We start from the raw sequence: 144,179 nt of genomic DNA on the forward strand, positions 1-144,179 counted from the left end.
ATCAACATCTTCAACAAAACTGACCTGTGTGTCACTGAAAAGTCAAGCTGGATATCATACATGTCAGCTCTATTTAATGAGATATCAGGTGCTACAGTAAGATTAGAAACACGTTTTCATTGAGTTCAGGAACAAAAATACACTAAATTCTGTTAAGACAGAGTGGAGGTGAAGTAAATTAAAAAGTTTAAACACAAATATTGAACCATCATCGGTGTTTCATGGGAAGTGCTTCTACTTTTGACCCTTTTGAGCTAAAAACGATCAGCCAATTAATCAAATACTCAACAACTACTCTGATAATGAGGGCTGGGCATCGTTAAAAAAATAAAGTCAAGAATAACAAAGATTTCCATACTGGTCTTTTTCCTGCAGGCCTCCAGACAAGCATGCTGCATGTTTACTGGCTCACTGACGCTGATGACAATAACTCCATAGTTATTTAAATTTGGTATCGTATCGTAGAGTATACAGGCAATTTGATCGGTGCCATAAAAGTATTGAAGTTTGATACCCAGCCCTACTGATAATCCATTAATCGTCGCGAAAAGGGCAAAAATGAGTTGCTTTTCTTTCCCTCATGTGATAATAACTGACTTCCTTTGGGTTTTGGACCGTTTCATTTAATTTTCTCATTTTAAATTAATCTTGAATGCAATGAAATGAAGTTTGTCTTCCCTACATGCTACTCACAAAAAACAGAAAAGACCTAGATGGAGTAGTTTGTATATTCATGTGTTGAGGATGAGTTCAGGAGCCTCACAGCCTGAGGAGTGAAGCTGCTGTCTTGTCTGGTGGCAGCGGATACTTCTGTATCTCCTGTCAGACGATTGATAAGTTGAAGGAATAATCGGAAGATGATGAAAATAACTGTTAGTTGTATGTTTCAGATTGAAGTTGTTCCCATGTTGAGACAGTCAGATGACAATAATCGGTTTGCACCAAAGGACATAATAAGGGAATTCCTGGCTAACTATAATATCTTGAATAATCTTTGGCATGCATGTGTATTAAGCTTGACACAACTAAAGAAAAGTACAATAATAACCACTAGTGTACAGTAAGTGTACAGCCGATACACCACTTTGTCTACAGTACATACAAAAAGATAACTTTTCAGAGAGAAAATATGGATCCCCGGCAGGATCTGTAAATATGTAAACAGGAAATAAGAAACGATGTGTAAAAATACCAGAATACCAGAACTATACAGGTAGTGAAAATCTGACCAGACTGCAGTTTGTGTGCATTTCTTCACATATGTTTCCTTTTGTTGGGAGTTCATCAGAGTGTTGAGCACCTTTTCTCCGGACAAGTTTGTTATGCCGCAGGCAATAATGCCGACATGATGCTGCTTCTTCTTTGTACAAGTTCTGTAGATCCAGTCAATCCAGGTGTGAAGTGGGCCTCAGTCTCGTCGGTGGCACGCACATTTAGTTTTTGAGTTTTAAGAAACAGTCTCACCCAGACAAATTTACATGAGTAGCTCAGTCACTTTGTTTTTCTTCTCCTGTCGTCCTCGAATTTCCATCTTCTGACCCGGGACGTATCAAAAAAGACAAAGAGATCCGCATACCAGAAAAAAGGTACACTTGTGTGCATACGTACGTGTATCTTCCCTCTAATGACATTTTGTTTGATGATGGGGGATTTACAATACAACACACATATGTAGTATTGACTGGCACAGAAACAGCTCAAACAGTTTGGATATAATACAATGATAAATATCAAACAGCGGCGCAGCGGTCCGAGCTGCACCAACGAGACTCTCACCTCTCTCACACGCACATACACACAAATAAATAAATGATAGTCCCAATAAAACAGCTCCTCGTGTCCTGTGAATGTCCGACTGCACTCAGCGATTAAAAAAAAAAGAAAGATGTTTCCAGATTACGTTCCAGTTCACAGTTTCCTGGTTCCGGATGAACCGGGAGCACCGGTCCAGTGTCCAGTCTGGGTGCTGGGTGCTGGGCGGTCTAGAGCAGTGAGCTGGTGGGGCTGCCGGGCAGCGGGGGGCTGTGGCTGTGCAGGGTGAGGCTGTGGCTGTGAGAGGGGCTCGGGCGCACAGGCAGCAGGTCGTAGTGGCTCGGGATGTGGCTGTTCCTGGGAAGGTCGTACGGGTTCTGAGAGTAACTGGGAACCACCATACCGCCGGCTCCCTGGACGATACTGATGGTCGGTTCTGGGACGGAGAGAGAGAGAGAAGAGGATTTCAAGTTCCATCCAAATGTTATAATTCTCAATAATATGATGGATATGACGGCGTCTGGGTCCGGACATGGACCACTTCCAGTCTATTAGTTTTCTATAAAGAGAGATGGCAACCCCCCCTCAACAAGGGGGATGACATCACCCCCATCCCCCTTTTCAATCATTTATTAGTTATAGGTTCTGGTCTGGATATGATGACGTTCGGGTCTCCACCTCACAGTTAATGGCAGGTTAACAAGGGGGATGCATGTTATGTCATTTTGACATTTGACATTCCTTCTTGATAATTTATCAGTTCTAGGTCTGGTTCTGGATATGACGGTGTCTGGGTCAGGAGGAGGAATGCGGTGACCTCGGGGAGATGGCTAACACCCCCCTCCGACCTCAAACGTACCCATGTCGTAGACGTTCTTGGCCGGTGCGGTGGTGGTGGTCGTCGTGGTGATGATGGCGGCGGAGCAGCAGTGTGTCATGTGTTCGTGGTGAGCCGGTGACTTCATCTCCACGTAGCTGCTCTCTGAGTGTTTACACAGGGCAGGCGGGTCGTTGATGGTGGCGTACGGGTTCTCGCTGTTGAGGGAGCAGGTGCTGGACAAGGAGCCCTTCATGTAGTCTAAAACATAAAGACCGCATGAATCAGTGGGAGAAGAACGCGTTCACACGAAATTACAAAATGACTCTCAAACCCAAAGATACTCAAGAATGAAATGTTCCCAAACTAAAACAAGGCTGCTCTTTCATTTCCTGACGGCCGGTTATGAAACCGTGTTTCATGGGTCATTTCTGCAACATTTCCTGCAGAGTGTGGCTGAAACCTGGTAATCACAAGAGTTACCATAGTAACCAATTCATGTCTGATAATGAGGGATGATGAGCAGGACGGATCTTTGAGCACTCAGATGTCATGTGAGAAATGTTCCACTTCTACGACTCCAGATTACATGACTGTTTTTTTGGTTTGTTTTACAGGATGAGGTTGGTGGGATTCTCTATTTCTCCAGTTTATCAGAGAAAACTTTCTCACTTTTTAATCTCAAGTCTGTTGGGTTGTACAAAAAATGTATTTAATCACTACTCTGACAGTTCTCGTTAGGAGAATGAATTCACTGTTGGTTTGGTGTTTTCATGGTTTCACCAGACTTGTCCGTTAAGAAACACACACGTCAGAGTAATCACTGCATCACTGGACAACAAAGGTGAAATTTCACAGCCAACGTCGACATTCAAAAGCAGTTCAGGTTAAAAAACACGGACAGTCTGTGAAGCTGCAGCAGAAGGAAAAAAACACACAGTAAGTGTTTGAGGAAAACACACAGCATTCAGTTATTGTGCAGGAGAGATTCCCCCGGGTGAGTTTTGGGAGTGATGGGGGTCAAAGCAGGAAGAGGACCCCCGCAGAGAGGGAAAACACACAGAGGAGAGGAGTCATCCTGCAGAGACACAAACACACCTGTCAGCACATCAGCAGATCAATCACAAACATTTTATCTCGACAACAAAGCTGAACATTCAAGTACAGGCTCGGATCTGCGATCATGCTGAGCAGCAGACCACAGGAGGGCAAAGTAAGTGTTGTGATTCACTGTTCCTCACACCAGTGGTTAAAGTGAAGTAAATTCACTTTAAGAATCAGTGTTTCGCTTGAGTCGTCCCTTTTCACGACACTATACTTCTACTGCGTAACATACAGAGAGAAAATACTGGATCTTTTACCACACAAGCTTCAATCATCAATCAAGTAATTAAATAGGCGATTGCAAATTATCAAAAAATGGAATGGTCTGTTTTAATAACTAATTAATTTTAATTAAAAGTCATTTTTCATGCAGAAATGCCTGAAATACTTCTTGGTTTTAGCTTCTTAAATGTGACAACTTGCAGGTTTTCCTTCTTTTAAAAGACAGTAGACTCAACATTTTTTTAGGTTTGGGACTGTTGGTGGGACAAAACAAGATTGTGTGTGTGATTGTGTGTGATAAATAAAGATTCTTCTTCTGGTGTGTGACGGTGTCTCTTTAAAAGACACAGTTTCAATAAATTGTGGAGTACTACTAGGTAGAATAAAACCTATTGTGGCTCCAGAGGAAACTGCATGTAATCTGATAAACTACCGCCAGTGATGTCACTCAGTGGCTGAGTTGCATTGTGGGTAATGAAGGCTCCGGGTCAGACCTTCTCTTTTCTGTCACATGTGATCAGATTGTGTCTGAACCTCAGAGCAGCGTCCAGTCTGACTTTCAACACAGGGAACTGCAACATAAAAGCTGAGGTTCAAAATGCAAGAGAGGCAGTTATTGGCTGAGGGAACTGTTCGAGCAAGAGGATTGGCTGGGGAGTCAGAGGCTGACGAGGTCACACAGGCTCAGTCCACCTCACACTGTACCTCTGTAGCGCGGCTCCACGTGGTAACTGTAACGCCGGTCGATGCAGTAAACACCTGCACAGAAAGCAAAGGGAAAAGACGGATATATTCTTCATGTTCATATATTCTTCAGTGTTTATACTTGATTACTCTTGAAGATTTAAAAGGGATTATTACTTCTGTATTCATGTGTAAATTTTTCACAAGGTTTTGTCACAGTGGATGATAATGCATGGCAAAGAAAAGGAAGATGGTCATAAGATAAACTAAATCTGTGTAGTTATCTGTCTGAGAACGTAGAAACAAACAAACAGACAAACAAACCAAAAACAGAGACTGACCCAGATCACCGAGGTTACAGTACGCCCCCCACTCTGGAGCACTGTTCCTGTGTCGCTTCTTTGTTTTCATCTGGAAAAGGCACAGAATGATAACTCATGAGAAACACTAAACGTAGTTCCATGATAACTAAAACAAAACAAAACCACGGCCTGTAACCCACAAACAAATGTAGTTAATTAGTTTCCTCAGCAGGCTTTTATTGTGAAAGTATAATAATATATATATATCGATATTGAATTCTTTACTCCCGAGTATCGGCGTCGTCATCGGCCCCAAAAATCAAGTACTGGTCGGGCTCCATGAAATATAGTTTGGTGCAGACATTAACACACATACAGCCAATGGAAATGTACACAATTCAAGCTGGCGTGTACATTATATAACAGGCAAACAAAACAAAAGCTAACTGACTCCACTGTTAATAAGCGAAGAAATCTGTTAAGGGTAAGAAAGTCCTCAGACCCACCTTGGCGGAGCTCCTCTTGTCTGGCTTGGCGTAGTGAGCGGCGTAGGTGCAGGGCCCCAGGGTGCGGTAGCTGGGGTTGGAGAAGCAGCGGCCCACGGTGCTGTTACTGGGAGAGGAGTCTGCAGAGGAGAGCAGGCCTGTGCACTGTAGCCCTGCTGTCACCACATGACATCAGCACTGGTTCTTACATCCTGCCCCTTCTATCAGCACCATAACATACTGCACATGCAACGTGCACACACAGTGCACCTGACAACCTGACACAAGAGTCTGAGGTAACGCATCATCCTACAGGTCCAGACACTTCATGGTAAGTCGGTGGTAATTTACAAGCAACACATTGGAAATTTCTTTGAAAATCACCACAATGATTTCAAAATGACAAAAAATGACCCCAACATGATTTCATAATAAAATTCAGCTATTTTCCAACAAGCAGTTAATAAACGGTTGATAATTTCTTTCATACATTTCCAGGAAACTTCCAACTAGTTTCTGTCTAACTTCCTGTCAGGTAATTACCTCCCCCGAGGTAGCTATTGTGGTAATTGGGGGATAATTTTAAAGAAACTTCAAATATGTTATGGTAATTACCACCTACTTATCATAACAAGTTTTGGACCTGTGTGTTACCAACGTGACACTGCCGTCTGGAGCTGCAAATTAAAATGAAGAAGCTGGAACCAAGAGGAGGAACTGCAGTCTCCAAGAACATTTGCTTTCTTTGTCTGCTTATTTCTGCTCGTGGTCATTGAAGGTTTGAAGCTGCACAGACAAAACTCATCTACAATCAATTTTCATTAATCGATTAATATTTTCATTTATCAAGCAAAAACGCCAAACATGTGGATCTTTAGCCTGTTGGTGGAAAACTAATCCTGAAAACAATCCCTTCCCGTCCTGGTTCAGGTCGTTTAATCTGCCTGTGAAGAAAGAAAAGCACCTGGAAGAGAAAGAATTGAAAGCACTCGGGCGTCTCACCTGAGAGCGAGTAGTCGGTGGAGTTGATGTGCAGGGCGGGCGTGTAGGTGACGCTCGGCACGTGGTGACCTTTCTCTCTCTGCCGATAGCGGAACCAGATCACCAGACTGAGCATGGCCATGATGAGCAGCAGCAGGAAGATGATGCCCAGCACGGCGCCGGCCGACTGCCGCTCCGACGCCAGAGCCGGACTGATCTTTGTGTACGGGTTCAGTTCTTCCATCATCAGAGCCGCTGAGGACAAGAGGCAAAAAAAAGGCATTTTACATTCGGGCTGTTCTGACACATGAGCAGCACCTAACATAGTATTTCATCTCTGAAGTTTCAAAATAAAAGTTTAAATGTAGCTTATTGCTGCTTTTCCTTGAATCTATTCAATTTTGGTGTTTTTCCTTCAAAGCATTTACCTAAATCTATAAGAGGTAGACAAAATAACATGAACAGGTAACAGAGAAAACTTGAACTGACATAACTGTAAACACAATGATAAATGTGGGTCTAATAAGGTCACGTGCCAATTCATTGTGTTTTTGTGAAACTCATCATGTGGCTGTTGGTCATTTTGAACTTGTGACATCTTTGTTGATATAATTCATGTGTGTGTGTGTTTGGCTTAGACTGATTCCTAATAAACATATTAAAAAACAAGTTTATTAGCATTCTTTAGTGACGGGTACACCTTCCTAAATCACCTCGATACTTATTCCCTGTCGTCAAACTTGTCTTCATAACACTGAATGACTTCAGTACCACTGTAGTTGAGGTCAAGAAAAACATTTATGACCAGTGTTAATGTATTATAAGACAGGACGAGGGCGGGGCTAGCTGGTTAGCATGCTAACTTCAGTAGACATCTCTGCATCACAGTCTACAACACGCGGTCATGTCTTTGATTTAATGTAAACACTTGTTTCTCCATGTTTCTGTCAAGTTGTCAAAACAAAACTTTTTAAAAAATGTTGTACAACTAACTAAGTTATCTGGAAAACAGAAGCAGTTTGTGCTGCTAATGACTCAGAGTTTGAGAAGATTAAATATTGAGTCCCACTTTTTAGTCTCAGTATATTAATAAAATCTGTAAAGTTTCCAAATTACTTCAGTTTCTTTTGTTCGCAGACGGTACACACACACACACACACACACACACACACACACACACCCACACATATTTTTTGTTCTGGGCAGGATTTAAAGACAATATGATCTTATTAAGTAACATTTATGAGAACAAAGAAAAAGGGATGGCCACATGTATCTACAGTATCTTATATTATTACTAAGAGAAGGGCAGGTTATATACTTTTTTCTTCCTTCTGCTCCTGTTTTGTTCATGAAATGTGTGTAAGTATGGTGGATAAAAGTGTATTATTTATCTTTTTTTTTGGAAATGTTACACTAAATAACCCAAATATTAAGCGAACTAAAATAAGACAAAAAGTTCCTACTAGCTGTAACATGAATACATCCTGCAGACATGTTGGACCATCAGAGGACTCTCTGCACCTTCTTTTTAAAAATTAAATGCACATGTTCCTCCACCATCTTTTATTTTTTATGATTCATCTGGACATCATCTAAACCCACAGGAAGAAGCAGCTTCAAACTCATCACTCAGCCACAGCTACATTCTCCTCCCGCCGTGCAGAGCCATCATTTCTCACCCTGGTCGCAGCGGATCCCTTTGAAGCCGATGCTGCAGTAGCAGGTTCCCGTCACGTAGTCGCAGGTGGCGTTGTTCATACACTCACACAGCTGCTGGCAGCCGTAACCAAACGTCCCCGCCGGACACTCTGGACAGGGAGCAGAGGTTTAATACACATTTAGATCTCACGGCTGGATGCACAGATGTTACGGCTGTCATCTGTGAACTCATATTTCATGCTTTAACTTTAGTTAATACGATTAACTTCTGATAAACGGACATCTGTGAATGAAAATGTCTGATGTAGAGATGTGCAGACACTCACTGAGCTCACAGCTCTGTCCGATGAAGCCCGTCCTGCAGGAACACTGTCCGGTGATGTGGTCGCAGTCGGCCCCGTTCTGACAGCGACACACCTCAGCACACTGAGAGCCGTAGAAACCTGAAGGACACCCTGAAGACGAACACACAGGACGTCCTTACAACACACTTTGCAAAGTCAGCTGTTCCACTCTTCAAACTCAGAGATGATCCGTAAATCTGGAAGCAGCTTTTTCTGAGATTGGCTAATCTGTTCTGTCACTGTGGAGCCAACACGGATCAGCTCTGCAGATTGAACCAAACCCAGTTTGAATTTCACACAGATTTAAACAACAGACTGAAGAAACTCCAGAGTGAGAATTAGTTTTTCCTGCTTTTTGTTTTGCTGACACGACAACAGACTCCAACGATTCAATGAACATGATGTTCACACAGGTTGTAAACAAACATATGGAGGAAAGAACAACGCGAGTCTGTTGTGATGACCATCGCACTGTAGATGTTCCCATTCGATTTATTTGTTTTCACGGTTTAGATAATATGACTAACAGGAGATTTGTTTACGGCCTCTGTGTTTAAAGACTTTGTTAAACTGTTTAAGTGATGTCATCATGTCCCAAATTTCATCAAGTAATGTCATAAGTGGGTAAAATATTTCAATAATCCTCATTATCAGTTATTGCTTCATGAGCGAAGTATTTTTGAACGACAACATAACTAAAATGTACCAACGTAATGGTCTGAACCCAGGAAACGAATGAAGACTCAGGGCAGATGAATGAGGTCCGGGCATCGATGGATCATACATCAAAAATATGACATGACAGGATTTGGTTTTGTTTCCTGAAACAAGGACGGAAACTGAGAAGCTGCCTGACCTTTGCCAAACAGTATTTGAATGGTGGCACTAAACTCAATGAAGGAAATGAGGAGGTAGGGAAGGAAGGAAGGGAGGAAACATTGTAAGGAGGTAAAGGAAGGAATGGGCTCTTCTCAATTCTCCATTTTATCCCTCCTCGTCTCCTCCCTCCTGTGTTTTCCTGCTTGTGACCTGGAAATCAATCGCGCCACATTGAAAGATGTCTCATTCCTAAAACGCTCCTCGAGGAGAGAGGAGTGAGGACAGAGGAGCCGTAAGCGAGGATGCACAGGTGCGTCCTTTGTTTTTTTCATCACCTGTGACCAATATTCAAACCATGCTGGAGGCAGGAGTCTAAAAATGAGTTTCTTTTGTATTTACAAGTTATATAACTCATTTGAAATGATCAGATGTGACAGATAACCTCTGCCCCTTCACTGTTTGTGTAGGCGCTGTTCTCGCCACATTCCTCATCACATTTCACCTCGATATTATTTGTCACATCATGGGATGCATTAAAGTAAATAAACAAGTTGTCACTGTTCTGCTCATCTGCAGAGATAATAAAATATAGCATTTATATATATATATATGTAGACTTTAACAAAACAATGGCTGGATGATGCAGCTGTGCCGTAAGTCACTTTTAATTGACGTTCCTTTTTAATACGCGGCTCCGAGGCAGAGATGACTCATTTTGTTAAAAGCCTGATGCATCGAATCTTCTCTCCTCGTGTCTCTTCCTCACCTCGCATCTCATGTGGGAGGGACTAAGAGGAGAGGAGAGGAGAGGAGAGGAGGTGAAGAGAGGAGATGAGGAGGTACAAACTGAGAAATGAGGAGAGGAGATGTAGTTTCTTTATCTGCCGCTAGATGGAGGTGTAGGTATGAGATATTCAAAGCAGGGGACATCACGGACTCTGCTGCAGCCAGAGAGCTCGTTACTGTTCCTCTTATTAGATGTGTGTGTGTGTGTGTGTGCGTGTGTGTGTGTGTGTGTGTGTGGTAGACACATACGCTGTGTACAGTAGAGTCCCGTCCATCCAGGGCTGCAGTCACACTCCCCGTCTGTGGCGCTGCACTGGGCTCCGTTGTGACAGTTACATGTGTGGATGCAGTCTGGACCCCACGAGCCCAGAGGACACGCTGCAGTAACACACACACACACACACACAGGTAGAGAGAGGTGAAGACACACACACACAAACACACACACACACACATCCTGTCTGAAACACACTAACAAACGTCAGCAGCCTGAGGACTGGACGTGTTCAGGACGCTCTGTGCCTTCATTAGCTTCACCAGTGATGGACTGATTGTGGTTGCTCTGTTCAGTGTGAGATGGATAATTAACGTCAGGGCTGACGGAGTAATTGCCTTTAAGTTTTTATTTTTTCTCTCCCAGTTGTCTCCGACTGGTTCATGGTCAACTCGAGTGCGACGAGTGAATAACAGAGCGGAGCAGAGGAAATTAATTTTGGTTGGTTTTTGTTTCTAAAAACAAAGAATCAAGGTTGATGAGAGCCGAGGTGAGAAGGAGACGAGACAGAGACGAGAGAGATCGTTTGTGGTGTCGGCCTCACGTTTGGAGCAGTCCTCGCTGATCCATCCTGGGTAGCACTGACACGAGCCGTCGATGGGGTTACAGGTGCCGTTGTTGGTGCACACACACGGCTCAGCGCAGGCTTTACCAAACTTTCCACTGGGACACACTGTGGAGACACACACACACACACACACACACACACACACACACACACACACACACACACACACACACACACACACAGGTACTCATTACATCACTTTTGATATAACGGTACAGTAGAAAAGTCCTTCAGCCACAATCTTCAGCAAAAGTAACATTTTATGATACAGAACGGCCCATTTCAGAAAACTCATTTCTGTATATTATATTACTGTATAATTATTATGATTGATGCAGTAATTTGTATTTTACTTTAATGTTTCAGCTGGTAAACGTGGAGCTTATTTGTACTATATATATATATATATATATATATATGTATATATATATATATATATCAGTGATGGAATGTAACTAAGTACATTTACTCAAGTACTGTGCTTGAGTACAATTTTGATGTATTTCACTATATTTATTTAATAACTTCAGTTACTAGCAGAGGTGGGAAGTAATGAGGTACAAATACTTCATTACTGTACTTCAGTAGATGTTTCAGGTATCTGTACTGTACCTGAGTATCTCTGAGACTTTCCCTCTCTACATCTGAACACAAACATCTGAACTTTCTCCTCCTCACATTTTCAAAACAGCCTCGTTACTTTAGTTTGATGCATTTGAGGTGAATTATGGATTATTGTTATTTGGCGTCATCGCACGCCGCCTTCCCAACATCACAAGACTGATGTCGACCTATCAGAAATGTGGCTATTTGACGTCCTGGGAATGAGACTCAACAATCAACTATCTTTGTGGTGCGTTCAGGAACAGCTGGGACAAATCCTACTGATTCTACCTTTCACTTTAATAGTCTTTGAATTATATTAATATGACGTGAGCCTCAGTTAGCTTTGACCACAAATGTCCTTCAGAGGGAGACTTTCTACTCTGATACTCTGAGTACATGTCAGAGCCTGTACTCTATTACTTTTACTGGAGTAAACAAGATGAGTCAGTACTTCCACTGACCTTCTCTGTTAAAAAGGAACACAAATAAAACTCATGTTAGTGACTGTTATTATTACATCTTTTATAATGATTTAATGGGAAATTTGCTTTTCAGTTTCCAGTTTGTTGCTCCTGCTGCAGTCTGAATGAATCATCACTGTTGACTGTTCAGCTCCAGAAAACAGGACGAAGGAGTCGGCTGGAAAAATAAACTGTGTTCAAAGTTTCTCACTCAGAGCTGCAGGAAGATTTCTGTGAAGTGAGTTTATTTTTCCACTAAATCATTTTAGGGAAATGCACATCCTGTTGCTCAAGGACGTAATATTTCTCCTTTTTTTTTACATTCAGATTTCACTAAATGTAGTTACACTGATAAAATATTGAGACATACATACTGTGGTCTCTGACAAGCCTGATAATAAATTAATGTGCTGTGGGCTTTTTTGATTATTTCCAATTAACACAAGAACACATAACTGCTACAACTGCGTTTATATATATATATATATATACAGTGTTCGCTTAAAAACTGAGTTTATGAAGTTAAAAAAGTATCTTGTTAAAACTGCACACACAGAAGCTGCACAGCGTTATTCCCTCGTGATCATGTGACATTTTTAAACAGCTCAAACAGTAAAAGTGAGAAATATTATGAGCTGGCATTTAACTTGACCTTACAACATGATCGCACACTTTTAAATGTTTAATGAGTGTTTGCATAATCATGGCAGTGCACAATCCGAGATGCAGTGTGTGCTTACAATCTTCATAAAACATAAGTTATATATATGTTTGCTATCTTTTCCTATAACGTTTTGTTTGTATGAGATGAATACATTATATATACATGAGCTATATTCATTATTTCTACTGAACTCTTCCACACTGGTTTGCATTTTACTAGATTTTCCACCTGTTGCATAAAACGTATTGTCTTCATTAATAGGTTTCTGCCTGTCTGTGCTTATAACGGCCATTAGCCGGCTGTGCATATTGTTTTAGTACAAGAATAAAACCCAGCAGGGGATTCTTAACTGTGAATATGAGTGCAATAAAAGATCATTATGAATGCTTTAATGAAGTCTACTTCTCCTCTTATGTAACAGTTACCAACGTCTGACTAAAGATTGGATCAGAGTAACACACCATACGTACAGGACGAGAGAATAAAAAGATAAAATAATTAGCAGAAGAGGGACTGTTCACTGGCTCCCTGATGATCTTCTGTTAACTTTTAATAATTAATCAGCGCGGGTCTCTGGTGGCGTCACTCGGTCCAAACAACACTTTGTGAAATATCCACACAACTATTGTAATGAAACTTTTGACAAACATTCATGTTCTCCACAGGATGAATCCTAAGCAGGCACAAAAAAAATGCTTGGCAGGTGATTGGATGAAACATCTGTCTTTCACCGTCTATCTGGGCTGACTTTAACCAATCAGATCCACAGCAGGAGAGCGCTGGCATCAGCATTAAAATACCTGTTTTGGTCGCCAGTGAAATGTCCCCACAGATTCAAACTGTGGTCGTCTGTTTGGCAGTCCTGTAGCTTGTAATGACGCCACCACCTTCCCCTCCACAAGTCCACTAATAAGCTTATAATGTGAACGTATTATGACACGTTTAGTACAAATGTCAACCCTGGACGTATCTGTGGTTTGCAGAATCATTAACTGCTGGCATCATATCCTGCAGACTTGGCCGTGGTGTTTTTGTAAACAGATTTTAATAAAGTATAAAAATGGTCAATATGCATGAAGAACAGTTTGATTCAAATCAAAGAAATCCAGTTAACAGATCCATTTTCTGAATATGATTTAGTTTCTTGTGTGTGTCGTCGTCACACTGACGGCTGATGAACGCAGCTATAAAAAGAAGTCCTGAAGAGCAGCGATTATAATTATCTTGATGTTTTTCAGGATGAATTTCATTTTGTGTTTCATTTATTTGCAGGTGCAGCCACCCGAGGAGGCAAAAAAAAAGTTAGTTAAAGACTCCTGATTTGTTTTGGTTGTCTGGAGGTGAATCTGTGTACCTGACGAGTGGCTTTTAAATAACAAGAGTTTTGTTTAGTGGAGATGTATAGATAACACACACTGCTACGCTGTACACAACACATCGCTCTCTGTTGTGTAAGTCGTGGACAGTTTCAACTGGAAACAGAAATGTTATTTCTTCATTAAAGTGGTGAAAACCCATTTTGTCTCAGTTAACTGTAACACACACGATGAGATGTCTTCTTCTGCGAGGGTTCAGCAGTCAATAACATCATTAGCTCGTACAAAAGGGTATCAAACATGCAGAGAGCAGGACGGAGCGCGGTTCGCTCTTCAGGCGGTTAAAAGCCTTCGTGCTGGACATCAGATTTATCAGGGCTCGCCCGGTTATCTATGGACCTGCTCAAAGATGCAGCGGCCAGCAGAATGGCTAATGTAGGACAGGGCATAACTAAGGCCGTCTTCATGTTTAATGATGATGAATATTTCACAGCACCCTCCTCCACTGTCTCTATTTAAAATTCGACTTGGCAACAGACCTTGGACCAGCTGCCTTCATAGGAGAATTAACACCTGTTTAACCTGCAGAGCAGCTCAACCGCACTGAAATAATGATGTACAGGAGGAACTGACAAAAAGAGTATTCAGATAAAATGAGGAGGAAGGAGAACTTTTAAAAAAGAGACACAAAACGAGCTCAAGGTTTAGATTTTTTTCTTTTTCATTACGTACATTTCTTTTAACGAACTCTAGACATCCAAGGGCTTCGCTTTGTATGCAGAGTGTCAGTTCTAACCTGGAGCTAATAAAAGAAGCCAGGGTTGAGAACAAAGAGGCTGAGTTTAACGAAGATGTCGAGAGGTTGAGTGGTTCAGTTGTATACATGCAGTGTTTTGTCCTGATGCTGTTGGTTTAGAAAACAGCTCCTGTAGGCTGTGATGACTTTGAATGGCTTAGAAACATGTGAGTATGAATAAGTGTCAACCCAAAAATATAAATGAGATAAATCCTGTTTCTGAACCAAAAACACAAAATAAAACAAATGAACACAAAGCTCACAGACTTCATGTAAGCATGTCAAATGCAGCTTTATGCGTCCAACGTGCGTCTCGAGTGACCACGTTTGATCTAATCTCGCCTCCCTGCTCCACTGTATATGCAAATAAACACGTACGTCAATGGAACAAATGGATATGATGTTTATGCAGAACATCTGCTGAATTTACAAGAAGGCCCAAATAATGAAGAATTTGTCAGAGACAGCGTTTCACAAAGTTTATAAAGTTTCTCCTAACTCAACAACTCACTAAACTGAGTGTTTTTTTAATGGAGTCTGGGGACTTTCTCCACGGGTAACTAAAAAGTAGCCTATATTAGTTGTACATTTGTAAAATTTAACATGTTTAGCATCAATAAAATGTTTCTTCTTTCATAAATTGAGTGTAAATGGTGAAATCAGTGTAAACAGTGTGTTCAAACAGCTGCTAAATGTTGGCAGGTAAGACTTTAGCACTTTAGACACAGAAGCAGACAGGCTGGTACAGCCATGCTGCCACAAACTGACACTTTTTACAAGGAAACAAACAACTTCATGTTTTCATTTGATGCTGAATTTACAAGAAGGAGACAATGATTCAGAGTCTGTCAGAGACAGAGTTTCACAACGTTTATTTTAAAGTTTCTCTTCACTCAACAACTCTTAAAATCAGCTGATTTGTTAAGGGAGTCTGGTGATGTTGTGGTTACTAGTTCAATGTTTGGATCAGTTGAAACAGACGGTGCGTTCGCAGACGTCTGCTCCAAACATTGGCGGATTAAGAGAGACCAAACATGTCATTTATATTACAGTGAACCACATGGAGATCAGACAGTGTGTAATCTGTTCTGACGGGGATAAACAGCCTTTTAACACACACAAAAAAGAAACGTCCTACGTCTTTTCCTGAACTCTTCCTTGACCTCGATGGAAAATGTCTTGAGGTGAAGAGGCTCATTATGAAGCTTCTGATATTCTTAGTCTGGCCCTAACCAGCCTCACTGCTCATGCTACTTTATAAAGTGAGGCAGTGAATTTGAAAGACGTGAGCATCTACCAGACAGAGACGGCCGAATGAAAAGGCAAATTGCATTATGGGGGAAAAGCAGGATTTAGTGTTGTCGTAGCTTGACCCAAATGTGGATCTGAAAGCCAGGATGTCTCAGGCTCTGCTGCTTTGATTTTGGAGATTGTTATTTATAATGTGTCTCTCACGAGTCTCCAGCTTTATGAAAGATCAATACTAAGTTGCTGAATTAAAAATCTGTGATGTAGAAAGTACTTTTTCAGTCAAACGAGACCTTAAAGGCTTTATTCTGTCTGTATTCCTTATTGCAAGGATATAACACAACAACAAAACCAGCTGCTTGTCCTTAAAGCAGACGCACAAACACAGCGAGGACAGCTGGACTGAAGGAAACTATAACTCACCTTGATTACAGAGCGAGCCGAAGAAGCCGGAGAGACATTCACAGTGTCCGGTGACGTGGTGACACGCTCCGTCGCTGTGGATACACTGAGGACACGACTGGCTGCAACGCTGGCCGTAGAAACCAGGAGAACAAGCTGCAGAGAAAACACACACACACACACACACACACACACCAGTATTAGATGGCTGTGGGTGAACAGTGTGTGTGTGTGTGTGTGTGAAGTCCATTTCCGAGTCTAAGAGAAACTTTCTGATTAGTTCTCTGATTAGTTCTTTGATCATTTTAATAATGAATTTCACGGTCCACTCGCTCCCAATTTAAGATGCGTTTTCAAACTCCACATATATGAAAGCTTAATAACGGCGGCGTCCACACAACCTATATATTTGTGTGTGTGTGTGTGTGTGTGTGTGTTTCCCGGCCTGCCGTCTCCTCTCCGGGGTCGACCTGTTGGCTTTGCTTTGTTCCCTCCACCACGGATCCTCCCTCGTACGTCTTCCTGAGGCCTTTAATTTGTTTTAATTGATGTTTCCCTAAGTGGTGAGACAAGCTGGTGCAGGCTGGTCTAAGGCTTTTCTCGCACTACAGGATTTTCCTAATTAAGATAATTGCCTAAACTGTGAACCGAGAGCCCTTAAATTTATCACCCTGATGCAGGGTGAAGCACAGGAAGGCTGGTGTGTGTTATAAACACACTGCAGGAAACATCAACATGTCGCCTCAGACTGTATTTCAAGCAGATTGTACAGTAGATGATTTACAGTTTCATCCTTTAACAACATTTTCAAATAAACCTTTCTAACACCTGACTGGATGAAAACACTTCTCACTGGTTTGGTTTCTGATTTTCAGACTAAACACGGTGGCTTCTCAGGAAACACTGACTTTCTCTTAGACCAAAATTATTTAAAGGACATGAGAAATGATCCATGCAGCTGCAGGATGCTTCACTTCATAACTCCCTGAGTATTGCTCACATATTGCGTAGCTTACAAGGGGCTGTGATACCTTATTGAATCTAATAAGTTTTTTATCTTTCAACATCTGCAAGTAACTGAAAGCCACAACGACTCAATCACCACTTGTTTATGGAGAAGTTAATGGGAGACTAATTAATGTTCACAACAAACAACCTGGAAACAAGATGAGCAGCGTAATTTATGAAATGTTCATTAAATGTATCTGAACAGCCGCCGCCTCCTGTACATCAGCAGCTACGTACTTCAGATACAGAAAGAATGTAATCTGCAAAGTAACTAGTAACTAAAGCTATCAAATAAATGTAGTGGGGTAAAAACTCCACAGGTCATAAGGTGAACCGTATTCATCGGGTTGTGAGGAAAAACGATCACATGTATTTACTTAAAAAAAATCTTCCTCACATATTTGATCTCACACAAAAACATGTATGAAATGAAATTGTACACACATATTCTAGTTTGTCTCTAAAAAAATAAACTTCTAACAAACTCTTGAAGTCTTTGTTTCAGCTGATGGACAAATTACATTGCAGGAGAACTGATCTGAAGGAGGAAAATCATTACTTCATCATGTTTTTCCTTACTGATGCATCAACATGTGGCCGGTGTTTGACACTTATCTGAATGCTAAAACCTTTGAGAGCAGAACTATTTTTTTGATCAGCTCTTGTAAAGTTTCCTCCACTTCTGCACTGCAGCTGTGAAAGCAGAAGGACAAGGCATGTGTGTGTGTGTGTGTGTGTGTGTGCAGAAATGTGTGTTTGCGTGTGTCATATGTTTCTTTACTCCGTCTGCAGTTGGTGCCGCGGTAGCCCGGAGCGCACGCACAGGTGCCGTCCTCCGGGGAGCACGAGCCTCCGTTCTCACAGGTGCAGCTGTAGGAGCAGTTCGGTCCCCAGCGTCCTTCCTCACACACACTGTCGCAATGGACACCTGCACAAAAACACACACACACACACATGCAAACACACAAAGACAAGCACACATTTTTATTCTATGCGAGAGGCCAAGAGGCTTTGTTCTCCACTACTAAGCTCTTAAATGAAGTCAAACTGACTTCCCCGGCGCGGCTCACAAACTTTCAGATGTGTCACTTAAACTTGAAAAAGATGTAGAGCGAATGATGCAAAAAGGGCGCGTGAGGGAACATCAGCGAGGCCTCTGAGCATCTACTCAGAGAGAGAGAGAGAGAGAGCAGGGGAGCAAAGACCAAAGGAGACGTAAAGAGAGGAGCGATGAGACGGATAACAGGGACGGAGGGTAAATGCCGCTATACTCATCTCCCTGTTAGAGGACGACGCTGCTGATAATTTATACTGTTTATTATTATTGTCAACGAATTCTGTGTAAAGACAAAACCCAACAGTGTCAGTATATATCATCTTCCTCTGTGTCATAGAGCCACAACCCAACAGACAAGGAAGGCAGCGACAGGAAAGAGATGTCAAGTACTGCAGGGTCACAAACCAACTGCACATCCTTACGATGCAGAAGAACAGAAATAAAAACAACACAGCACCTTCAGTGTGTGATATCGGTTCTTGTGCATGTAAGTGGTCTTGAAATCTAACATTTAAAAAGGTCAAAGTCTGCACCAACAGAAGCTCCTCTCTCCCACAGGAAACACTGCTCCTGAAACGCCTCATCAGTAGTCCCCAACCGTGTCTCTGTGACATCACACTATGTCAGAGAAAGACTCATTCTAAGGTGACGTAAACACAACATTTCTTAGTTTCTGGTGATTATACATTAATGAAAATATAATGATGAATATTAAAATACACTTCTGCCTCTGAACCCTTCACACTGGACCTTTACGTACTGCCTGACAGAGCTGCAGGATTATTTTAAGAGGCTGAAAAGTGAAACAGGTTCATGTAGTTTCAGAAGTTTTGGCTAATTTAAGTTGGGACCCCTTAAATTTGATAAATAAAGAGTTGTACATACTGAGCGGGGCATTTTACAGTTAAAAAAAGATATATCTGAAATAAACTTAAAATCGACCAACACTATCCGCCTGACTGTTGGAGAGAGACGCACCGATTCACCACTGACGGTAATATTCAGAATATTTTAGGCAAAAAACCCAAATTCTGCCTGAGACTTTTTGCCCTTTAATCATTTGCTGAAGTGTCTCCTTCTTTCATCAGTCTTGCATGTGTGTGTGTGTGTGTGTGTGTGTGTGTGTGTGTGTGTGTGTGTGTGTGTGTGTGTGTCCTGAGAGGCAGCAGTCTGTCTACACACGAGGCGGCTCGCGGATCGGATCAGAGCCCTCCGCTGCTCACAGGGGACGGTCTGGACCACAGAACCCCGGAGACGTTACGTTACACTAATGCTTAGTTACACTCAGCCACACACACTCACAGAGGAATACACACACACACACACACACACACACACACACACACACACACACACACACACACACACACACACACACACCGCCACGTCTAAATATAGAAACAGACGGACACACAGACGGTGTTAAGAATAGTGTATATGCAAATACAGTAGATCTCCCTCCTGCTGTCTGCAGCTCATTAGAAACTTCCTTTGACACAGAATATGAGAGAATATATATGAGAGCGGGGCCCAGGCAGCCATTATAACTCTAATAAACCACCTCTGAGACGCAAAGTGACTGAAATCTCTGCGTTAGGCTGTGAAGTTAGAATAAAGGGAGGGACGGAGGTGGAGGAGGGAAAAAGAACAACTAGTGTAAATACTTGTAGCGCTGCATTAGCAAGTTTAGGAGGAGCATCATGTGAAGCAAACACCTTAACTTCCCAACGTACTTCAGTCCATGTTTCAGGTATCTGTACTGTACCTGAGTATCTCTGAGACTTTCCCTCTCTACATCTGAACACAAACATCTGAACTTTCTCCTCCTCACAGCTTCAAAACAGCCTCGTTACTTTAGTTTGATGCATTTGAGGTGAATTATGGATTATTGTTATTTGGCGTCATCGCACGCCGTAAGAAGACGTAAGAAGACGTAAACAGACAGAGAGGGAGGCTGGAATGGGGAGAAAAGGCGTGTTAGTGTCTCGTATCTGCAGGGATTTTCTTATTTTCTCTCTTTGTTGCTGCTCGGGACGCTTTACCAACCCAAAAACGTTTTACTCTGATACTCTGAGCACATGTCAGAGCCTGTACTCTATTACTTTTACTGGAGTAAAGGAGTTGAATCAGTACTTCTACTTTTACCAGAATCTGTTTTTACACAAGTTTCTGAACTTCTACTGGAGGAGAGACAGTGTGGACTTTTGACATCCTCGCTGCCGACTTATTAATACGACTGACTGTTTGACTCTGCCTTTTCAGAGCACTGAGATCAGGGTTTCTAGATCACACTGGGATTCTTACGGTTGTATTTTTGCTTTGAACTGTAGCCAGGCTGCTAGCAGTAGCCAAGTTGCTAAAGCTGTCTTTGCGACAGTGGCGCCAACAGTAATACCACAGGGAAACGCCAGGAGGGGGGAAAGTTGAAAAGTTTCTGCTTTAAAGTGGAAACAGAAGTTTTCAGTTCCCCCTCACAGCGATGCCAGGCAGTATTATCACTTATAACGACTACATACAACTCAGAACACACTGCAGTTGTTTCCAGATTTCATTAAAGATCAACACCTGTTAGTAAAATAAGAGAGAAGAAGGTGAAATTGTCCTAATTTGTATGCAGTAATAACATAGTTTGAGTGTTGCTTGGCACAAACAAGTAACTACAGCAGGGGTTGGTGTCGGGGGGAGTAGAAGGAGAAGTTTGTTTCATCCATTTAGTCAATAAATGAGACACGACAGCAGAAAAGGTTGAACTGTAGTGAAAGTGAGGCCTATAAAGAACCAATCTAAAGGCTGATGATGTTATTCTACAGACATTACACTGTGTAATCAACATTTACTGCATAACGATAAGTAAAAGCTAAGAAACATTTAAACGCACCTCGGCGGTGTAACAGATAAATATCTAAGCGATGATCCTCCAGCAGAGATATTTTGAATGAAAAACAATTACAGTCTGAGCAAAACTGTTAAATGTGGTCTTATTGTGTTTTTCACCCACTGGGAACAAAATGGATCACAGGAGAAGTCTTCAGCAGCTGCACCGAGCTTTACGCTGATACACACAGCATCCTCATCTCAGCGTCTATCTCACAGGGCTAATTATCGTTTATAGTCACCACAAAAAACTGTAATTACACGCCTACCTGTTTAAGACTAAACTAAAACGCCTCATGTTTTCTTTCAGATTCGTTCGTTTGGTCCAAACTTTGCTCTAAATATTCATCAATACATTGAAGTTCCTCTCCGTGTCAATTCATTACCGATTCTCCCTCCGGCAGTTAAATTTAAAACGCCCCTCTCCATATTCATAAGCTCTCATATCGATCACGACTCTACTGATTGAGGATTAGCAGGTAAAATAAGCAGAGCTACAACTTGAACATGATAATTATTAAAGTAAACAAAAGGTTCAAGGACAGAGGTGCACTCTCGCTGATGATGTTGATCTACTGCCAAGACAAGAAGTCTAACGTGGGACAGAAGCGTCTGAAGGCGCCGCGAGGCTCACTTGAAAGGTGCTTTGTCGTCGGGGGACTCTTGTGAAGCTGAATTATTGAGGAGAGCGTACGTTGTCAGACTCACCCAAGCCTGAATCTCCATCAGGTTCAGAATTATAGGTTTGAATTTTTTCGTGTCATATTGATTTGTTGTCTCCATTCTCATCACGGTGTAGCCAGCAGCACCACCTCCCTCCTCTGTTCGGTCTGCCCTCCTCCCTCAGAGTGCCTCATATACAGGCTTCACCTGCACTCTCAGCCCTGCAGTCAGCGGCTGGATGTGGTCCTGTCTACATGCACGTGGGTATTTCTTAAAACAAAACCAGGGCGAAGCCATTCAGACGCTCTGTTTTTGTTGTTTACGTCTGGACGGACAGAAACAGAGCTTTCTGGAAACCAGATGCAGACTCACACGCTGTAGGCCCAATTCACAGCAACATCTCTTAAAAGTCCTGATGCTTGAGTTTTTTATCGCAATTGTAATTTTCAAAACATTTTTGATGTGTCACACATACACAGGTGATACAAATTAATATATGCAAGAGCAACAACACGTGATGGATGATGAGGAGGTGATAAAACCCTCAGAGGGTTTGATCTGAGCACCCTCCAGTGCAAAGGTTACCTTCATCCATTAAACAGAGTGACAGAGAAAATATTAAAAGGGGAAAAGACAAAAAATATCACTGAAATTAATCTCAGATATTGTAGTTTTTTTCTAATAAATTTATGACTTTAATCTCAGAAATTCAGAGTTTTTCCTCTGAATATTAGCCCCTTTCCTCAGCTCCTTATTTTATTTCTGTTTTTCTCCTCTCACCTACAACAGCAGTCGTGTGATACGATGTTCGTGTCGGTGCAAATTGACAGTCAATTATGAACCTGTTCATCTGACCTCCTAACTTCATAAACTTTGTTTAACTCAACGCATTTAAAGGTAGGAAAGGTGATTCTTGAGAAAGATAGTTGAGCCACCTTCCCAGGTCGGTAAATGTTGATGTTTGGGTTTGAATTTCGGGCCGAATACTGACCCTAAATGTCAGTACTCTTTCTCTAGAATCACCTTCACTACCTTTAAATCATTTGCTGTCTTTGGGCTCTGATCCCTGTTGCCTGAAGACTGAACTTTGACAGTTTATCAGCACATATATAAGTAAGACTGTAGCTGCGTAACTCACCTGTCCAACCAGCGAGACAGCGACAGATCCCGGCCACTGGATCACAGCCGTCAGAGTTGAGACAGTCACATCTCTCTCTGCAGTCCAGCCCGTACGAGCCCTCCTAACAACCCGAACAACACACCAGATAAAGATACAGACGTGTTTAACACAAACCTGTCTCAACTGTTTTTAAACTAGAAACTGTTGATCGTAACGTATACAAACTGTGCGACATGTTAGAGAAGTAGTGCTGAATTAAACTTTGCTGCATCTTTCACGCTAAAGAACGACCGGCTGCTCTGATCACTCACAGGACACGGTACGTCGCAGTACTCGTCCCTCCAGCCCGGGGAGCAGGTGCAGGTCCCGTTCACCGGGTCGCAGGCCGCCCCGTTGGCACACTGACACGTCTGATTGCAGCTCAGTCCCCAGGTACCGCTGGAGCACGGGATAGAGCAGTCCACACCCTGCCAACCTGGACGGAGACACAGCCAGAGACCGTCAGGACAATTTATTTCAGCACTTACTGGATTAAATCTGCAACTGTGGAGCATCTTGTAAATTTCTGAAAGCTTCTATAAAAATTAAGTTTAATTTTCTTAAAATTTCACTTTTTCACATTATAATTCTGGATTATTACGACTTTTATTTTCATAGTTGTGTTAGTTTTTGTTTTGTTAAGTCGTACTGGTTTAGAAACACAAGCAGTGAGCAAGTTTATCAGGACTGCTCAAAGCTGACCCGCTATGAGTGTCAGTTTGGCTGAAACTTTATCAACCCTGTGAAATGTCCGGCCAGTGCCGACATTGATATTGATATCTATCAATATTTTTGCCTATTATGATGTTCTTTCTCAGAATATCTTTAAATTCTTCGTTTCCCTAAAATCTGTACAATCTAAGCTAACAGGCTGCGCAAGTCGATGAACAATAATGATTGATAAAATAATTAAGGACGGCCCCAAACTGTCCACGTCGTTTGATGTCTGTTTTAAGAGGGTTAAATATGATCCTTATTTTTCATAATATGGCGGGAAGAGTGACACGTCGTGCAGGAAGTCAGTCAATTAAGGGAACTTGGGATCCGACCACCATTTTGTATCTGATCAATACAAAACAACAGGTGTTTGATTTTTGAAAAGTTTACAAACCCAAAAATGTTATTAATAATCTCTATTTGTAAAGAAGATCAGTGTGTATACAAACAATACTACAGCAGGTTGATAAGTTGAAGCAGGAGGTCATTCTGCAGACTGACAGTAAATAATCGTATTGTGTACGTTCGTCATTATCACAAATTTGGTGTGATTGTTTATTGTGTTTTTATATCTGCACTTATTTATTTATAATATACATATTTATATTGTCAAGCTGTTGTCTATATTAATGTTTTTAATTCAAATATATTCTATAGAATATTTATAAATCTTAATTACATTGTAAACCTGCACCAAAGATATTTTAAATTGCATTTTGTCATGCTGCTGTCTTTATGATTATTAAATTCTTCCCCTTTTTGATTATTTTACTTCTTTCTCGTTACCATATTCATCATCTTTCATCTTATTCTGTTTGATCTTATTCTACCTGGACTCAGGTCTCACTTGTAAATGAGATCTTGATCTTAATGTGACTTCCTGATTAAATTAAGTTTATGTAGCCCTGTATAAAATCATTTAGGTTACAGTGCATAAAAGTTCATGATATTTAAAAGAGGAAGTTCATAATATTAAAAAAATGGTTAAAATATGTGCTGGATAAGAAGTATAAAGGTTACATATAAAATAGTTGTATTTTTCATACAACGAGCCCAGGCCCAGTCTCATCGTATTAACCACTGTAGTTTTATCTCTTAACTACGTGGGACCTGGGTTACATTTATATATACATTTGTTTAATCTGGGAAGTTTCTTTAAAAACATTCTCTGATCTCAGAACTGAACTTGGTGGTTATATAATTACAATAATGGTGATATTTAAATAAGAAAAACTGATATCATGTTAATAATGCACACGATAATATTATATTTAAATATTTCAGTTTCTTTCTGTTCTCACTTTGTCATAAAACGTGGCAGTAATTCACCTTGAAGCCGCGAACGATGCCACACATCCTGAATCCAAAAAGATGTAGATGCAGTCGCTAGCTGGCTACAACCACAGTGAGTGTCGACTAATGCTACACAAAACCCTGTCAGACGAGATGACAGACGACTGAGACGTTTTGTGCTTCCTTGCGGCTCCCTCGCGGCCGACCGGAGGGGTTACATGAACATGTTGCATGTCGGTCCTCATCTCCTTCCCTCCGTTTCGTCTCTACTGTCTGCTCATAAAAATGTCTCCAAGAAGAAAAATGAACATGTTGACGTTGGAGGCATTTCTCAGCTGTGAGTTCCACATGTTTTAATCATTTGTCTTATACAGTATTTATCTCATTTCAATGATTACTGGCTTTTATCCCGAGGAAGCCAACATGTGCTGAAATGCTGATCTGTAGTATTTTAAATTAAACATCGCATTGGAACCCCGGGTGTCCTTATTTCGCCTCTTTTCTTCAGCGTTATTTTCTTTCACGCGAGCAGACGCAGGATACATCATTTCTGAAGAATTTGTCAAATATCCTTTTGATATGCAGAACAGCTGGAACGATGCCGTCTGAAACCTCTTCAGGAAAACACAGTAATGTTGAGACCTCATCCTATCTTGAACTGTTGATCAGATGTTTGATTCATGAGCATAAAGAACGTGACAGCAAAACGACCATCACTTGTTTTTTGATAACCCTGAACTTTTCCCCTCAAACTTCTCCCCTCAGCAGCTCGAACAGAAAAAGGAAACACGGGTTTTTCAGGGTGACGACAGACACCCACTTGCTCCAGCCAAAGCTCACAGGCCCCTGGCCCTGCATGTGCTCTGCCTCAGATGTCTCTCCACTTTAATTACTGAGCCGGCTCCCCACGAGGTTCAGTGGCGTGTTAATATTTAAAGATGCTGATATTGAGAGATATTAAGGGAGTGAAGCAGAGAGCAAAATACGAAACAGCAAAAAATTCTGGAGATCGTTAAGGTAGGTGCTTTTAGATTTTTTGGACGGTCAGGAGTTTCTGACTGGGACGAAAAACTAATCGAAAAATCTGAGAAAAGATTCACACTCACCAAACATCATCTTGCAGTAACAACAGGTCTGCAACGATTTCTGAATTATCCGATTATTATTTTGTTCTAAAAATGTCCGAAAATGATGGTGAAAAATGGCCATCACTATTTCCTGAAGCTAATCAAATAGCTTGTTATTTCTGACCAACACAAACCCCAAAGTTGTTCACTTCACTTCTAACAAATGACAAAGACAACAAGAAAATCCTCACACTTAAAGCTAATGTTGGTAACCGTCCATCCAGCCAGTATGAAGAGACTGGACAGGCTGCCTCTCTGTCTGCATTGCACATGACCTAGTTGCACAAGAATAGTGGAGAATTGCAAAATTCCCAGTCCTATGCTAACATGCTCCCAGTGCTAACATGCTAGCATGATGGTAATGTTGGGTGTTTTCTTACATGTGAGTGAGACGTCAGGTCTGTTATGGTTAACGATGGATGGAGGATTGACCCTGGAGGAAAGCCTGAAGGGAAATTTTAGCTTGCTCGTGCTGCTTTCTACAATCTTACCAACCCCAGCTTCAATAAGATGAAACTTGATTTTTTCTTTTGTTTGAAAAATGACTTAAGCACTTGATCAATTTCATAATATTTTAGATTATACAGTTTATTTTCCTATTCAGTGACTAATCGTTTCACCTCTGAGGGGAGAATAAGAAAGGTGAGCAAAGCTACGAAGGCAAAAATCATGCAACAGTCAAGATTGTAGAAGATGTTGTTCCTCCATAGACAGGTAAAGTAGAAAAGCAGCTGTGGAGCTGAGAGATGTTTCTGGGATCGAGAGAAAAGCCGACAGCAAAGTGAAACGTTTAAAACACAATTTTCACACACCAGAGTTACTGCAGCTGATAAAACACAAAGTGGAAATTAGAAAAAAAAGACTGTAAAACAGACAAACAAACACATTTTTGTGTTCTTCCGAGATTACCCAGCCGATAACAAATCAATAAAAGAAGTTTAGTGTTTCCAGGTGTAATGGAGTCTTTGATTGAATGCGTTCACGTTAAATGTGCGAGTTCTGGTGCAGCAAAACAAACCACTGAAGAAGCAACAGACGAGTTTCTTCAGCGACAGCAGAAAGAAAGCGCTGCACTTTTACAAGAGAGGCTGTCGAAACCGGCTGATGCCCATTCAGACTGTCAACAGGCCGTCAGGGAAACACAGCGAATCAAAGTGAAAAAGAAGAAGAAGAAGAAGTAGGTGAGGCGGGGTGAGGATTGTTATGTCTTTCTGTCTGAATGTTGGGAGATTTCACAGTTCACAGAAGACGCTGGATGGTGAGTGGCTGTCTGCGTATGACAGGACACTGATGTTACTGATTGCAGCAAAGATCTGATTGGCTGTATATGGAAACAGGTTCTCCATCTCAGAGAGCTAATGGCAGAAAACAGGACACGTGATACAGAACCAGACATGTTCTGTAGAAGACAAAAAACCCACCTAATTTAATTTCAGTTGGATTTTAAAAGGGTCTGTTTAAACTTTATTTATAACTTTGTGTCTGGTCTCACTTGTAAATGAATCAATTTGAAAAGATAAAGTGAAATTAGCTTGTTTAGAGTATTTGAAGTGTGACTGTAACGCTCGCAGCGGGCGAACTATCTGGGTATAGTGTGCGAGTGAACACTCAGAAGTTGGAATAATGTGATTTTTTTCTGTCCTTGTCAGTCAGTGCAGATGTGTACAAACACTTCTCAGGTCCAGTGGACGTCACCAGCTGTTATTTCTTTGTGTTTGAGTGTGAGAGAGAGGCTGGAGTTGGACGGCTTCGGATTGACTCGTTCAGAAAGCTTTGTGTCGACGCTGACAATCATCCGTGTGAGTGTTGGTGTGCTGCCCTGTAATTTAGCCGACAGTAAATCTGAGCCGTGTGTTTTTAGAGTAGAAGTAGTTTTTAACTTTGTGGGAGTGAGAAACTTCTTCTCACACCGTTTTCCTCAGGTTTTTCAGCTACGTTAGAAACTAGTGATTGTTGGGCTCGAAGGTAAGGATGTATATTTGTTCAAGTACAATGTGAGGTACTGCTGTTTTATCGCTATTTTGTACTTTCTACACAGCTACATGTCAGAGAACACACTGTGCTTTTTACTCAACTAACTTTATTTGACAGATATAGTTTAAGATCACTTAGCAGACTCATATTTTAGACGAGAAACACAAGATAAGCTTAGAAATATAATACATTGTTAAATATCACCATACATACCACCAACATTTTTTGACCAAATACAAAAAAATCTTCTATTCTGTTCTTCTATTTTGGGCTCGTTGTCACATTTCAAGTGTGTAACAGTTATTATCAGTTCCACCAAAGAGACATTTCACCTCCACACACTGGAAATGAGCTCATATTTAACAAAAACCAAAGATTAAAGAAAACTGATCAAACTTCTTCTTTCCCCTCAGATCAGTCATCTGACGACCCCTCAGAATGATCTGCCGTCCCTTTAGAGGGGCCCGACCCGGAGGTTGGGAACCACTGGACTAAACTAACTGTATATGAAGCAGATTAAACAGGCTCAAAAACACTGATGCTTCGGTTTGTTTCTACATTGTTTTATTTCTACTTTCAGGTTATTAAAGGCTCGTCCACCCCTGGTAGAAACGTGTGATTTATTATGTTCATGTTTTGTGTTTTTCTATTTTTTTGTTTCTTACTTCAGGCATTTATAACCTTTGAAGTCTTTTTCCATAAAAAACTGCTTTGAACTTGAATATAAGTTGTGCCGCTGGTCGTTCATGGGAATGTGTGGATGTTACAGTACGTTCAGGTTCTTCTAATCCAACGATTTAACATATGTTACACTTAGAAAAGTAATATTTTAATACTACAAAGATCAAGTGTTATAAACAAGGACCGAGCTGAACCGACCTTCTTTGCAGATGCAGGAGCCGTCGATGTGCGAGCAGGAGATCTCGTTGTGGCAGGAGCAGGAGGAGGTGCAGTTGGTCCCGTAGAGACCTGCAGGACAGCTGATGGAGCAGTCGTCACCCTGAACACAAACACAGACACACACATCACACACCACAGGAGGACTTCACATGTTCCCTTTCAGCCTGTTTGTATTTCACTATAGTTACTTATTTTAAAACTATAACAATCATAATTTAAATCACATAACTGTCCAACACTCCAACCAAAGACTCGTTATCTTAAAACAAGAAGACACAGACTGTTTTTATTTTACAAGGATGAACATTATTTATTTAAAATGTTGTGCTTTTAATTATTTTAGTCTTTAAACTATAGAAAACATTACACTGTTACTGCTACTTACTACTACATGTTATTGTTTACTACTGTCAAATACTACATACTGATTATCTACACTGTAGTTTTAGTGTAGTAGGCACATCTCTATTCCTAGTAGCAATTATATTCCTAAATATTAATACATATAAATATAGTTGTCACATATTTTTCCATATATATTTCATGAATTGTATATTTTACTTTTACTCCTCTCTGTTTATATTTGAGTTAAATCTCTCTATAATGTGATATTTCTACTGTAGGAGTCACTGTAACGTACCAGTTTCCCCTCAGAGATCATTAAAGTATTTGTGATTCTGATTATATTGCACCTTTTTGTCTTGTAAATTCCTAGTTTATATATTAATATTTATATTTTCTCCTACTTTGATGCACTTCAACACTACGGCAAACACCCTGTTTGTGAGGGAGTTTTTTTTTTTTAACCCGCAAAATATCAATATTAATACAAAAACCCAGTGTTAGTCAGTAGCCAGGCTACACTGGCCATTATCCAGACAAATACAATGACACAGCACAATAGATGTTTCCAGGGGGCCTTTCTATTGAAGAAACGTGCACTGCACTATTCACTCTGTGGTAAAGAGCAGTACAGTTAGCCTCGGGCATTTTATTTGAGTCTCTGAATTCAAAGGATGACATTTCTGCTCTATATACTGCATCAAAAAAATCCACAATGAAACAAACCCGGAGTGTCCGTGGCATACAAACTATACATCGTGTTAACAACTCCACAATACAGCACATCATATCTGACAGAACAGGAAAATAACTGTTGTGTTTCAATGACCCGTCAGTCGGCTAAATGAATGTCAAGATTTAAAGATATGAATTTGATTTGCATCTGTTTTCTGTAGTTGTGTTTATGCAAAAATGGACTCAAACACAAGACACACAAAGAGGCAAAGGAACAAACAGCAAGCAACTAATGAGTTATACAAATAACAGAGAAGAAACCATGGAACAAAGCGGTAACACGGGGAACACTCGAGGACCAGACGAGCCAACGGACAGTGTGGGAACAACACAGGCTTACTGTGCGTTCATGTGACGTCGGAATTATCAGAATAAAGTCGAAACAACAACTCAGTAAGTCGGAGAAAATGTTGGTCCACGAGTTGCCGAGTTGACGACACATGGCGCTGAAACATGGTGGACGAAAGTAAACATTGTGTTGATGGTAAGAAACTTTTACCGAAGTCATGTGTTTTATAGTCATTGTAATGTTTGCTTTGCTCTTCCTTGTCACTCAAATACGTGAAACTAAGGATGCGTGTTATAGATTTTATTCAGTCGTTACGATAACCGACAATTACCTGACTCTCATGGCCGATACTGATAAAATAACTGATAATAGAAATCAACATTTTGATGCTTTTTTTATGCACACGAGTGTAAGAGAGGTTCAGATGTCGTGTTCTTCATTGAGAATATCGGATTTGAATTATCTGATTTAATTTTTTTTTAATCTGCCAATAACCAATAATGTCAATTTTTCGTTATTGGGCAGATAATTTATCTGTCCGATATATATCGTGCATCTCTACAGGAAACAGCTGTCAGTGTGTTGTTTAAACACTCTGAGCTATAAAATGCAAAACAACTTCTAAATGGCGTCCATGTTGCTCCCACATTCAGAAATGATGCACATGTAGTAGAAAGAATGACCGTCCGAGGAGCACGAGAAATAAAATATAAAAAGCTATTTTAGATCACACTACCTTGCTCGGTATGACCCGCCCTACTCTGCCTCTGATTGGCTACATCCTGCCCGTTAAGTAATGCACATGTGCATCTCTCACCAAAGATTGAACAGAGGTGAGATGTCTCACTCAAAAATAATGTGTTTTTTGAAAATTAAAGTATGTAAACTTATTCTACTAGGACCCCAAATAAAAGTATGAACCTGAACATTTGCATAATAGGACCTCTTTAAATACACAGGGAGTGATACACAGAAAAAGGGTGGAAAAAACAGACCAACACAGGAAGTGGAAAATAAAACATGACACATGAGGATAATCCTTCAACTAAAAGATCAACCCTGACAGGTTGCAGTGTGTTGATAACTGCTAGCTACTGTAATAACTACATCCCTCATTCACTGTCAGTTGTTCTTTTATTCTTCATGAGACGTCTTGCTCGGCTCAGTTGCATCACTGCTGCTCGACGAACACCAGACTTAACTGACAGCGAGTTGTCACCATCACCCTCTCCTGCTGCTCATCTCCAGGGAAACGGGTCTTACTCAGTGTCCATCTTTAAATTCATTATAAACCTGTGACTGCATTAAATGTAAAGCAGCATAAAAGTGCATGCATTATGGAGGAGAGGGGCGATCATCACTGATGGCGTCCCCGCTGTGAAACATGATGTCTGCACTTGTCCAATCAATAGAGTACATGGTCAGAGCCGCTAGAAGGACAGCTTGGCATTAGCTGGATGTCTAACCTTATTCTGCTCTGTTAGCATGCTGTGAGAGTGAGCTCGACACAACCCGAACCTCCAGCTCGCTGTCGCATTGATCAGGACCTTCAACATATAAACTGTGCTAATTAAAGCTGCCTTGCTTCCAACCTGCTGCCTTTAAATCGCTATTAATCTAATATTCACAAAGGCAGCCAAATGTGCAAAGACAGGAGAAGAGAGGAGAAGCCTTATTAAAAAGTTGGTGAATTAAGGACTTTTTGAAAAAACTTTGTTAATAAATAACGTGTGGTCCGATACGGGAAACCATTACAATTTCCCCGGGGAAGGAAGAGTTCTAACAAGTGACCTGTGGAATAATAAATACGCGCCGATCGATGGATCCTGATATTTATCATGCAACTTTGAATTCAGTGCGGATCTTTATCAGCTTGTTGCTTCTATTTTCTTCTTTTCTGTGCAATAAATAAATAAATAAAAAAAATTAATAAACATGTTAGCGTTCTTCTTTTAACTGGAGGATTACATAAAACATTATTTCAAGCATAAAAATGAAAGATAACTTGAGAGAAAGTCGAGTTAATTAGACGCTCCTCTATGGATTGGAGCGGCATCATAAGGCCAGCAGGTCATCAGGTTTATAACCCCGCCCACAAGCTTTGGATAATATTGACAAAAATACACTTCATTATACACGTTCCTGCCTTCAGGTGTGTAATAGTGTGAGCTGGGATTCCTGAAAAACAGAAGGCTGCTCTCAGCAACACTACCCAGGTAGAGAAAGGCTACAAAAAAAACAATGTTTTTCTAAAAGACCTCATTAAAGTGACATCATCCCTAAAGAACAGGCTTTAAAACAATGCAGAAATGTCGCAAACACTGAAATTAGTCTTTGTTTGATCAGAATTTGATTCATAAGGTCCAATAAAACATAAACAGCCACAAAGATCTGTATCAGTAAATGATTTCCTGTGTTACATGTGTCCCGTGTTTCAGCTCCGTGTGATGTTTTTCTGTAACTGGTAACAAGCGGCTGTGCTGAAGTTTATCAGAGGTCACTGGGACGCGCTCGGTTAACGAGGACATCCTGTCAAATGCAGTTCAGTCGAGCTCAGCAGCTTTGTTGGTTTGATTTTATTTCTACAAAGGGAACAAAAAAGTAGGACTGTACTGTATTCAGCATTACAGCTCCAATTAAATCCAGTTAAAGGAGACATATTCTGCTCATTTTAAGGTTCATCATTTTATTTTGGGTTAATGTAGAACAGATTTACACACTTTAATGCCTAAAAACATGTTTGTTTTCTCTTTCTTTCTCATATATTCCCCCTCTGTCTGAAACGCTCTGTTTTTAGCTCCTGCCTCTTTAAGGTCATCCCCCCTGAATACTGGGTCAGCTCTGATTGGTCAGCTCACACACGCCTGACCCAGCAACAACACAGCAGCTGTACTAAATCGATTCTTATGTGCCAAACTACCCGCTAGGCATAAATTATGCAAATGTGTGACATGGTGACGTAGTGTGATGTCGCAAAGTAACGACATTGAAAGCGAGGCGACGAGGCGTCTCAGGAGCTTCTTTTACATGCACAAGAAATTAAAACACACTAAAGGAAATAGGTCTCCACAAGCAGCACTGACACTATTTCTTATAGATCACGAGTATATTTTCTTGCCAGATTCGTGTGCGACACGTGGACAAAATAAAGGAGAGGCAAATATGGACACCAAAGGGAAGCAGTCGGCGCTTCAGGGCGCCTCGCGGCAGTTTCACCTCCTGTGTGTCCCCGGTGTGAAGTGGACAGGGCAGACGACAGAACTGGCAGCTTGTGGGAATGTTGGTACACAAGGAAAAAGTCATTGTACACCATCTGTACGCTTATCAGTCACATCAGGATCGACAGACTAATAACATGAAGTGAGGACCATCTGCACATCCTGCACCATAACTGGACAAAACATAATATTCAGGCTGAATCCAACATGTCGTGACCTTTGTGGTCATTAGTGTTTGATGGTTGTGTGTCGTGCATCAGAGTTTCATGTGGAAGGCTGAAGTTCAAATCCCGTCAGGATCTCTCACTGATGTTAATACAATTCTCCTCTGAACTTTGACATAACTGCACTCTTTCCTGAACCTTAACCAGACTGTAGTTGCCTCAGCCCAGTCTCCAGGATATGAGCTTTTAATTTCTGCAAACCAGCAGAACAACCAGCCACAGCTTGAGTCACACCACTGGATATTTTTAAAGAAACCTGCAGACATTTCCAGCTGTTTTTGTGGCGACCAAAACCGGCTATTCTTCACAGGAAGTCGGACCATCACCATCCGTGATCTTGGCAACTAAAACAGTTAATTTAAGCCAAACCATGATGTTTTTTCAAACCCTAACCAAGCGTTCTTTGTACCTAACCCTAACCAGATCATAAGCTCAGAAAAAGAAAACTCAACAACGACAACAAACGTAAAGTTGCATCATAAAGAAACAACATCAGCTAACATTTACTCTGGGGGCTGGGTTGAGTTGCCTTCACAGACAGGCTTGTGTTTTGGTGATAAATAGCCTTCAGCTAACAAAAATGATTTCTAATTTGGCCGTTTGCATCCTGAGCAGCAGCATTATTTGTTTTAAAGCAGTCAGAGTTTTCATTACTGCATTTTAAACTAAACAGGTCAATAAACTGTTGTTCTGTGGAGTTTTCTTGTAAACAAACACATTCAGTGTTACTCACCACATAAATTGTCTGTATCTCTGAGGTCTAACAGTTTGTTTTTGTTTAAACTGATTTCCTTTCTCACTTGTAGTATTTTCAATCCTGCACTGTTTACAGCACATCCCTGTTTATTCATTCGCAGTCTTCATCTTTGCCGCCTTTCTTGCCGTGACATCACTTGTTTGACTCTACAACAGCCCAAAACTCCAAAAGAAGCCTGTAAACAATGATTTGATCGAGAAGCAAAGGAGCTAATCGCACACATCTTCAGAAACATAACGACCACGAGGCTTTCAGAAACTGTGACAACATCTAGTGAAGGTTTTCTGATTCAGAGACTGTAAATAACGTTAGTTTAGGAGAAAAACCTGTAATTTCTTCCTTCTCACTGAAACCAACACAACACTTCTTCATGCTGTAAAAGTTCAGCAGTGTTGTTCTGCAGATTGGGCCGACCCGTGGCCCAGAGCTGCAGCTGTTTACAGGTATTGATCGATGTGTCCAAAGTGGTGACAAACCACATACAAATTCTGTTTAAAGCTTGGTTTCTTGTCCACGCAGTGACACACACACACTGTGAGTTACCAGCGCAGCATAAATTCAGTTTGAATCAATAACACTCGGCTGAGAGCAACATCTATCTGACTGTAGCTGCTGTAAACCAAACGGACATTCATCCTCAGCTCATCCGACTCTCGTCTGCTGAAAATCCCCCATGTTCATCGTCTAATTATCAAAGTCCCTGTCATCTCTCTGCTCCAAGGTGTCCTGTCTCTGCTCTCCACTCCAGCACTGCAACATCCGTCAACACGTCAGGGGTCCTCACCAGTTACTGCTGCACACACACCAGTTACTGCTGCACACACACCAGTTACTGCTGCACACACACCAGTTACTGCTGCACACACACCAGTTACTGCTGCACACACACCAGTTACTGCTGCACACACACCAGTTACTGCTGCACACACACCAGTTACTGCTGCACACACACCAGTATGAAACCACACATGCTCTCTCACACACACACTACATGTTCTTCCACAAAATGTCACTCACCGATGAATCCTTTACTGTATAAAATCAATCTTTTCTCACTAACAAACAGAGCAGTGCCCTGTCAACATCAGTGTACTCTTCATAGTGTTATTAAATCGTATATATAATTGTAAATAAACATATATATGTATATACAGTATAGCATGGTTATAGACTCTTGTTGAGATAGCTTCTTTCTTTCTTTCTTTCTTTCTTACTTCCATCTGAAGAATCAAGGAATTTGGGGAAGGAAGGAAGGAAGGAAGGAAGGAAGGAAGAAAAGGAAAGAAGGAAAGAGGGAAGGAAGGAATGAATAAGAAAGGAAGGAAGAAAACAAGGAGGGAAGGAAGGAATAATGGAAAGAGGGGAGAAAAGGAAGGAAGAAAAGGAAGTAAGAAAGGAAGAAAACAAGGAGGGAAGGAAGAAAGAATGGAAGGAAGGAAGAGGTTGACCTATATCATGGGGTTGCACCTGCAGTCGCCTTCCATTACAAAACCATGTAAGTGTACAGTAAACCTGCACCGTCAACAGCAGCTGATGAATGATGTTCTGCACCTGCAGCCGCCGAGCCGGCACACATTATCTTCACATGTCCACAACTGAATCAGAGACTTCAGAACAAAGATACTAAACTTCTGACTCCACACAGTCTTTTATTAAGAGATGAGTGTTGGAGGCACAACATCGTATTCTTGTTTGTTTGAATATTGTTTTCATGTACTTGGGAATAGAAAAGATTTATAAAACGGTTTGTTTATAAAAAGGTTTGGACAGTTGTGGAGGGTTTGGACGTTATCTCTTCTGTTGATATATTAGGACTGCTGTTCAGTAGCAGCAGAGCCTCCTGATCAATGACGCTGTTTCTCTTAAAACCCTCAGAAAGAACGGCAGGTAGTGAAAATGTCATTTAAGCTTCGCACACCGTCTACAGCAGCAGTGATTTTTGGCTAGTGATAACTTAAAATGAAGGTACTGTGTGTCTACTACTAGGTTGTGATCCAATCATTGTACCCAGTAATAACTGTAAAACAAAAAGCAAAGATTGGAAAAAATAATAATAACCATTATAGATTTTATGCAGCAGAAATGTTTATTTTTCTGTTTTCCTGATAATGACCTCATGTTTTACACACTGAGATCATCAGAAAAATGACTATAGGTCGACTGTGAAAGCAGATTATTATGATGCATATTTACGCTTCTTGTCAGGCGAGGACCTCTGGTGGCCATAGTAATTATTACGGCAGCAAAGGAGGAAAAAAAGAAGGAAGGGCCAATGCATCACTAAATCTTGCTTTGGGGCCAGACTGTGGGATGGAGAAACACACTAAAACCCAACATATCTACGTCGTATGACTTCTGATGAAGAAAATGCTTTCACGAAATGAGAGAACACACTTCAGAGAGGAGGTTAACCACTGATTTTTTTATCGACATGATGTTCATTCCGTGACTTTGTCTAGGAAAGGCTCCTGTTTGCAATCACATCAGCAGAAATCAGTCGAACCGGCCCCGTTTGTTGAAAAAAATCAGTGGTTAACCTCCTCTCTGAAGTCTGTTAATTCATTTTCTGCAGGCATTTCTTCATCAGAAGTCATACGACGTAGATATGTTGGGTTTTAGTGTGTTTCTCCATCATCTCCACTTTGGTACAGTTGTAACTGAAGCTGCATAAGAAACATATTGTTATTTTAACCCAAACCTGACCAAACTGTGAGTGTACGACAAGGGTCCATTTTGCCTCCAGCTGGGATGGACTCACGTTAAAGTCCAATGTCATGAAATACTGATGATGATGATGATTTTCTAACAATGCAATCTGTAAACTGTGATTTTGTTGTTCTGTTCTGTCCGTCCTGGAGATCCCTCCTCTGTGGAGGTTGTTTTTCTCTCAGTATGGCAGGTTGTTCCTCACGTGAATCGAGGGTCTAAGGACAGAGGATGTCGTTCACTGCACAGATTGTAAAGCTCACTGAGACGATGTGATTGTGATTTTGGGCTACATGAATAAAACTGATTTGACCTGATTTGATTTGATTCAGGGTTGTTTGTTTGTTTGTTTGTTTATTAATTTAATTATTCATTAGCTTCTGTATTAACACAGAAGCTTCTCTTCCTGGGGTCTCCATTATTTTAATCAACAATACTTCATTAATTAAATGACATTAATACACATTCATAACATTTAGACTCACAGTAAGACTCTAGATACCGATAAGACACACAACAAAGCAAACTCAAAACCTCTCTGGCACATACCGTAGCTCCATATAACATTTCATCTCTTAAATAATTGAAAAACAAATAAAGTGTGTCTTGTCTCTATGACAACAGCCACTGTATGATGGACACCGCCCCTTTGTGGTTTACTACCTGTCTCTGTTTTATTTGACATCGGGACATCAGAGCGAGCAGGATGTTGGTGCGTGACATGATCCACAGGAAACAAAAATACGGTGAATATTATCGCCTAGGCGAGGAAAAAGAAAAAGCGCTCGCTGGGCGCTGTGTCTTTTCTCTGGGAGGCAGCCTGCCGCCGCAGACGCTCACTCCTCATTGGGAACGACTGAAAAAAGACGCTGCCGCATCAGAAAAAGATGCTATGTGGACACAGGGCCGAACATGAGTCAGCAGGTTTAACACTAACTTCAGCTCCGGTGCATTATGTCATTAAAGCAAAAGGGGGACAAACCAAATACTGAGATATTCTGACATTCGTGGACATTTTTTAAAGTTTTAACTTTTCTCTCAAACATTTTGGCTGATAGAAACAAATGCAATACTGAAGTATTTTGACAAGTGTTCTCAGACTTGTTGACTCTACTGTTTCTCACAGTTGTCCCTAATAAATTTGAGTTTTTCCACCTTTAAGCTGCCTTTGTTTGCTTTGTGCACGGCGGTGTGGGACCATCGTGTCCGACAACTCAAAAGTTCTGAGTGGATTCAGTGAGTATAATAACAGCTTTGAATATGCTGACGCAGTTTCAATGTACTGGACAATCCAAACCAGGTTAGAGTTAGCATGTCGTAGCGACCCATCTCAATAATCTAATCGAACGTTAAATGTCAGTGTTTCCTCACTGCTGTTGCCAAGTGCTCGCTCATGGTGGATGTTGGGTCTCTATAACTTAAAGAATACAGTCTGGACCTCCTCGCTGCGAAGACTGACTGGACTTGTATTGTACTTTCATACAGTACACAGCGGCTGCCAAAATCTCCACTGTTTCCTGCCAAAGTCAGCAGTCTGCTGTCTAAGTTGATGATGGTTGAAACTTTTTCCAACTCGCTGCCATGGCAACCACAGAAACCACACAGAGAAATCATACAGGAGCTAATTTCACTGGTGCCTCAGTTCCCTGATGAGATTAAAGTAGTTGAATAGCAGCAACCTGCAGCGTGTAGTCAGGTGTGTGTAGGATGCGGTTGTTGGCGGTGGAGGTGTGCTGTGCTCTGATAGGATTTTTATTTGCGGTCTTCAAATTATTTAAGAAATGTATTTAATCAACTGTCTGTGCAGAAAGTCTGAGTTATTGTGGATATTCGACATAACAACAGCCCATTGAAACAAAGAACCGTCCAACATGAAAACTGTATATTCATGTTGTCATGTCTTCAAGAAAAGTCAGACAGACAGGTTGTTCAGTTGTAGTTGGTCTCCCTCATGTAAATTAATAGAGAATAATTCAAAATCAATCTTATTAAATTCCTGCAGCTCCTGATATTAGTCTGACTGGGTGCAGTGTTTCAATGTTTCAGCAGAGTGGAACGTGTTTTCAACATTAGATGTGAATCATCACGGCTGTGTGACGGTCTCCACTGGATTTGGTGTGTTTCCCTACTTACTATGTAACCCGGAGCGCACAGACAAGCTCCAGTGGTGCCGTCACAGTCGGCTCCGTTGGCGCAGGCGCACAGCTCCCTGCAGCCCTCGCCGTAGTAACCTGCCGGACACGTCTCGTTACAGTAAAGCCCCGCCCATCCTGCTGCACAGGTGCACTCTCCTGACAGAGGGTGACAGCTGAGAGGGCAAGAGAGTAGAAGTCAGTCAATCAGTCTCTAATTACAGGAACAGTTTAATCAAAAATTCAGTCATCATCTCTTCCCTCCATGCTGATGGAAAATGCTGCAACACTGTTTTGCTGTGAAGCTCCAGAAATGTTCTGTGGACTACGAAACTTTACCTGACTTTCCATCAGCGTGGAGGGAGGAGATGATGACTGAATCTTCTGAACCAGGCACTTTAAGTACTTTAAGAAACATGCTGAACTCAACCTTTCTTTGTTTAAACGAACAAGTACAGATTTCAAATGAAGGTTTCATGGATTTATATAATTGAAGAAGTACAAACATGAAGAGAAAGGATCCGTACAAAAACTGCTTGACATTGCAGTGCAAAGACATTGAAAAATGTCAGTGATTCATACACAACCTTCTTCTATTCATACTGTGTTGTACAGTGTAAAAGCACCTGAGTGTGTTTGCAGTTTTGCAGGGGCAGTATTTGTCACAGATGAGTCCGTACAGGCCGGCGGGACAGAAGCGGTCCTGGCAGCTGGGGCCCTTAAAGCCCTCGTTGCACAGGCAGGCCCCGTTGATGTGGTAGCACTTGGCCCCGTTCTGACAGTCACACTTGTGGGCACACTGCGGCCCGTAGGTGCCGACTGGGCATTCATCCTGGCATCTGGGTCGGTGTAAAAACAATAATGGATATAATAAATATGAGTGTTTCTGGTCAGACTTACTGAATGAGAAAGGTTGTCTCTCAAACGGAAATCAGAGATATATAAGAGATAATTCCAGTAACAACGTTGTTAAACCTATTTTTCAGAATCCTCTTCATCCCCTCTAAAGGTTCCTGTGAATTTTTACCAACTACAATCAGTTATTCTCTTACAAGAGTACACGACTGCCGACTTAGTAATACAACTGGGTGTTTTACTCTGCCTTTTCATAGCACTGAGATCAGGGTTTCTAGCTCAAATTTAGATTCTTATAGTTGTTTTTTGCTTTGGACGGTAGCCCAGCTGCTAACGCTGTCTCTGCAACAACAGTAACACCACCGGGAAACACTCTGAGGGGGACAGTTGGAGAGTTGTCTGTTTCTGCTTGAAGGAACCGTTTATTGTAAAGTTGCAACTGATGTTTATAAGCATTTACATTGCTTAACAGTGAAATAACTATTAACTAAAGTGCTATTAACTATAAATGTTCCATTTATTAATAATGGTTATGATGAAGTGTTACTAGAGGGATAAAAAGCTGTGAATGGAGGCACATATGATCATTAGTTAAACATACAACATGTAACTTCTGCCGCTGGAGGGCTCACGAACAAAACAAAGCAAAAGATGTTTGCAGAGTGTCGTGTGGAGCTCAGGTCTTTGGAGCCGGCTACACAGTCTGGATCAGAGCCAGACCTTCTGGAAGAATAAACACCCAGAGTCTCATCAGATTCTGCTCTGATCCGATGGGAGGAGAGCTCAGAGATTACTTTTTAACTTCTGGGATTAAAAAGTGGATTTATCTTCACTCCTGTTTATCAGCCTGACTGCAGCAGTGATCCGGAGGTGACCTCCATGTTCTGTAATGTTGACTGCTGACTGGAGCTGGAGGGGAAATGGACTTTACTACATGAACGTAACGTTACAGAGAGGAGAGAGAGAACCAGAACCAGAACCAGAGTCTCTACTGAGTGCTGAGTTCAGTCAGAGGTTGACCTGGATTGCTCGCTAACATTAGCTCACAGCTAGTGTACAGTAGAGTAAACAGGCTGTTTGAGGCAGATAAAAACTGCATTAGCAACGCAAATAAACACAAACTTTCCTGACATCAAACTTGCTTCACTGCTGATATTTACACCACTGAACAACCACCACTACTGATGAGAATCTGACGTGAATCAGGCACCCAAAGTTTTGTTCACTGACTTCCCTATCCTAAAAGTAGCGACAGGCAACTTATAGAAACGCAGCGTTACCTTTAGTAACCTTGTTGTAACATTGTCAGAAACATTTGTGATAATTTAAGTGCACAACTCAAAATATATAACAAAGGTTTGGTCGTTTTCTGGACATTTTAATACAGAATTCTTTCATATTATATCTTTAAATTCAAAGACTCACTCTTCTTCTTCTTTTACTGAGTCACTCTCCATTTTCCTCACGCATGACGTGGCGCACACTCACACAGTCAGAAGGTTAACAGCTCACACATCATGCTGAGAATCTGAGAGGTCTTTACGACGAGCGCCGGAGAACGGACAGAAGTGAAGAGAAAATTATCGAAGCTAAGTTAAAGCTCAAGTTCTGCCGATGTCTCTGCATCATTCTCAACACGTCCGCACATCGGTACCATTAAGAAATAGACAAATCACTCAATTAAAATGGCTCAGTGAGGATTTCTGTTGTGTGTCACGTTTAAATCATGCCGACTTCCTCAGGACTCTTATCTCGGCTAATTCCATTAGAACGTGGACGGACTGGAGGAGAACTCAATCTAAGAATTATTCCATGTAGGCTAATTCACCTGTCGGGGGCCTAAATGAATGGAGGTAATTTGGCTCAATTGGGAGGAAGGATGGAGAGGGAGAGAGACAAAGATGGACAGAGGGGGAGGAGGAGAGAGAGACAGAGCTGACCTGAGGGAGGAGGTGAGGCTGGAGAGAGGCGGACATGATGGAGGAAATAAAGGAGGAAACAATTTCAAATGGCTCGTGGTGAAAGTCTCCCACTTTGGGTGATCAGGGGCGGACAAAAAAAAGAGAAAAATGAATAATAGCATTAAAAGCATTATTATCAGGGAGAGAGGAGGAGGAGGGAGGAATATTAACATTACGTCATATCTTTTTGTTTCTAATCACACAGCGAACCGTGTGTTAACCGTATGTTACAGGAGAGATGTCTCGATGACTGGGTTATGTTTTCAAATATTAGTTTTGGGTTTAATTACAGTCGAGAGATGAACAGGAAGCATGATGAGAGAGTAAAGAGCAGCAGGGGAAGAAGTACTCAGATCTTTTACTTAAGTAAAAGTACCAATACCACGGTGTAAAAGTACTCTATTACTAGTAAAAATGCAATAAATGCACAGGCATACGTTCCTTATTTTCATTAGTGATTTACAGTAAATGAACTGTACCTAAATATGTCAGATACAAGCATATTATGCGTATGCAGCTAATGAGGGGAGGGCGGGCACTTGCAAGTGGGGTGGCCAAAAGTTTAATCGGCCTCGGAGAAAGACGTGATGCTCACTGGTATATTTTATAAAGCCTTGACAGGAAAGCTGCCACGTCATCTAATAGAAATGCTTCATCTCTCAGCTGGGCTTCATCAGACGCTCTCTACTGACCGGCTCATGCTTCATGTTCATGTTCAAGTCAGGTCTGAACTTGGAAAGACGGCTTTTGAAATCGATACTTTTATTCCCTTGAGCCGTTTCAGAAATTTGACCTTAAACTTCGCAACCTTGTTCTTTGATGTATGTAACAGTCATGTAATTAATTGATAATTTACATGACTGTCAATTTATTTTACTTCCAATCATTTTATTTGATCTATTACATTATCTGGCATAACAGCAAAATCTTCAGGGTTTTATGTAAGTGAATGTTATTTTATATTATTTACATTTTTAGGCAGCTCTCAATGATCTCGAGTATGAATAAAGGTTTATTGATTGATTGATAGTTCCTGCTAGAACAGGTGTGTCCAGGAGTTATATAAATATATATCTGAATGTGGGCCAGGGACATTAGGTGTCTCCCTCCTCTGCCCTCTTGCTCGGACCACACCCATTTTCAAACTCAGCCTTCATTTCGATCTCAGTTACACACCTGTGAAGTTTCCTGACCGTATCTTGCACTGTTGTGATGTCATCGCATGTCCACAGACAGACAGACACGTGTTTTCTCTCCCTGATGAATTCTGTGAATATCTGCAGCTAACATAGTCGGGTAAAGTGTGACACGATCTCGTGTTCTCGCTGTCGTACTGTACCTCTCTCCGATGTATCCAGCAGTGCACTGGCACTGACCGCTGATGTGGTCGCACAGGCCTCCGTTACGACACGTGCACTCCTGAGAGCAGTTAATGCCGAACGAGCCGAATGAACACGGTTGTGCACAGACGGGACCCTGAGGACGGAGATCACATGACCAACATGTTTACATCAGTTATGAGAAAACAAAGAGTTTAAGGTGTGAGTCAGTGTACGACAGACAACATGAGTTCTGGCATCTAACAAAAACACTCTGATGTGATGATGATACTGAGATTTAAAAACTACAACTAGAGCTAGGCATTTTTTAAAATGATTTGAAACAGATGCCAATAATTGACTTTCAGATGTGATACCAAAAGGATAAAAATGAACAACGGTTGCTTGTTGTTTGTTAAATGTTTTTCATGATATAAATGTTACAATGTTTTGCTAGAGTCAGAGCAGATGAAACGATGACACTAAATGCTATTAAAGCAGCTTTTTCAGCCTACAAACACATTTTCTTGATATAAAACAGCTGTAATATCACAAAACATTCACTCTCAGCTTCACACACGAACATGACAGTCTCAGATTTGGGCTCAGAGAGTCTCTACTAGCTGAGCTCTGATAAACGTGTGGAATCGGGTCGTACCACCCAGCCGGCGGGACAGGAGCACTCTCCGGTGACGTGATGACACGTTCCTCCGTTCTGACAGGGACAACGCTGTTCGCACAGGGAGCCGTGTTTACCGGGAGGACAAGGCTCCTCACAGCTGGAGGGAGGACACACAAGAGACACGGGCCTCATCAGAATCACAAGAACGATCTGAGATTTATACTTCAGCTCATTTACAACAGTGTGTTTACTCTGAATTCATTAAATATGCTGAGCATGAAAACTCTGCTTGAGCAGGTTCTGATGATCCCATTTGAATTTGATCCCATCTGTGATCTATAAATCTCAAATCCACTTCATAGGATGGAACCTGCGTTTGATTTCTTCATATATAATGTCAGCAAACATGAGGGTTTATTCAGGAATAACCACGGACCAAAAGAAGAAAGATCAGAATAAAATGTTGGCGTTTATGTTTACGCTGTATTTTTGTTTTTGTTTTGAAGATAGTGAGTTATTGAGGAACTCCATTCAGTGCTATTTTTGTAACCTTGTATATAGAATATTGTTTTGTTTGTTTTGTTTTTCATCCATTTTTCTAATCTTTTGTAAATATTCACAGTGTTTTTACAAGTTTTGAAGTGAAACTCCACAACATGCAAACTAAAGATATGTTCAAAATGACTGCATGTCTTGTGTCTCACATCAACATTTCTATTTTCTACAACATGGGTCATATAAAATTCACCTTACTTACATATTAGCTTACTTCCATGTCCAGAGTGTCATTACAGTTAGGCAAGAAAGGCTACCAAGCCAGAGACCACTGTTCAAGACAGTGTTTAGACATTTGTAAGCGTCAAACCGCTGGATATTTTTAAGAAGAAGTCAGGACATTTTCCAGCCGTGTTTGTGAAAAATAAAGTATAAAATTAAGAAATGTAAAGTTGGAACATGTCCTTGCTTTGAAGAAACCTCCATGTAGCCTGTGAGATCAAACCCAGGGCACATGCACCGCGCACTGATGCTAGTTCAGCTCAATCCTCCGAGGGCACGACGGCAACTCAAATGAGCTCATTGACATTTTCATCAACTCTCCTCTCACCTGGAATATGGAGGCTGGACATTCAGAGGATGAAGTTCAGTGACAATTAGAGAGGTTTTACTTAGGAAATCACCCCGAGCAATAAAAAACTGAAGGAGACAAAAACACGATGTTGAATGTCACTCGTGGGCGACACAACAGATCGGTTACCTGGAGAGAGAACAGAAACGGCAGCTGTGATGTAAGAGCGTATGTCTCTGATACAGTCGACTGTTTAAAGTAGATCAGCAGAGACTCAGTCACCTGGCAGACGACTACAACAGGTGTGACGTAAATGAAAAGAAGATTACAGAGCGGAGAGGTGAACGCACCGCCTGACATATTTTGTTATGTTGTTTCCAGTTTTGTTTTTCTCCGCTGAATAAATGCCGGTGTGAAACTCTATATTGAGAAACAAGATTGTTTTTCGTTTTTGTCTTGAGTGTTTTTTTGCTGCACTGTTTTCTCTCCAGACACAAACTGTGTGATTGTGTTGATTGTATGAGGAGCTCTGAGAACACAACACCTTCAGGAGCTTTTTCAAACTGGAACACAGGAGGAACCGAGTCGTTTCATTTTATTACCTGTTTTTGTAATCGTTAACATTTTATTCTGCAACTAATGATTATTTCCATCACTGATTCATCTGTAGATTATTTCCCTGATTAATGGATTAGTTGTTTTTCATCTATAAAATGTGAAAAGTGAAAAATGTCGATCTGTGATTCGTCCACAACCCAAAGACGTTCAGTTCACTGTCAGAGAGGAGGAAAGAAACCAGAAGACATTCACATCTCAGAAGTTTGAATCAGATCATTTTTACTACGTGTTGTTTTTAGAAAAATGACTTAAACTGATGAATCGGTTCATTAAAATAGTTTAATCTAATAGTTCACAATGAATCGATTCATTGTTGCAGCTCTCGACTAACTTATTTGTTAACTTAGAAAAAAGTACTCTGGTATATTTCTCTCAAATATTACTTGCATTATAAAAATATCACCCCTCCTGTAATAAAGCCAGTGATGGCATGTAACTAAGTATATTTACTCAAGTACTCCACTTAATTTTGAGGTATTTGTACTTTGCCTGAGTATTTCTATCTTGTACGATATTTGGAGGACAGTGTTGTACTTCTTACTCCACTACATTTATATTACTTTCACTTCACTTTACTTACTAGTTACTTTTGCAGCATCAGAGCCAAAGAGGAGTATCTTTAAATTCATTTATTTTATCAACATTTGAAATAAAAAATAACACCTATTTCTGATACTTCCTTACTTCCGATAATTAAACAAATCTAATATCAGGTACTGTAAGACTTTTACTCAAGTATTATTCATATGGAGGTACTTTTCACAGCGCAGATGAAGAGGTGTTGGACGCAGAACTGTATAAAGAAAACAGAACGGAGAGAATATTTAACATCTGACTCACAGAGCTGCTGCAGTGAGACAGTTTGCCAGCTGTTAGCGAGCAGATTCAAGTAAAATGCCTTCAGTGTGTAAAATATTATGACTGATGAGCTCAAAGGTGGGCAGAAGGTGGAAGATGGCAAACAGCTGGAACATAAACTCCTTTTTGTCTAATTTCAATATTTAACTTCAACAGCTTTTGAGGCTTTCTGAGTCACACGCGTCACATCCAGCTGGATGAATTAAGCACTCACAAGGCCCCGGTGTATCCGGGCGCGCAGAGGCACTCGCCGGTCTGATGGTGGCAGGTGGCGCCGTTGAGGCACTGACACTCCAACATGCAGTCCTTGCCGTAGAAGCCGGCGTCGCAGGGCTCCTCGCAGCGCCAGCCCTGGTAGCCGTCGGTGCAGACGCAGGCTCCGGTGATCGGGTTGCATTTGGCCCCGTTCCGGCACTGACATTTGTTACTGCAGTGGGGCCCCCAGAAGTCACTCTCACAGCCTGGAGACACAGAGGAGGAGGGTGCGAGTCAATATGTGATTTAAAACAGTGTTGTCATTGACATTTGCATGGAGGATCTGAAAATGATGAAATCATGAGAGTGTTAATGTTCACCAGAGGACAGGAGTCAGGTGGGATAAAACCAAGTGGAGAGAGAAAGGTGCACGACCCACATTCATCAAACTGCGATGAATTACACTTCACAAAGCGCCATGAAAAACTACAATTTACAGAAGTTTAACCTCCCCTGAGGCACCTCGAAAACCTCCCTGAGTGCAGCAGATGTGAAAACTGTGCAGAAAGTCAACGAGAGGCTGAAAAGTTCTGATCTGCAGTTAAACTTCATACAGCGCGGCGATGTTTACCGACCCAGCTGGTCTGTGATCTCTTCAAACCAACACATACCTAAAAGCAGGCGAGCCAAGTCAACTTTATTTATACAGTGACTTTAAAAGTATAAACACACATACACCAAAGCACAGAAATAGAGTTCAGGAGACGTTTTTTAACTTTCAGCTAATCTGATGCTTTGGAGAAGAGTAATCCACCGTCCTGGAGCAGCTGCAGCTGAAACCTGTCACCCATGTCACTGATGTTGAGTTGCTGGGGGAAAAAAACTGCACCGACCCACATTTTACTCTTTAAAAGTTATTAAAGCGCCACAAAATGTCACATGTCCAGTTCCCCAGAAGTATCTAATTGGTGCTCTAATATATTTCTAAAGGCTGAAAAAGACAAAACAAATCTTTACCACAAAGTTAAAGAGACCGACATGCTTCGATGTAACTTCACTGAGCAGGAAGCATCGCAGTGTGTAACGCTTTGTGTCAGTACATCACACACGGCACCGACTATCACCGATTTTGGTGAAACTGGATCATATTTTACAGACACAAATGTTTTCTGGTTTTCTCTCTGGTGTCCGGCTGCTCTGACTCAACTCTCTGTGATTTACAGAGTTTCCTGAACACAACCTGTAATTGCTGCCAACGTTAGCTACAGGTTAGCTCTGCCAGCTGAACCAAGTCAGCCGTAGGCTAGCTTGAATCTGATTTTGGATTATTGCAGAAAATAATCTCTGTGCCAAACACAAGTATATGATCCTTCCAGCTTTTGTTCATGAAGATAATCTCCACAGATGAACTTCACTTAGTGATTTTTGAAGCATATATTAAATCTCTAGCAGTAAAAAGCTAATGTTAGCCTATAAACAGACGACATCGCGGTCACATGACTTAAACGTCACCACCACTAAGCGTCTTACTGCACACTTACTATCCAGGTTTTCTATAAACTGATCAGTGCACAAGCTGTTGTTGAGTTAGAATAGTTTGTAGTTTTGTTTTTGTGCGACTGCTTCAAACGTCTCTAGTTGGAAATTTTAAACTTGTCAGAAAGGTGCTGCGGTCGTTACTTTTGCTCTTTTTCAGGCGACCAATCACATATTAGAGCACTCGTCAGCCTGGTAACCAGGAAAATGGAGAAGCTTTTTCTGGCTGCGTCTGTCAGTCCTGAGCTTCATCAGACAGGAACAATCATAACAGAAAAATTAAAGTCCAACTGTTGGAGCAGATCTGCTGTAGACTGAGTGCTTTTATCACCGTACGTGTTGTCAGCCCTCTTTTACCATAGCGTTCGCTGATGTCAATCAAAATCAACATGCGTGCTCTCTTTTACCAGCTGCTAAAAGGCTTGTAGCCAGGTGTTACTGCCTCTGGTTCAGGTAACGTTAGCTTGCCGTGCTGTTACAGTTCTGAAGTCCTGAGACATAAAATTGTGATGACGTGTGGAGTTTAGTTTGTAGTTAGCACGTAGCGTGACACCACATCTGACTACAGAAACTCAAGATTTGTGTTCATGACTGTTGTGTTGCACTCATAAACCTCGAGGGGGCACCAAATTGTACAAAATAGGAATTACTACATAATGTTGCTTTATTTTTTTGTGGAAACAAACAAATGCAATACTATGAATCCCTTCCAGCATCTAGTTAAAATGCGCAGCCCATATTTAACAGCTCACATATGCCTGCAGGATTTTTCCTCGCCGTACAAACTAGTTTGTTTGAAGCATACGGAGGCCTTAAGGCAGGATGCACCTGACTGACTCTCAGGAGAGCATTAACACTCACATATTGCTCCACATTTATCCTGATGTGACATGATAACAGCTCACAACAAAACACCACAAACATCAGCCTGCAGTGGTGACACGCAGCGTGATGGATGCAGTTTCCTCCGTACAGCACCACGGTCGTCCCATCAGGCTGAAACAGCAGAAAATTCAGCATTTAGCAATTTTAATTCTCTCAGCCACTGCAGTCACAGGATTTTGCTGAATAGAGTAAAACCACCACGGGGCAATGGATTATTTGTGCTATATTCTAATGAACCCTTATTTACAAAAAAATTAAATCTACATATTACGGGGCACAGTTATTTTCAGCCTGTTTAGTGTCTCGTAAACACACGGATTGAATACAAATCTCTTCTTTAAGCTGTCTCCTTCCTTTATATGCACGGTGACGAGTGGATTCAACAGATTGTGCGTTCAGAAAGTATATCACAGGTCTGAGAGGAGATGAATCGCTGGTATAAATCAGAAGCAGGAGACTTAAAATGAAAACAAGTAAAAAAGATGGAACATTTTATTGTATATTACATCATCTCAGATAACATAAATCAAAGCACTATTATCTTTTTGATATATGCTCACGGGGTGAACCGCACTCCCCAGAAGCGAAGTAAAGTAGAGTCTGAGCGCCAAGAGCTGTGAATGGATGGCCTTAAGTTGAAAGGAAAAACCCCCGGAACCGAGCTTGAGGAGAGATGAGCAAACTTGTCCGGACTTTGTGAGCACTTCTCTCCAAAACGTGGGTGGTAGTTTTACAGATATTTTAGTGTTAAATGTTTCATCAGGACTGTGGTGGACAGAGCTGTGAGCAGACAAAGCATAAATCAGACTCACACTCCCTCCGCTTCAATCTTTCTCTAATTTACTCTCTTCCCTTCTTCCTGCCCTCTCTCCATCTCTCTCCTCCTCCTCCTCCTCCAGCCTCTCTCTCTCAAAGAGGGGAGCTCTCTTTATTTCTCTTAACTAGTGAGCCAGCATAGTCAAATCCTTTATCCTCTCACAGCCTCAATTATTCAGCAGCAAAGAGTCCAAATCAAGTGACTAATGACTTTGATCAAGAGTAGCTCGCTGGCACTAAGCAGAACTTTCTGCACTAAATTAAGAGCTGCATGATATACTTTGGCAGGGGCTAACTCTTTGAGGAATATTTCGAGGTTTGTCTATGGTGGAGTCGCTCTCTGCCAATAATAAAATCTTAGCTTGCTGAGGAGCTTTGGCTCTTTTCTCTCTCATGTCTTAGAGAGAAACACACCTAGATTAGATTCTTAACCTTAAGCTCTTCATCTACGTGTCCGTCTCTTAAATCCAGGCTGCTTCAGTCCCACTGCTTCCAGAGGTTGATGTCAAAAGTAAACTTGATTAAAGGAACAGTTGGACATTTTGGGAAATAGACTTGTTATTTTTCTTTCTGGGCATTCGATGAGGAGATCTTTAACATTTTTATATATTAAGAGGTTGTATTAAAGGTGCAATATGCAAGAAGTGGCCGGCTGTCAAATTCATAGTGAAAAAATATAGGGGGCAGCATATCACCGGAGTAACTGCTAACTGCTGTTAGCTCGTTAGCTCATTTAGCCGAAATCTAGTGGTCCAGACTGGGAGCTCGAGGCACCAGGGTGGTGTCGGTGTATACACCGCTAGAATGGGAATGTTGGACCAGATCTGGCTGTTGCTATGTGGTTAGCATGCTAACGTCAGTAAACATCACAATACACAGATGTCATAACGTCAAAACTGTAATTTCTTCATTTTGTCGATCATTTTGGTTCATTTCCAACTAAAATTTCTGCATATCACATCTTTTAGTAAGAAGCTAGTCCCAGAGGAGGATTAGCTTATTTTAGCATAAAGACTAGCAGCAGGGAGAAACAGCGAACATGGCTACATGTTGTAATCTGCCTACAAACACCTCCACAGCTCATTAATTTAGATGCTATGTCTTTTATTTTTAATCGCACATGAGCAAAAGGTAAAGAGAAGTTCTGTTTACAGAGTTTCATGTGTGAGTTTCAGAAGAGCACATCTTTGTGTACAGATTGAAATAAGGATATATATTGTTTTGTTTACGGTGACCTTTAAATTTAAGGTGTGTGGACAGATGTCAGAGGTTGACCTGGATTCAAACACTGACTCTGTGTTTCCTCTCGTTCTCCGACTTTCTTCCTCACTGTCGTGACTCTCTCCTGGAAGTGACAGCACCTTGAGTAAACTTGTGGATTTCTCTGGTTTGAACATCGTTGGAAACATTTGGGATGATGTAAGAACACAAAGTTTGAGCCGTTTTTAGACATTTTATGCAGAAATCTCACATATTATATCTTTAATGTGAGTCCTTCAGAATAAGAGTGAGAGCGTCTTGTTCGAGCACCAACAGAGATATAAAAACAGAAGAAGAAGACTTTTGAACCACTACCACTTTTTTGTGGCAGATAAAATTGTTGAAACCCAACATCACATATGTTCAGTCAGCCACAGCTGCAGGTATAATCATGGATGCATCTGTAGCCTTTTTAAAATGATCTCACAAAGACGGTGAAGCTCATTTTGAAACCGTGAAGACAGGTTGGCAGATTCAATGGCTGTCTCTATACAGCAATCTTTCCTTTATAAAGCTGAAAAGTTTTATGTCTGAATGTTGAATGTGAGCTAAGTGTTTGTACAAGGCGGTAATTAGGAGCGTTTACATTGGTGTATGACAGCAGAGACGGCGGTGGCAGTTGAATGATTTTCAAATGACTATTTATCTATTCTGGTGATGGAAAAATTGTTTTGTTTTATTTTTATAGCAGAAATCCAATAAATGACATCCTCTCTCAACTAAGAGCTGCACAACGGGACCAGAATCTTCCAAATATAAAGTCTATTACAGCCGCTGCTCTTCACACACTCTCACACACTGAACATGCTGAAATATTGATGTTTAAAACTTATTTTTTCATACAGCAGCTAATTGGTAGATTCATGTACAGCCCTCCTACGCAGAAGGACAAGAATTTCTCACATTATGATGAGTTTCTTTAGTTTTCCTTTAACAGAAGTATAACATGAAGCCTGACGCTCTATCTGCATGAACGTGCATTATGAATGCAAACAGAGAAAAGCAATCAAATTGTATAATCGACTCCAGCCAGAAGAGCTCCAGACTTCTATGTTTAAGCTGAACCCTGTGGCACAAAGCTGAGCATAATGAGTTAAAACACACAAAAAACCCAGAGGAGCACATCAGCTTCATGACTCATCCACGTCCGTCTGTCTGCTGGCATCCTGCTGAAGCTAAAATTTGCCGTATCAACACCACTTATGAACATTAAGGTGGACGTCGAGTCAGGTTGTCAGGGTTGTTTCTGGCTCAAATTGCTCTAAAAGAAAGACGACGTCTGATGATTTTAACCGCCAAACAAACAGCAGCAATCTAAGTTTAAGACTGGAAGCAGAGAACAAACAACAAGACTCTATTTATTCATCTGCCCAGCACTTCTGTGCAGCGTCTCTGCTGGTTCAAGACAGACATGAGAGTGGTATCGATCTTCTCATCCAAGAAACGAGTCCTCTAAATTAAATGACAAAAGTTTGTGACTGCCCTCCAGAACGACACATCACATACAAGCGTTTACTGTCTGATCAACTGTTGTATATTTTCTAAAACTAACGATCTGACAGGCGCTCCATTTTTGTGCAGTGATTGGCCAGATGTGTGGAGGTAACCAGCGTGTTTCTCAAGATCTGCTTTCACTCTCACCTGGGCCTCATGTTTGAACGATTATTGTGTCTCCACACTCTGTACGACAGCCGGCTTTCCACGCTGCTCTCGAGCGTGGCTGCACCGAGCAGCTATAAACACTCGTGCCTGCAGATGTGTTTAAACAACCTGTCGTATGAACTGTTTTAGGAGCAAAAGAGCTCAAACATCCAGAGGGAGCTCAGACTGAAGCCGCTGCTGCTGCGCCGCTGAAGGAGACAGCTGGGCGGTTCAGACAACTGGCAGGAGACCACAGTCCAACCGGTACACTGTGAAAATGTTCCTGTTGAGTGTGAATGAACATGTCTAATGTAAAATAGCATCAAAAATCTGTTACTGTGAACGACCATACTTTTTTACCCCACATAAAACTACTTTTTATTATAATTTCATAAATACTTTTTTTTAACAGATGAAACTTTTACATTCAAGTTAATTAGATACATATTTGTGACACTTGTACAGTAATGTACAATACCTTTACATAAACTTGTTTGTTAATTGAAAGATATCTTGAAATTTTCACAACAAAAATGTTGAATAAATGTGTTTTTATCAACTTTCTAGCGAAGTATTACATTAACTGCGATGTAAGTCAAATGTTTTATGGGTAATATACCATTTTATTACATTAAATCAAAAACCCAGCTAATAACAGCATTAATCTGCAATGTTAAGCCTCATTAGTGGTATTATAACAGTGTTCCACCATATTTAAATGTCATTTCATGGGTTGGCCATTAGCTCAGTTGGTAGAGCGGGCGTCCCGTGTGCAGAGACTTTGTCCTCGCTGCTTATGACGTTCTACTGTTCGAGATCTTTGTGGCAAATCTTTGCTTCTTCAGTCATAAACACGGGAGAGAAAATAATCTATTACCTCCTCACTCGCCTCTCAGGGCTTCTGTAAAGCACCATTTTGGGTAACACTTCATTCCACAGGTCTGGAAATTACGTGGTAATTTTGGGGAAATGTCAAAGAAAAAAGAAATAATTGTAACCCTATTTTGCATCTTGACACAACAGGTGCTTGCTTTTGGCCCGTGGGCCACCATAAAGGTTAAAGTCATCATGATGTCCAGCTGGAGACTGTTGCTGATGGAGGGAAGTCTTGACTTCTGTGACCTCGCCTCAGAAACGAGGCAGAAAATGGATCGATTGACTCGTTTCTCATAAATGACTTCAGTTTGAATAAAAATGTTAAACAATTTTTTTGCATTACATGATTAACGTCTTTGGCAAACGGCCAGATATTAACTCAGCCCACTTCACATTGGATCTTTATTTACTCTGACAGGTGTTATTGTGTGATAATTAATCAATCCTACGTTATTTCATTTCTCGTCTTTTCCTTCTTCTGAATAATGCAAACATCGAGATGAGCTCTGTGTTAAGGCTTCCTGCAGTGAGCAGACAGTGAAGCACTATCTCAGCCTCCTGAAGCTAAATTTGAGTAAATAAAAAGATGATTCTTGTGTGAATATCATAGTTACAGGCAGAAAGACCTAATAAAACTTTGTAGTGGGTAGTAATGATGAATTAACTCGGTTTATGACGACCATAAAATACTCCAACCAGTTGATTCTGATGATTTTTCGCAGAATCCAAAGATTTGGACGTGTGCTGAGACTGACTTTGTCATTAAGTCACATTTTTGCTAACTTAATTAAATGTCAGATCACTAAATGGTCAACACACATGTGGGAAAAGTAACATTTCCCTGTGTGTCTTTGTCCTGCACATGTACGTCCATTAGAAACACGGTGACTTGTACAGATGGTCGAGAGATCTCGCTGACTGAGTTTGTGAGTCAGCAAAGCAGCAGTTCATCACTTGAATGTGCTATTTGAACCTCTGGGAGACAATCGCACTGATTATGATAACACCCTTGTGATTCTCTATATTTGCAACAGAAGGTGCAACCCATTCATTTATTTAATCATATTCCAGAGGAACTGCTATTGCAATCAGGGTTCGAGTTATGTGGGAGCCAGCGAGGGCAGAGCTCCCATGAAAGCAGTAAAGTCATTCATCTGTGGTTTTAACTAATACATAACGAACAACAATGGCTGCAGGAACACAGGGGGTGCTGAGGGGCTGCACCACCTCCGAAAACAAGGCATTATAAAAACCATCAACTGATAAAAAGAAAGTGTGATGCAGACTCGCAGCAGAGAGAGAGAGAGAGAGCTCACATGTGGACGAATGAGAAAGAGGAAGCATGAGAGCAGGAAATGAAACTTTCTTTGGTCATGAAGCCTAATGTTGCTCTACAACTGTGCGGTTAATCAATCAAGTGTATGAATCAGGGCAGATCTGCGTTATATATGGTCGTCTCATCTGTAAAACGTCTGTATCCTCACTGCGCTGCATCATTATAAATTATGAGGCTGCTCCAGCGTTAAACATGCGCCTTCGGTGATCCAATCAGCAGACATCTCACTTCACTCTATATGCGAATAAACACGTACATCTCTGGGAGAAACAGACACAATGTTTTTAGCAATAATAATTCCCAAGGGACATCGAGACTATTGTCAAGGTTAAACAACATATTTGAGAACCTTTTAGCTACCGTTAGATGACAGCTAGCGTTAGCATGCAGCCACTACCTTGCTAACATTACTGTTTGATTGTGTTACATGATACCAAAGGAAAGAGGTAAATTATCTCTCAATTATCAACGCACATCTTGGACTTATTTATTTAATGTTAGCTAATGTATGCTAACGTTAGCTGTCTAACCGCTAATGGGTTATCAAATATGTTGGTCTACCTTGAAAAATGGCCACATGTCCCTTCAGATTTGAACTATCTATTGTCTTACTGGTTGCTGATTAATTGAGAGGCTGTGAAATGATAATGCTTTGTCAGATGTCCTACATTTCTATGACTTGCAACCTTTAATACGGCAGTAGGCGTACAACATTTGAGCTTCCCGACCTGAGCGCGATGTAAGAGGAAAACGCCGCCATGCAAATATGTGCTGTTCTTAGGTTATGAGACATTAAGAAGCCATTTCTATCAGAGATACTACAATTTTCAGCAAAAGTCTAATTTGAAGTACATGATGTGATTAGGCACCAAGGTACAGGCCCTATTTTACCATTGTTTCTTTTGGGATTATATTGTATAATAGAGAGCTGTGAAGTGCTTTAGGTAATGTCTGCACACACGCCGTGCATGGCTGATTGATGTCGTCATTAAATCGTCTGCTGCACCCACTTTAAATGCTGCTCTCTCTTGTCTTTCCAGCCATTCGTAAAAGAGAAACCTTAAGGGTTTCACTGTCCCGCTTTTCCATGACACAGGCAAATGTTATGCAAATGTAATAATCATTCATTAGTCACTATCAGGTGGAAGTCAGCTGGTTGAGCCGTTCTGCTTTCACAAAACTGCTACGTGGCCCAAACAAAAACATTTCAATATGCATTTCTGGACTGTGGTCATTAAAGTGTGGAGAGATGTGTTTTCCTCAACTTTTATTTATCCAGGAAATGTTACCGAGTATGGTCCTGAGTAGCTGTTCAGGCCTGGTGTCAACATCCAGCCTGAGAGACCCAATCACAAGTGGACAGTCTGTCAGTTCACACCTGGTTCATCACCAGACTCCCTTAACAAATCAGCTGATTTTAAGAGTGAGGAGAAACTTAACAAACTTTGTGAAAAGACTACAACAGATTCTGAATCATTGTCTCCTTCTTGTAAATTCAGCATTAAATGAAAACATGAAGTTGTTTGTTTCCTTGTAGAAAGTGTCAGTTTGTGGCAGCATGGCTGCACCAGCCTGTCTGCTTCTGTGTCTAAAGTGCTAAAGTCTGACCTGCCAACATTTAGCAGCTGTTTGAACACACTGTTTACACTGATTTCACCATTTACACTCAATTTATGAAAGAAGAAACATTTTATTGACCCTAAACATGTTAAATTTAGTAAACAGTAACTAATATAGGCTGATTCTTTGTTGCATGCAGAGAAAATCACCAGACTGTTTTACATTAAGTTTCTGTCTTTGTGTTAAAAACATTGTCTGCTTGTCCCAGCGCTGTACACGTTTATTTGATATAGAGCAGGGAGGAGATATCAGATCACAAGTGGTCCGTCGAGATGCACTATTGCCAGGTGTGAACCGATGGACTTGCTGAGCTGCTACACTGGAGCAGAAGTTGAATAGATGCCTTGCTGTCCAGATGCTTTTCTCAAACTCTTTCCACTTGCAGAAAAACTTTACGCCTAGCACAAACATTAGAACTAATCTGCAGTTTCTGACCAAGTGCAAGAAAACAGAAAATCTCTCCAGCATTAAATTAATATTGAAAACATTTTCCACTCATGCACTATCACATCTGCATGAGTGTTTGTCATTAATCAAACCCTCTTATGTTCTACATTCAATACAGTCACAGGGTGATCAACAAGGTTAGAGCGATTAACTGTGTGAAATGTAAAAAACACACGAAGCTCTGCAGTGAAGTGTCCATTCACAAGAGGAGAGAACAACGTCTGTGATTGAATTAGCTGCTTTTGAGTGGCTCTTGACTCGGCTTTATTTTCCAGCTGATTGAGTCGGAATTCAATTGGTGGACGACCAAGAACACAATTCTCAAAGAGAACATTGATTCTTGACTTCCAAAGACCCACGACAGGGTTCACACACGAGAGTTTCGGTGTTTCTCTGTTTGCTTGTTTGTTTGGAGGAATCAAAGAAAATCTGAGTCACACAGACTCAAAGTGCAAATATCAATTTCATTTTCAACCAAGAAGGAAACTGCAAAAAACACTGAACTACTCATTTTTACTAAGAGTGAAGTCGTCACATCGGCTCCGATATGATGAGATGTTTCCTATAAAGAGGATGCATGAGCCTCGGTGTCAGAGGAATCGACAGGCGGCCTAATCAGACAGGAACGAGGGGGAATACCCTGCCAATAAGAGAGAAAGAGGGATAGTGCTGAGTGGCCGAAAACACAGCAGCACTCCGACTGCCACTGGGCCATCTGTTGATCTATGGAGCAGCAACCGCACTCATTTGTCTTGGTTCTGCCCCGCTGATCACGTCCTGGGTTTGTGGGGGTCGACTCTGAGCTACAGTCAGGTTTTTATTTGAGTTTATTGGCGCCCAGCTGGACAAATTAGGGGCATGCACACAGGGAGAGGACCTGGGAAAGAGACGGGGGAACTGCATGCGGTGGGATACCAGCACACAGAGAAGTGTTTACTGTTTAACCCTTCAGATGCACATAAAGGCCAAAGTAATTTTCTAGCATGTCAGGCAGTCGACAGGACACGACATCATGTTTTCTCCACTGGGACGAGGGTGTAACCGTGCTTTCTCTGGGGGGGATCGTGTCCCCCAAAACAGAGAAAATACCAATCTGTTCGCCAAATAAACAGAAAATATATCATATTTCTGCCTTCTGTGAACTGTCTCCTTTACTGAATCTCCTCTAGTTATTCACTATTTATTTTCAAGTTATTACAGTCGAACAAGACCTATTCTGCTTTTAATTTTTTTTCCTACAGTGTTTTATAGGTTCTTGTGCATGTAAAAGATCTTGAAAGTCTGCACCAACAGAAACTCCTCTCTCCCACTGCTCCTGAACGCCTCGTCAGTAGTCCCGCCTTTAATTCTGTGACTTTGTGACGTCACACTACGTCACCATGTCACACATTTGCATAATTGATGCCTAGCAGCTAGTTTGGCACGTAAAAATCGATTTAGCACAGCTGCTCTGTTGTTGTTAGCGGTGCTGGCTCAGGTGTGCGTGAGTTGACCAATCAGAGCAGACTGGGTGTTCAGGAGGAGGGGCCTTAAAGAGACAGTAGCTAAAACAGAGCGTTTCAGACAGAGGGGGGATACAGCGCTGCAGCACTGGACAGTATGAGAAAACTGATGTGTTTTTTGAGCATTAGAGCATGTAACCATGTTCTAGTAGTACCCCAAAATTAAATGATGAACCTGAAAATCATCATAATTGTTGCTATTCTCTTCAGAGGCTCAGAATCAGATCTCATAATGTTCGTATCCACCTCACGTTGTCTGTGCTGTGAGTTTTTAAATTCAGTCAGTCTGTGGAGGGGAACAAATGGAGGATGTATTGTTACCTGAAAAGCACAGAAAGCACTGTGAGTAACTTCAATACTGTAGCTAACGTTACCTCAGTAGGTAAGGCAGTAGCCGTCCTTGCCAACACTCCTGGGTTTACAGACAGACTCCCATTTTTCACTGCCCTCTCCCTGTGTCCTCCCGGGTCATAATTCTCCCATATTTTGTCCTGATTTATGGCAGTCTTTCACACTTTTGCCCCTTTTAGTTATCATAACCTGATTCTGGTGCTGTACAGTCTGTAGTCTGCTGTACTGTTGCTCCTCGCCCCCTCAGCGAGTGAGAGACGGACAGAGAAATGGAAAGGAGAAAGAATATTTGAACAAATTTCAGACGCCCCGGAGAGAAGAAATCCTGTTTCTCGTGTAAAGTTTTAAAGGAAAGAGGCTGTAAAAATCTGCTGTGTCGATTTTTCTGTCAATCACTGGGTCGCAGCGCGTCAGCTGTGTAAAGACTCTCTGAAGGGCTCCGGCAAAAAAACAAAAACAATGAATGAATGTATTTTACTTTACACCACAGATTTACACAAGAGGGTGAGTTATTCTGTGGTGTTTTGAAAATTAAAATCATTCGACACAGAAATGCTGTTGCATCTTGTTATTTTTATTTTCTAAATATTGGCAGAATGCAGGAAACACAGTCCTTGAATCTCAAATTTCCAGGGATCGGACCCCCAGGACCCTGTTTTGGTGTCAGTATCCTCAATATTTTCAAGGTCTCAAGTTTTCAGGTAACTGTTACTACTGTACATTGTACACTGTTCTTTATCCTCCTGCTATATAACCTCCATCCCATGGTTACGCTCTTGTACTAGAACGGCTTTTCGATATTTATCCAAGACCTCGATCTTTGTGTCTAAAGAAGAAAAAGCTTCTGGACAAAATCAAGTCATTGATATCAAACAGCTGCAGACGGACTCTGAAGGACTCCTTATTAATGACTTTCTAACATTAATCACTGAGTATGTATTGATTCATTATTATCAAATATTAACACTGCCATCTACTACATGTACTACTACTACTACAGATCACACTAGTAAATTTATTTACAACAGAGAGGGATTTTCCTAACTTGGAAATGTGATGTCAGCAACTTCTGCCACACAGAGGAGGATAAAGAAGACCAGAGGGGGTTTCTTATTATTATTAATGGCTCATAACTGATCTATAATGTATTTGTATCTCATTAATCATTAATAAAGCCATTAATTAATCATTTTGTTGCAAGGTTTTAGGTAAAAGAAAAACACAACCTACATAAATGTACATCTAACTAGGGTTGGTCGATATGGCCTTAAAATATTGCTGCCTGATCGGTACTGCACATGTGCAGCTCTCAACAGAGATGAGAGAGGAAGCAGGATGTCTCACTCCTTAGCAATTACTGTTGTCAGCTCTGGAAAAACAAATCAGAATATTATTGATTAAGACTTTTAAAAACAAGTCTTCTCGATGTATTCTGATGCGGTTTATGATCTGCTGCTTTCTACTGTTCCCTGTTGTACCAGCGTGTTCATGATCACGAACAAGGGAAAAAAACACAAAGGCAAACTCGTAACTCGTCTCCTGGCAGTGTGAAAGGAGTTAATCGCTTATTTTTAGCGGGTTTACCAACCTACCAGCCTTTAAAACCAGGAACAGCACTTAAAACATGTCACCATAAAACCATATCCAAAATCTAAGACCGTATATAGTCTCATATCAGGATATATCGCCCATCCCGACATCCAACACAAACCCCAGGATGCACACATACGTTCATACGAACAATCAGAAATCATCTTCCACATGAAGTAACCTTCACTTTACTATATTATCAAACATGTAGAGTTTCATGTCCACCTGCAGGCAGAGAAAAATCCTCATATTCTCTGAACTGAGAGCCACTAAACGGTTTGTTGCAGGATGAATAAATGATTATAAAGTTGTTCTGTTTCTGTCATCGAGCTCGACTTCAAGATTTCACCCTGACAAGATGCTGGAAGGGAATCGATGCTGCCGTCAGCCAATGAACGCCTTCTCAGCTGAACTCACAGGGTCGGCTGGGCAAGAGCCAATGAACTATCCAGTCTGACACACACACACACACACACACACACATACAGCCTCTAGCTTAATTCATTAATATTTAATTCAGTGGCATCATTGTCAAAACCTATGAAACTGCAAGAGAGAAACAATCTGCGAGACACTTGTTCTCTTCACCACTTTGACGACACCTTCGGTGATAAGCAGTCGCTGCTCTGGTGTTTTTGCATTTACCGCAGGCTCAGGCTCAATATAATCTATTATTAAATACTCGTCTCTTATATTTATTCCAAACAAGTTGCTATTATTGCTTCCATAAACACAAAGACGATAACTTCCAGAGCTGAACAGCCGAGTAAGGGCTTTAAAACACTCCATTGGTTGACTCATTATTGCATCGACGGCGGGGTTAACAAAAAGTGTTTTCTTTATATGAAAAAAATTGTAAATGATTACTTTAAGGCACAGCAAATCACACGCAGACGCCTTTAACTGAAATGCCCCACAGGCTCATTGAGTGAGGTCAACAGGAGGAGCTGAGAGTCTGGAAAAGCAGAAGTACAGTACATTTATATTTCCGGCAGCTCCACAGTATTGCTCAGCAATGCAGCACTTCATTTAAGGCCACACTGCGTGCATGAGTAAAACTATTTTCATCAGCATGCTGTCAGACAGCCCTCCGTGCACTCCCTTGACAAATGAGTAAACAATACTTTAGAAAAGAGGCAGCGGGGGGGTGTTTTTTTCTGTAGTAAGCCACTTTCACCTCCAAAACAAAAAGCCATGAAACACAACTCTGGATGTGTGAAGTGCATCTGAGTTCTCACACTGTCAGTAGATAACTATGTCAAGCAGAGCCGAGTTATTAGCAGACGCCTGACCCATATACAAACATGCACGCTTGTGTTTAATTCAGAGACATTGATTTCCTATTTTCAATTAATAATTATAATTAGTGGCAGCATAGTTCAGGCTGTACGGGACGCCGGTCGATGAGGGGGAGGGCGGTGATGGAGGACAGGCCAGATGGATGACACAGTTTACCGCTCACAGGCCTGGAAGAAAGTGTCAGTTTATTGTGACTGACTCGATGACTGTGTGCGTGCAGCTGTTTGTATATTCAGGTGATTGAGTTTTAACAGATTTTTCCTTCTAATGAGGCCATTTTCATGTCCAGATAATAAGTAGGGAAAGTCAACAATGTCTTAATCAATGCTACAAAACAGTAATTTTAAGAAAATATCAGGCCTGCGGTAATTCTCAGAGTCTTTACCGACTTCTGCACTGTTCCCTTTTGTTTTTTAAGACAAAATAATTGCTGTCATTAGCGTTCGTCAACAACTTTGCTGTGGAATGATGCATGAGATGTGGCAACCTTTCACTTGATCACTTAATGTTTTGTGTGCGTGTGTGCGTGTGCGCTGGGCTCGTTCAGGCGTGTGTTCCAGCTCGCCTTCTTGTGAGGTAATTGCATTTTAATGATCTCCTTTTATGCAAACTTGGGGCATAAATTTGATTTCAGGTCTAATGGCTCCTGGCAGGTGGCTGTCCTCCCACTGACCCACTGACGGATATAAAGAGGTGAGAGGTGCACATCAGACAGCTGATGGCTCCATTTGGCTGAGGTCAGAGGTCAACCGTCACTGTGGTCACCTGTCGGACGTTGATGAGGTGACTGTCTTTCCTGAGTGCATCCAACTGAGTAAAGGCAGTTAAGATGAGCCGTGCTTTTACTTGCATTAATAGATTTTTTTCGGCCACCTTGAGGAAGCACAGTAAGCTGTCAACACTGATATATTAATAATAAATAAAGTTGATATGATGTGTCCTTTTTACACATCAGAAGAGGAGAATGTGAGTATAATATTATATTCTTGCTCCTTTTAGCTCTGTTTTTGGTCTCCACCAGCTCCTCAGGGAAACAATCTGCGTCTTTAGCGTCTAAATGCTCCCCTTTGTTCACCAGCTAGCATCTGACTGTGTCTGTTTGCTGTTTAGCACTGAGCGGGTAGTGTACAGAGGTATCATTTATATTTTTTACTTAAAACAACCGCCTGCTTAGCGTGACGCGAGCGAGTTGGGTGATGATCATCGGTCGCTTTGTCTACTTTTACTGCTAAGTTGGAAGACCAACCAGGACAGTTTTGGTGAGTTTTAATATGTTTAAGGAGAGTTTGTATATATTTTACAATGATAAAATTACTATTTCCATAAATGGAGTTTGGTGGATTTGCAGGCTGTTTCTAGTTAACAAAACGATTAATAAATTATCAGAATATCTGGTGTTTCATTTTCTTTTGTCGACCGACTAATCAATTAATTAACCAATATTTGCAGTTCTGTTTTTTTGGGGGGGGGGGGTACACTGAAATAACAATAACTGATGTTTCACCATAGATTTAATTTTATATTCCTGCACCTTAATTGTTATTTTCCTTTGCTTCATCTTCCTGGTAATAGGATGATAATTCCTGCATAAGGCATCAGTGAAGTATCATTTTATGCTAAACCTTGAGTCTGCTCTCAGTCCGTCTGTGTGCCATCCTCGAGAGCAGACTGGCTTTACGAGATCCTTTAGGAATCAGCAGACCAACCTTCACTCCCTCTCCGAGGTCACACCTCCCTCTTCTGCACCGCGAGCCCCTTTTGAGAAAGGTCAAGACGGCTTGAAGTGTAAAATGACTGCGAGAGAAGTGGTCGAGGAAATAAAGAGACTGGGGAGGCTGCTCCTCTTCTCTGAACAAATGTAAAGTGGAGGGAGGCGGATGATGAATAATTCCTGGCCATTTTCAAAGTCAAAGCGAAGTCAGTCGTGTGGGGAGGAAACGGATCTATTCTGCCGGTCACTTCGGCTGAAAGGCAGCGGTGGACGATAAACAAGTTAGTTTGGAAATTAATCAGAGTGCATAGAGAGGGAGGGAGGGGGGTGTTGAGAGGGAGGGCAGGCAGGAAAGTAGCGCAGAATGGGCAAGTCGTTATATTCCTTAATGGGATGTCTGTCACAAGGTTTGGCCAGCGTGGGCTCACGTGGCATTAGAAGGAAAATGGGTAATCAAAAGGTTTCTGAGGTGAGGTCCCAGTCCATTTCCCCTCTCACTCTCAGACACAGAAGATGGATGGCATACAGGGGGAGAAAGAGACCGACTCGCTGGATTTGATAGAAAAACAGCAGCCTGAAATTTGTTTACCGATGGAGTCTATATTCTCTGAAGCTGTTGACGGAGCAGCTGAAGTACAAAACTACACAGTTTGTGTGAAAAAATACAAATTATTTGCTTCAGTAACAAACATAACATCCATAAAATTAATCAAATGGTCAGTTTGTTGAATGATGAGCTACATCTGCTGTCGATGGAGGCAGATTTTCTTTTAAATGGAAAACAATGGATGTGCTGAAACATTTCTTTAGGTTCACTTCTCAATTAAATGTTGTGACAACGCTCGTGTTTGCAGTCTGGTTAGGTTCAGGCACTCGGTGAGGTTCACGCCAGCCCAGCCAGCAGGATATAATGTTAGCAGTTAACGTTTCTGCAAACCACAGATACGTCCGAGGTTGACATTTGTAGCAAATGTGTCATATCACGTTCACATTATATGATTATTACCTGACCTTCCTTCAGGAGATGGAGGTGATGGTGGTGGCGTTATTACAGGGATGCCAAACAGCCGACCGCGGTTCGAGTCACAGCATCGGATATTTTTAAGGACACCTGAGGACATTTCCATCAGTTTTTGTTGCGTCAAATGTGTCGTTTTATTATGGAGATCTGCTGAAATTTCCAACAGTGGCAATTAAAAGCAGCTATTTGTCCCAGAAAGTCCGACCATCTCCATCAACCATGATGTTTTTGTCTTGAAGTTGCAACATAAAATAATGTTCACAGTTTCATCTGTGGTTTTATAGAAGCAGTTCTCTTGCCCAGCTGTCATGTACAAATTTGAACGTATCCGTGGTGTGCAGAAACCAAAAATACCAACATTTTATTCTAGCAACCAGGCTGTTAATAAAGAATTATATTAATGGTTGGCATTAATTACGTTCTGTAATTGTCTCTCGAGGTAGTCGTAGAAGAGAATAGTCTCTCCGAGTCCAACATTCCCACTTGGGATTGAAATCTACACTCAAGAGATTCAAAGGAAACACATTTACATGTTTCAGAGTTAGAAATGATAGTTTCTCTCGACAGCCGTATCAGAGCTGTGTTAGTAAGTGCGACTGATGACCGAGTATTTCCTTCTGCTGCTGCTTCACATATACCAAACATGCTTGTTCCCTCCATCGATAGATCACATTTAATTCTTGCAAGAGAGAAAAGGGAACAAGTAAAACATTTTTGTGTGTCGTTAGATGAAGAGCTGCAGGCGTTCAGGCTCTTTCTGCAGTTTGTGATAGCCAGGTTGTGCAGGACAAAATCAGTATGTGGTCGCGAAACTGATTTCGATACTGAGCTAATTCTTTACTAAAACAAAGGAACGATAAATTCTCCTCCATGTTCCCAGAGAGCCTGAGCTCCAGAGTCCTTCTCTGGCTGAGCAGGTAGAGAGAACTGCTCGTCCGGAGACTTCCTGTTGGCTCCTGCATGTATGAATGGCAAAGAAATGATCTGCTACAGCTCTGCAAAACCTGAAGTATATGAGTAACGTTAGCTACCGAGAGCATGAGAGTACACACACACACGCACAGTTTTAACCTTTACAGAGTGTTTTGTGTTACTTGGCCTTTTCCTTGTTAACCTGGCAGGTATAACTAATTAGATTTGATTGGGTTACAATGAGAAACAAGAAAGTCTTTGTTGAGCCCAGGCTTGTGTTTTCCCTTAAAACCACTAGTGTTTTTTTGTCTTGATTCAGGAACAACAGGTCTAATGAATCCATTTATCCCATCATCGGCTCTGACACACAGGTGCTGTGCCGTCCCCAGCTGCACAGTCTGTATAAAGCCGTTTCATTTTAGTTCTCCTGCTTTGTTTCTCAGCTTTGTGACAAGCCTCTTTTTCATGCTTTGAAAACAAATCACATCGTCAGAACAAAGCAAAGATCATTACACAATAAAATGATTTTGTGTACATGAGTGATGGTGAATGGCTCAGAACACATCCAAACATTTAGGGAGAAGAAATTAATTTGTGTAAGCACGTTTTAAAGTTTACAACTGCAGTCCATCAAGCTTCCTCTGATGGATACACCAACCAGAGGTGTCAGAAGTCAACACATGTACTCAGAGTATCAGAGTAAAAAGTCTCCCTCTGAAGGACATTTGTGGTCAAAGCTAACTGAAGCTCACGTCATATTAATATAATTCAAAGACTATTAAAGTTAAAGGTAGAATCAGTAGGATTTGTCCCAGCTGTTCCTGAACGCACCACAAAGATAGTTGATAGTTGAGTCTCATTCCCAGGACGTCAAACAGCCACATGTTGGGTTGGTAAAGCGTCCCGAGCAGCAACAAAGAGAGAAAATAAGAAACTCTCTGCAGATACGAGACACTAACACGCCTTTTCTCTCCCAGTCTTGTGATGTTGGGAAGGCGGCGTGCGATGACGCCGAATAACAATAATCCATAATTCACCTCAAATGCATCAAACTAAAGTAACAAGGCTGTTTTGAAGCTGTGAGGAGGAGAAAGTTCACATGTTTGTGTTCAGATGTAGAGAGGGAAAGTAAAAAGTAAAAAGTGAGAAGCATTTAGCAGCTAAAGAGAGAGATATTTCCCTGGCGGAGACCAAAACAGAGCTAAAAGAGAGAGAAGAGAGATTCATCAAGTGACACAAACAACAGACTCCAGATGAATGATCATGTTTCTCTGTAACGTCTGACTGTGATTCACTGTATCGACTGATTATTATTATTATTGCAGGTTTATTACTTACTTTGCTTTATTTTTGTATTTTTAGGTGAACACATGTCTAAAATCTAAAACCTGCGTTCCCGTATCAACCTGCTCTCTCTGTTCCTCCCGACATGTCTCAGAAGTCTAGACGGTGAATTACTAGAAACATCACGAGTCATAATAATTGTGTCATAATGACTGTAAACATCCACTCTGCAGCTTTGTGCTGTACTGAAGAGCTGGCAGGTGTTCAGACCACGAAGTTAAACATTAAACTGAAGTAAAAATGCTCCACTGTCACACATGAGCGGTGTCGAGTCTCTGTGACATTTATAAAGTAGTTTCATAAAATGATACTGGAGTCTTAACTGTGACATCAGCCATAACAGCGGTGAGATATGAGCCCTGAGTATTTTTGAATGGTGCTTCGAAGACAATCTAATAAGATTCACAGACAGGAGAGCTCAGAAGACTTTTGACAGATGGGACCGATGTCAGCTAACATTAGAATACATATCCTATCAACAGCAAGAGCATCTGACTTCGTCTGGCAGCAGTAAATGTCCGTAAAATATTATTATAAAACACAAAAAAACCCCACTGACATTTGAACATTTTGCTTTTCGGCGGACAGGCCGTGGGTCTGATTGTGTTGCTTGCTGTAATTTAACAAACTGCAGGAAATGCTGAAGGATCATTTTTCTTACGCTCACGAGGAAAAAAAAGCCATGCTTCACGGCATCGAGCTGAATCACAGCTCCCTATTGTAGCGGGCGGACATCGCAGCTCCAAACAGAGGAGAGCAGAGAGCCAATCAGCCCTCAGGGGTTGTGGTGAAATTTGATTAAAAAGTTTGTTGGTAAATTAATTTTGACCAAACACAAGGGGCATGCTGATGCGGCTGTAGCTGTTAATTGGACTTGGCAGTGGGGCAAGTCCACTCATCAGCATTGTGTGTATGTATGTGTGCGTGTGCGTGTGTGTCTGTGTGAAGCTGTGTTCGTGTCAAGCAGGACAATCAGAGTCCCCTCAGACTGTGTGTATTATCACCGAGGACCTAAATGAAGTGCCAGGATAAACATCCAGGGGAGCAGCAGCCTTGGCGAACACACACTCTCTCTAATGCCTTTCTGAGCAGAACAAGGACACAAGTGTGTGATACCGACTGCACAATATATGCAAACACATACAAAACAGGCTCATATAAAGTAACAACAGGTACTTTTATCCCGGACACACACTCTCCCTCCCCTATGCATCGCCTTGATCTCGAGTGCTGAGCCTCCATACGTTCAGTCTTACACTTTCTTTGTCATTACACGTTTCTATGATCCTCTTCATCCTCAGCCTTTTCATACAGCGCTCCTCAGCCTCTCCTCAGAAACTCGCTGCATCATTCCTGCAAAGCTGCACTTAATGACTCGCTGAACTCAGTCTGCTGGGTAATGAAAGATACACGTTGTCATAAAACGCCCGTCTTCTCCTGAATGGGGTTCAGAGCCAGACAAAGCTCAGAGGACGGACCGGCTAATGGCTACTGACCCCACACTGTAACCCCCTCCAACTCGGGCAACAGGTATTAGCTGCCTAATGAACTCGAAGCTAATGAAGAGCAGTGGGAGTTCAGAGTCATGTACTGCCAGGCGGAGCGCAGGTGAGTGAGACTCATGAACATGATGCTGAGCGACTGTGCTGCAGCGATGGGCCGAAGCAACGGCAACGAAACAAAGAGGACATGAAGCAGAAAAACAGAGAGATCGAGACTGAGAAGGTGAGCTGGTTAAAACTGCTCTGAATTACACAAACAGATTATGTAGTGAAGTCATTATAACAGTAAGTTTAGACTTGTTTACATCCATCCAGCACTCCCATTAACATCACTGTAAGAGTACAAGATTAATTTCAACATTCGACTAATAATAAGATAAGACTGTATTGATGGAAATGTATAAAAACTGATTTTATAGGATCTTATTAATGTAGGCACACTTCTACGGAACATTCTTGCAAATATACTGTATGTATGAAATATATGTTTGACCAATAAAATCCTTAGTTTCAGCTGATGTCCCGCTTAAAATGAGAGAAATAATGTGGCTGATGCTTGTCACAAAAAGAGGCTTTTTGTGACAAGCTGGGGGGAACTTATTGGACTTCATTCACGAAACGTAAACGACCAGATCTGATTGTGAAGTGTATTTTTTAATGTTTCCACAAACAGGGAGGACGGGAACGAAAATGGAACACGGCATTACGGATAATTCACACCAGACCCGGTGTGCTTACTTGTCTTGCAGAAAAAATGCCAGCAGATTTTCCATATTGCCGCACCACACGAGTCTGTGATCAGCCCCGGAGGCTTCAGACTGGATCTGTAAACCCCTCACAGTACCAGATAATCTGTACCAAACATCGCCACCGATCAAGGACGCCAACAAGATTTCTCCTCCGATTGTCGGAAAGGATGAATCAGGATTTAATCATCTCTGAACTCCTGTCGTGTGAGCCCAGCTTGACTCAGGTCTTCACACACTCGAGCACTGCTTGGGGATGCAACTGCGTCCTGGCAGGTGAACTGCTCAGTGCCCGAGGAGGCACAGTGTCAGCTGTCATTCTGTTTGATTGAGCTTTTCTCCAGCAACACCACAGACCGAGCAAAAAGGCCCTTTTGATGGTGTAATACACTGAATATAATGTAAACACAATGGTACACAGACATTGAATTAACACAGGATAATTGCACGTTGTAGATATGAAGGATGTACTGAATGTTCTTTATATAATGATATTAATACAGACCACAGACTGATACACACAACATGATTATAATAATATAATAGTGGTAAGCATGTTTTAAACAAAAGACACGAACACTTCTTAGTGCTGAGAAGATAATCTCTTTTCAAGCCCGGCTGAATGTTTCATGTCCTCTGAGAACATCCCGTCTGAACGGGGGGTGAGAAGGTTTTCTGTGACATCTCATTAACCTCTCAGCCTGGAGCCGCACTGGATTATGGGATATATAATGCACAACTGAATCTATGTAACGTGTCAAACTCGTTGTGCTTGTAAATTCAACTTCATGTCACACAATGGGGAGGAGCTGATGAAACAGGAGGGGGTATTTTTAAAGGTCACGCAACGCTGGATCACATGGGGCAGAGAACTGCTGCTGAGCCTCCGCTCACACCTGTGGACCCACAGAATCAGATCCAGATCCAGTATTCATGAAACAGAAACAGGTTTTTACTTTTATTTACGTGAGTTCATGAATGTCACTAACGTATCTTATGTTGCGTAATTAATGTTCGTTAACTTACGTCACAAAACTTAAACACCATTCAATCTTGACACTTGACACATGGGATGTGAATCCTGGTCTCGTAGGGGAACGTCATGTTTTTAACTACCCCCAACATGAACTTTTCTCGCTCTTTACTATCAGGACGCTTCCAGAAATGATGCTATAGGTGTAACAAACTCGCTATTACCAGTTCTCCATAGAGCCTTGCAGAAAAATTGATCACCAAAAACTGATTGGTTTCTGCTTTAAATATATTTAATCTGGTTAAATCAAGGGCACAGAGCATAAAATAATACACTCATAGGGATGACTGCAAAATACATCATTTCTTTGTTAAAGCAAAATATTAATTACAGATCACTTTCCAAATATTGGCCTGAAATAAATCCCTGATTACACTAAACATTTCGAACACCTCTTTGGCCACAGCTGTGATTATTCAATGACAGCAAATCTTTAGGTGATACCTTTGCTCTTACTACATTAAAGTTTATATGTAGGCTTATTTCCACGTTATGACTGTTTGATCCAGATGAAAACAGCTGCAGACGATTATAAAATCAGTCTTTGGTCACCTTTTGGCACAACAGACAACCCCAGCTCATAGTCATTATTACATCATGTCAAAAAAAGCAGTGGTGAGCTGGAGAAGTGTGTAACATCTCTTTACATCCCCCGAATCAGATTCTGCATCAGAGAAACGCGATACTATCTGTGTACAGATGAAAGTTTGAGATATTTTTCAATAGGTCACCATATTAAACCCACATTATAAAAAGCACTTTATCGTTTACTATAATTTATTACATATGAAAGGAGAGACATGTAGGGGGGAAGATATGTTGCTGTAACATGATAAATGTCAAAACAAAATCAATTTAATTTAATTTGCCTTCATATCAGACGTTTCAAGGTAAATCCTTGTTACCTTGGTGAAGCCAGTGACCAACCTGCATGGCAACTGCAGAAAACAATAAGAAACCAGAGAACGGCAGAAACAATATTGGATCACATGTTCGATCGACCGTCCTTGCTGCCTGTCCTCCTCTGTCTCAAAAGGACTTGAAGGAAAATACATTTTCCTGCATCTTACACCTGTAAGCTCTGTCCTCCTCTGTGACTGGCACTTGAGTCTTAAATAAGGCCGCAACTAATGATAATTTTCTTTGTAAGTAAATGTGTGTTTTCTCCATTAATCGATAAGTTGATTGGTCTATGAAATGTCAGAAAATTAGGATAAATGGCGACCAGTGTTTCCCAAAAGTCCAAGACAACGTCCAGAAATGTCTTGTTTGGCTGCAACCATAAGATTTTAAGTTTACTGTCGATTGGCATGTGATGTGAGCTTCAACTCAATGTCTCAGAGACGTAGCCTCTGGGAGCCTCTGGGAGCCTCTGAGAGCCTCTGGGAGGGCACACCGGAAACATATGAGCTCTGAAAGATAATGCTAACGAGTTCACTCAAAAATGAGTAGGGACAATTCTCTCCCCCCAAAATATTAGTGGGGATGTGTCCTTATAAATGGGTGTAATTTGTACAGGCTCAGCTGCTTAATAAAGGTTTTTCATGTGTGACCTCACGGAGGCAGTGAGAGGACAAAAGAGTCTGTTTGAACTGTAAAGACATCAGGTATGAACTCCAGTCTTATAATTAACTCCACTGTTTGCTCACAGCTCTGTTTAGCGTTGACTGCTGCCTTTGTATTTAAGTGAATGTGTCCTGTGGACTTTAACGTACCGGAGCGTCTTCTGCCTGAAGACCTTGAACTTAGACTATCAGATAAACACATGAAAAAACAAAGGTGAGTGAGCCCCGGTGTCTAATTGCACTAGAAGTAATCTTCATGAAAGGCCACACTGCACACTGCTCCCAGGAGTCTTTGTCTCTTATTGAGTCTCCAGCAGCCTATCAGCTCCGACCGAGAGCTTAGTTCCTCCTTTCCTACGGTGAATTGCCTCCAGGCGACCTCGACTTTGTTCGCTCTTGTCTCCCAACGGAGGGATGACCTTCCCGTCCCATTCAGGACTGCATAGTCACTGCCGATGTACCGGTGGGGACTGAAAACTCATCTCTTCGAGAAACATGTCACGTCTGTCTCTGCCCTGCCTCCCTCTCACTCCCCCACATCACACCTCTGTCTCCTCGTCTTACTCCTGTCTTCTTGCAAAGAGCTTAACCTTAAATACCCACTGCTTATTTCCTCTTAGAAGTTATTTACTGAGAACAAGAAGTGTTTTCCACAAGTAGCCAAAGACTAGAGGTAGCCAGGGAGCATGGTTCCCAGTGTAAATGACTCTGGTGCTGATCAAGAAGCTCTTGTTTGGGTCTATTTAATGCATTTTACACACTAGAAGATATTATATTATAGATATTAAGGAAAAGCTGTGAGGTCTTAAAGGGACTTTAATTCACAGGCCACCACCATCACCATGCAGAACCACAGCCATGGCAACTATAATCAAACTTACTGACTTACAGACATCATCCATACAGTGCAGTGTTCGAGGAACAACGCTGTGTTTCTGCTGGTCCTCAGTTTGAAATGGAAAGAACGAATGATGCAACCCTCAACTGGAACGGAGCAAACTCTCAGACTAAGGTGCAAACAACCGAATACACAACAGGTACAAAAACAAGGAACAGACATATAGTGCAAGCAGACAGGAGTTAAATAGAAAATATAAATATAAGGAGCGTAGACAAGTGTAATAGTGCAAACACAGGAGTAAGAGCAGTTCGTGGGTCCCTGAGGAGACGTGGACATTAAGTTAGTTTATCAAGTTCAACCTTCAATAAAAGGACGAGGCCGAAATTATTCTGGTTTTCTTATTGACTACAAAAACACTAGAAAGACAAAAACCATCAGTCTGTCTCTGTCTGAGTCTCTTTCTAAATCAGCTGCTTCCTGTAGTTCAAACTAACAGATAGAAATGGTGCAAATATTTTCATTTCATTTCATGTACTTGAGACTTGACCAAATGACTTTTTAAAATAGTTTTTGGACAACAGTGGAGCTCTACAACAAAGAGGAAGGAGATAAAGTAGTCTGTGATACATTCACCCTTGGGTTTGTTCTTTCCATGTGTAATATTTATATTAATAGGGTTATTGAGTTAAGGGTTGGGGTGAGTTGTTGAGAAAATGACCAGCTCATTAAATCAACCTGTCCAGCAGCAGCACAGCTGAGTCGATAAATGTCACTGCAGTAATTCTCACCTTACATCTTGTTGTAATTGTCCCTCACACTAAATGCACAATACTCGAGACATGTGAGCACTTTGGAGCGTGACTTTTACTTTCCACTGTGTAACTGAAGCCTTCTCCTCCACTACAATGTGTGACTGCTCAGCTCCTGATGTTAATAAAGCTCTTAAATCTAATTAAATATAGAAGAATGTCCTGCATTAAAAATAAAAATTAATGTGAGACAAAAGATGAGCAGGAAAGCATCAGTCCAGAGAACTGATGAATATTTTAGGAACCAAAGCGTGTTTGTTTGGTCCATCGTCTGGATGTTGTGACTTTGACCTTTGGAGTCCGACGTGTGACGAATACAACAGCTGTGATCTGTGTTTGTGTCCAGAAATTAAATCTATTCTTGTCCACTGGCTGGAGAGGAGCATTAAAAGGAATTACAAACTATGAACACATATCATGAAGAATAAACTTGCTTGTTAAAGAGTCCTTGCATGCGGCGGCCGAGTGTCGGCGAACAAACACACTCGCAAACACAAATCAAAAAGCAGGAGCTGAGGCGGAGGAGCTGCACTGCCATGGATCTGTATGGATTTTGTACAGTGGAGCTGAAGAGTGGCGCTGGGAGATAAGGAGACAAACACAGGAGCGAGAGAGAGAACAACAGCTGAAGGAAAGCACAAGCTGCATTATGTTGTTGCACACCTTGACAGGCTTTCTCTAACATGGACGCCAGCAGGAAAAAACGTGTGAAACTTGGCTCTTGCGAGGACTCGGGCTGCAGCGGAAAGAGGCAAATACATCACTGTAGGCGACTCCTGAGTGTTGTGTACGTGTGTGTATTCATGTGTGTTGCATGAGTCCAGCTCTGATGAATGGCATGTCTGTGCACAGTAGTTGAGCGAGCGCCCACGCTGGCCGGTGACAGCCACAGTGTCACCGCAGCAGTCTTCACCAGACCAACTCGACCCTGACACATTATCATATTTATAGGAAGCCAAAAAAATAAAGAAAAAGTGAAGGAGTAAAACACAGAAAATGAGTCGCTCGCTGAGTAAAACACTCCACAAACATTAACATGTTCCAGCTTTGCTATTTTTAAAGATGAAGATTATTAAACCAATGACAAAGAACGTTCGTCAGCAACCTTTTTGCCATGACTACGCTGAGACGTCGACGAGCTAGAAAAAGATTTTTTATTACAGAATGACGGGGACGAAGCTTAAGTGTTAGTGGTGGACTATCAGACATTTGTGCATCTAGTCTGTCTGTCAACATCTAAACTATCCATCCCTGTCACTGATGACGTGTGCAGATTACCAGAGATCACGGGTGATGCTGTCCCAAACCGACAGCGAGTTCAGTGACAACATGACGGCTTTTGGTTGGAAGATAGATCAGATCTATGAGCGCACTCTGACTCTAACAGAAAACACAAAGTGAGGCTGAGAGACGACCTGTGGCTGCAGATTAAGAGGGAAGAAAGCCAACCTGAAGAGACAGCTGAAGTCGAACCACCCTGCTATTAATGTCACGGTGAGTTAACTTACTCAACTGTAAGTCCTCATGTTAACCAAGCATATATATACTGTTTACTTGCTAATGCTAAATCCAGTTGTGGAGCTTTGAAAGTAAGCTCTGCCCCGACAGCGGCAACTTTACATACATTACTCAGTTATAACTGACAACATGATCGAGAATATAATGTGGCAATCAGTCCAAGAATGACAGGATGTTTTGCTGCCTTTTCATTGTTACCAGTTAATGTTAGCGAGTGATAAACTATGGGGAAAAAATGAATTAACAAAAACTACCAGCATCTTTTAAAGTGGAACATTTTCTTACATGTTTCCCAAAGCATGAGTTGACGTCATGAATCAAACAGCACACACACAATCTCTTTTTTTGGCTCTCTTGCATGACAGACTCTTTGGTGGTGATTGGATCATTAAGTGCTTAAAGTACAGCTCCACAGCTGTGGTTAAGTCCGTGTCAGTCGGGGGTGACAGCTTGTGGCAAACCTTTTTGCAAGCCACGTTCGCCTGACCTGGCCAGAAACATGTATTACCCTCAAAATGAGTTTGAGTTAAAATGTTAAACAGCTTGTGAGTGAAACACGCAGGACTTTACAATTAGCTTTATAACTTATTTAGGACAAGTAAACATTTTCTTTTTTTTCTTTAGACAAATAAATTGCTTTTTCATTTCCTGTCCTGATGAATATTCAGATCTGTTCTCCAATGTGTCGTAAACATGCATCGCGTGTTGCTGCTGTAACGTTTGTAGCCTGAGAGTTTATTTTATTTATGTATCTGGACAAGAAACTTAATATTATGCTCGATCTGTTTTCATTCATCCTGACAAGAAAATGCTATGAACGTGGCATCGCAATTACCATCTAGTCAAATGTTGTTTCTAAGATCACACAGCAATTTATTCTGAAGATTTTACATTTTCACCTGTTTGTTGGTTTGTCAGCAGGATTACATAAAAACTACTGAACAGATTTCCACGAAACTTGGATGGAGGATGTGTCTGGATCCAGAGAGGAGCCCATTTATATTTTTGGTACATATGCAGGTAAAGAGGATTTTTTTCTCACTTTCTTTAACATAGTGAGACGGGGGATTTATTGACGTTTTGTTAATTTCTCAGGGAATAATGCATTGATATTAATTAGGTGGCTGGTATCATGAGTGAGGACAAAAGACGTTGTTGGGCCTTGCCGGAGGTATGCACTCTACAGAGTGCCGGACTCAAGAGAGAAAACATTTTGACTACACTGTAGTGATATTTGTCGATTAAACTGGACTAAAGCATTTTGAGTTTTCTTCAAATAAAGCCACGAGGGATAAAAGGGACTTAAATGTGACTAAAACTAATGAGCACTTTTGTCTAAATACTAAGACTAAATCCAAAGTAGCTGCTAAAAATTAACACCGCAGCAAACTGCTAACTGCATCTGGGAGCAAAATACGCCACATCTGTCTTTACGCACTCATTAGAAAAGTTTTTCTGTGTCTGACTATCAAAGTTTGTCCATTACAAGAGACACAAACAACCAAAATATTCTTTGGCAGCTCAGAAGCCGCCGTAGCTCATCAGTAAAAGCCTTGTTAATGTAATAATGTGCCGGGGCTTCGTCTGTTTCCATGACAACAAATGGAGAGCTGTGCCGGATTCATCACTTATGGCCGAGTGGAAACGCGGACAGAAGACTGAGTGCAGGTTTGTAAAGAAACACCACTGTAGAGCGGCTCTGACTCCTCCCGGCCTCAGTGCACAGGGAGCAGGGAGGTCAGCTACCCATAAGCCCTTGTGTTCAACGCTCATTTCCTGTGGTCAGCTGTGATTACACTGTCACCTCAATCATGCCACAGCAGAGATCTTCTCAAAGGGGACAGAGAGGCGCAGGTTCAGGTGTCTGCAGAGGTTGAAAAGGCTTCGATCTCAGTTTGACAAAAACACTTCAGATTAAAAATACCTGCTCCCAATTTATGACCGTCAATATCCACATATTTGTACTGCTGTCAGTGTCTTTTATGAGTCAGTGATACAATTACATCTGCTGCTTCATATGGACTGCTTCTGCTGAGAGCTGTGGTCGTATAAAGTGGGATTACGTCTGAAATCAAATGTTTGAAATGAGACTCCCGTCATGATCTATCTTTACAGAATCAAACACTGACTGAAGCATCACGTGTGGCTGCAAAGGTGTGTAGCTTGACTGCTGCTGTCATGTCAGTTACATCCTCAAAGCAACTACTTTCCTTATCTGTAGAGAGACTTAGAGTCCAGTATCATTAATTATTATAATCTCAAGGTAACAGAGATGGCCCAGAGGTGGAAAGCAACAAAGTCATATATAGGTCATTACTGTACTTAACCCTAACCCAGTACATGTTTCAGGTATCTGTACTGTACCTGAGTATCTCTGTGGCTTTCCCTCTCTACATCTGAACACAAACATCTGAACTTTCTCCTCTTCACATTTTCAAAACAGCCTCATTACTTTAGTTTGATGCATTTGAGGAGAATTATGGATTATTTTTATTTGGCGTCATCACACGCCGCCTTCCCAACATCACAAGACTGATTTCAACCGATCAGCACGGCAGACGCAGCGAGACGAAACAAAGACATAGAAGATGTAAGAAGACGTAAACAGACAGAGAGGGAGGCTGGAATGGGGAGAAAAGGCGTGTTAGTGTCTCGTATCTGCAGAGATTTTCTTATTTTCTCACTTTGTTGCTGCTCAGGACGCTTTACCAAGACTCAACAATCAACTATCTTTTGTGGTGCGTTCAGGAACAGCTGGGACAAATCCTACTGATTCTACCTTTAACTTTAATAGTCTTTGAATTATATTAATATGACGTGAGCTTCAGTTAGCTTTGACCACAAATGTCCTTCAGAGGGAGACTTTTTACTCTGATACTCTGAGTACATGTCAGAGCCTGTACTCTATTACTTTTACTGGAGGAAAGAAGTTGAACCAGTACTTCTACTGACCTTCTCTCGTCTTTTTTTACTCAAGTATCTGAACTACTGGAGGAAACAATGTGTGTCCTCTGCTATAATCTATCTATATAAAATATTGAAATCGTGTGCACATAAACAACAACTTATAATAAGTCATATTTTATATTATATCATATTATCGTATTATATTTAGTTGTTAGTATATGATGTTTCAAATACGAACATAACTAAACTAACACAACTTCATCACCGCTGAGATTCATAAAAATTTGAAGGTGCAGAAATAATCAGTTAATCAAAAATTAGTCACTTCATAAATTGCTCGTGTAGCAGCTCCCTACATAAGGAATCTTTACCATCTGGAACAGCTTCTTTGCATTGTTCCTCCTTCACCTTCTCCTTCCTGATAATCACTCTCATCATAATCACCATCTTTACATGATAATTGCCATCAAATGTTCTACTTATCTACCACTTTTTCTCTTCTTGCCTCCTACTTTTGCGGCCTCTTCCTACGTCTCCTCTCGCGTCCTCTCCGTCTCATCCTTGCCTTCCTCTCGTTGCTTCACCTCACTTTTCATATATTTCCTGGCAGAGCAACACAGTTTGGAGAGGGAAGGCGGTTGAGGCTCACACGCTGCCTCACCAGTTAATCTGGTTAGCCACAGCAGAAGACAACACAGAGGACAATCCTGTGGCCTTCTCCTCTTCCCCAATGTCCTCATTCAGAGAGCCCACTTCAGGTTTGAGCGAGAGCCTCATGTTCTACATTTCCTACAAAAGGAGAGACGCCCACACGCTGTAATCATGTAAAAATGGATTCAGTGATTCTTTACCTGGAAGTCTGTTCCCTGGAAATCACATTTACATGTCACTAAATGTTTTAACTAAGAAGATTGTGCAGGAAACATAATTGCTGGCTCGATTATGTTCTCGTGTTCGGCGTTTTATTCTGTTACCACGCAGACGTCACAGGCAGGTGGTCGCAGTTATGAACTCACGGAGAATCAGCTCGACGGCTTCCTCAGCATTTTCTAACTCGCTGTTTTGTTTTTTTACGGCCCGCAGCTCGACTGTTTCAGTTCAGCCTCTCAGATCTCATCAGTCCACCCTCACTGATGTAAATGTTGTGGACAAAATAACAGAAACATCTGTCAGTATAGCAAAAAACAAAAACAGCAGCCTCCACAGTAATCATATGGTTAATTCAACACAGTTAGAGAAAAATAAAGCCAGAGTTTGTAAGTTATTTTAGAGGCTTTATTTGTTATATTTCTGGAAAATCTCAACAGCAATAAATAAATAAATATAATGCTCTAAGATAAATGAAAATGATTCAGTGTCTGTGGCTGTCGCAGGACTCTGATAAAGACTGAAGACTAACTGTTTAATTCGATGCAGGTGCAAGAACACAAGCTCAACTTTTACAAACAATACCGCCAGCCAGGGTCTCCAACGTCCTTTATTCTCATTCCTTTTCAGGGTGTGTGTGTGTGTGTGTGTGTAGACGTGTGTTAATATGTTTGTGTGTGCTGGACACTGTTTTTTGAAATAATACGTAAATAACAATAACAAATAATAATATAAAAAAAGAGTATTTTTAATACCTAAACCTAACCAAACTACGACTGTTTGACGTTAATAACAGTCCAAACATGTCTTAATATGTGAACTGTTTGTCAAGGAACCTTTATTTTGAAAGTCTAATTGGACGTTGCATATTACGTATTATTGCTAATTTGACTGCAGGGCCCTTCACGTGCAAAACTGACGCTAGAGGGGCAGGTAGAGCGGACAATACGCCGCGCAGAGCCGATGGAGCCAGGCAGAAAGTCAGACACAACAGCCATATACAGCATTCAGGTGATTTTCAAAATAAAACATCCTGTACAGGTTGGGATCAGAATTAAACAGACAAAACAAGAAACCATTTAACTACGTAGCCAACGTACTCATGACAGAAGCACAAAAATCAAGGACAAATTAGGAAATAAACAGAATCTGAGCAAGTCGACAACATCAGGCAGGACTCTCCGGTTCCGAAAAGCTCTCAGCAGACCGTGAAGCCTCGTGGAGAACGAACAAACCCAAGGTCATATATGGTCATATATAAGTGTTTCCTCACTCGAATCAAGGGTCTAAAGACGGACGATGTCATTCACTGTACAGATTGTAAAGCCCACTGAGGCGATGTGATTGTGATTTTGGGCTATATACATTTTATTGATTTGATTTGATTCGATAGAGACGTGTCCACTGGAATCAAGGCGCTGGACTTCATTAACGTATTAATTTATAATAAACTGGGTTAGGAGTGTTTTATTTTTAAGAATCCACCTTTTTTTGTACACGGGGTTGAAGCTCATTGTTTAAAAAGCTGGACTTCTATTTACAATCTTTTTTGTATCTTCCCTCTGAGAAGAACAGCCAAACTCATTACACACTGGAGCTCCAAGAGTCTCGACTTAACCCATCAGAATTAGAGCGGCTGGTGCGGTCCACCAATCAGGATCCAGTAATGCGTCTGTTCTTCCTGTGAGACATAAAATTCATTCGATACTGTGAGCGAATGTCTTTGCGAACCCTCGTGAAGACCACCGCTCTCATCCTGAGCCGTAGTGTATTAGAAACAAGCAATAAAAAAATAAAACCTTTAAATCTGCTACTGACCACAGGATTCATTTCCTCTGACCAATCAGGTGAGAGCGTGCATGAAATAAAGCTCAGTCTTTGTAAAAGAAGAAGCTCAATATCCCCACAGGAGAGATTCAGTCTCACTGCGCTGCATCTTTATAGCAAATTACATTCTTCCACAGGTAATGAGCAAATGACAAATTCTTTTGTCGGGATGTGAGGAGGCACGCGGCGGCGTTATAATCTCACACGGGATCCTGGAAAAAAGAGGTTTTTTTAATCTATTTCCCAGTCTTCACGTTCACCTGGCGAGGTGTGAGGTCGATTGCACAACGAGTTCGGCTTCATCGCTAAAAATAAAGAAGAGATGGAGGCGAGAGCAAAGATAGAAAACTGCAGCAGACCGAAGAGAGAGGAAGTTAGAGCGAGCCAAACTTCCAGAGTGAAGCTGACGTGTGAGATTGAGTTGATCGACAGACTCCATCCTCCTCTTCCCGTTAGCCTAAGTGGTGGGAGATTTACCTAACCCCTGTCTTGACTCGGCCTCAGTCCCTCCGCACCTGGGCAGCAATAAAAACAGGTAAACAAAGGGGAGGCTGGAGCATACCAATAACAAAGTGGGACTAAAGGGGCTGTGGGACTCACTCAGTGTCAATACCCCCTTAAATCCCCCCGACCGCACACACACACACACACACACACACACACACACACACACACACACACACACACACACACACACACACACACACGCACACACACACACACACACACACACACACACACACTGGACTCCCTCAGCACCAGTGAGGCCAGGATGAGAGTTTGAAGAGCTGAGCAGATCAAAACGGTGGAAATGAGATTCATATTGAGATGCAATAGCTTCATTTCCAGTTTAAAGGTGTAATCAGTACATTTTTCCCCGTTGATGGATCTGCTGATCAGTAACCATGACACACAAAAGATTATCTCTATTTCACGTACTGAAATTCTCACTTTTCAGGGCCCTCAAACTAAATCTCATCCACTCTGCTGCAGAACTTTTTTATTCCAGTCAGATTCAGAAACACTTTATATTTTGTCAACAGGCTCGAAGGCTAAATGTAACAGCTCTTCTACTGATCCTCCTGTAAAACCTCTCAACAGCTTCAGCTAATTCAAAAGGCAGTGTGTCCGGTCTATCTGATATCGCCGTGTTGGCGTTTTTCCCAGAACATCATAGGGGCCCTATTTAAACAATCTATGGCGCTCGGTCTAGAGCACAAGGCGCGAGTACGTTTGGGCCGTGTCCAAGTCCATTTTGCTGGTTAAACGGCAGATGAAAAAAACGGTCAATCAAACGGTTTTGATGCAGGTGGATAAAATACGTCAGAAACGATACGTGTTACGTGATACAGCTGATAAACTTCAGATTATTTAATAATTCCTGACTCGCGGACAGGATCGGTTAGTATTTCATGTTAATTAATGTTCTGTGTTCGTCTACACATGGAAAGGTCAAACACGCCGTCCAGATTCATACAGTAAAATAGTTTGGAGTGAAGCAGCCTTCCTGATAAATCCTGAGATCCTGTCTATAAATATTTGTTATAGAAGCTAGGAGTTTAACCCTGTTTCCTCTGGAGAGTTTATAACCACAATTTGTTGATTAAATGTGCCACGATATCACGCGTGTTGTGAACCTGACTGTGTAGGTTCATCTTACCATTTCAATAATGCGTCTTTAAATAGCAGCAAACTGACCAGTGATTTGTGGGTCTATGGTGCAGACACAGTCGCTTTTCTGCTGCCCAGGGGCCGACACCCTCTGTGCCGAGTGTAAGATAGAGCCCATAATGTTGCTTCAGGTCCACGATCGCAGCTTCTGAAAACCTGAAAGTCTTCACTAAGTTGTTTTATTTCCAGTTTTCTGTCCAGGTTTAGGAAAACACAGTTTGGTTTAAAAAAGAACCTTTCACAACGTTAAACACCTGTTACGAACAATAACTTCTCCCATGTGCGTATTGTTCTTTTCAAACAAGACGACTGCCCGAAACATTGTTGGTAAAAGAGGAAGGAACAAAACATTGTGCAGATCTACGGCTGGGAAAGATGCAGGCAGTGTCTGTTCTACAGCGAAGTTTAGTTTTATTCTATCACAGCTCAGAGCTCAGTACAGCGGCAACAACATAAAAAATGTTTCTCTGATCATAAAAAATATTTACACAGCAGCCAGCTGGGAAATCGGACTGTAGAAACGCTCAAACTGCAACACCGCCAACAAACTTTCAGCCGAACAGAAATCCAAGGAGAGATTGTTGATCGTTCGGTGCGGTGAGCTGAACTACGTGAACGACCAGCGCAGCATTTTGCAACTCTTGATGTTGAACTTGCTCATTTAACATTTCTGTTATTATCCTGTAATTAACTTTCATTTCGACCTCTACTCTGAAAAATGTGCTCTTTTCTTTACGACCACAGAAGGTTAACGTCAGATGATTTGGTGTCTCTCTGAAATGCCACCATCTGATCATTAAGCTGCGCCTCCTTCACCCTCAGTTAAATGTTGCTGCAGGTGTGATTTGTGCACATCAAGTGTGATTATTACAGCATGTGAACCCACGATCTCCCCAGACAACCCCTGTGTGCAAGTTACCCTTGACTAACTGTGGCTGCAGGTCTAAATGAGACAACACCGAACAAAACACACAGAAGAAAAGTTTCCACTAACAAACCGGTGTGACAGTCGAGCAGCCAGAGAGGCCGAGTGGACCTGACTCGTCCAACTCGGTCTGATGACATTTGAAACAACTCCGACGATCTTAAATTGTCGTCAGTGTGAAACAAAAAAGATCTTTTCTTCTGACGAGGCGATCTGAGACATCAATATAAGTTTATCACAGACATGCTGATGTCAGCGTACACTGTGAGTCAGTAACAAGAAAAGTCGGTACAGAAGATGTTTGAGCTACTTAAGAAACAGTTCATCACAAAGTCTATTTATCTATAGATCAAGTTTGCACTGCATGAGGTCCAAAGACTATCTGGTCCTTAAAAATCAACATATTAACACTGAAGATAGGAAATTGGTTTCCACTTTTCCGATTAACAGAAACGAGCAGAATCAGAAGAGCAGTGAAGACATGCAGCTGAAATGACGTGTGGTTGTGTGTATGTATCGTACTGTCACATACTAATGGAGTACAGCTGTGTTCTGCACGGTGACCTTCTTTCTTTTTTATTCTTTTGAAACTTTAAAAATTAAACAAAAAGCAATCTTGCTTTAAAATTTGAACACACGTGTCATTTAGAGGTCAGTTTAGCTGCTGTCCACTTAAATATTCATTGTAAAAGGTATCTGGATCAGCAGTGCACACCACATTTTTTGACGTGAGGAAACGATAGAGAGAAAAGTGAAACCTCAGCTCTTTATGATCTGTTTACATTAAAATGAGCTTCACTGTGATGACTTTAATATAGGACTCACCACTGGAGCAGTCCAGTCCTCCCCAGCCCGGCTCACACTGGCAGGTATCAGGAGAGACACACCGTCCGTGGGCACACTCTTCAGTACACAACGCTGAGGGCGAAGAAGAGGACATCCAGATGAATATCAGCGTCTCCTTTAAATACATCAAACTGTCTTCTTAAATCAACTCACACACTTTTACAGTAACAGGGAAAAAAATAGTTTATAGACAGTGATCGGCAACAAATCAGGATGTGTATGTCAAAAAACATATCTATAATCTATAAAAACCCTATCGCATAATTTCTTCTTATTTTTTGTGTGAACTTTTGATGAATCAAATTTGAAACGTCACATGTTTTATTTATACAAGCAGGCGTAACAACCAAAAATAATTCTCTCTAATTGTGAAACTTCAAACATCAGATGTCACATTATTCACATATCATACTGTATTTAAAGAAGTGCTGCTACACGCTCCTGCGATTTAATATAATGTTTCAGTCTTTATTAAATTCAAGTTATAATATCTGACTTCGATTGTCCAGAAACAATTAACGATTTTATGGATGTTTTAGTTTTAATGAGACAATCAACATGAAGTTTTTGAAGAAGAGCAGGTTTTTTACACCTGCAGCCGACAGAAACAAAACAGCATCACTCTTGAATAACAAAACAGACGGATGTTTTCATCAACAGCAGCATCTCTTAATGAATCTTTGTCTAATTAATTCATGTTATGTTCAATAGAAAGTCTGAAAACTTTATACAGTTATACATCCCTTTGTATTCAAAAGAAGAAGTAAAGTTTAAACTGCTGGAAGCTAAAAATCAGCTTCTCCTGACTCCTCTGTGCTGAAGTGCGCCTCAGGTTTAACCCGAGGGCAGAGATGAGACGTAATGTTTGCTGTCTCAACATTTCAGACACACAAAAAAGATGTTTACAATCTAACTGTGAAACCGTCATCTGCAATACGACTGATTTTAATGTCCGACAGTAGGTCGAATAAGTGTATCGTTTAATTTACATGTAGCAGAAGTGAATGAGGACTTCTGAAAAAGCAATTTCAAGTTTTGATTCTTTGACCACATTCAAGAAATCCCCCAAAGCACACCTCTTCAACACTGCCTGCATGTTTTAACCCCTCTTCTGAGATGTCCCTTTATGTGTTTTCGTTTTGTTGGCGTCTTTGAGTGTTTTGAAAAGTGCTACATAAATTAAATGTATTATTATACACAGGCAAAATGTCAGTGCGTGTATGACTGTGTATTTTGTTCTCATACCATATTCTGTTGAGGACCTGCTGAATTGTAATTGGTTCAGTTTGGTTCAGGGCAAAATTTAACTTCTGTCCTCTTCACTTGAATTGATTAATGTTAAAGGTAAGATATTGAGTTGACCACTATGTTGATTTGACTCGTCTTCGTTTATAAGTGTGAGCTCATTATAAGTCTGATGAGGGGCAGCGAGTGGTGAAGCAAGGTCTTCACTTGACTCTTTGCTCCAGATTTTGCCTCAGGTCCACACGACTTATTGACAGAGACTGTCGGAGCACTAAGTGGGCTGTGAAGAATACCTTCAGACGAGTACTCAGGGCCAAAAAGCATCCTTAACACCAGATCTTACAGGTGTAATCTGTAAGAAATGGCCAGCATTCGAAGGTGGCTCCAAACCTGTAGGGGGCAGCATAACCGCTACCTGCTGCTCACTATACTCTGCCACTGGGACTGAACTCAGCCTCTGAGAGCGACGGAGGTCAGTGTGAAGACAGGGGACACAGTACAGAGGTGATTTACAGCGGCTCTGACCAGGACTACGACTCCAGGGACGGGAAGACGTGGCAGGCGGGGACAGGAGAGGACAGAGAGAGAGTCGGACATCAGCAGCGTGTAGAGACAGAATATTTTCACATGTTTCTCTGTGAACTGAGGATTTATTTGGACCAAACCAGAGGTGACAAACCAACACTGTTCTGGTGACTCTGATTTAGATTAGGTCCAGTCTGAGCGAAGTGAGTTTCACGATGAGTTAACGAGGCCATTAAGCTCGTCTCAGTTCAGTCACAGAGAGAAACTTGAATTCAGACGGTGTACGGTTTTATTATTCTGTTTATAAGGAAAATAGGTGTCAAAATATTTCCTTTCTTGACATTTTGTGAGTTTATTATGTTTATTAATTAAACTTAAAAGCTAAGAGAGCTTGTGGAACATAGCATAAAGCTGCCACCTGCATACTATTCATCTCCCAGCTGAGACTACGGAGGCTGTTGCCTTTGCTTATGAGCCACCTTTCACATCAGCAGGTGGAGGGGACGGCGGTGGGGTTTTTACAGCCACAAAGGCTGCCAAACAGTTTGAGTCACACCACTGGATATATTCAAGGACGCCTCGAGGCATTACCTGACGTTTTGTGGTGACAAAACTAGTGTTTTTTTCAGGAGACCTCTTCACAGGAAGGTTGGACCACCTCCATCTGTAATTCTGCCGATCAAGTCAGGTATTTTTAGCCAAACCATGGTGTTGCCCTCCTAACCCTTACCAAGTGAAAACCTCAGCAGAGCAGCAGCACAGCGTTAGAAATATAAAATTCAACCTAAACAAACGCAAAGTAGCAACACAGAGAAACGTTCAGTTTGAACTTGTCTGTGGTTTTGCAGAAACGTACTCAGCCAACATTTATTCTGGTGATTGGTTGTTGCTTTACTTTCTGTTATATTTGGTAGAAATGTATCTGATGCAGTACATTAGGTTTTTAAGATGACAGATTTACAAAAAAACACAAAAATAATGGAGTCAGTGGAGTGCCCATTTGTCTTTTTCAACCTTCCCCCTCGGAGTCTGTTGTGTAACGGCTGTACTGTGTCACAGTGTGATTGTTTGTGGTTTGTTTTTTTATATCAAAGATGCTCAGATTAAAGATTAACATTAGAGCACAAACTGTGACAGTCTGCTAATATTTATGATTTCACTGACCTTAAAAGAAATCAACTGATCTCACAGCTACCGTCTCCTGATAGTGTGTGAGGCGCTTTATCTACCTCGTACAGCAAACAGATAAAGCAGCACTGACATCCTCATTTTCACCTTCAGCTTCTCCAACTGGTGTAATATTTCATCGTGACACGACCTTACAGTTGAGAGCTGTCACACAGTATCTGAAGGCTCCAAACAAACGACTCTATCACAGCATAATAAACGATGCAGCGTTTTCACACCGCTGCCGCGTCATTATCTTGTTCAGCGATTAGCTCAGAGGCCAGAGGTGGCTGCTGCGAGGAAGAGGAGGAAGAGGAGACAAAGTAAAGAGACAAAAAATTAAATGAAGACTGGAGGAGGCAGAGAGAGACAAAAACAAAGACAGAGTGAGCAATAAACACGGAGAAAAGACTAATGGCAGGCGCACACACACACACACACACACACACACACACACACACCTCTATATCACAATTAAAACCTTAAAGTGAATCTGTGAACGTCACTCCTGCTGACTTCAAAGAGAAAGACGTTCAAACTTTAAACTCAATGAAACATCAAAATGACTTTTAATAATATAAACTTGACTCTTTCACTTCCACTGATGATGTCATTGCATCATGAAGTGAAGTTTGAGCTTTTCTTTAGAGACACCACCTCACGCTCGGCTCTTTTACACTGTATAATGTAATGTACTACACTGTATCTATCTATCGTGTTTTTTTATAGTTTACTTTTATTCATTTTCAACACAAACTAAAGAAAAACGACATGAACAGATCTGGATTGCTCTGACGTCTCAACACCTATTAATTCCTGTGCCGTGTTCAGTTGTTCGTCCTCTTATCTTGTCGCTGACATGAAAACATCGTCCATTTCTCTCGACTTCGCTCCTCTTGAGCTCTCATCCCGTGAGTTATGTCTTCTGTATCGTATATTTCATTCACAATTTTCAGCCATTCGTCTCGTGTCGGTGGCTCTGCCTTCGTACAATCTCTTCTATAATGTCTAATGTCATGTCGTGCACTGGGGATTTATAGTATATGTCTCCTGAATCTTACTAGCATAACGTTAGCTCTCTGGCTAACAGCTGAGCCGAGGGGTTTATCTCCTTTTGCTTATATCCGTTCTTGTGCATGTAAAAGTTAAAAAAGTCACACCAACAGAAGCTCCTCTCTCCCACAGAAAACACTGCTCTTGAATGCCTCGTCAGAAGTTCCGCCTTTAATTCTGTGACTTTGTGACATCACACTACATCACCATGTCACACACGTGCATGATTTATGCCCCGCAGCTAAGTTTGGCACGTAAGAATTGATTTAGCGCAGCTGCTCTGGTGTTGGCTCAGGCGTGTGTGAGCTGACCAATCAGAGGAGCCTGTGCATTCAGGAGGAGGGGCCTTAAAGAGACAGGAGCGTTTCAGACAGAGCTGCAGCACTAGACAGTCTGAGAAAACTGATGTGTTCTCAGCATTTCAGCAAAATATACAAACGGTATGAACCTGAAAATGAGCATAATATTTCTCCTTTTATGGTATCAATCTGTGTCGCTTGTTCAAAGTGAAGGCTGAACTCTATGTAACATCCCCTCCAACTCATTCTGTTAGGATCACTTGTGTATCGCAGTATAAATACTGCATCATACATCAGGTAGGCATTGTGCCGGGAGAAGACGGGCTGACAGCTCGGAGACTTCAGCTCCTCCATCACAGAGACGCTGTTTTCCAGAAACCGGCTTCACTTACAGACGTGCAGAAGAACAAATGAAACATCACTTTAATGAAAAAACAAACGCCATCCACACCCTCGTACACAAGCTTATACGCACCCAACTAATCCTGCATCACACACAAAATCTAGGTGTGTTTTGAGGCGATGGGGTTACATTTAAAAATCAGCACAAAAAGTGAAATGCTGAGTTTTGAAAGTTGCAGGAAGTGTGTGAGCAGGGAGGAGAGTGGGTCCAGTGGAAACAGGAGTTAGACCGGCCGCGGTAAAGCTCGGTTTTATGGCTCTTCAGCCACGGAGGGGTCGTCCTCTCTAAATTTATAGTGGCAGCGTGTTAACATTTTACAGCTTTTTTTGTGCATTAGGACAGGAATCCTCGCAGCCACATGTTCTTGGCACGGCACACTGAGTAAAGATTTATACTGGTGGAGGAGAGTGTCTGCCTGTAATACTGAGAGCTTTACATTTGCTCAGAAACACAACAGACTGAGCAGGACTGCTGCAGCTCACCAAAGGTGTTTTAGTGTGATGAGAACAAGTTTTGCACTTTCATAAAGACAGAAAAAGGTTTAATAAAAGATATTATGGGATTAGACAAAGCACTGTCACAGTCGGAACACTGATCAATATTAAAAATAATTTAATCTCTATACCTAAATGTCAGAACAGGTTACCTATTAGTGTCTCCAAACTCATATGATCTCCGTGAGATTCAATTACCCCGACAGATTCAAGATTCAATACCAGATTGTAATTTCTACCACTGGGGGACTTTCAATAAAAACAATAAAAACAAAAGACGGAGTTTGATGATGTTGTGACGCAGCGTGGGATCATGGAAGCTGGTGCTTCATTGTTCAGTTCAGAGTAAATCCATCTACATGACTCAGGTGGAAATGTTCACAGACGAGATCATGTTGTAAAGTTAGGTTTAGTCACGCTCGCCGACGTCCTTCCACTCTCTCCTGGAAGTTATAGCGACGTTGCTGCATCCTGCCTCTCTGATGCATTAAAAATATCACTGATTATGCTCCATCATTAACAACAAAAAAGGAAAAAACACAACAAACGCTGGAAACCATTTCCTACTTTCTGCTGCAACAAGACCGATCCTCCACGCACAGATTGCGTTTCAACAAACAACATACACAACTGATGCTGCATTCACTCATGTCGATGATGAAGGACGACGCTTCAGACAGAATCAGGCGTTGTCGTGAATACACATATCATTTATATGAAAGATCGATAGATACATCCGTTTCAAAAGTTATAACCGTCACTGCCCACATACTCCCATGCATCCTTCATGTTGGCACAAATGTTGAGCAATACAAACACTAGAGGGCGCCGCTCAGTGTCACATCGGTCTCTGGCAGACCTCCACTTTTCCTTCCCCACCGTCCAGTCTCCTCCCGGCTGTTCTGTAGTGACTGTTCGTCTCTGTGCCCGGGCGAAGTAACATCATACAGATGTTTAAAACTTCTCACCATGTCACATAACCGCTCCGCAAAAAGTTCTGCCATTTTCTAAAACTTCTTCCTTCTTGTCTTGTGGTCGTGTCTCGCTTGCATTATCTTCTACACTGCCCGCCACGACTACCAGAGGTACAAACACAACGAATGAACGTGTAGTCACTCGATTAGGCTTTGTGCACCAGTTTAAAAAACACGGTAATGACAGGCCTCACGTGCTGGTTACTGCTGTGCTTCCTAACGTTTCTTCCTCATAATCCCTCACGCTGCCTATTTCAGTGAGTTGTCAACAATTCTGCCAAACAGTGATTTTTTTAGACACATTTAAATCATTTTCAAAGGCCTGTTGAGGTAACAGCAGCCAGTCTTTCACAAGACAAACAAACAAAGATTAGAGACGTGCTGGAAAAAAATAATAATACTACATTTTTTCAGGTTTCTCTTCCGACTCCTTAGATGGGTCTCAGTATACCGGCATTGACGCTAACCATGATATTTAAAAATGAAATACTGTTATAGTATTAATATCCTGTATATAATCCAGTGGCTCTCAAATCATTTCTGTTTATTTTCATTCTTGCTTCATCATAGTAGTTGATAATACTGCATCTTAAAACTACTGCCACTACCTCAGTGTGTGGCTACTTCTGCCACACAAAATCACAGAAGAGAGTGAGACACCCACAGTGCAGGGAGACACCGCAGCAATATCGTTATCTCGAAATATTTTGGCCACGATAATGGCCAAAAGTGTAAATCTGATGTTGTGACATCCCTCATTGGGAACCACTGCGGAGGATAGTCGTTTATCATTGAGTGAAAAGAGGAGGGACGGGGGTCACTCCTGCAATCAAAACGGCCTGAACTTCATAATGAGGTAAAAAGCTAACAGGATTAGCAGTTTTCTGAGAGCTCTTCTTTGTTTTATGCGTCTGATTTTTGGAGAGAGAGAGAGAGAGAGAAAATCATCTTGCAAACACAGGCCCAGATTTTAATAAGGGAGCCACCGACACATGCTCCTGTAATCCTGAAGGAGAGTTGATAAATCATTAAACGGGCGCCAAATCCTTTCATCCTGTAGATCGGAGCAAGAACAGCTACGAGGAGGATTACATCAGCGACGGGGACAAAAAGATTAATAGATATCAAATTAAATAATCGCTACCTAATTCCAGCTATTGTCTCGGCATGCTGAAGCAGTCTTCAGTGCCCTTGAGTCTCTCGATCGGCTGCTGCAGGATGAATGAGAGCGGAGGTGTGAGCGGCAGCAGAATGAGCAGCGCTGGGACCGGCTGTAAGTGCACACCTGACATCTTTCTCCCGAGTCTGATCCCCACGTAAATCTGCCGACCGGCCCGGTCAGAACATCCCGGGGCGACAGGGACTGAAGATGAAAAAAAGTTCTGAACAGAGAAAGAAGTTTGAATATTTCTCCTCTTGTTCTCTGGACAGAACATGATGTTCCCTGAAGTTTTTGTTTTGTGGCCACGAAAATGTACCTTTAAATTGGGGTCGTAGCCGAATACAAATACATTTTTCACATACATAAATAAAGATTACACTCTCTGCTCCGTTATGAGCAGCATCCAAATTTCTGCAGCCGTAAGTAAAAACACCAGTTCTTCTCTGTCACAAGTCAATCAAATAATGGAAATAATCATTTGGAAATCAGAATTTAACAAGAGGAACTCCACATAACTGCTGATTTTCTTCACTATTAAAAGGTCCAACGTGCAGGATTTGGAGGGATCTCTCAGTTTTCATCAGTGTAATCACCAGAAACTAAGAATCGTCACCTTAGAATGAGCCTTTTATGTCCACACACAGCCATGTTGCACCGCCATGTTTCTACAGCAGCCCAGAGTGAACAAACCAAACACTGGCTCTAGAGAGACTTTCATGTTCGTGTAGCAGTCAACCAGTGGCAGTGTTTACGTTTGACTCTTTGGCAGACAGTGACTCCTTACTGCCCTCTCCACATCACATCAGGGACACACAGAAGGAGGAAACCAGGCCGTGGAGGGCGCCGCTCAGCCCTGCTTCCAATCTGGCCTGGTGGCTACTTGTGGTATTGCAGCAAAAAAATCCCCTGCGGCCCAAAAACCATTTTTCCCATGAATAATCCGTGACGTCAAGTCTATGGGCCGAGCGGGAGGTTGTGGGCGGGGCCAGCAGGGGAAACTCTACTATGCATATTCAATGAGCTGCATAACTCAGCAATTCTCATTGGTTTGAATGGGCACCATATTTGCATCTGGTATCTGGTTCCTCTATATAAATCTATGAAGGAAACATCGTAAAGTGGATGGAAGTGCTGCCCGGTGCTGTTCTGACAGAGCTCGCTGCACTCCGGCGAGATCTGTAGCGATCGTTTCAGCATCTGTTCTATTTTCTCCGCCTGCCACGAGCTAATCTGGCAAGAAAACACACTGATAATCTATTAGAAATAGTGTCACTGCTGTTTGTGACTGTGTTTGTACGTATTATTGCCTCAGAGATGAGCAGTAGGCTCACACACTTCGCACCAGCACTTATTTCTTTCTCTTCAAGCTCTGCAGACAATAAAGCGGAGGGTGAGACAAGGCATGTTCAGCTGAATGCAATCTGCAACCTCGCTGCCAGATGCCATCTTAAAGTAATTCAGAGTAATGGCAGAGGTGTTTGCACAGATGTTAGTTTTACACACAGAGTATTATTGACGATATGGAAAGTGGGTCTTGTATGAGCCGTGTGTGATTTGACAGCAGACAGGAAAGTTAACAAAGTGAACACAAAATGGCCAACAGAGCTTTTCAAACTTTTTCCCACAGTCACTTGAACCCAGCTTTATCTCTATCTGGACCTTATCCAGGTTTTAAAGTGAAATCACGCAATGTTGGCCAACTCCGACCTGGACCAGTGACAGTTACTCAGCTCTTACTTCAGCTCAGACTTACTAGCTGCGGTTTCATGGACAATAATTCTTCAATCCAATTGAATTTAAGCTGATTAGAGATTTCAACTTAAGTGTTTAGGTGGACGTTAAATAAAGTGATCTGATAAGATGTGTGTTTACATGCTCCAAAGGATTTAAAAGGATTAATATTACTTAACTGACACACAGAGGATCTAATCTGTAGGATATATAACAGATGAAGTTAACCTTTTTTTTCCCAATTTCAATGTTATTTTCAAGATAGACTCACATCCGGGCTTTGAATAATATTCCTGTTTCTGGTTTGGTTGATTCCTGCTTTGTTCGTCTTTTCAAATGTTTTCAATCATCGTTCAGACTTCCTGAAATCTTTGAGATCTCCAACAAAAAAAAGATGCATCTGCCACAAACCAGTTTTGTTTTGTTACCACCATGTTTCTGTCCCTCCTGGACCTAATGTCACTGTCATGTCACTGTTTCAACTGATTTCACCATTAACACTAAAGTTAAGAGTTTAATTGACATTAAAAATGTCAAATTTTACAAACACAGTAAACAATAACCGAAATAGGCTACTTCTTTGTCATCCGTTGACAAAGTCACCAGACTCCCTTGACAAATCGCTCAATTTTGTGAGTTGTTGACTTAGGACACACTTCATAAATGTTGTGAAACGCCGTCTCTGACAAATTGTTAATTATTTCAGCCTTCTTGTAAATTCGGCAAATGTTTAACATCGATTTCTCTCCTTCTTTGTGTTAAAAATATTGTGTCCGTTTGTCCCAGTGATGTACGTGTTTACTTGCATATCGAGCAGTGAAGTGAGATCTGATCATGGTCACTGGAGATGCATGTTGAGATGCATGTTAATACCAGGAGTGAACATATACTTTGTTTTTACTGCAGTAACAGTTTCTGCCCTTTCTGTCCACCTGCAGATAAAAGTTTGATCCTGACAGACTTGTGAAGCTTCGACTTCAGTCCAGAAACAATGTCAGCGTTTGTGAAGGAGGAGGAGAATTTCGCCCTGCCTGGTCTTTATCTCATGCTGCTATACCTTCCTTGATCCAGCAAAAGAAATCAATTATCCACCCTAGATGGTAAATTCTATAGGGCAGCCTCGCTTTTTCTCATTGAAGAGGGGAAGCTGAATGGTTCTGCCTGGAGGGGCGGGGAGGGTAAAGAGGAGCGTATTGTGTGCCTTTATTCAACATCTGCTTGTAAACAACTTTATTAGATTCTCCCGGCGGACCCAGACAAATACCCCTCGACTCTATTGTGTGATGCTACACACACACACACACACACACACAGCCTGCGCTCCTGTTGGCTGAGTAGTTTGATTGCCGGAAGCTAATTCTTCAATGTTAACTAGGAGGAGACGCCTGCCCGGTCGGCTAACGTTAACGGCCTCGGACAGGTCTTTTGTTGTGGGACACACGCAGCCGGAGCTAATTGAAAGGCCGCCCCCCCCCCCCCCCCCCCCCCCCTCCCGACAGAGGATGAAGGAGGGGGCAGGGCTGCTAATTTGATTAGAGGGCTTTCCTCTTTCTGTTTGTGAGCTCTGTTTTTCATTTCCTGTTCGTCTGCAGATCTTAAATAAACATTATCATGTGCAGGGTGTAGTGTCTGTTCACTCTTGTCGCTTCTGGACTTCAAATTTTTTGGTGAGCACCCTAAATTGAACACATCTCTTGTTGAAGTTCTCTGTCTTGCAGGCGGAGGATACCTTTTGTTATTTTTCATCAGTGCCTGAGGCCATTTTCTCTCTTGTCAGGATAAATCCTCCCTCAGTTGTCCCCCTTTTTCATTCTCGCTCCAACTCTGTCCTCTTTTTTTCTTTTTTTCTTGGATCCTGAATGCCGTTTGTGTCGCCTCTCTAGCCGTTGAACCCGCACAGCTCGGCTGTCTGTGACCTCGTCACCCATCAACCTGCTTCATCTGTTACCCCCATCTCCTCTCTGTCACCCACCTCCATCCAAGTTAACCTCTGCAGCTCATCTCACCTCCGCAGCAAATCTGATATAAGTCACTGTTCGAATGTGACTTTTATCACATCCCAAAACATTAAAAAAAAGTTATCCTATCATTCAAGTTAATGCTGTTTCTCTTTTCCTGTTTATGTGTCAATAAGGCAAAATAACTTACGTACATGGTCGGGGTATCCCCAGTGGAGTTACGGCATAAAGGAATTGGCTCTTCCATTGCACAATCAAAACAGGAAGAGGCATCAAACCCAGCCGTAATTCTGCGAGATCAATAAGTAACAAAACCTGCCTCCTTATAAATACAACCGGCTGTTTAACTCTGACTTTTTCACAGCACTGAGATCAGGGTTTCTAGATCAAACCGGGATCCTACGGTTGTTTTTTGCTTTGGACAGCAGCCGGGCTGCTAGCAGTAAACATGTGCTAACACATAATGTATATCTGACATCCTTTAAACATGTTTAATGTTAAACCTTGACTAACATTACTTTTTTTTAAGTCAGTTTATTTCAAGAGTGTGAATAAAGTAATTTGAGAGCATGAATTATTGATCAATGTGCACTATTTATTCATTTGAGAGCAGAAATGATCAATTAATGAAGTTTTTTTCCTCCATGGTACCTGCCATGGTGAGTATCAGGGCTTCCTCCGGTGCATAAAAGCCTCTAAGCATCGGACGTTTGGGGAAAATTGAATGTTGGCTGATAAAGTGATGATGACGTAACAGAAAAGGCGAACATCAACTGTGAGGAAGTGCAGCACCCGGACAGTCTAAAGCGTTTGGAGTAGAGTTTCTCTCTAATTCATCTTCAAAAGACAAACGGTTGTGAGCATATTTTGATTTAATGACTCAGTAAGTATCTTCGCGAGACAAACTAGAGTATATTGTGAACTTTCTACACCATCACTCAGCAGAGCAGCCAACTCCAGCAGCAACAAACGAGACAGGCTGACCAACAAACAACTTTAACCAACTCTGAGGTGAAGAAATAACTTGGTGCTTAGCTCGTTTGTGTTAGGGTGACCACACAGAAAAATATTTGGAAATCTGGAATCCTGTCCTGTTTTTCCCAAAAATTAGAATAAGGACAAGTAACATTGAGAATCATTCAATCTTCAACCTTCCAATAAGATAATGAACCTTCTATATCACATAGTGCCCGTCACCAATTTCAGGTTCTTGCCTTACTTTAAGGCAACACTGTATATTGTAATGTATGATTATGTAAAAAAAACAAAAAAAACACCATAGTTTCCAAAAATAGTTTGCATAGGGCCCCTAAAAAGCTACAAACGGCCCTGCATCCAAGTCCTGTAAGGGCTTCATCACAGGTCTGATTTTCCTGTAGATGGTTTCTAACTCTATAGTCACAGTGGTGAAGCTCTGTGTTGGAAGCATAGACATAATGGTAGTAAAGTCAACCAGTAACATCTATAGGTTAAGTCACTGGACCCCCATCAGAGAAGACACCTGGTCGCTGTGCCTGCCTCCATGAAAAAACATACTTGCCACCGGGTCTGACAACTTTTCTGGGGGGAAACCCTGGAGTACGATTCAAAGACCTATTAGGAGGGGTGATAGTTTAATTCACTGCAGAGCCGTTATCTGAATACAGAATAAATTCAGCAGACACTTTAATTCTGCTGGAACTTGAATGGCACACGGCCATCTAAAGTCCATTTGGAGCTAATCATAGTGGAAAATGTTACTCGTGCTTTGTTAATAACCTCTTGTGTTTTTTTAACATCTCTACAGACACAGAGGCAGGATCAGCACGACTCAATTAACTGTTTGAATAGCGTGTGAATCATGTGATCATGAAACATGGTCACTTTCTGTCCTGTGAGCTGGCGGCAGGTCTGAAGGAACAGCGATCTGAGTTTGAAAGACTTTGAGAGACTTTGTAAGATGTGATGAGATAAATAAATGTGTGTGTGTGCCGCGTGGGCCTCTCCAACAATTAAGAAGAGAAGCTGACGGCTGGTTTACACTCAACTAAAGAGTCGCATGTATGTGTCGTATCAGCTCTGAGTGAACATCTGTCGTCTCAGCTGCTCCGTCTAATTGTCTGGTGTTCGGTTTGATGTGAGACTCGTGTTTTTCTTTGGCTGGAAAAAGAGCTTCAAAACAGGAGGAACTACACAGAGAAATATTGGTGTTTTATCTCACTAACCAACAAAAACAGATCCATCTCACACATCAGGGAATAAAGCCGAACACATCTGCTGATAAGGTGACGAATATCAAAAAGCTGCGCTTCGTCTCTTCTGTTTAAAATAAAAGCAAGAATGAGCCTGAGCCTGATTTGCTCAGTAAGTAAATCACCCAGAAAGACGCTGTTCAAACAACATATCCTCAGAATAAAGCTCAGATTGTTTCTTAGGAGATATCTGACAACATCTAACCCCATATTAAACGTTTTGTGCAGCTTTTTTATCCCTTTTGTTTGTGTTGATTTCAAAGCAGTGTGTGGTAAAACTTAAAGTAGAGACGGATCCACAGAGGCAGATTGATCTAACTTTGACATCCCTAACAGCAGATATAGATAACTGTCTGACGAGTGAGAAGATAACGACTGAGATTGAATCACTGTTCCACGAGACCCACTGCAATTTTAACAAGGCTGCGTACTCTGTGTGTATCGAGTGGAAAAAGTTTGAAAATAACAATGCAGATGACAGGAAAATGACTTTGTTTGTTGCTGAGACGATATGCAGGGCACACATTCCCCCCGCGGTGGGAATATTTCAAAATCCGGCTGAATTCTGCAGATGCTGTCTGATAGGAAAGGACAGTGTTGGGTATGTTTTTATTGCCATTTGATCAAACACAGTGTGCATTTGCAGCATTTTAAGAGACTCTATGAGATGAGAGCAGCGTCTGTTTTAACTCCTTATGAAAAAAGTTAAATTGTTGTTCAGTCAGAATGTGAACTCGGTCGTTTATCTGCTCTTTATGTCGTTGTTGTTTCAGACGCTCACAGCTCAGATCTTTGTTTCTTTCCATATCCTGTTACACAGTAGAAGCTCGGAGCCTTCCAGCTGCAGAGAATCAAGTATTTAACAAGACTATTATATCAAATAAAGTCTTCATAAGACACATTTGTTATATGCTGCTGATTAAATTTGGATTATTACTTTCTATGGACGTCTATAAAAGGAGACATTGCAGTTCTTCAGGTTTACAACTTATTAAACTATGACTTCTGAGGATTTTATATCTGATTGGCTGGTCGGAGTGTTACTGCACACCTCTGACTCAGGTGTTTCTCTGCTGTTGCAAAAGGATGAATCATTAAAAACTGCACTACAATGTTTTTAGTTTTTTTTATAAGGATGGGTTGGTGACAAACCCACAGACATGTCACTTGGACATCACTATTGAAGTGACATCCTTACCCCCAGTTTCCACCGGGCCCGTCAATGCCGTGTTACAGCCGCGACACGGTCGCCGGAGCTGATCGCGGCCGTTCTAGACAATGCACCACCGGCTGCACGACGGCATGTTTCAGCAGCGTCCCAGAAGTGGTTAGCGATTGAGCCAGACAGGGAGTCAGACGGAGGAAATGCCACACACACGTCTTGGCTTTTGGTTGTGGTGGAAATTGATTTAACTTTAACGTCCCTAACAGCAGATATAGATAACTGTCTGACGAGTGAGAGGATAACGACTGAGATTGAATCACTGTTGCATGAGAAACGCTGCAATTTTAATAAGGCTGCGTACTCGAGCGTACTCGAGTGGAAAAAGTTTGAAGATAACAATGCAGATGACAGGAAAATGACTTTGTTTGTTGCCTCGCGACCGGATGCTCGTGTTGCTTAGTGAACAGGATCAGCTGAGAGGCTCAACTGAAAACAGAGACACACACTCGCTAGCTGAGGACGTTCTGGCTGTTTGGGCGCGTCCTGTAATCAACGCATGCTAGTAACACAAATCGAACGCACCATTACAGGGTCCAAAATCAGAGGGTGAGACATTTTTATATCTGGGTCCCATCCTGTCCTCGTTAACTATCGGCTGGCCATCAAACCTTCAGCAGGTAAGCTGTTGTTCTGAGGCTGGATGAGCTAAATCCAGTATCAGACTTCAGATTTTTTTCCAAACCTGATTCTAAAAAAGTTTGGCCGCTGTGTAAAAGATTAATTAAACAGAGTGTGACAATTTGGCACAAGCACAGCGCCTTCACTGGAATCAATTTTACTGATTATCATGTTTTGGTTCTGAAGCTTCAGTGAGTTCATCAGTTCAGCTACAGAGCTCCTCGTTGCTGATTTGGTCCTGATATATCGTACGACTCTCAGTAAAACCACATCGCTCATGATACTCCAACTATTCTCTCTCCCCGTTTGAGTGTGTTCACAGTTAGAGAGCAGATAATCAGCGACTTTCCTCTGTTAAAACTTCTGTAATCTGCCCCCTGATGTAGCTTCATGTTGTCGAGCAAAGAAACAAGAAGCAGAGATTTCAAAGATCTGTTAAATGATCTCCTCTGTTCACCTTTAAAGTTGAAAAAATCTCCGTTGAGCTGAATTAAGGTTATCAATCAATTAAGGAATCGACTTACGAACACACAGGTTTCCACTCTCGTAGAAGCCGGGGCAGCACTGAGAGCGTCGCCTGTACATCGTCCTCACACCTCTCCTGTACGCCGTCTTGTAGCTGATCCTGCACGCACGCACGCACACACACACACACACACACACACACACAGACACACACACAGAGAGAGGGAGAGAGAGAGGTGTGTTTCCATCATGTGATCAGTTTATGTGACAACAGTATAAAAACTAAAGACCACGTCACTTGTTTATCTTTGAGAAATGTTAAAATCAACTTTAAAGTAAGAGACACATCTCACGTTGACTCAGTATTGATGATTATACGATGATATTTTTATATCGACATATATTTTCTTCTTAAAATGGCACCAAAACATTTCCTGAAAGCTTCAAAGCAACTCGTCACGTTGCTGCTGAGAACTGAAAGTGTGCTCACAGCACAGCTCTGCACTTCTTGAAGATGAGCAACACTTAAACGTTTTAGGGAGTTTCTCCCACTCATTCAAGGACGCTGATGTTGTCTGACATTTCATCTTAAGATCAATGACTCAGCTCTTAGCTGGAGGAGCTAAACTGGTGGCTATAAAGCTTAATGTGGTCATTAAAGCCCAAACGCCGTCGGTCGCTCATCGAAATGACCACATCAGGCGGAGCTGAAGTGCCGGTGTCGGGCTGTAGACACGAGTGACGACTGCCTCTGGGCCTCAGCAACAATACTACACACAGTACAGAGTTTAAAATACTGTTTGTAAGATGAGAACTGACTGAAACGGTCGAACACAGATCTACAGTCCACACTTCTGCTAAAACAACCCGATTTTTAAAAGCTTTATTTATTCAGGAATCTCAGTTTTATGTACACAACAGTTCAGTCACACACTGCAGCCATCAAACACGCACAGTGATGGAATGTAACTAAGTAAATGTACTCAAGTACTGCACATGCATGCATGTATGTATGAGGTACTTACTCGAGTACTTCCATTTTCTGCTACTTTATACTTCCACTCCACCACATTGTGGAGGGCAAATATTGTACTTTGTACTACATTTATGAGATAACTTTAGTTACTAGTTACTTTGCAGATTACATGCTGCATCAGAGCCAAAGCAGAGTATTTGTAAATGCATTTATTTTATATTTGCAATCAGATTTAAAACAAAAAACACTAAAAACTAAACTTCTAATCAGAAAAAAACTATTTAATTCAATGTAATTTACTTTTATTTGTATTTTTGACACTTGAGTACATTTAATATCAGATGTTTTAAGACTTACAAGTAAGACTTTTGGGTACCTTTCACAAAGTACACAGTAAAGCCTTTAGTAAGGTCTTGTGTACAGTATATACATAAATATACATACATTTAAATGTAGGTATAACTTACCTGTACTTTTGATACTCAAGTACATTTAACATTAAATACTTAATAGTATTACTCATATAGGTGACTTTCATTTTTACCAAAGTAACATTTTAATATGATATCTTCACAAATTCAAGGAGTCACAAATATTACTAAAGATATTAATGTGTAATTTGTTTATTCTCTCAGAGGACAAAATGTCTCTTAATTTAACTTTTGCAATTAATTCCAATAGAAACAGAAGCTTTAAATCATTATCGCAGACAGAACGAAAAACTGATCAGAAGCAATTAGATTAGCACACAAGCCAAATATTCTGCTGCCGTTCTCGGTTTTATATCACAGAAAATTAAAGATATTTGAATTTTTCACTGTTGCACAAAAATAAAACAATTTGAATCCGTCACCTTCAGGCTCTGAGAAACAGTGACTTTTCTGACGTTTCTTTCTGAAAATCTCTTCTGTCAGCAGCTCGAATATCGAAAGGCTTACACAATTCAAGCATCCCGGAGTTTGGCTCGGTGACAAATTTACATTTTAATGCCACAACAGGACTCTAATTTGCAAATTATGACAGATTGGCTTTTTCTTCAGGAATAAATCCTGCTCTGCTTTTGCTCTGGAGGAAGCAAATTGGTTTTGAATCAACTTTTCTAGCAATTTTGGATTATAGCCACATCTTTAAAGCCCTTATCGGAAAAAATACCCTCATATATTACGTCTATGTTGGTCTATTTTTAACTGGTTCCAGTGACTGTCTGGTTCTTCAGGTGCCTCGTGTCTGGACTGATGTTAGAAAGACTGCTTTTAGATAAAATATAATCATAAATGATGGTAAAAATAATCATAACTGATGCACTCTGCAGCCTGAGAGTAAGTGCTGTGTTGGCTGCATGCGTCCGTACCTGTGTCTGGTGCATTTGAACCAGTTGAGGATGTCGGTGCAGCGGGTGTAGTAGACCTGGTCGAACGGATGAGCGTAAGACTCCTGCACAGTCACTGCATAGCTGAAGAGGACAGAAGATAGGATCACAGAGTAACAGGATGCCGAGAAAAGTGAATTAAATATTTGCAGCGCTCCAACATCAGATATTCAAGGATTTTTCCAGTAACTGTCAAGGCTTCGGTTAAATCTGAAAACTTAAAATGGGACTGCAGTGAAGCAGAAGATATTTATATTACATTTAATATATGTCCCTGGAATTTCCCCTCTGGATGATCAATAAAGAATAAAGTCATGTTTTATATCGGTCTCCTAGTAACAAGCGATAGTAAATAGGTACGAAGGGCCCGGATAAGTTATCATACGATGCTTATTAACATTAATAAGACGATATAAATGTTAATAAAAGCATAATAAACCAGACTATTGCTAGATTATGAGACATTTTAACACTTACACGAAAATTGTTAACAGTTTATTCTGCATAAGAACCTGAGTTCCTCTATTTAGTTTAACTAACTCACCTGTTAAGTCATTGTTAACCTAGTTAAGGTTTATTGTTGCTTTATTAACATTGATACAAACTTACTTTACTGTGCATTTATTAGCAGTTAACTCAGCTTTTCTACAGCTACCAGATCTAAAGCGAGAACTACGTATTATTTGCCTCAATGCTTTTTGCGGTCTATAAACTGCTAACAAGTTTCTAATCTGTGAGTCTAAATGTCTTGTAATCTAACAATAAACATGTTTATGATGCTTTTATTAAAACTTAAATAGTCTTTTAATGTTAAAAAATACCTTATAAGGACTTATTGGGGCTTTATTACCTATCAACTAATGTTTATTGCAAGGAACTTAAAGGAACAGTTCACCCAGAAATGTAAGTTCAGTCATCATCTCCTCCCTCCTGCTGATATAAAGTCAGGTGAAGTCTCGAAGTCCACAAAACATTTCTGGAGCTTCACAGCAAAACAGAGTTGCAGCATTCTGCTAAACAACTGAAGGAGCTGGAGACTTGATTTCAAATGGAAAAAAACAACCAAAAAACATAAAATTGGTGTAAGTCCAAGTCTCCAGAAGCCTCGAGATCCCAAACTGATTTAAAAATAAGTCATTTACACCCCTTTTAAAGCCAAAAATCTTCACTGCAGCTGCTGAGCTAAAAGCGTTAGCCGGCACCTCGTCTGAAGTGGGCGCACGAGCTCGACCGTATGTCGAGAATGTAAATAATGTCTTGTCAAGTCAGTTTGGGATCTCAGGGCTTCTGGAGACTTTGATTACACCGGATGATTTGTGGACTACGAAACATCACCTGTCTTTCCATCAGCATGAAGGAGAGGAGACGGTGAAATGTTTTATGTAAAGCGTTACAAAGGATAGTCTTATATTTCATTATCTTAAAAGCTTACGGACACAGATGTAACTTTCTTTTTCTATTAATGTCATCAAGTCACTAACATTTCCTTCAAAAAAAGATCATCAGGATGTGAAGTATTGATCCCAGAATACAGACCCAGTGTGTCCTTGTGGAGCTATTTGTTCAGTCTGAGAAATGTTTAAAAGCCATCGACTCGTTCAGAGAGCTCTCAAGGCTTTAATTTTGTTTTTCAAAAAACCTTTCAGGACTTTCTAGAGTCCCTGACATAACCTGACTTTTGATTTCTGTCATTCTGTGCTGAAAACACCCCGACAATGAGAGTTTGTGGAGTAAAGGTTATTGAACTGAGTCTAACCTTTAGCATGAAGTGAAAACTGTAACAGTCGTCGGAGGTAATATCCATTTCCACAATTCCTACTGATTACACTGAGAGATTATCGATCAGAGCACCTGCACTCTGTGTCGCTCCCATCAGAAATGACATTGTGCTTTTACTCAGCGCAGCACTGAGTGGTGAGACCACTCAAGCAGTCACATTACCATCGCTCTGAATTTATGGCCCCAGTATGTCCCCAGGAGTAAACCTCCCTTCCCTTTTTGCTTTTGATTATTGGCAAACCCTCAGTCTTGATTTGTGGCGGGGAGTCCATTAGTTCACTGCGGTGTTTGGAGAGGGGTGTTATTTCACTTTGAATATTGGAGATTTTGGGGAAACTCACCTCTCCCAGTGGCTGCACACGTTGGGGTCGTCCGGGTTGAGCGGCGATGCCAGCGCGATCAAACCGAACAGGTTGAGCCACAGCAGGGCTTGGGGGGAAACCCCACCGGCCCCCATTGTCCTCGTCCCTCCGTCCTTGGAGAAGCAGAGAGAGACACAGTGAGGAAGATTACACCTTTAATACGCTGCAGAGTTGTGAACCTGAATTATACGAGGACCACTATTACTGAAATAAAATCAGCAAAACAGAAAAACAGTGTGAGAACAAAACATAACGCCGACATCAAGAGTTGAAGGAAACAGACGGACATTTTCAGACAGTTTGAAATCTCCCAAAAAATAATAAGGAAGGAAAATCATCAAAACAATAAACACTGTTTCGATGCTGCAGTCCATTTTTATAAATAACTGCACCGGATCGCACTGTACTGATGGGCAGAGGCGGAAAGTTAATAGTACTGTATTTAAATACAGTTTTGATGTACTTCACAGTAGTATAGTCTCCTCCTCTACATTTCAGAGAGATATAACGTACTTTTTGGCAACATTTATCTGACAAATATAGTTACTAGTTACTTATGGGTCAGCGTGGGATGATATGTCATGTCCTGTCATGATTATTCTGCCCCAAATAACTGTAATTCACAGTATTATTGCCTTAACCATCACAATATACTTAACACTCGGCACAAAAACCTACAGGAATCACTAAAGTGGAAACTAGTAAAACAATCTTTAATAAGGTAATCAGAAATAACTGGTGGGCACCTCAGCTCTCTGTCCTTGACGTGGATCATATTTACAGACACCTGATTTATAATTTTTTGTGGGAGGATTCAAAGACAAAGAAGAGAAAGTCCTTCCTTGTGATAATTCAAAATACATCAGGGAATCAATGTAGGACTGTATGTCATGGAGTTGGACAGCTTTATCAAGCCATGCGAGGACATTCCCGATTATCCCGATAATGAAAATTCACCAAGATCAATGAAAAAACTCTCTCTCCTTTTTAGATTTTAGACATGTGTTTTGTTTCAGATGTGTACGAGGTCGTCCCAGTTCTGCCTGAGAATGACTGTCGGAGGCCCAAAGAGGTCAGAATTATGTATATTATATTATTTGATTAAAATATCGATGTCTTGATCTGTTCATCACTTAAAGACTGAAGCTGGTAAAGGTGGTGTAACTACTTTATATAGTTTCTCTGCAGGGGAGCTTGTGAATTTCTCCTCAGGGATCAATACAGTTTTATCTTAATCTATCATATCACATCACAATTTATTTGTTGATTATATTTTGTGTTACTAAACGAAATCTGCAAAGTAATATTTGCCTCTGAATCACAGTGGAGTAGAAGTGTAAAATAGCAGAAAATACTCAAATACTCAAGTAAAAGTACCTTGAAATTGTACTTGGAGTACTTTTCACCACCTAATGAAGTTAAAACTGTCTCCACCTCGACCAGCAGCAACAGTAAAATGCTCCTGACACATCAATAATTCACTGTTAACAATCTGATCATGTCTGTGTGGACTATTCTGTAAAACAAATACCTTTGATACTCTTTAAGCAAAGTATCTGAGTACTTCTTTCATAGGCTGCACCTCCATTTGGCTGTGTCAGTGTGCTGCTCGTTATGCAACAGCAATGAGAAGGAAACTTGTTTCCAAAGAAGTGCAGGAGGCGGATGAGGTAGGAGGTGATGATGTTCAATCTCTGTCAGCTGATAATCAAACAGCAGCAGGTGGCGGAGACGCTGCACTTAACTTTAATTTAATCTGTTCGCAGCCTTTAAGTGTTTGCAGAGACAGTACAGTACTTTAGATTCAGACACATCAAATATGTGTTTAGATATTAAGGCCCAACTCAAACACAACCCCTACCCCGACCACTCAGCGAGTGTAGATCATGATCTGATGTGCAGGGTGAAGTGTGCGGGCTACATGTACAATCACCATGGGTTTGCTAAGTAGCTAGCTCGCCAACGTTACATGTTTTTGCTGATTTGTGCATGACAGTCCTGCATTTTGACATATTTCAGTGATGCATTTGATGGTATATGACGCCCAACATTTAACTAAAGTCCAGCAGTGAAGTTGCTGCACTTGGCACCGCTCCTCTAATATCAGTGCAGACGGGCAGGTAGGGGGCACAGGTTGCTAATAGTAGCCTATAAAGCACCGCTAGTGTCCAGGTGATGAAGCAATGCTCTTTTTTATCTGATGACTTGACAGATAGCATGTGTCCCAGCTGTTCCTGAACGCACCACAAAGGTAGTTGATTGTTGAGTCTCATTCCCAGGACGTCAAATAGCCACATTTTGGGTTGGTAAAGCGTCCCGAGCAGCAACAAAGTGAGAAAATAAGAAAATCTCTGCAGATACGAGACACTAACACGCCTTTTAACAATAAAATAACAATAATCCATAATTCACCTCAAATGCATCAAACTAAAGTAACGAGGCTGTTTTGAAAATGTGAGGAGGAGAAAGTTCAGATGTTTGTGGGGAGGAAAAGTAAAAAAAAACAAAACACTCAAGTAAAGTACAGATACCTGAAACATCTACTGAAGTACAGTAATGAAGTATTTGTAACTTCCCACCTCTGCATATTCCACATGAAAGTGTTTTTGTTTAGTGTTTCCTCTTTAATCTTAGGAATGCATGCGGACAGAAACAGAATTTATAAAAATGTTTAATGCATGGTTGTTCAGGTTGCTTGTAAGACCGTTTGAAAGGCGAAAAAATGTGATTACTATAATTCAGAAGAGCTGTGCAGAGCGGACCATTGATAAAAAATGAATCTGTGTAAGTAAAGAAATAAAACTGACAGAAGCAGAACTTTTAAAAACAACATCGGCAGGATGTCACACGGTCGCTGTGTAATGTCAAAACACAAAGAGAAACAGGGAAAGAAAACGCGACCAGGGTGTAGTATGGAGATTTCCTGAAATGTGAACGATATAACACCCAATTCAAAAGGCGATGAAACTTCTGCTCGGGATGTTTCACTGTCATTTTCTTTGTGAGCGCAGGGAGGGAGGCTGAATGCAGGTCTGGGAGAAAAGAGCGCTGTTGAAAAAAGTTGAAATCCGCTGTACTTTATGCAAATAAAATAGCAGGGCACGCACGCACTGCTGAGAATGCCAATCAGTAAACACGTCTCTGCAAGCAACAGCTCAATGTGGGGTTGTGTGTCTGACATAACCAATCTTGTTTCCACAGAAATCACTCACTGCTTTACATAAAGGTTAGCTTCGACAGTGAAGGCAGCAGCAGGGAAACATCAGCCCTCACTGAAGCTGTCTTTTTTTATTCTCAAATGGGGGAAAAAGTGCCGAATCTCAAAGGGATTCAACGCAGCATCAATTTTAAGCTTCACGGTTGTTATTGTTGCATGTAGCGCCACTTTTGCGGCTATGATGCAAGGGGGGGAATTTAAGGCTATACAGATGGAAATTTGTGTCCAAAATTATCACCAAAATGTTTTTATATTCCAAACAGCCTCATTGGACGAATATCTCCGTCGAGGCACCTCCATCTTCAAACTGTTGACACAATGAATGTTTCCTTGGAGTGCTGTGGACGGCAGCTGTGGGCCTGACAGTGACATAAGACTCCACGGTGGCCTGATTCCTCATGCCATCGGGCCATTTGAGCCGCTCACACACTGACAGGCCTGGAAAATCGTGCCGATGATGAATAAATCCCTGAGTGACAGAGGTGGCGCGAGCCAGAGTCTCCATCCCACACTGCCCCATGAAGGAGTGACATCCTGATGTTCATTTGTGGACACACTGCTGGAGCGGCCTCGTTATGTGTGGTATTAGCAAAGCCGGAGGGAGACACCGAGACGTGAGACGAGCTGGATGTTTTTGTGTTTTTCTTACAGGTGTCTGCTCTGTTGAGACAGGCTGCAGACAGGTGTAATTAAGGGGAAGCAGAGAATCAGCCTCCGCAGGACGAATCAACAGAGATGATGAGTTAAGTTTGACAGAAACAACTGAACTGCTGACAAAACTGTGATAATGATGATAATTACACATTAAAGCAAGAGAGACAAACGCATGTGTGATGGGTCGAGTATAAAAAGGACTTCTCAGTGTGATATTGTTCATCTACGAAGACTTCATCAGTATGATGATTTCATTTTGCCGACGTGTTCAGAGCTCAATTAGAGGAAATGTAACCTTAAAATGACTCCTTTCTTTAATGTTTATATTATCACCCTGATATTCAGATGGAATGAAACTGGAGAAAACAATCTATACATAATAAATGCTCCTGATATATAAAATTTAGGGTATTATTTAACTTAAGCAGAAAAGCACTCCACTCAAAAACACTGTTGATCATCAGTCTTGATAATAACAGAGAATCTGGTGTGATTTGTTTATAATGAGGCAAAATTATACAGAGTGAAGGCCGAGACATCCCAAACTGACTTATAACATTAGGTTTGTTCTTTTCAAAATATGGATTATAAATAAATAAAATGTCCATATAGATGAGATCTGTAGTGAAACTTGAGGAGAATCTACATAATTTACACAAAACCCAGTCAGAGAAACAAGGAGAATACTACGCAGGCCGTAATAACAAGATCCAACCCCAAACTACTGGAGCTCAACTCAATCATTCTCATGTGAGTTCAATGTTCATTTTCTCTTAAAGTTTCCTTCAATGTGAAAAATCCTTCACGTAACTTTAATAAAAAAAAAGTTTCAGTTACCTTAATTACCCTTACTTTAGTTATAGTATTCCACTTGTCTGCTGCGTGTTAATGTCACATTACATTCATAATCAGAACGGCATCTTCACGAAACATGCAGTAAATATTAACATGTTTCAGAATTTGTGCTAATTTCACAAATTAGCCAAAACACTCAAGTGTTGTGGCTGCAAGAAACACTGGAGAGTTTTGGTTGATATAAACTGCATCTCTGTGCGTCCTGTAGAGAAAATGCTTAAAGGTGCTATTTGTAAGAAAAGTTAATTTTTGAGTCTTAGTCCCAACTCCTCAAAAACTGACGTCACTTTTCTTAAAGTTAGCATCTTTAAAAGGAGTTTAGCCTAACTTAGCTGGCAGCCAGGGGGATACCAAGGACATCACATTAGATCTGGACACAGCTTTGGAGGCTGCTCAGTGGTGTTTTTAAGCCAGAAAAGCTCGACTTCCTGGGTATGAAAACACCAGATCCAGATCATGTTGCAGGGCTGATACAATGTGCACACTTCTGCTGACCGAGCCGAACCAATCACACTGCAAACTTTTGAGTACTAATTATGTACAGTTGTGGCCACATTCTTAGTCCCTAGCCAAGTCAAATATAGGCTCATATCAAACGGCTCTAAAGCATTGCAGGTTTACAGTAAGTTGGCAGGAGAGCTTTTTTTTTTCCATTTAACTGGAGGCCAACGGTTTCCCCCTTACTTCCAGGTTTTGCACCGTGTTCATGTCGTAGCCTATCACTCTGTAATTCACAAAAACAGTCCACATCACCCTAAGGTCATTACTCCAAGTCAGAGGTACATTTTGTATTTTCATGGCTTTATTTACAGGGCAGCTTGAGAGATGACAGGAAATGGGATGAGAGAGGGGGGGATGACATGCAGCGAAGGGCCGCAGGTCGGACTCGAACCCTGGGCCACTGCAGCGAGGACAGGGCCTCTGTACATGATCTACCAACTGAGCTACTGGGGCGCCCAGGTATTGTAAAATTCTGATAGCTATGATATCTCTGTCTTGGTGAAAAGGCAAAAGGGTCAACAAACTGCTGGTTATGAACGGAGTTATGAACATTATGTTAATACAATCAATTAAGCTCATTTAAAAGCAGCTAAACTGCTACTGGTGGTTAATTTAGGATGTTCAAATGTTAAACAAGTCCTGACCTGTGAAGCAACATACAGAAATATAATCACAAAATGGAAAAGAAGGTCAGGAAAAGTGTTTGTTGAGGCCTGGTAGATTCTTTTAGTTATAAACCAATACTCTAGGCTCAAACAAATATCCACAGATTAACAATTCAAACCAAATGTAGCTTACCTTGAGCTAGAATGAGTGTGATGAATGATAATCTGCTGTGACACTGAGCTTTATCACAAGGAAAAGACCCCCAGTGGATGACAATGGTGGGACTGGACCTCAGGAAACCTGTGATTAAGACAGAGAGGAGGACACTAAGAACAAATATACAGTATCACCGTGAACACACACACACACATATTCCTATCTTTTAAGTTATTCAGATAAAGAAAGCGCATGTTCTCGCCACACATACTGTCGCTTTCCCTAAACATTGCACCGCCAATAACGTCTTAATCATCACCTTCTACTGCGACGCACCTGAGGACACCAAAACTGCAGAGAACTCACTTCCACAAATTAATTCACTTTCAGCACATACAGGTAGACGCTCCCATCTGATATTCCTTAGGATTAAACCCAGAGATAAAGCAGAACCATCAAACATGCAGTCAGCAGTGGGTTTTACCTGAGCTCTGCCATATTTTATCACTGCAGCTCATGGAAAGTAAAGTTACTCCACAATATGTTCACGTGCAGGAACATTTCCATGTGTGTGGCAGCAGTGTCGGCTTTGTGTTCATCGGCTGCTGTTTCTCATAAGCAGCAACTCACAGCGACAGAAAAATCAATAAAAACACTGTTATTGTTAGTCAAACAATATTTCCCCGGCCCTGATGAATGTCTCAACATCAGGGTTTTGCAGTGCAGTGCTGTCAAACAGTGAGCTTAGACAGAGCTGCCAGGATGTGGGACAGACACCGGCATTACGACTTTATGGGAAAGAGGATATGATGTATTACAGCGTGCAGCACTGTGAAACAGAGACACAAACGCTAAAGCTGAAGTAATCCTATTAAAATGAACAGTCAGGCAACAATCAGATCAGTGGTTTCGATTCCCGTTTCTTAAAAAAGAGTCATCTTTTTTAATGTTTATGTTACATGTGAGCAGAGAAAACGTTCTTCTCATGGAAAGTGTTTGTAATTTAAGAATATTCGGTTACAAAATGGGAATTATCTACAGTAGGGGTGTCGCAATATCACGATATTCACGCTAACTGTGATATTAAAAAATGAAATATTGATATAGCGTTAATAACAAACATATGATAATATCTTGTGAATAATCCCACAGACATATATATATATATATATAAATATGTATATATATATGTGTGCGTGTTCTCCTTTGCTTTGTGCATCTTTTGTTTATGAGTTCATCTTGTTTCTTTTCCTTTTTAATTGAGTGTAATTCTTCTTTTTGTACAGTTTCTTTAACGTTATGGTGACAGACTCACTCCACCTCCCTACAGCCGTATTTAGAGGGTCATTTATTTGCCTAATAATGAGACAAAACACAAGTAAACAAGTAAAAATGTAATATAGATTTAATTAATAGCATTTTTTACACATTCTTATATAACAATAATATTGTTATCGTGAATTTGTTTGGCCACAATAATAATTTTACGTAATTTTCCACAAAAGTATCAATAATCTGACCCAATAGGACTGTGAATGTACATGTATAATGTAAAAAAGCATAACAAATATGTCATTTAATATAATACAACCATAACACTTATTTTACAGATTTTTTTCCACATATAAATTATTTTGCAATGATATTTTTTATCGAAAATGTTACATTCAAGTTTATTACTGCAATTACATACAATACAATTATTGACAAGTGTTTAGAAATATTGTGTAGTTACATAGATTTGTTTGTTATTTGGCAGATATCTTGTGTTTGACCGTAGTTAAACGTCATTTTAATGTTTTTATATGTGTAAATATCCTTTATTACATATTAAGAGGCAAAACATTAAAGAAAAAAAGTTTAATTGTAAAATTAAAGCTCAAAACTATATTTTAAATGCAGAAAATTGCTGTTATCGTACAGTATTTTTTACAGTGTACCACTTAAAAAGCTCCTCGCACAACATGATGTCATTGCAGATGTGGAGATCAGATCATCATTTTGACATAAGGTCAATTTTATTTGGGTTAAATTAGATTTTATGGGAACTATAAAAGGGAAAGACTTTAATTTTCATCTGGGGGCTAAATATTTTGTTGGACAGATTTCTTCCAGGAGCTACGATGAGCCATCTACAGCCGAAGAGCCTTTTAAAGGGGCTCTATGTAACAATTTAAAGTCATCTACATGTGTTATCACTTTTTAATTGGCCAGATGTGAGCGGGTTGTAACGCGATGTGGAAAAGTTCACCCAAAAATGTAAATCCAGTCATTATCTCTCCCCCTTTTTTTTGGTGTTTGTTGTTTTTGTGGCCATTCAATCGTTGTCACGGTTCAGGGTTTTTGGTTTGTTGTTTCCTGTTTTATTTTGTAGATTGTATCCTTGTGTGTCATGTTTTACTTTCAACTTCCTGTCTTTGTCTTTTTCCCATCCTTCTTCTGTGAACATGTGTGTTTTCTCCTCACTCTGTTGGCTCGTCCGTGTCTGCTGGGTTCTGTTTTGTTCTCTGTGGCTTCTGGTTTGTCTTTAGTTTTGTATTTCTCTTTAGTATTTTACTTTGACTTTCCTTGTCTGCCTTTTGTTGTCTACATTTTGAACTTTGGACCTGGAGTCAGCTCGTTTTACGGGTCCCCTCTTGCAAAAAAACATAACAGTTGTTTAGCAGAATGCTGCAACGCTGTTTTACTGTGAAGCTCCAGAAATGTTTTGTGGACCACGAAACTTCACCTGACTTTCCATCAGTATGGAGGGAGGAGATGATGACTGAGTTAAATTTTTGGGTGAACTGATCCTTTAAGTTGTCAAATGCTGCTGGACTGATTTCTCTGTGAAGGACTTGGATTTTCCTGACAGTCCAAAGGATGTGACTTTATGAGTGCCTCGTCTCAGCGCCTCTCTCTAACGGAGAGAAACAGTATCTAACATTTAGAGATGGAGTCTGCTAACATAAAGGACGTTTTTTTTTTGCAAACTGTCATTCTTCTATCAAGGTCTCCCATGAATATGGTTATTGGGATGGTATGCCGTAGAAAGATAATGATGATAATGATGGAGACTTATATTCTCCTGTGACTTACTGACATTTCAGAATCGGATTCGTTCACGTCTTAAACACGGGAGAAAGTTCTGTTGTTTGTCAGACTGTCCCATTGAAACTGATTACTAAAGAAACTAAAACTTCTCGATTCAACGTGGAATTTATTTGAATGCCGTTGAAAAGACGAATACAAATCAGCTCGCTTTAACTATTTTTTTTTTGTAATTCTCTATTAATATAAAGTTTTAACTCGTGAGACATTGTCCTGTTATAGATCATTGACAAGACGCCCTGATGTAAATGCACAAAATCTGGTATTAGATGGAAATAATGAAGAAAATACTGCCACTGCAGCAAGAGAGGAAACACTGTGAAAAAGAACAGACGCAGGTCCAACAGTTTGGGTTCAATTCACTCGACTCAATACGGCCTAACAAACATCGTTCCCAGTAACAACTCACTCATTGCATGGCACAATGGATATATCTGTCCCATGGGCTGCTTCCTGTAATGAATGCTTAGCAAAGGTCATCGTCCCCAACAGTTTAATTAATGATGTTGAGCCGAGGTTTCCCCCACGACAACTTGATTCAGACAGCCAGTCGGACCAAAATGTGTCCACACGGTCTGAGACTCTGCAGCAATGCAGACCTTTAATATGTGACTCAAAGCTTCATTGACCAGTGTGCTCCCCTGTGGCCAATGCTCAGCCGCACCGTGATGGAGAGTTACAGTTTGCTGACAGTAGAAAGAGACCAGTCGATCTCCTCAGCGGTCTCTCAGGGCTCTTTGGTAATCCGAGCTCTAAAATGATGGCAAAGCAGCGCTCAGTTTACTGTAACAGCGCCAGTTTAAAGGGCTGCTCCTGTCAAATGCAACCAAATATGAGTTCAATGAGCCTCAACTGTTGACAGGATGGAGCGTATGTGGGTCAACATGCCTCAGCAACATAAGAAGGATGCTTCACATGTATCAACAACAGACTCAACAGAATCAATAAATAAATTAAACGGTTCATCAAAGAAATATTACTCCACCTCAGATCTTTGGGAAGCAGGAGCCAGTTTATCTTCAAACACGTTTAATAAACCATGAGCACTGTCAGAGTACTGTACAGCCCAGACACCACGGCTAAATGATTCAGTTAACGTTTCTGCACACCACTGACATGTCCACATTTATACATGTCCACATACCACATTAACATTCCTACAATACACACAGCGATAGTCGGATCATGTCCACATTACATGTTTCTGAACTGACTTTCATATCAGCTCCGATAGATTTGTGCGGTTTAGTCCCGAAACAGAAAAAACAATGTTGTTGCCGAGATCTGGCTCAACTCAGATGAACACGTCTGGTACAATTCTTCTATCTGGGTCAGGTTTAGGAAAAGATTATACTTTCAGTTAAAATAACTACATTGAGTCATGTAAGTTCATCATTTTCATGCGTTAACTTACTTATGTAACATAAAAGAAAAAGAAATCACTCTTGACTCTTAACCACACTTTGGACGCAAACCTTCGTCTCCGGCTGGAAAGTTCAGTGGACGACTCATCCGTCCTCCCTGACTCAGACTCTTCTTTCTCTTTATACTACTGCACTCGAAGGGCGCTTCAAAAAGCAAAGCTGAAGGGGAAACTACAGCGTCAAACGTAGAAGCCCAGGGCCCGTTGGGAGGGAGAGCGGGCCGGTTTGTCACAACAAAAAACTGACAAGAAGTCAGGACATCTCCGGCTGTGATCCCCATCTTTTCCTTTCCCCTTATCTTCAGCATAAGCACAGTGGGTTCACAACGTAAAACTGAATATTTAACCAAAAGAAGCGTAAAGAAATGTAACACTAACTAACTAACTGTCAATACTAACAGGGGGCTCATCTCACAGCCAGATGATGACCTCTAGCAAAGAGAAAACAGATGATTCATTTCAGAGACATCTCACTAATCAACACTGTTCGGTCTTCACTTCAGCCGCACATGGACTCACCACCACCACTCCAGTCCGAGGCTTTAGTTAAAAACAGCAGCAGCTTCTGCACATGAGCAGTTAGGAGTTAGTCGACTGTAACCTCAGTGACCCGTAAGAGGCCGACTCTCTGTGTCTTTAAGAGCTACGCTCAATTGCCAACGCACCAATCTGTGAAATCACCCTAATCCTCCCATTCACCCTTCATCTCGCCTTGATCAATGGTCACCTATTGGCGCTGGGGAGCTGAGGACGGAGGGAGGTATTGATGGCTCCGATCAATAGATTGATCACTTTAGTCCCTTCTATCTTTAAGACACGCTACTTTTGTTGATTAAGGGCTTCTCGCATTTCACTGCAGATGGTTTTCACATATTAGCTCTTATTGAACTTGCAAAACAGGCTCGACGACAGCCCAGAAATCTCTACAGAGTGAGATCTTTATTAGAATAATAATGCGTGGCCCCGACTGTGGTCATCGTCTGTATTTTTTTTTATTGTCACACAATCCAATGAAAAGAGCAGCAGAGCTTTTCAATAATCATTCAGAGTGCCCTCCTTCACTCCCTCTTCATTTAATATTCTATAGACGACACATGAGAGACCTCACAACAAACAAACGGGCCGGGCCTGAGTGGAGCGGATGATTTTAGATGGAACATATTTACCCGTCAGATCCACAAATACTTTTCAATAACAAATCATGCAATAGCCATTTTTCCTGAACTGTTAATTAAAGCAATACTGGATACTTTGGGATGTCATCTGACCTGAGCTGCAAAGCCAAAACGTCTGTATTTGACGATCTGGGGATGAGACTCAACAATCAACTCTCTCTCCAGGAAATGACTGCGATATGGGATCATAAAGTGAGATCATCACTGTCTTCAACATGCAATAACGTGCATAACCGCAACACTAGATTTGCCGGTAATGGTCACATTTTGATATCCAGCCCAGAAACTCCTAGAAAAATGTTTTTTTACAGAGCCATAACTTCACTGTTGACTGGCTCTGAACTGTATATTTCAAGGTAAGCAACTGACTTGATAACTGATTAGCTAATGATAGATAACAGCTAATGTTAGCATAGGTTAGCCAATGTTAAAAAAAGTGACTCCAAGACAGGCGTAGATATTTCTAAATTAATTTCTTCCTTTCTCATCCTATCATGTAACACTATTAAACATATATACACATATAATGTTAGCTAGGAAGTGTTTGAATGCTAACGTGTTGAAAAACAGTTTGTCAGGCGTCAGACTACATTGTTACGACGTGTAACTTGGATCTCAGCAGTATGAGTGTGACGTCAGAGGAAAATGGCCGGCAAGTGAATTTGGCTTAGAAAGGAGCACGTCACCCAGGACAACTGTGTGACTCACTGATGTGTTTTTAATAGCTTCTGGACAACAATGGAGCTCTACGGCACAGAAGAAGAAGATGATATACGATATGTGGAAACTTGTGAGGAGATACATTCACTGTTTTTGTTTTGTTTTGAAATGGGGTTTGGTGACAAAAGAAAAATAATATCCTTTAAAACAAACACATGGCACAGAACAAGGAGCACTTGCTGTATTCTGGGGGGCTGTCCTGGGGAGAAAACTAAACAGATAAAAGGTGGAGAGACCTTCATGCTGTAGGCACGTAACGATAACAAACACACCCAACAACACCGGGCAGGAGGAACAGAAAACATGTCTCCTGTCCTGTCAATAGAAGTTATGTTTTGTTTGAGGGGCAGAAAGTGAGCGATGGACTCACAACCAGGATTAATTTTATGAGAAACCCTTTCTGATTCTTTTGATCAGCGGACCCTTACGGACTGAAGGAATATAAATTTTGGAGGAATGGACACAGATTAGGACTTTATGACCGCTTCAAAGGTAGAGTCACCACTTTTTTCCAAATGTTTGACATAGGTTAAAACATTTATATAGTTATTATGAGCTTCTTTGAACTAGTTTTAATGGTTCGCCTGCGACCCAGTGGGTCTGACCTGCTTGAGAACCATCTATGAACACTTAATTATAGCCTGTATCGCGTCACTAGACATAGCATCTGTAGTAATATTACCACAAATCCTATTAGAAACTAATTATGTTATATTACTCTGTTACTGCTTAAAGTAATAGCACATTACTCCAACACTGTCAAGGTCTAAGAGGTCATAATACTCAATGATAGGTGTGGACGACCTTTTACAGTAAATACGTCAAGTAATATAATATTGCATGTCACACATGGTACAGCGTTTTGTTGGTGCAGTAATAAGAGACTGTGGACGAGCCACGTGATGATCATACTCATCATAAATCACAACATCGCATCATCGCGCAGTAAAACCACAGTAACCATGGCAGCCATTAGTGGAGACATGGCGGTCCTGTCATCTCTGATTCAGACAACCTCCACGTCTTTATATGAACATCTGTCAGAGAAACTTCTGTGTAACTTCTGTGTGGAATCAGAAAACTGCTGTCTCTTCCTGACCGGGCTGCTTTTTTAAGGCCTCATCACAAGAGACGGTGGTGAAAAAAATCGATATTTGAAGATGCAACATTAAAGACTTTGTGGAGGCTGACTGCAGTCCAGCCTGCCTCCTGTAACCCCCCATACTCTGTAATGTCCTCGGCTCCGGGGGCCATTTAACTTGAACTTAATGTATAATCAGCCCCAGGAAATCCCAAGCTTTTCCTGTTTGCAGCTCCCTCTTGGTCCAAGGACAATGAAGTAATGGCTTTTTTAGGAGGGACACAGTGTGCAGGAGAGAGCTGAGAAAGCATTTCTGCCTCGCAGGAGAGAGCAGCCTGACGGGGGCCGGGGGTGAGTGAAAAGCATCCATCATCCATGTAAACATGTTTTACTACAAAACAGCATATCTTAAAATACAGCTAAATCTAAAATCTTAAAGTTGTAGACCCCCCACCGCTCTGTAAGAGAGTTAACTCGTCCCTGTACATTCAGGAAATTCTGCAGATGCAGCCTTTTTGTGTGTGTGTGTCCACTGTTGGCTGAGAAGGAAGCCTAAAAAAGGATTCAAGACTCGACCGCAGCAACAATGTCATTTTTTTTACACTCTTCCTCACAACAACACAAACTAATGGCTGTCCGAAAACAACATTTCACCCTGTGAGTCACTGATCAGTGTCACGCTCTGCCTGACAAACAGGAGCTTTCAGGGTGAATGGGCTTCCTCCTCTCAGGTTTTGTGTTTCTGTGCTCTTTGTCTGATGTTTTGATTCAGCAGACAAAAAAACATCCTTGTTGTGCTCAGCAGCCTTCGTTCACCAGTTCTCAGAAGGTCCAGTTCAACTAAATTATTCGTCTGTATTGTTGTATTGCTCATTTAAACAGTAAAGGTAACACTTCTTTCTCCCACTGTCCTTAAAGGCATTCGTGTGCCGTGTGATGGTTCATGTAGGAGACGGAGCTGTGACATCATTTGAGCCAATAACGTTCAAAGTCATGAGACGTGGAAGTTATTGAAATTGTGCTGTCCAAGTTGCCCCAGTGGTGAAGAAGTCATCGGATTTCTTTCATCGAGCAGCTGATTAAAATATAATCTCCAGTAATAATGTTCCTCTGCAGATAATAAAATCTGGGGCTTCTTATGGACCAAAGCATGTTTGTGATTCTAACTCATATAACATACAACAGCATTATTCATCATTTTCGGGTCATGACTAACGGCCAATTCCCACAAAAAAAGAGCCAGAAACTCCTAAACATATATAAATGTTTCCTGTTAAACAACTGCTGTCTGAGGTCTTTATACTGGAGGTCTCTATCTGTAATGTAAAGAGGAACAAAGGGCCGACATTGTTCATACAGCCCGAGACAAGAGCTGTATGTCAGTGATGGTTCCTGTGGCAACTCTGATGTCATGGCGACGGCTGCTTCGTCCTTTCCGTCTCCTCTTCCTCCTCAACTCATCTTTCCAGTTCACCCGTATATCAGGATCTGAGTCCTGTGCTTCAGACAGAATGTACGGAAATCCTCCAATTTATCTGAATCAGGTAAGTTTGTTGAGGCGACAAAGAGTTGAAACAGAAAGTACAAATACTTCATTACTGTACTTTAGTACAGATACCTGAAAAATCTACTTGAGTATCTCTGTGTCTTTCCCTCTCTACATCTGAACACAAACATCTGAACTTTCTCCTCCTCACAGCTTCAAAACAGCCTCGTTACTTTAGTTTGATGCATTTGAGGTGAATTATGGATTATTGTTATTTGGCGTCATCGCACGCCGCCTTCCCAACATCACGAGACTGATGTCGACCTATCAGAGCACATCACGCACGGCAGACGCAGCGAGGCGAAACAAAGACGTAAGAAGACGTGAACAGACAGAGAGGGAGGCTGGAATGGGGAGAAAAGGCGTGTTAGTGTCTCGTATCTGCAGAGAGTTTCTTATTTTCTCTCTTTGTTGCTGCTCGGGACGCTTTACCAACCCAACATGTGGCTATTTGACGTCCTGGGAATGAGACTCAACAATCAACTATCTTTGTGGTGCGTTCAGGAACAGCTGGGACAAATCCTACTGACTCTACCTTTGACTTTAATAGTCTTTGAATTATATTAATATGACGTGAGCTTCAGTTAGCTTTGACCACAAATGTCCTTCAGAGGGAGACTTTTTACTCAGATACTCTGAGTACATTTCAGAGCCTGTACTCTATTACTTCTACTGGAGTAAAGAATGTGTGGACTTTTGCCACCTCTGTTGGTTGGAAAACTGCTTTCAGGTGCATTACTACCAGCTTCTGAATCATCAGGGGTTTAAGTTCACAGCATTACATCACACAAATGGGCCGTGGAGTGACACTCCCACACCACCGCACAACCCTGCAGCTGATCACCTGAACGCCTGATTCTGTCTGAATGAGGCCTTTAAACAAACATCTACTGGCTGTAAACGATCCTGTCATCGCCTCGTTTCTCCACTTGTTCCCTCGTGCAGTTTTCACATTTGTCACCTGTTTGCTGGACCATTTCTGTCAGCGCAGCCGCCACGATAACACGTTGGCTGTTTATGTTTCTGCAGACAACAGACACGTTCACATTTGTACTTGTCATAGGCTACATACTATACTGAGGGGTAGTCTGATTATTAGCCTTGGAGTAGATATTCAGCATTTTTCGGTATCTTTGATTTTTCTGTCAGCTTGAAAATAAATTAAACTAATTTAAAAATGTGCTACTTTGGCTCTGATGCAGCATCCTCTCGCACAATGTCCCACCTACAAGACTATCTGATTGGTAACATGTCACAATTAACCTACAAACACTGAATTATCAGAATCTGCAAAGTAACTAGTAACTAAATGCAACAAACAAATGTAGTGGAGAGGAAGTATAAAGTAGCAGAAAATCAAAGTACTCAGTCGTGTCATATCACATTCACATTACATGTAGACTACATGACTTTCATGTAGCGAAACAGGCACTTAAAGCCAAAACTTGATCCTTTTATAACCCCAATCAGAGCATTAAGCACAGCGCTGTCACAAAATAAAATAATATGTCCGTGGTTTTTGCAGAAACATTCATTGCCAACATTTATTCTGGTGATTGGGTTGTCTTTGAACATCCTTTTCATTATCAGCCTGCCCACATCATTCTCACTGACTTAATTGGGCCGTTTTGCCTTTTTTACTGACTGTTAACTGCAAAAGTTTCCTCCTGCATCAAAAGTCTATTTTTAACTCGTGGTTCTGGGTGTCACACTGGGTGTATCTCTGTATCACAAACTAACAATGTTCATCACATCAGTCTTTAGGAAACACTCTGGATTCTTGTTGGTTTAAGTCTTGATTACCATTAACACCTGTCCAACAGCATGGCGCTCAGTCACCTGAAGCTAAAAAGCCGCCACACCTTTGTGTCCTTTTTATGCCTTTTTTCTATCCCACTGTCGAACATGTGGCATCAAAAAGTGGATGACACAATGAGGGAGCATAAATACAAAGTGCTGCCACAGAGTGTGAACTGTCTGTATGTCGCCTTTAGAGGAAAGTCTATAAAAAGCTTTGATTTTTCTTAGGTTGAAGCAATTCTCTAAAAAGAAAAGTTAATTTTACAGGAATCTATCCAAACTTTTCATAAATAGTGAAAACTGTCTAACAGATTCTATTATTGCTACGTCGAGTCTTCAGTATCGAGTTTCTGTAAAGGAAGCATATCAGCATATTTCACCTAAAGCCTGAATTCCTGCCAACAGACAGCGCTGCTAATTCCAGTTTACACCACAAATCTATCCACTCTGATTAGAAAAATAATCCCATCGGTAATTGACCTGCTTTCCCCGACGACATATTGAGCGTGCTCAGTATGATGCATTACTGAAAATCTCCAGTCTCTCCAAGTATCTTGCAGTGTTAATATACAAACGGGTACACTTCCTGCAAGTGAAAGAAGGATCAATGTACAATACTGTATAATGAGTACAAGCCGTATAATGACTGCTGGTTACTTTCTCTTTGAACGTATGCCTGAATGAGGTTGCGGTCTGCAGAGCATTAATAGTTGATGTGGCCTGAGTCTCACACATTCACACTAACGGGGTTCTGAAACATGAGTGCCCCAGTTTCTGCTTCTCTATTATGGAGAACCAAAGACAGTGAAGTGGACTCGATGATGTGTGGGCGGGAAAACACACAGAGACAAATCTGGACAGAGACCGACATCAATGACGGACGCGGTCTGCGGGGCGTCTGTACTGCTGCCTTTTCAATCACAACATGCTGTCATGACGTGCAAAACTTACACACACTAAAACATCTGCCTCTCTTTACTGTATTTAAATCCAAACACACACTCCAGACTTGAAAGGCAGCTCTGTCTCAGGGTACAGTGATGGGGAAGGAGGTGAAGAGCGATGAGCTTTTTTATCACGGCCGGCAAGAACAAACAACTGATGCAAACTCTCGACATCCCAGCAGGAACTTTTCTCCCGAGAGCACTGCGACGTCAGCTGCGTAATTCATGAGTGAAGCCTGTCAGGAAGCCGAGCCGCTGTGAGGTATATTTCTGAAGCCCAAGCACAACTACTCACTCTGTGTAATTTGTCAGGCCGGCTGGCCTCCGCTCCATCCACCTTTACATTGATTAGAAGCCTACGTATAATGCTGATTAAGCACTGGGGTTTAAAGGTTCAATCAGGAATGTATCTGACCATATGGATTTTGTGTAGACTAACATAGTATCTTCTGAAACTATTTGACTTTGACTGAATATTCTACTTTAGAAACTTTGCAGCCCGATCAGTTCTGTAAGTACAGGTCAGGTTTAGTCACAAATACGAGCAGGTAAACATTCAAATGAGGTTTCCTTTGGGCCAGTCATTAAAATAGACTCGTACAGTAATTACAATGTGATTAGAGTTGCATCCAAACTATAATCAAATATCACATGAGGCTGTGTGATTAATCGCATTAAAATCATAGACTTGATTATTACGTCCATGCATCACTTACAAGGCAATAACTCTGCCTTAGTTCTCCCAAGGCTGAATCAACATATAACAAGTTTACATTACATCACATAAAAACAACTGTGGAGGTAGAGAAGAGGGAACAATTTATGTAAAAGGAATTAGAGTCCGACTGATGCTTGATTTTGGGGCCAACACCGATATTGGGGAGTCAAAAAGTGTCTGAGACCACATTTAAAATCTCTGATATTGTCACTTAAACCTGGAAATAATCATAAAGTCTGAGGATTAAGTCAAAGTGCCAGGAGTCATATTGTTAATCTGAGCAAAGAGTCTTTCTCAGCATCAAATCATGGTTAGACTCAATGTTTCTGAGGGGGCGGTGCTGGAGGTCTACAACACTTTACAAAAACTGGATCAATTCCCAGATAACAAAATTGTTGCAACCCAGATCTGACCCACATAGCGAATGGAACGATGGCACTTGGGTGGTCCACTCCTGTTTGACAGATCCAAGCCACAAGCACGCCGTAGCATGGCAGACCGACTAAACCAGAACTGGCCCAAATCCTCTGGCCACAGTTCATTTCTGTTCTGGTGGACTGGATCTTTTTTTCTGGTTGCAACAGCGCCACATGAAGACACAGTGGCCCGGCAGCTCCTCCGAATTATGGTACATGTCATTTTTTCATCTTAATTGCTGAAACGCATTCTGCTTATAGCAGAAATGGCAGACTTTGAAACCATCACGGCCCACGGTGTCTTTCAGCCATCCAACCGGATTGTTTGGACCGCCCCGGGAGGAACAGAGTCGTTATAAGAGCCATGCTAATCCAGCTTGGTTTAAGGCTGCTCCTGGCTAATGTCCAGTCACAGGAGAAGGAAATGGACAAAACGGGGCTCAGGCTGGCAAAACAATATGAAATCAGAGACTGTTGAGCCCACAGAGACCCGTCTCCACCTGAAACATCTCAGATCAAGCTGTTGCTCTCGACGGGAGGTGCAGGACTACAGCTGAAGGAGGAGAGGTGGACTCTGTGTTTATAACATCGATGCTTGATGTCAAACTGTTGCCGTGAAGGTGTCGACCACATTAGACACAAATGTGTTTATGTATATTTGTATATTAATAACCGGATGTATGATCTGTAATTTGTGTAGCATGAAGGAGTTTAGTCCATTTTGTTATGCAACCCTGTGTTGGATAATGACTAATAAATGACCTTGTAAATAATTAAATATCATGAAACTATCAGGGCCGAGAAATCACAGTAAAATCTGACCACACAAGCCGACGTCACAGAAGTCTGATACAGATTATCGTCAAAGTCAGCAAGCTCTCATCGGAACAAGAAGACGATGGAGGTTATTTTTATCACCGAGCACAATGTACGTCCTGAGTTAGACCAACTCAACGCCCTCCTGGTGATTCTTCAGGTGCTGCTCTGATGTCACAGACCAACATGACAGACCAACATGTATTTATTTAGATTACTCTCACTGTGGCAGATGATGTCAGCCAAAACATCAGACACAAGTGGATGTCTTCATCGCAAAACCAGCACAAAAAAGTGTCTAAAATGCATTTAGTGGCATTATTAAATACTTGAGTTCCTGTTTCAAACATCCAAAGCACTAAAGTTGACCATGAACAAACAAAGTTTCTCTGGTGTGGCCTGCTGAACTTGCATTTTGGGCTTCACAAAATTCCTGTTTCAGGTTTCAAAAGGCCAAATTATGTTGGCGTGTGAAGGCCTTGGGCTGCTGGTCTGAGCAGAAAATTCAAACAATGCAGGACCCTGTCCTACAAGTTCACAACACACTTAATACTTTTAAAAATATATCTGGCACAGAGCTGCAAAATAATGAGCTGCAGTTTGTTTTCTGACAGCTTTTCAGACAACGTGACGAACACAGACATCACGTTGGATTAACAGGCTGCTGTGGCGTCAGACTCTGTTCTCTCTTTACTGTAGGTTTACGTTTTATCTTCTACAGATGCAGATTTTACTGTGTTGTTATTTTAATCTTTTCCTCAGTTTTGTTTTTTTCTACTTTATGGTGAGAAGTATGGGCCTGGTCTGTCTTCTGTAATTTGACTTCATAAACACGACGCTACTACACACAACACATGCTAAAATAAACTGTACAACTGGTCTCAATCCTTCCTGTCAGTCGCTTTCATCCCCGCCCAGCAGGAATCTCTGATGGTCCAGACAGGTTGTTTAATACGGGAGTGACTGATGTAGACTGGTGGGTTTGTAGCTTGATACACACCAAAACACACACATACACACACAGCAGGGTATACATAAGAAGCACAGTGGTCACTGTCAGCACAGATTTAAATTGCAGCGAAAAAAAAGATATCATCAGAAAAATTCCTCACGTGTCTCTGAGATTATGATTTCATACAGTGCATATTTTCCTGCAGTGCAAAACCAATCAGTAGGCAGCTGTTTATGACACATTTCACTGTGAAAATAAAGTATTTGGAAATGTGAAGATTATTTTCTGATAAAAATTAATCAGGGAATTGTTGATTTTGCCTCTGTGGTGGTTTAATGAAAGTAAAAGCTCAACCAATGAGGCACCTCGGCTGGCCGGAGGACGCTTTCTGCTCTGTGCTCTGTTGTTTCAAAGAAAACACTAATAGTCGTGTCGGCAGCAGCATCATTAGGAGTCAACATAACTGCCACCAGATCAGTTCTGAAGGTTGCTGTCTTTTCTTCTTCTTAGTTTAAAACGCTGAGTCTCTTTTCAACCTTGTGAATGTGAACACACTGTGTTTAAAGGATGTTTATGTGATAACTGATCTGAGATTATTTTTTGTCAGCGCAGAACGTCTGCAGAGAAACTTCAGCCTCACTAACTGTGCATTCATGTGCTGTTGGAATTATCAGAAAAAACATTTTTCCAAGTGGGAAAACAGACGTGGATGCCCTCTCAAGTCCGAACAACAACTCGGAAAGTCGGAGAAACAATCTGGTCCACGAGCTGCTGAGTTGATGTCACATGACACTGAAACATGGCGGACGTAAACATTGGGTCGATGGTAAGAAACTTTGACCAAAGTCATGTATTGTATAGTTACTGTATCGTCTCCTTTGCGCTTCCTTGTAACTCAAATACTGTAAACAGCCATCAACGTGTTGTTTAAACGCTCAAATGCAAAAACGACTTCTTTTTGGCGTCGATGTTGCTCCTCCATTGTGACACGACGCAGATGAACCCACGAGCATGTGAATACAGCATAATTTTAAAGGAGCAGTTCAGCCAAAAATGAAAATCCAGTCATCATCTCCTCCCTCCATGTTGATGGAAAGTCAGGTGAAGTTTCATAGTCCACAAAATATTTCTGGAGCAAAACAGAGTTGCAGCATTCTGCTAAACAACTGAAGTAGCTGAAGACTCGATTTAAAATGTAGAAAACAACAACAAAAAACATAAAATGGCTCCAAACAGCTCGTCCAGTGTAATTCAAGTCATTAAAAGCCCTGAGATCACAAAATGATTTGAAAAGATGTTATTTACGCCCTTTTTTTTAGTTGAAATCTTCGCTGAAGAGCACCTCGTCTGAAGTGGGTTCATGAGCTCGACCGCGCTTTGAGGATGTAATTAACGTCTTTTCAGATTAATTTAGGATCTCTGGGTTTTTAATGACTTGGATTACTCCAGATTAGCTGTATGGGCTGATGAGCTGTATTTTTTTTTTTTGTTTTTTACGTTTTAAAACAAGTCTCCAGCTACTTCTTTTCTTTAGGAGAATGATGCAACGCTGTTTTACTGTGAAGCTCCAGAAATGTTTTGTGGACTACTATGATAAAAATTGTGATGAAAGAACAATCATTCATAAAATCTTTACAGTAATCGTAATATCCGTCATAATAATCGCGTGTGTGACTTTTAACCATATCGTGCAGTCCTACAAAGGGATTCAAAACAAACTTGCATCAAGGTTATTGCAAAGTATGAATCAGAGGAAGGAGACGAGGAAGTTCCCCAGGCACAGACTGTCCCTCAGAGTACAGTGAGGTCTGCCATAAAAATGTAAAGAATATGTCAAAGCTGTAAATCTGCCTCGAGCCGGCCGTCCTCAGAAACTGTGAGACTGACTGAGAGGAGAGCTGGTGAGTTAAAGAGGCCCACAACAGACATATGGCAGATGGGAGACAACAGTTGCTGCCTGTTTGATCTGCCAGTCACAGCTTAAAGTTAAAAAGTTCAGAAACTCAAATTTGTGTTTGTCAGAGGATGTACTGGAGATCCTGAAACAAAGTGGAAGAAGTTTCTACTCTATAATTGTGCTTTTTGGCCATCGCATTAAATGCCATCAGCCAAAACACACCTTCAAGGTGGCAGCATGACGCTGTGGGGCTCTCGTGAAGGTCGAGGGTAACAAGGAAGCAGTAAAATATACAGAAATCCTGGAGGAAAAGCTGCTGTAGTGCCCGAGACAGCTGCCAATGGGAAAAGCTTTATTTTCCTGCAAGAAAATGACCCCCCACATAAAGCTAAATCCTCACAGGAATGACTTCAACACAACACCATCGCTGGAGGCAGTCAGGACTGTAAATCAGTGCACACAGTTTTACAGCGATTCAAACCGGTCTGGAGTTTGTTGTTGGAATTTGCTGGCGGGATTAAGAACGACAACGTTATCTTCCTACACAGCTCACAAGCTACAACACATGCAGCAACACATGTTCGGAGATGACGTGAAATAAAAGCTGCTCCAAGCAATCGCTGCTGAGGCATCACTCCGACAGTGTCAGCACATAGTTACTATATTTTACACATCCAGCAGATACGGAGCAACATTAGCATTCACTGAGAGTCCTGCTTCTGGACACTTGATGAATGAAAGTCTAATATTCACTTCATTCAGCGCTGACTTGGAAAAATACCTGAAAATACCCTCTTAAACTGCTAAATGCTCCACTAAAACAGCAACAGCTCATCTATGCTCCCTTTATACAAATATCTGCCACTGCCTACGTAATTCCAGGACTCCTTCACATCGTATCGATGTTAAGCAACATAACCACTAGAGGGCGCCGCTCGGAGTCAAATCTGTCTCTGGCGGACCTCCACTTTTCCTTCGCCACCATCCAGTCTCCTCCCAGCTGTTCTGTAGTAACTGTTTGTCTCAGTGCCCGGGCAAAGTAACATCAATATCACAAAACCTCTCCTCAAACAGTTCTGCCATTTTAAAAACTTTTTCCTCTTGTCCTGTGGTCGTGTCACGCTTGTGACTTTTAGCTACACTGCTACACTGCCTCCTACAGACTACCGGAGGTACTGCTCCTTTGTCCGTATCTACAAGCTTTCAGAAAAAGGCTCTGTCTGTATCCGTATCTAACGCTGAGCTTTTTTCTGAGTGCTAGCATATTTTTTCAATTGTTTCCAATGAGGAACGAGCGTCTGCAGCAGCAGGCGGCCGCCCAGAGAAAAGGCGAAGCACCCAGCCCCTTGTTTCTGAGCACTTTCCCTTTTTTGTGCGCCCGCTCTGAACATTCGAGTTGGAAAATCTCTCAACTATCAAACCTCACTCTTTTTCTTTTTCCTGGCCTAGGCGACAATAATCATGTCTCCTATGGATCATGTCATGCAACCCACGTCCTCCTCGCTCTGATGTCCCGATGTAAATAAAAACAAACAGATAATAAACCACAATAGAGACAAGATGCACGTGCAGCGGTTTTTCTTCCACAGGTGCTTCATCTCAGCGCTCCTGAGTTCACTGTCAGCGCTTCTCTACCTGAAAGAAATGCTTCATGGACACAGACCTAAGAAACCAAAAACAAAAGACACCCAAAACAAAGAGCTGAAAGACGCTAACACGCTCTGTTGAACTGGGGGGAAACTGCAGAGCTGGGTAGTAATTTGACCCATTGTTAATATAAAAATATTATTTGTCGCAGCTCGGCACTGAATGTTTAACACCTAAATATAAACATGTAACTTCCGAGCTGTTATCGTTATAACGGGTGCAGCTGTGGTGTAATAAAGTTGAGCCTCTGAAGGCGGTCCGCTCCCCTGCACCTATTGACAGACAGTAAGAGGAGTTAAGACAGGAGGCTGCGGGTTAGTGGTGATATTCCCCGGGGTGAGCTGGCACACATAAGAAGACATATCAGCACTATTTGTAAAAAGTCACACACACAGCCCCGCAGAGGACGGTCTACTTGTCATTGAGATAAACTGGCTAATAATTGATCGCCACAGAAATGAAGGCAGGGCGCCGGGGTTAAAGTAAACCCTTCAGTTATTGTGTGTGTGTGTGTGCGTGCGCACTGTGATGGAAAGACAAGAGTTAGGTTTAGCTCAGCTTCGATTGTGGGATTTCTTTAATGGGAAATGCTCTTGCTGAATAATAATTCCCATATCTCAAAATGTACTCTCAGGGTAGCTGCAGGCTTTTTCAATTTCTATCTCAATTTCAAACTGGCCAAATGCATCTGCTGCCAAAGCACGCTGCATTCAGATGGTCTGAAATTATTTAAAACAATGTGGCACCGGAGGGCTCGGCTTAAATTTTGGGGTAATACTGATGAAAAACATCCATTTGAGTCCTTTCTTTTCTCTCAAACAAGAACTTCAACACCGTGTTTAAGTCTCTAGCGCTTTTTATTTAGTGAGATTTATTAGTTATAATGTGTCTTTTCATCCTCATGTTTGCTTAAACCCTGACACTGCTGAACCCATTGTCAAAGTAAATAAATGCCCGGCTATCTGATGAATTATGAAATAATTTAGAAGGCACATGTATTAAGGTCAGAGTTATTGAATTTCCCGCACAATAGCTGAATAGAGAAGGAGCAGCCTTCCATTCTCTGCGAGGCCATTAACAAGTGAGCTGCACTGATCCAAAGTCTTTGACACATTTGTCGTCTCAATTGAATATTATTCTTCAACAGTGAATCTTTTAAAGACAAAGGAACGTAAAACTGTGAATGTGTGAAGGGCTCGTTGGGGTTCACACCAACACTCACTTGATCACAAATGCTTCTTCCCTCTGCATCACTTTGTGTTCATCATTGACAGGTTATTAATGATCTACTTAAATGTTGAATTTAACACGGAGGTTTGAACTGCAAACCTGTGTCATGTTGGTGACGTATTTCAAAGACTTTCAGAGGAGAAATCTCTCCAAACAAAAAGATTAATCTCCAGGTATTGATGGATTTTTTAAACAGTGTGGAAGTGAAGGGGATATTAATGTTCAGCAGGTATTTCAGTCTTTACAATACAAAAATAAACTGGTAATTATGATTTAGTGCAGGATGATACACCTGTGACTCACGGTTGAGCTTGTGCACCATCTTCAGACGGGGTGGCTGCTAACACTTTTAGCTCTGCAGCTACAGTGAAGATTTCAGCCTTAAAAAAGGAGTCAATAATGTCTTTTCAAATGAATTTTGGATCTCGGTGCTTCCAGAGACTCGGATTACGCCGTCGAGCTGTATGGAGCCAATTTCTGTTGATTTCTTTACACTTTAAAACAAGACTCCAGCTACTTCGGTCAGACTTGCCAACCCTCCCGATTTTCCTGGGAGACTGGTGTTTTTCATTGCCATCTCCCTGTTTCACAATTTCCGACAATCTTTCACACTTTTTCCCTTTTAGTAATCAACCTGTTTCTGGATCTGTACAGCCTGTTGTGCCTCATCAGAAATGAAGAGGAGAAAGAATATTTAAAAACATTTCAGACGCCCTGGAGAGAAGAATTCCTGTTTCTTACATAAAGTTTTAAAGGAAAGAGGCTGTAAAATCTGCCACGACAATTTGTGGCAAAAAATGAATGAATTAATGAATGAATCGTGATATATTTGACTTTCTGCCACAGATTTCTGCAAGTTTACACTAGAGGACAAATTATTTGACATAAAAATGTATTTATTTTATTTTCATTCAACACAGTCCTTGAATCTCACATTTTTCGTGGGTCGGACCCTGCTTTGGTTTCAAATCAACATTTTTTTGAGGTCGAAGGTTGGCAAGTATGACTTCAGTTCTTTATGAGAATACTGCAACGCTGTTTTGCTGTGAAGCTCCAGAAATGTTTTGTGGACTACGAGACTTCACCTGATTTTCCATCAGCATGGAGGGGAGGAGATGATGACTGAATGTTCATTACTGGGTGAACTTTTGCTTTTTGGTCACTAACAAAGCAGCTGTATTTGAAGAGTTTGGAGTGAGAACGTGTTCAGACGACAGCTGGAGTTTTGGACTTTTGTGGAGCTCAGTAACAGGTAATGTTCTAGTGAAGCAATCGATGCAGCTCTGGGAACGGCAGCATTGTTCTGTGGTTTCAGCACTTTGGTCCACAGCGAATTAACTTTACCAGATGATGAACCATAATGACTTTGAGGCCCAAATGCACTAAACGCATCTGATGAAGGCATTTTGAAGTACAACTATTGTTTTAAATGGCTGAACCTGCACCAAAAGCGTCATGAGGCACGTCACACTGTCCTGAGGTCCCTACTCCAACCTCATCTTGATTTTGGAGCACGAAATCAGTGAAGCCAGTGACCACAGCTGTGAGCTTTAGGAGAGGAGACTGTCAGAGTGACATAAAGTCAGAAGCAGGTTGTTGTTGGGTTTGACACGAGGCTGCATGTGTTTATGTATGAATGTGAGTATAAACAGGCTCATTTGCTGCTGGTTCTCTGGTGCTGGTATTTCAAACCCGATGCCTGCAGTGCATCATAGAGCATTAATTGACAAGCGGAAAATGACGCCAAATAACAATAATCCATAATTCCCCTCAAATGCATCAAACTAACGAGCCTGTTTTGAAAATGTGAGGAGGAGAAAGTTCAGATGTTTGTGTTCAGATGTAGAGAGGGAAAGTCACAGAGAAAGTAAAGTACAGATACATGAAAAATCTACTGAAGTACAGTAATGAAGTATTTGTACTAAGTTACTTCCCACCTCTGATGCTGCACCTCTTTGAATGAGTTTGTTGTTGTATAAAGGCTTCAGGTCATTTTCATTATTCATGTGGTCTTCTTCATTTCATTTGCAATTAAAAGAAACATTATGTTCATATTACATGTATAAAGATTCTAATTTACATTAAACATATCATGATGCTGGAGGACGAAAGTTGCCGTGGCTGCTTTTGTTGAGGAGGAACTAAAATGCGAAGTTTATTGCATTAATGGAGGTGTTAAAATGTAATGTGAAACCCTTAATGCTAACAGGACTTTATCACCTGTCTCCTTATTAAACACACACGCGTATCCGAAAGCAGCAGCATTTTAAACCTCTGAGGATTGTCAGGCATAATTAGTATTTTGTTGCGCCTCCGCTGCAAACATTAAAGCGAAAGAAAGCAAGTTTATCTCCAAAGTTCCTTCAGATATTCGCTTTAGGATTCACATCAGAGCACATGAAGGTGTTTCCGATGCGCGGCAGCACACGACAATCAGCACTTTCCTTCATTAGCAGACTGAAGGTCATCTGTGGTGTCGCGGCTCATATGAAAATGCTTCAGCAGATTCTCAGCTGAAATATGGTGCAGCAACAGCAGCTTTAGGTTTAATGATTCTGTTGAGAAATCATTCCTAAAAAAAAACTGCATTAAAGCTTAAAATAACGAGTAAGGAGTTGCTTATGTTTTCTGGTTCAGCTGCTGTTGAAGTCGTCGTGTGACAGACGATATTTGTCCAGTGATGATTCCCAGAGCTGGATTACCGACCACGGAGGTCCCAGGTTGTCGTAACTTCACCTTTTTATTAAATAGCTTGAAGTGGAGAGATGACAGGGAACGAGGGGAGAGAGATGGAGAAGGACGGTCGATAGCCAGAAGCGAGACGGGGACGTTATTGTTGGCGGTAGGAACTGAGCCTTCAGAGGGCCCTCATTTTTTGTTTCAAAACTGAAGCACAATTAAAAACTGAAAACAGTAGCAGGCCCTCAGGTGGCTCCTGCATTTTTACCTGTGTTTAAAGGATCAGTTCCGAAAAAATGTAAATCCAGTCATTATCTCCTCCGCCCAGTGCTGATGAAAAAGTCAGGTGAAGTTTCGTAGTCCACAAAACATTTCTGGAGCTTCACAGCAAAACAGCGTTGCAGCATTCCGCTAAACAACTGAAGGAGCTGGGACTGAAAAGACAAAATGGCTCCATACAGCTCGTCCGGTGTAATCCAAGTCTCCAGAAGCCCTGAGATCCCAACTTAACTTGAAAAGATGTTATTTACACCCTCAATGCACGGTCGAGCTCGTTCACCCACTTCAGACGAAGTGCGTGCTAACGCTATTAGCTTGGCAGCTACAGTGAAGATTAAAGCTTCTAAAAGGGCGTAAATTAATTGATTGATTGAAATATTTATTTCGAACATTTAAATAACGTCTTTTCAAATCAATTTGGGATCTCCGGACTTGGAGACTTGGATTGCACAAGACGAGCTGTATGGAGCCATCTGATGTTGTCTGATTTTTGTTTTTTACGTTGTAAAACGAGTCCCCAGCTACTTCAGTTGTTTAGGAGAATGCTGCAACGCTGTTTGTGGTCTATGAAACTTCACCTGACTGTCCATCAGCATGGAGGGAGGAGATATAATAATAATTTCATTTTTTGGGAAAGCTGTTTTCCTTTAATCTAATTATCACAAACTATCTGACACAGAGCAAACTTGGAGACGGACGGTATTCAAGTATAGAAATTGGAGCTGAACCAATTAATTCCCAGATTTGAGGTTTCTACTGTTGCCACGGTAATCGACGTCTAAATCAGTATCCGAGGAAGAAAGGAGACGTTGCGACGGTCGCACCAAAAAAAGAACCAAAAGCCTTAAAAAGAAGGTGAGAAAAGGAGCTCAACAGACAGATAGAAAATCATTTTCCTCCTTTAGAATAAAACCCTGACACCTGGTCAGCTTCGTCGGGTTTGATTCAGTCTATATTGCTTTAATAAAACCTTCATAAGCACAACAGCAGCGTGTCCTCGTTCCATTTGTTTGGCAGCTGCCGCGGTGTGGTCACTAACTAACCCCACAGAGACTCTACAGACTGTTGACTGTCAGAAAAGAAGAACGATCTCTTTACAATGAGCCGGTCCTGCTGTGCTCTGCTGGACTTAGTATAATCCACCATAATGCTTCCAGCTCTCTGGGTCTTCTATGAGGGAAGCTGTCAAAGCTGGTTAGCTTGAAGTCGACAGCTCCATCTGACGGTCTGATCCGAGGAGAAGAAAGTGAGTGAACGCTAAGATGGAGAGGCCGTTCAGCCTGCGAATGTTCCTCTAACCGAACTTGTGTTTTCTTTCAGAGGACACTGACGAGTGCTCTCTACATGTTCGGGGGTACAGTCAAAATAAATGCAACAGCAGAATTAAATTCTTCCCTCGCTCTGTACCAGTAGCTGTGCGGTGTCACAGGGTGATCTCTGCTATAATTTGGTTCTGCTCGTCTCCCGGAGCAGGCAAGGTCATTACTTATTACAAGGAACATAATGAGTCGGATTGTCCGTCTCCAGGCTCTCGTGTTTAATGAAAGCAGCGGGAAATGTCACAAAAATCTCACACAAATTCCCAGCTGGCATCATTTCAGCCTTTCTGGGTACTGTGATTACTTCACTGTTCAGATATGCAACTTGATTGGCAGTGCAGGTCAAGTCACCCTGTTAGGAGGGCTGTCTGAAACTACTCTAAAAAACTCAAACAGAAGTTTTTTACAGGCGCTGCTGAAAGTGCAGAAGCAGCCAAAACTGGAACTTCTGTTCTGTTTTATTGTTTTCAGGATGGCACATGCACTGAAATAAACTGAGGCAGGAAATGCAGACGGACCTTTTCAATTAAATGCCCTCAAATTAATGAAATGTTATGTTGGATTGTCTTTTGTGAGGAAGAGGAAGTTAAGCCACTTAAAATGTATGCTAACCACTAATATGTTCACGTTTGTACGAGTCATAGGCTACGAACCACAGTGACACTTCTACAAAACGTGTCATAACGTTCACATTACATGTTTATGACCTTTCAACATTTATAAGTGTGACACCACTGGATTTGAGGAGACCAACAACGTGTACATGACAATCTATCTCTACAAGTTGTGTCTCCACCTCAACACAACGTGGATGAATAGAGTTTTGTTACTCACAGCATAAAAAAACAGTGGCATCTCTTTCCAGGAACAGCGTCCTTGTTACTCTAAATAAACCACGGATGCCATCCTGGACAGTTTTCACTGGAACTATTTTCTACCACAGAAACGGCCCCGAGGTATCACAAGGGTTAATATGTTTTGGTGTAATTTGGGTTGAACCAATTGTCTGCAGCTCTGTGGCCTATTTCCCATCTCAGAAAATTGATTTTGGTTGATAACACTGAGAGAACGCTGGTGGGTTTTTTTTAGGACAGCTGACGTGTTCATCCAGTTTGAGGATCAGAAGCAACAAATCCTCCAAAACAAACAGGACAACGACGGTTGTCAGCACATCTTTGTTGACTCGTCCTGATATCTCACCAACATCTTGTCACTTCACTTCATAGGTTGTTTCAGGTTTTTTCAACCAGTCAACAAAATATCTGATGTCATCTTAGGCTTCAGGAAACTGTGATGGGAAATATTTTTTTTTGTTTTGTTTTGTCTTTTGGCTAAATCTCGGACAATTAATCAAATAATCTGAAAAAATTGGTTGAAAACAAAAACAACCATTAGAAGGGCTTCATGATGATCAAGTGAAAACTGTCGACACACCACGTATGATTAATGGTTAGGTTTAGGAAAAGATCATAGTTTGGGTTCAAATAATTAGTTTGTTAAAATAAACATTTCTACAACATGTGCCATATATCACACGTTCACATTAGATGTACACAGTATGCGCTGACTTTCTTGTCAGGAGATGGAGGGGATGGTGGTGGAGTGGAGACCACTGATCAGGACGGTGATGCAGCATTTGTAAGCACGAAACAACTGGACAAGATGTTCAGACAATTTCCAGCTGTATTTATGGCAACAAAACTGGACAATTTTGACGAGAAGGAACATTTTCCAGTCGTGTTTTTGTGTAACCTAACTGGATATTTCTGATGAGATGTGGGGACAATTTCAAGCCATGTTTGTGGCACAAAAAGAGCTTTTCCATAAGCTAACATTGTGAAAGGCGTGTCTGTAAAACAGTGGATACAGTTAGAGTGTCACAACCTCCACGCTGTGTCCAGATTCAATGTGATGTCCTCACTCTTTATACTTTTGCTCCAGCCATAATTACTACAGCCACTAGGGGGTCGCCACCTAACAATAAACTGAAATATGGGTCGTAATAAGCTGCTTGCACCGATGACCTACATGGTCGTTTTTCTGGTGAGGACGGCCTGGATTCATCTGTCAACCGATGTTTTGATTATTCTCTCGATTAATCATTTGCTCTGAAATTATATGAAATGGCCACCACAATGTTCCTACGGCGCCAGCTGACGTCTTGAATATCTTGTTTTGTTGTAACGAAGACATTCAATGTACTTGAAAATCACATTTGAGAAGCTGGAACCAGCAAGTTTTCAGCATTTTGCTTTAAAACATGACGATTAATCCCTTTTTATACTTCAAACTTTTATGTCAATAAATCTTTGACTCTCTCTACACATTTTTATTGGTCCATGTCAGACCACAATGATTATGGCGAGGATTATGGGATTTCTCGATACTGCAGCTCAACTATAAACTCACTGATTCAAAACAACATGTGACCCCGAGTGTCCTCTCCAAGAAACCACCACTTTCTCTCTCTGTCTCTGTCTCTGTGCGGCGATAACACACGGACGTCCCTGTCTGTATTGTGTATAATGTGCTACTCATCCATTTGCCCTGAGGAGAGCATTCATGATGTTTTGTAATGGTCATCTCCATCACCCTCCTTCCTGTCCACTCCAAAGTACCCACCAGGCAGAACCACTTAAAAGTCTTTTATGTTGCTTTTTCCTCTTTTTTTCCCCCCTCGTCTCCGCTCTGCCTTTGTTGCAGGATGAATAAGACGCTGAGAGCCAGTGGGCTGCTGGCCTTAATGGTCTCTCCCTTTTACCTCCACCTTATGAGCTATTTGAATTTCATGACTGATGTTTTGCCATTGCCTCATCCTGAGAATGTCTGAGAGAACAGGGCTCAAACTTCTCAACAAAGTCTCTCCATAATTCATTACTGCCGTTGCGTGTGCGCGCGCACACACACACACGCACGCACGCACGCACGCACGCACGCACGCACACACACACACACACACACACACACACACTCAGCCGTAGTACACTATAAATAATGTGCTAGATTTTCATCTCTACCTCCAATGCGATAAACACAACGAGTGCACACTGATGAGTTTCGTGAGAAAAACAAAATCCAAAGAACGCCTTTTAAAAACATGAAACTTTTAAAGATTACACTACATTATGTCATACCCCTCTTTACACTGGATGACTTCTCAGTTTTTTAACAGGGGGGATGGTGCAACGGGAGCACCAACCTCCCCGCACACCACCAACCAACACACATACACCTCCCGAAGGACTTTGCTGCAGGATGCCTTCACCATAACAATGACATTTAAAATTCTACAATTCAGTTTCATTTAATTATCTTCCATCTCTCCCAACTGTGAGTATCATTTTATCATGTTTATAGTGTAATCAAGTGATGAGTAAATGCACCTATTAATTCAAGACATCCTCAAACCTAAACGACCGGACAGGTCGATTGCCAGGGACTCCCAACATGACATATATCACCGTTCCCACAACAACATGAGCGTTGCAGCGTAACAGTGACAGGCGTTCTGGACCTCTCGTCCTGTGTCTTGTGCTTGTTAATCCCACCCATCCACTCCAGCCACCTCTGTCTGCTGACTTTTTCGCTCTGTACACTGCTTCACCTGAATTCCTCCTTTGCTGCCATAATAATTACTACGGCCACTAGAGGTTGCCACCTAACTACAAACATCAATAAGATGCCTTCGCAGTCGACCTATGTGCTAGTTTTCCTGATGATGTCGGACCGATTTTCAGTTTCCATTGTCTATACTGGCCAGTATAGCCAGTTTAAATTAAATAACATCAGAAAAAGTCAGCTCAGAAAAACTTGAACATGACTGAAATTAAACAGCTCAAACAAAAATAATTATTGCACGCACCCCGTCTGAAGCGGGTGCATGAGCTTGACCTCGCCTCGAGTGTGTAAATAAAGTCTTTTCAAATCAATTTGGGATCTCTGGGCTCCCGGAGACTTGGATTACGCCGTAATTATGTTTAATTGACGGGATGCACGTGAACGCTTTAGCTTAGCAGCTACCGTGAAGACTTCAGCTTAAAAAAGGGTGTAAATAATGTCTTTCAAATCAATTTGGAGCAGATTATAGCGGACGAGCTGTACGGAGCCATTTCATTCAGTTGTTTTTTACGTTTTAAAACGAGTCCTCAGCGACTTGTTTTGCTGTGAAGCTCCAGAAATGTCATGAAACTTCCCTTGACTTTCCGTCAGCATGGGGGTGAGGAGATAATGGCTGAGTTTTTATTTTTGGGTGAACTCATCCTTTAAACATGAACTACTTGGACCCCTGAAATAACCAGCAGAGAGAGCGTAATCTATGATAAGAACAACATTGTGTTCTGGGGGGATGGCAGGTTAACAAGGGGGATGCATTCAGATCATTTTGCTAAGATCCCCTCTCATATCATAATCTGCCTCTTCACATCCTGAACCTGCCTCATTTCCCATTTTTTCCATCTTATGTGCGATAATGCAGCATAAGAGGTCCAGGAGAATGTGAAGGCAGCCAGCCACAGGCGCTGGAACTCCAATATAACATGTCGTTGAGAAACAACAGCCCAGCGTTCTCCATTTATCAACACTGATTACATGTATTGATCTGACAGAACATGGAGGATTCCCAGTTGAAAGGGTTCAGCAGACTGGAAACACAGTGGCTGCTGCTGCTGCCGCCGCCGCCGCCGAGGATCATGGTCCGTCCAGACTGAAACAGACAAACCGTTTCTCACACGGCAAAATCAATCTGTCATCAGCTGACAGACGAGGTCAACGTTCAACAGCATCACACACTGATCTTAAGTGGTGAATGCTCAAATATAATCTAAAGTAATATTCAATTTTCCTCATACAGGGTTATGTGTGAATTATATCTTCATATTTATGAGATAATAGAAAGAAAATGTGCAACAGTTCTGTGACAAATAAACACAAAATCCCAATTTATAAATGTAACTCACAAAAAATTCACACAAAAATTACTGAACATATTTCCACCAAATTTGGATGGAGGATGAGTCTCGGCCCAGAATCGACCCAATTCATTTGTGGTTTGGATCCAGATAAAGAAACAGAGCCAGGAATTTTTTTTCTCACTTTCGATTGGGCGACATTTTCGTTAATTTCTCAGTGAATAACGTATTGAACTGGAATGGGGAGAAAAGGCGTGTTAGTGTCTCGTATCTGCAGAGATTTTCTTGTTTTCTCACTTTGTTGCTGCTCGGGACGCTTTACCAACCCAACATGTGGCTGTTTGACGTCCTGGGAATGAGACTCAACAATCAACTATCTTTGTGGTGCGTTCAGGAACAGCTGGGACAAATCCCACTGACTCTACCTTTAACTTTAATAGTCTTTGAATTATATTAATATGACGTGAGCTTCAGTTAGCTTTGACCCCAAATGTCCTTCAGAGGGAGACTTTTTACTCTGATACTCTGAGTACATTTCAGAGCCTGTACTCTATTACTTTTACCGGAGGAAAGAAGTCTGTTTTTACATCTGTAAATCTTCTTGAGGAAAGAATATGTGGACTTTTGTCTCCTCTGGACCGTAGAGTCGTGGCTACAGACAGAAAGAGGATGCTGAAGAGTAAAAGTATTGCTTTTCTAAATTATTTATCAGCTATCGGACACAAAACGTTGACAAAAATTGGAAAAATGCTGAATATCAGCCCTGATAACTGGCCAGGTTGATAATCGTTCTATCCTTACTAAAGATATTCTGATATTAAACTTACGTCTATTCGCTCAGTCCTACATTAGACCCGCTCTGTCATACTGACTGCTGCCGTGAAGGTAAAGCTCATTACAGCTCAGTCTGGATCTTCATTCAACGCGTTTGTGTGTAACATAGATTTTTTTTTGTGTGCCCGGAATCGTTTATCATTTGCAAATATTGGCTGACGTGCTTCAGGCAGCAATTTTTATTTTTTTCCTCCAAAATGAGCATGAATATGAAAAGCATTTTGGAATCAAATAGGAATGGAAATGGAAAGTCTGTTTTATGTGCTGATATACTGACAAACAGTTCCCTGCGACCGCCTGCACAAACATCATTGAATTTCAGGGACAAAAACACTTCCACATGCTTCAAAAAGGCCCAGAGGAACAGTGCTCCGCTTTCTCCAATATCCCTTCCTCCAAATCAGGTGTTTAATGGCTTTTGTGGTGGCGAGGAGCAGCGGCCTGTTTGGTTTGTATGCATGGGAGGGCAGCTGGCCTGGAGGAACTATTTTCTGCTGGCGACACACTTCAGTACTCTGCTCTCAACAGCCTGTTATTCTTTAAACAGTGATTGGAATTATGTTTACCATTAAAAGTCTAAATCACAAGTGCAGGGCAGTGGAGGGAACACTTATTAGGATGTGGCCCACAGAGCAGTCAAAGTGTTCTCATATGGACTTGAGAATAAATTCTCACTTAATGACTTCTACTGCAGCCACAAATAATTAGCTGGAAAACTGAAAGCTCTCTTAACCATAATTAATTCATACTTGATTTTTTCCCTTCAAAGAATGGCTGATCAGTTTGATTTTTTGATTTTTATTTCTAATTTTCTCCAACAGGCTCCAGTCACGTCATCAGGAAATCAACTCTGTTTTATGCTCTCATGGCTCATAAAGAGCTCGGTACAGTGGCAGTGACGTTAAGTACCTTTTATGTGCCAACAGAGGAATCTGCATTCAGACCTCGGTGTGTAAAAGTGCATTAAAGTCGCTTAAGCCAGCACGAAATGTGTTTTAAAGTCTCCAGGATTTACATTTTTGCCTTTTGTAACAGGGATCGATTGATATTGTTTTTCAGAGCTGATACCGATACTGATTATTAATAATAAAGGAGACCGATAAACAATATATGGAATCGATAGACATTTGAAGTAAAAAATGAAAATGAAAATTCAATCAAATTTCAGAAAGTACAATCTCCTCAAGTACTGTACTTAAAGTGGTAACAGATTACTTTCCCCTTCTGGCGTTTCCAAGTGGTTTTATTGTTTACGTCACTGTTGCAAAGACAACTGGATCTTTTCTGTTTCCCTCAGAGTGAAAAATAACAACACAGTACAAGACATGAGTGTATCCATTACATTGTGCAATCAACATTTACTTCATAATGACACGATGAAGAAGAAAACTTTTAAGTATATATATTATTTGATACTTTATGATGCACGATATATATCGGGTCGGTAATTTATCAGCCCATTAATGGGATTTTTTTATTATCGGCTATTTGTTGGTATCAGCGAAATTATAGCCGATAAATATAGATCCTAATATGAAGCCAATCGATTTAATGGACTTGACAAGCACAGCATGTACACTTCACACATTTGTGAAATTATCGGTTATCTTATCGGTATCGGCCATTTGAAGCAGGTAATTATCAGTTATCTGTATCAGATGATAAAGATCCACATCGTGCATCCCTACAATCAGACAGTGTTGTTGGCGGGACCACAGAGAGAGAAGTGATGCTGCATCAGAGCCAAAGTGGAACATTTTTAAATTAATTTACTTTAAAATTAAAAAAACACAGATACTGATAATCAGAAAAATGTTGAATATTGACCCCAATAATCAGTCAATCCCTCCTTTGTATCATAGCTAGTAAAATCATTTTCAGCTAAAACATCCAGGATGACGATTATCTGCATTATCTGGACGATTATCAGGGCCATAGACTGCATTTTTCTGATTATCAATATCTGTCTTGTTTTGTGTCTGATTGCCAATAAAATCATTTTAAATTAAAAATGTTCCACTTTGGCTCTGATGCAGCATCCTCTCTCCGTCTGTAGTCACCAACCAGCGTCCCGCCCACAACACTATCTGATTTGTTACACCTCACAAATAATAGCCTGTCAACACTGAATAATCTGAATCTGCAAAGTAACTCAAGTTTAAATCAAATTAATATCGAGGAGTGGAGGTATAAAGCAGCAGAAAATGTAAAACCCAAATGTGCAGTATTTGAGTTAATTGTTCTAAGTTACATTCCATCACTGGTTATTCCAAACTGTGACACCAAGATTTCAATTTTTAATGCAAATGTATAACGGTCCCACATATTGGTCATCGATCTCCTTGATTACTAAACAGAGCTGCAAGATATCGTTAAAAAAAATCTTACTTTGATTATTTTGACGTATTGCTTCGTGGAAATGAACATTTTTGCATCACAATTTTCATTTTCACTGAAAAAACTGTTAAAATCATGATGACTTGACATTAGTTGGGTTTTCTTACATCATACATTTGTCACACATTGCACCTAAAAAACTGCAGCTTCTTGTGATTGGGATATTGCACATGATGATGCTGTGATTTAGAAAATATTTCGATTAATTGTGCCGCCCTAATTAATAATAACCGTCATCGATATCGGCCCTGAAAGAACCGTATCAGTCGATGAGTCATGAGCCTCTGCAGGTCTGCAGCCATCACTCTCATTCAGTTTGTTTTTCCGCTCAGATAAATGCAGTTTTGTGTTTTACAACACAGTCGTTGTGCAGAGTGCAGCACTCTGCTGGCAACCTGTGGTGCTGGAAATGATTCCTCTCCTGAACTGTTGACCCGCCACAAGCACCAGCACCACCCCAGCCACCCACACGGCATCGTCTTAAAAAGTAAAACACATTTAATTAAGGTAAGAGCTCAGGAGTCGTCAAAAGCTGCATTACTATTATTGCGAGGGCACGTTTGTGACAAATGTCTCTGTGACATATTGCACAGCACACTCTCTAACTACAGCAGCCGAGTAAATGGAGCCACTGGAGGAGAGGAAACAAAACAGAAATCGAATAACACTTCTCCCTGCCAGCTCTCTCCCTGCCTCCCTCCCTCTCTGTACAATGCCTACTGACTTCAGGCTTTACATCCTCAGCCGATTGAGCACAAATATTCTGAAGAGTCAACTTATTTAAATACAACCCTCAAAAGAGACATGACCTGAAACCTGCACACCTGTATGTGACAGAAACCAGCTGTTCTCACGTGTGCCTTGCTCAAGATCGCCATCTAGTGGTGACTCAGCGTCACCCCCCTGTGTGAGCTCTGCGTGCTGTGACGCCTCAGGGGAATCAATGGAAATACTACAACAGCAATGATCATCCTGACCCATCTGATCAACATCAGAGCCGTCTGATCACCGACGTGACGTCCAGCAGGAAAACTGTCTCCTCACACAGAGCGGCTCTCTGCTGTGTTTTACTTCAGGGAGCACTTCGCCTTCTTCTGTCCGAGCAGATACTTGATTACACTTAATTGCATTCACCCAGCGGCCAAGGTCGACTACGTCCTGATTAGATGACTGGAATAAAAAACCAACAGAGAGAGCTGCGGGACCTGAGGACTGCACAATAAAGTGCAGAGATTGAGAACTTGCAGTAAATAAGGGTGAACCCCGGAGTGACTGCACGGGGGGAAAGCATACAGTCAGACTGAATAAAGAGCTGAGAGAGAAACTTTTTACACAAACACAGACAGGAACAACAGTGGGGATGCAAATACGTTACAGTGGGCTAATTAGAAAATGAATATAAGGTCATGTAATGTCAGAACTGTACAATAATATTGGCCTTTCCTGAACTCATTTCAGTTTTTGCCGGTTAAGATAGAAATTGAATCAGCTGGGTTTTAAAGACATGCAGGTTATTAATTAAAATAAATATATATCAAACACACTGAAATTATTTATGTGTGGTGCAAATCAACCAGGCTTTGCATAGTCTTGTCATCAACTTAAGAAGGAGAGTCTACAACACAGCAATACGTGTTAAAAATTATAATACAGGAAGAATATTCTAATGATAATACAAAACATTTTTAAAAAATAGCCAACATGCGTGTGATAGTGTGATTATAATATAACTAATACGAAACCACACACTTCCCTCTGTGCCAGGTCTGTTGGAGATCATTCAGTGTTTAATTAATCGTCTCTGTGTGCAAACTAAGTAATTAAAAACAAGACAGGGTCAGTAAAAACAGCTCTGGGGCTTACCTGCAGGAGCGATGCGTCCTAGATAAAGTTCATTCTCGTGCACTAAATGGAAATAAATATGCTATCAGAGGAGCAGCTTGAAGAAAATAAATGCTTTTTAAAAAAATGTCGATGTGGAAACATGAGTAAAGTCCTCAGCATCCGTGTCGGCGTAGTTGCCAACTTGAGCTCAGTGAGTCTCTGCTGCTGCTCTGCTGCAGCCTCTGCACAGCGCAGCCAAAGAGCAGCACAGGCAGCGAGAGGAGGACCCCACCT

At 41.3% G+C, this 144,179-nt stretch overlaps 1 protein-coding gene across 1 annotated transcript; it reads right to left on the minus strand.

The window, feature by feature from the left end:
* Nucleotides 1-1,279: 1,279 nt before the first annotated feature.
* Nucleotides 1,280-110,269, minus strand: LOC140994670 (multiple epidermal growth factor-like domains protein 11). Its single transcript, XM_073464410.1, has 25 exons — nucleotides 110,228-110,269; nucleotides 104,182-104,315; nucleotides 102,044-102,145; nucleotides 99,776-99,876; nucleotides 84,146-84,238; nucleotides 46,982-47,228; nucleotides 44,262-44,382; nucleotides 43,624-43,760; nucleotides 40,095-40,307; nucleotides 39,470-39,644; nucleotides 29,045-29,165; nucleotides 23,327-23,490; nucleotides 23,034-23,136; nucleotides 18,083-18,229; nucleotides 16,315-16,449; nucleotides 10,777-10,905; nucleotides 10,208-10,336; nucleotides 8,336-8,464; nucleotides 8,030-8,158; nucleotides 6,369-6,602; nucleotides 5,388-5,539; nucleotides 4,921-4,990; nucleotides 4,601-4,654; nucleotides 2,612-2,830; nucleotides 1,280-2,188 (listed from the first exon to the last, which is right to left on the minus strand). The coding sequence occupies exons 2-25, from the start codon at nucleotides 104,295-104,297 to the stop codon at nucleotides 1,983-1,985; spliced, it is 3,426 nt and encodes a 1,141-aa protein (XP_073320511.1). The 5' UTR covers nucleotides 104,298-104,315; nucleotides 110,228-110,269; the 3' UTR covers nucleotides 1,280-1,982.
* Nucleotides 110,270-144,179: the final 33,910 nt, after the last annotated feature.

The sequence above is a fragment of the Pagrus major genome, chromosome 4 (genome assembly GCF_040436345.1).
Source record: "Pagrus major chromosome 4, Pma_NU_1.0".
NCBI classification, from domain to species: domain Eukaryota; kingdom Metazoa; phylum Chordata; class Actinopteri; order Spariformes; family Sparidae; genus Pagrus; species Pagrus major.

Coding starts and splice junctions, on each gene's coding strand:
- LOC140994670 (XM_073464410.1), bottom strand. CDS start 104,297: ATGGGGGCCGGTGGGGTTTCCCCCCAAGCCCTGCTGTGGCTCAACCTG. Junction 10,337..10,776: donor CAGCGAGGACTGCTCCAAAC/GTGAGGCCGACA, acceptor GTGTTACTGCAG/CGTGTCCTCTGGGCTCGTGG. Junction 8,159..8,335: donor CGGACAGAGCTGTGAGCTCA/GTGAGTGTCTGC, acceptor CTCCCTGTCCAG/AGTGTCCGGCGGGGACGTTT.